At 41.8% G+C, this 144,179-nt stretch overlaps 2 protein-coding genes across 2 annotated transcripts; one reads left to right on the top strand and one right to left on the bottom strand.

Moving 5' to 3' along the window:
• The first annotated feature begins 23,524 nt into the window (after window positions 1-23,524).
• Window positions 23,525-98,986, top strand: LOC132895942 (PPARGC1 and ESRR induced regulator, muscle 1). Its single transcript, XM_060936680.1, has 5 exons — window positions 23,525-23,618; window positions 80,664-80,793; window positions 83,266-87,026; window positions 97,806-97,922; window positions 98,240-98,986. The coding sequence occupies exons 1-5, from the start codon at window positions 23,525-23,527 to the stop codon at window positions 98,344-98,346; spliced, it is 4,209 nt and encodes a 1,402-aa protein (XP_060792663.1). The 3' UTR covers window positions 98,347-98,986.
• Window positions 98,987-109,228: 10,242 nt separating this feature from the next.
• Window positions 109,229-134,795, bottom strand: plekhn1 (pleckstrin homology domain containing, family N member 1). Its single transcript, XM_060938310.1, has 16 exons — window positions 134,590-134,795; window positions 132,674-132,764; window positions 132,434-132,595; window positions 129,957-130,037; window positions 126,619-126,709; window positions 124,548-124,681; window positions 122,529-122,681; window positions 121,280-121,360; window positions 121,116-121,191; window positions 120,869-121,014; window positions 120,627-120,782; window positions 118,505-118,741; window positions 116,264-116,428; window positions 115,543-115,764; window positions 113,811-113,871; window positions 109,229-110,240 (listed from the first exon to the last, which is right to left on the bottom strand). The coding sequence occupies exons 1-16, from the start codon at window positions 134,661-134,663 to the stop codon at window positions 110,056-110,058; spliced, it is 2,115 nt and encodes a 704-aa protein (XP_060794293.1). The 5' UTR covers window positions 134,664-134,795; the 3' UTR covers window positions 109,229-110,055.
• Window positions 134,796-144,179: the final 9,384 nt, after the last annotated feature.

Raw genomic sequence — 144,179 nt, 5'->3', positions numbered from 1 at the left:
AGTTCCTCATCGGCGTGGAATCCAGTTAAAAAAACACCATGTCGTAGTAAGCACTCGCGCGGACAGGCAACCCGATCAGAGGGGACGCAAGGAGGAGAGGGATTTTACTGCTCATAGAACTATCACGTAACGGGTGAATTCAAGAACACACACACGCCCACGCACACATTCATTGCGCAGTGCGCAAAAGCACTTATTTCTGAAAATTACGTCCAAAAGCAGTGTTTTTGAGGGTGGTGAGCTAGGGGGTGCTGAGCTCGTTTTTGGGGGTGCTTGAGCACCCCCAAAAATAGGCTAAACACGCCCCTGCTTCCCACTTTCTAAGTATTTTCATAGATCACATTTTGTTAATCATTCATTGTTGTTTGTATTAATTGCTAGTTTTGTAGTTTACCAATAAATGTCAACAGGCAATTGATATTGTAACTACATGAAAATCCAGGTCAAAGGTCACATGTCATTCCTCAAACCAATACTTTAGTTTAGTTTATTGACAAATAAATCGCAGCACTAGGCTGAATTACATATTCATCCATTAAAATTAACAAACACTAAGAAATCTATAATGCTATAATTACATCTAAATTTTACATCTAAATTTACATCTAAAAATATAAAATGTCGACTGATTTTGTAATACGTGGTAGATATTTACAATAAACTGTAATATATATATATATATATATATATATATATATATATATATATATATATATATATATATATATATATATATTCTGAATGGAACAGAAAAATCTGAATATTTCAAGCATGTAATTTTTATATGCTAGAAATTTAATTCTGGTTTAATTCTATTTATTGCAATACGATTCCAGATACTCTATAAACGTTCCATTCTGTTAGGAATCAGAAAAAAAATTTTTACAAATCACAGCACTTTTTTTTCAGTACTTCATCTATTTCAACAATGTTACACAAAGATCGATCCATAACAGTTGTAAATGTCACTTAATTCCACAGGGTGTCGATAATGTTGGACACCGGTGAAAGTGATCACTATTATCGACACCTAACGTGACTTCCCAAACGCGCGTTGAAATACAAAATGGCAACCGTCAAATGAAAGAGTAAGAAACAAAATAGGTTTCGACAAGGAGATCATGAAATATCGGTTAATTTGAGAAGTAAAAACATGTCCATGATCTTTCCACCATGCTTACCTGCGATGATGATGTCCGGGTTTTCCTCAAATTGCCGATCGTGCTGAAAAAATTCCATCTCAGGTAACGAGCTGTGTCATCAGACGACAAGGTCAAAGGGCGAGGGGGGTCTTCCGGTGGATTAATTAACCAATAATAACTGTTGTAACTGAAATTCACCTTTGTAAAATTGTTTTTTATTGGTAAATCTGAAAAGGTGTCGATAATTATGGACTGTCAATAATTGTAGCTGTCGCTCTCGAACCAAAATAACTTTTTTTACGTCCTAAATTTTCCATCCATACAACTCAAATTTTGCTGTGTTAAAATATTTCCTAGTTTTTGTTTGTTTGTTTGTTTTTGTTTTGTTTGTTATTTTCAGAGGACATGCCATGGGACACTGTTTTTTCTTGTTGTTCTTGAAGTAAGTATGCTGATGTGACTTGAAGACCAGTGTTGTGCATGAACGCGTTCAAAAGAACGCGTTCACTGAACACGCTCGTTTTTCCATGAACTTTGAACTGAACGCAACAACTTTGTAATGAAAGAACTTGAACGTGAATTCGTTCAAATTATGCGACATGAACGACAAACATGAAGATGAACGAAACATGAAACCTGATGAATCAAGTGGCACGTCTACTTGCAAGATATTTTACGTTCTACTACTTCACTGTCAGTCTGATGTTGTTGTCACTCACTGCCCTGAGGTGCCGCGTGTGTGCAATGCATCATGGATAACGTAGTGTGAAGCCGGAGATAGTGGATGGCTCTATGATTTGGCTCCATACTACGTTACCCATGATGCAGCAGAGCAGAGTAGGCGTAACCCAGCGTTCCCTAGCTACAGGCAGCAGACAGCGTGCACACCACAGCCGGCGCACACTCACAGCAACATGGCCAGTGAAAGTTCAAGTAGCGGCATGGAGAACACAGATGAGTACAATGCCAAATAATTTTAGAAATTTGATTGTTGTGTGCATACACAGATGTGTACTGAAGAATGAGGCTATCTGAAGCTTTCCTGTTTTGTATTTTGAGAAATAAAAAGCCCTTGAGCATGCATCCCTCTGTCTGATCAATATGGTTGATATGGTCAATGCTGTTGATATGGATCTTAAAATAGCACTCCTTCAGTGTATATACATATTGGCAGTCATCTTTTTAGAAACACACACATTTATGAGGAAGACTAGTTGTCGTTTATTAGAAGTTGCTGTTAGTTGAAACTGAAAGCATTTGTTTGAAGTCACGTGTAACGTTTTGGTAGCAGTGGTTGAGTCAGTGAAGAAATCAAAATATTTTGTCCTTTTTTCCATATATAGTATGTACAATAACTTCCATTTTGTGTGATAGAATATAATATCTATAATATGTGAGTAGTTTTGAGCTAGAATGTAGCATATGATTAGTCTTTATTTTCATATCCCACCTAAAAGTAAAATGAACTGAACTTTGAACTAGTTCAGAATTAAATCTGTGAACTATGAACATGAACAGTTCACTTTTAACATGTTTGAACTGAACTTGAACTAGTTCAAAAAAAGTGTGAACTTGCACAACACTGTTGAAGACATACTGGGTCTTTCAGAGAGGATATAGTTGTGCAAAGATATGAAGTTTATCTTCGAGCAGTGAATGGATAGATCATTAGTGAGCAGAGCAAACAAGTTAAATTTTTTCAACATGAGAAGCTAAACTTCATATCTTCACGCCACCGTGTAATGTTCTTTATATTATATGGACATATCCACACAAAAAAAGAAAGTTAATCAAAATAATTTAAATTTTGAACCGGTTCACCATTTTGACAACGCACATCTTGTTAGCGGGAAAATAGCTGGAGTGACGTCACTGGAGTGAAATATTGGGAATTATTATAAGTACAGGACATTTTTTCCATGGAATAAAAACATGTATTCCCTTCTAGCGGGTTTCATTCATTTGGTTTGATAGCATGCAATATTGTTAGCATATCGCTTATCCTACATGTCTTACATCACTCTACCCAATGGAGAATGCACTTTCAATATGGTTTACAATATTGCATGGTTGTCAAGACAACATGATGTCACACATCATAGCTGCTGCGAATATCCAATGATTTTTGCTGCACAGGTGCAGAAGCATTTCTTTGTTTGCCAGGAAAGAGAAAGACTCATTGAACACTCGAAAGGCTACCAGAACTTCATTAGATGTTCTTCACGTATATTTGCAAGAGAAAAACATACCAACGGACATTGAAAAACTGGAAAAGAGAACAATAGCTGAAATATTGTCAAAGTTCTACTTGGAGGTGAGGAAAAGTGATGGAGACTTGAATTACACTGGATCAGAATCAGCACTGGATATTGGTAATTAACCCCCCTGTTCTTAACTTTTTGTAAAATCTATAATTGTTCCAGGCGGCACGGTGGTGTAGTGGTTAGCGCTGTTGCCTCACAGCAAGAAGGTCCTGGGTTCGAGCCCCGGGGCTGGCGAGGGCCTTTCTGTGTGGAGTTTGCATGTTCTCCCCGTGTCCGCGTGGGTTTTCTCCGGGTGCTCCAGTTTCCCCCACAGTCCAAAGACATGCAGGTTAGGTTAACTGGTGACTCTAAATTGACCGTAGGTGTGAATGGTTGTCTGTGTCTATGTGTCAGCCCTGTGATGACCTGGCGACTTGTCCAGGGTGTACCCCGCCTTTCGCCCGTAGTCAGCTGGGATAGGCTCCGGCTTGCCTGCGACCCTGTAGAAGGATAAAGTGGCTAGAGATAATGAGATGAGAGATGAGATGAGATAATTGTTCCATCTAATGTGTATGTATAATAATAATATTGGCTGGCTTTTTTGTGGTATATCAGATATATTCCATTCAGCTAGCATGATATTGAACTTGTCTTTGACTCGTTCAATATCATGCTAGTTGAATGGAATATGTCTGATAGACCATTCAACGCCAGCCAACATTAGTTAAATATGTCACTCAGATCCGCGATGTATTTTGTATGAAAAATGAGTTTTTCAACACGAGAAGATAAACTTCTTATCTTCAAGCCAATGTGTGATTTTCTTTTTATTATATCAACACATTCATAAACAAAAAGTACCCACATTTATCAAAGCAATTCACCAATTTCCTCATGAGTGACATATAGAGATTTATGTCATGGTTTTGATTCTCCATGTGCCGGATGGAGCTCGTATGAAAAATACGAGTGGCGTATTTCCCAATAAAACACTCGTGTTTATATAATATAAATTACTCTGTTACCTTCACTGTCTATAAAAGCCATAGAAAGAAAATAACAGGCCAGTTACAAAAGTGCATGCTTCTTATGTAGAATCTCCTCTCAGTTTTTATGGTACCACCCCCTCATTAAAATATGACCACCCATAGCAGTCTGAATCAAGAAGATGGAGACATGCCAATCATAGGCGATGCCAGGGCTGGGCTTGGGAGTGTTGTAGATACCCCGAGGATAGTTATAGCACCCCCTTACCACCCCCAAAAAATATTTCTGTGGTTTAATTAGAATTTTTAACTTTTAATGTGTGAATATTATAAATCTCATCTCATCTCATTATCTGTAGCCGCTTTATCCTGTTCTACAGGGTCGCAGGCAAGCTGGAGCCTATCCCAGCTGACTATGGGCGAAAGGCGGGGTACACCCTGGACAAGTCGCCAGGTCATCACAGGGCTGACACATAGACACAGACAACCATTCACACTCACATTCACACCTACGGTCAATTTAGAGTCACCAGTTAACCTAACCTGCATGTCTTTGGACTGTGGGGGAAACCGGAGCACCCGGAGGAAACCCACGCGGACACGGGGAGAACATGCAAAATCCGCACAGAAAGGCCCTCGCTGGCCACGGGGCTCGAACCCGGACCTTCTTGCTGAGAGGCGACAGTGCTAACCACTACACCACCGTGCCGCCCCAATATTATAAATTGAAAAAAAATAAAACAAATTGATTATTTTTATACTAAAAACAGCAAGCCAACAGAAGTGATCTGATTCAGCCAATGGGAACAGCACACACTGAACCTTTGACCTTATTTTCACATCCTGTTACCCAGAGCGCAGTGGTTTATTTTTTGTAAATTAGCATTGGCGAAACATTCGCAATATCATAATGGATGGTTTTTGCTTTTTTTTTTTACGTCATAAACATCCATCTCTGAAGACCCACTCAACTGACACATTATTTTGTTATGAAGATATTGAATGGTAAGTGCGTTATTTTTTTTTCCCTGTTGCCAATTATAAACTTAATGCATTTGGTGGTTGAGACACAAATTCTGAATGTGATGCTCATTCATATATTAGGTCTATGGAACGGAATGCTGTTGATTCATTAGTCGAGGTGTTGGTAACTGGCAGCATGAGTTTGTAATCTCAGAATCTGAGGCTGAAATGTACATAAACTTGGATCTGTTGCTTGCTGCTTGTGTGCAAGCCCTGGTCATGGCTTAACTGTGTGAAATTTTATATTCAGAGGTGTGTTTACGTCGGCTTACATCTACAACCCCGATTCCAAAAAAGTTGGGACAAAGTACAAATTGTAAATAAAAACGGAATGCAATAATTTACAAATCTCAAAAACTGATATTGTATTCACAATAGAACATAGACAACATATCAAATGTCGAAAGTGAGACATTTTGAAATTTCATGCCAAATATTGGCTCATTTCAAATTTCATGACAGCAACACATCTCAAAAAAGTTGGGACAGGGGCAATAAGAGGCTGGAAAAGTTAAAGGTACAAAAAAGGAACAGCTGGAGGACCAAATTGCAACTCATTAGGTCAATTGGCAAAAGGTCATTAACATGACTGGGTATAAAAAGAGCATCTTGGAGTGGCAGCGGCTCTCAGAAGTAAAGATGAGAAGAGGATCACCAATCCCCCTAATTCTGCGCCGACAAATAGTGGAGCAATATCAGAAAGGAGTTCGACAGTGTAAAATTGCAGAGTTTGAACATATCATCATCTACAGTGCATAATATCATCAAAAGATTCAGAGAATCTGGAAGAATCTCTGTGCGTAAGGGTCAAGGCAGGAAAACCATACTGGGTGCCCGTGATCTTCGGGCCCTTAGACGGCACTGCATCACATACAGGCATGCTTCTGTATTGGAAATCACAAAATGGGCTCAGGAATATTTCCAGAGAACATTATCTGTGAACACAATTCACCGTGCCATCCGCCGTTGCCAGCTAAAAGTCTATAGTTCAAAGAAGAAGCCGTATCTAAATATGATCCAGAAGCGCAGACGTCTTCTCTGGGCCAAGGCTCATTTAAAATGGACTGTGGCAAAGTGGAAAACTGTTCTGTGGTCAGACGAATTAAAATTTGAAGTTCTTTATGGAAATCAGGGACGCCGTGTCATTCGGACTAAAGAGGAGAAGGATGACCCAAGTTCTTATCAGCGCTCAGTTCAGAAGCCTGCATCTCTGATGGTATGGGGTTGCATTAGTGCGTGTGGCATGGCCAGCTTACACATCTGGAAAGACACCATCAATGCTGAAAGGTATATCCAGGTTCTAGAGCAACATATGCTCCCGTCCAGATGACGTCTCTTTGAGGGAAGACCTTGCATTTTCCAACATGACAATGCCAAACCACATACTGCATCAATTACAGCATCATGGCTGCGTAGAAGAAGGGTCCGGGTACTGAACTGGCCAGCCTGCAGTCCAGATCTTTCACGCATAGAAAACATTTGGCGCATCATAAAATGGAAGATACGACAAAAAAGACCTAAGACAGCTGAGCAACTAGAATCCTACATTAGACAAGAATGGGTTAACATTCCTATCCCTAAACTTGAGCAACTTGTCTCCTCAGTCCCCAGATGTTTACAGACTGTTGTAAAGAGAAAAGGGGATGTCTCACAGTGGTAAACATGGCCTTGTCCCAACTTTTTTGAGATGTGTTGTTGTCATGAAATTTAAAATCACCTAATTTTTCTCTTTAAATGATACATTTTCTCAGTTTAAACATTTGATATGTCATCTATGTTCTATTCTGAATAAAATATGGAATTTTGAAACTTCCACATCATTGCATTCCGTTTTTATTTACAATTTGTACTTTGTCCCAACTTTTTTGGAATCGGGGTTGTATATCCCATGAGCTGAATATCTCGCCTTGTGTTTAACACAGAATGGCATTGTAACTGCTGCAGAGTGGGTACTGTGTATGTGCATGTGAATGTACGTGTGTCAGGGTGTTGTAACAGAAATTAGAAGGGCACTTGGAGAGCGCAGACCTCCACCAAGGTCAAATGCCACAACGTTAGCGAAAGTAAAACCAAATTTGTCAAGCCGCCCTGTGAGTTGGATGCACTCCAAAATTTAATGGGCTCTTCCTCGACCCATGCTACATCTTTCTGCCAAGTTTAATGAAAATCAAGCCTGTCGTTTTTACCTAATCATGCTTACAGGCAAACAAATAAACAAACCAAAAGCATGACCTCCTTGACAGAGGTAATTATACTGCAGCAGTACATTAATGGGTAACCCTAAATTTCAGAGCACCCTCACTGAAAAGTCAAGCAACCCAATAGCATCAGCAAAAAAAAAATCTCTGGCACTGCTCCTGATGCCAACTCTTTTGGAATCGACCGCAGGTCTGCAAACTGTAAGTAAAACATTCAAAACAAGTGTTGGCAGGCAAAACAAACCTCACCCGGTCGCACTTACAGTATGATGAATATGAAGGAAGATATCACGAAAAAAATAGGTACCCTATGGGTCCATGTGGCTACTGCTTATAAATAAAATTATTTTCTGAGACCATGTCCATACAGTAAATATAGCATATATATTTACTCTATGAAGCAGTAGCCACAAAAATGAAGCAGAATCATACATGTCAACCTTTGGTCAATCAAACCTGTATAACCAACCTCCAAAATCCGTATTTCCCTTATAAAATCCTTATAAGATGCAAATTAAAATAATTTACCTAAAATTTGAATGATAATTAACAATGATATATCCAAGTTACTTTTTATCCAATATTAATAACAATAAACCTTCAGAATGAATACAAAGCTCCAATGTTTGACAAAAACACAGTGTCACTCTAATGTTCTGAATTGTACTCCATGACAGCTGCTTTTTTAGCAGTCTGCACCAATACCTCACTAGGCTGCATGTCACAGCAAGTGTCTGTGTTGATCTTGCCGGAGTGTCCATTCAGAATCTTTTCAGTCGCTAGTGAAAGTCGCTCAGGTGGAAATACGCTTTTCAAACAAAATGTTACTTCCCGGTTGGCGGGATTCTCACAATGCGGTGTGCGCATGATCAGAAGTGGAACGAAGTCTCGCTACCATAAGATAACGCGCGATTTCATAAGACTCTTTACTGGCTGGCTGTGCTTTCTGTGGTGTACAGTACGTTTGTAAATGTTATGCGCTCTTTTATCATCGTGGGAATTGATTATAGCTCTAAATAAATATTGAAGTTTTTTTAAAGAATCTGTATAACTTTATTTGTACGCCCGTATACTACATTTATTGAATCAAATCCGTATAAAATATGGACATTCCGTATAGGTTGACATGTATACTGAATCCAAAAATGAATCATTTAAAAATCACAGAAGTAAAATATACCAAGTGTCTTTACTTTATATTATTCTGCTCTAACGTCTTACAGTTTTCGAAACTGAAACCTCCAAACTGAGGCTGACATACACACACTGTCACCATGACCCAAACTCTTATTTCCTGGAAATGGCCCGGCGCTAGAGCTCAGTGGAATGCACTTTCCCTCTGTAATAAGCATAAACATGTCTGAAAACAATTTCTTTAGTCCAGTCCATTTATTTTGAATGGTGAAACGAATTGTATACACTCACTGGCCATTTAAATCGGAACACATGTATGCGCATGCGCAGTGCGCGACTGTTACACTCTTACATTCTTACAGCATGATGATGTAGTGGCTAGCGCCTCTATATGAAGCAGTAGCAACAACAAAAATGATTTTGACCTTTCTGATGACCTTGACCAGATGACCCTCAGAATGTTGGAGGTTCTATTTGAAATCAATGCCCATCTATTCTAAAAGTTTCATGAAGATTGGTCCAGCCGTTTTCCCGTAATATCGTTTACAAAGAAACAAACAAACCCGACCAAAAACAATACCTCGCCCCCTGGTGGACTCTGTTCCGGGTGAGGTAATTAAGAAAAAAAACAAACAATGTCAAATGTTAAACTCTGTATTGGTTATTGTATTAGATTTCTCCTTTTGTGTCGCACTTTGGTACACCAGCTGTACTGCAGAGAACCGGAGAGATTTGGACCAGACAGTTAAGGCTACATCCACACGACAATGGCAACGAGATGTTATTTAAAAATATATCGCGTCCAAATGGGCAACGATCAGTAAAATATCAGGTCCATATGGCAACGCAACGCTTGCTGAAAACGATGCAATACACATGCCACACCTCTAGGGGCGCTGTAAGACGGTCCCTTCGGAGACACCAGAACAATAGAAGAAGTAAGGACGCATGCGCATAAACTATTATGCGCAAGACTTCATATTAGCCACAAAGTCAGGAAAATCTGTTCTTAAAATTACATTATAATGACCAAATACAATGAAAAGTATTTTTCCAGTCTCACCTGTGAAAGGTAATCCCATGTGATCTCGTTTGGACAGCAAACCTGTTGGTACAGTTAAACGCAGCTAATCTTTATTCTCCGCTTTGACCTATCCAATATGGCAGCGAGGATGACGTATGATTCTACGCGGAAGGCGGCGTCTTTAATGGTCCGGAATAAATTGAATGCTACACGTTGATGGATTAATTTGCTCTTCTATGCCCTTTTTGAGGAATGTATTGTAGGACTTAAACCCACATCTGAAGAGGTGAGATCGCTCCTTTTTTTCCCTATTTTTGCTGGCGGGATTGACTCTGCCCTAAGGGCAGAGTCTCTCTCTCTCTCTCTCTCTCTCTCTCTCTCACTTTGCACCATTACACAATAAATATTCACAGTGAAAATATTTTGTAAGCGCGTTTCATGAACCAAGTTATAGGATTTGTTGACAACTCGCATCGAGTTCGTTACACTTCTACCCGGCGTGAAGCACTCACAGTCATGTGGTTGTGACGTCATCGTAAACAAATCCGTTCTACTCATCCAGACGACTTCACAACGGCAACGTTGCCAGATCTTTCCACTCTGGAACCCGTTCTCAAAAAGACTGCGTTTTGGGCACCCAAAACGCCGGTGCCATGTGGACGCCAGGCCTAAACGATAAGCAATTGTATCGGAGTCACCTGAATCCGTTGCAGTGTGGACAGGGCCTAAGACTGCACAGAGGAACTAAGATACTAAATCAGGACATAGTTTATGCTAGCTGTTTATGTAAGATGGCTAACAACATATTAGCAAGGACTCAACACACCCAAGTCATCAACTGTTTGTCCCCCTCCCATTAGGCAAAAGAGACAGGACCATCAGAACACACACAAATAGATTGAGGAACAGCTTCTTCCCCAGAACTGTAGCCTCCATTACCCCCCCACCCCAACCCCCCTTCACCCACCCCCACACACAAGTTGCTGCTAATGTGCTGATCACTTTACATTCAGGATTGTACATACAATTATTACAATCTGTGCAATATCTGTTTACAATACACTTTTTTAACTTAAGCTAGTATCTCACTGGGCTGCGACAGCTTGCAACAAATTGCGAACGTCATTCACGAGAGAGTTTCAAAAGTGTCTTGAAACATTCACAGGGCTTCTCAATTTCCTCGCATGAGTCGCAAAGTGTCGCTCCTTCGTCACTGAAATTTTGAACATGTTCAAAAAATTTGCGCGACAAAATTTCTCTCAAAATAGCCACAAATGTATCGCTGGAGTCTCAAAGCCGTCGCGAACCCTTCTCAAGTCAGTTTCCGTGAGGCTTCCTCTACTTCCCTGTTTGCTGAGGGAAAGCTGGGCTGCGACAGCCTGCGGCCAGTTGGAGACACAACAATTGCAGTAAAATATACAAATATCAATTCAGTGTGATTCCAAGTGAAAATTGTCGCTAATTCGCATATTTTATCGCAATTGTTGTGTCTCCATCTAGTCGTGGGCTGTCGCAGCCCAGTGAGATACTACCCTTACTTGATCACTTTACACTCAGGAATGTAAATACAACTATTACAGTTTGTGCAATATCTGCCTACACTGTACTTTTTCCCCCACTTACTTTATCTTGTATTTTGTTTATTTATATTATTTTATTGCTCCTGTTTTCTCTGAGTTCTGTCAAACATAGTTTTGCTGTATAACTACAATGACAATAAAGTCTTATCGCTTTTGGACTGAACCTTAGTTCACTTGCATGAGCGGTCAAAGCCCTCAGGTAACACTAGCCGGTCAGCTAACATTAACATTCTTTCCATGATGCTAAATTGAGACAAAACATGTAGTGTCACATACATAGTTTGCTATACCTTACAGTGGTGCTTGAAAGTTTGTGAACCCTTTAGAATTTTCCAACCCCGATTCCAAAAAAGTTGGGACAAAGTACAAATTGTAAATAAAAACAGAATGCAATAATTTACAAATCTCAAAAACTGATATTGTATTCACAATAGAACATAGACAACATATCAAATGTCGAAAGTGAGACATTTTGAAATTTCATGCCAAATATTGGCTCATTTGAAATTTCATGACAGCAACACATCTCAAAAAAGTTGGGACAGGGGCAATAAGAGGCTGGAAAAGTTAAAGGTACAAAAAAGGAACAGCTGGAGGACCAAATTGCAACTCATTAGGTCAATTGGCAATAGGTCATTAACATGACTGGGTATAAAAAGAGCATCTTGGAGTGGCAGCGGCTCTCAGAAGTAAAGATGGGAAGAGGATCACCAACCCCCCAAATTCTGCACCGACAAATAGTGGAGCAATATCAGAAAGGAGTTCGACAGTGTAAAATTGCAAAGAGTTTGAACATATCATCATCTACAGTGCATAATATCATAAAAAGATTCAGAGAATCTGGAAGAATCTCTGTGCGTAAGGGTCAAGGCCGGAAAACCATACTGGGTGCCCGTGATCTTCAGGCCCTTAGACGGTACTGCATCACATTAACAGGCATGCTTCTGTATTGGAAATCACAAAATGGGCTCAGGAATATTTCCAGAGAACATGATCTGTGAACACAATTCACCGTGTCATCCGCCGTTGCCAGCTAAAACTCTATAGTTCAAAGAAGAAGCCGTATCTAAACATGATCCAGAAGCGCAGACATCTTCTCTGGGCCAAGGCTCATTTAAAATGGACTGTGGCAAAGTGGAAAACTGTTCTGTGGTCAGACGAATCAAAATTTGAAGTTCTTTATGGAAATCAGGGACGCCGTGTCATTCGGACTAAAGAGGAGAAGGACGACCCAAGTTGTTATCAGCGCTCAGTTCAGAAGCCTGCATCTCTGATAGTATGGGGTTGCATTAGTGCGTGTGGCATGGGCAGCTTACACATCTGGAAAGACACCATCAATGCTGAAAGGTATATCCAGGTTCTAGAGCAACATATAGTCCCATCCAGACGACGTCTCTTTCAGGGAAGACCTTGTATTTTCCAATATGACAATGCCAAACCACATACTGCATCAATTACAGCATCATGGCTGTGTAGAAGAAGGGTCCGGGTACTGAACTGGCCAGCCTGCAGTCCAGATCTTTCACCCATAGAAAACATTTGGCGCATCATAAAACGGAAGATACGACAAAAAAGACCTAAGACAGTTGAGCAAATAGAATCCTACATTAGAAAAGAATGGACAAGAATTAGACATTCCTATCCCTAAACTTGAGCAACTTGTCTCCTCAGTCCCCAGGCATTTACAGACTGTTGTAAAGAGAAAAGGGGATGTCTCACAGTGGTAAACATGGCCTTGTCCCAACTTTTTTGAGATGTGTTGTTGTCATGAAATTTAAAATCACCTAATTTTTCTCTTTAAATGATACATTTTCTCAGTTTAAACATTTGATATGTCATCTATGTTCTATTCTGAATAAAATATGGAATTTTGAAACTTCCACATCATTGCATTCTGTTTTTATTTACAATTTGTACTTTGTACCAACTTTTTTGGAATCGGGGTTGTCTATATTTGTACATAAATATGATCTAAAACATCATCAGATTTTCACACAAGTCCTAAAAGTAGATAAAGAGAACCCAGTTAAACAAATGAGACAAAAATATTATACTTGGTCATTTATTTATTGAGGAAAATGATCCAAAATTACATCTCTGTGAGTGGCAAAAGTATGTGAACCTTTGCTTTCAGTATCTGGTGTGACCCCCTTGTGCAGCAATAACTGCAACTAAACGTTTCCGGTAACTGTTGATCAGTCCTGCACACCGGCTTGGAGGAATTTTAGCCCATTCCTCTGTACAGAACAGCTTCGACTCTGGGATGTTGGTGGGTTTCCTCACATGAACTGCTCGCTTCAGGTCCTTCCACAACATTTCGATTGGATTAAGGTCAGGACTTTGACTTGGCCATTCCAAAACATTAACTTTATTCTTCTTTAACCATTCTTTGGTAGAACGACTTGTGTGCTTAGGGTCGTTGTCTTGCTGCATGACCCACCTTCTCTTGAGATTGAGTTCATGGACAGATGTCCTGACATTTTCCTTTAGAATTCACTGGTAACCTTTTCCAGCCTGATGAACATCAACAACGTTTTTTCTGAGGTCCTCAGAAATCTCCTTTGTTCGTGCCATGATACACTTCCACAAACATGTGTTGTGAAGATCAGACTTTGATAGATCCCTGTTCTTTAAATAAAACAGGGTGCCCACTCACACCTGATTGTCATCCCATTGATTGAAAACACCTGACTCTAATTTCACCTTCAAATTAACTGCTAACCCTAGAGGTTCACATACTTTTGCCACTCACAGATGGGTAATATTGGATCATTTTCCTCAATAAATAAATGACCATGTATAATATTTTGTCTCATTTGTTTAACTGGGTTCTCTTTATCTACTTTTAGGACTTGTGTGAAAATCTGATGATGTTTTAGATCATATTTATGCAGAAATATAGAAAATTCTAAAGGGTTCACAAACTTTCAAGCACCACTGTATCCAAATTGACCATCTCATCTCATCTCATCTCATTATCTCTAGCCGCTTTATCCTTCTACAGGGTCGCAGGCAAGCTGGAGCCTATCCCAGCTGACTACGGGCGAAAGGCGGGGTACACCCTGGACAAGTCGCCAGGTCATCACAGGGCTGACACATAGACACAGACAACCATTCACACTCACATTCACACCTACGGTCAATTTAGAGTCACCAGTTAACCTAACCTGCATGTCTTTGGACTGTGGGGGAAACCGGAGCACCCGGAGGAAACCCACGCGGACACGGGGAGAACATGCAAACTCCGCACAGAAAGGCCCTCGCCGGCCACGGGGCTCGAACCCAGGACCTTCTTGCTGTGAGGCGACAGCGCTAACCACTACACCACCGTGCCGCCCAAATTGACCATAATATTGGAATAAGCAATAAGTAATAAGCAACTCCCTATTGTGTCATTTTGATTAATTTATTTTCCACCATGCACTGAGGTGAGCTCCCATAAGCCCTAACATTACAGAAGGCTCTTTTTTACCTGTTGCTAGTTCAGGTTAGCTTGGCAAGCTAGCTACCCGATGTTGGGGATGCGAGAGGGCACCCAAGCAATGCAAATATTATATGTATATAGTTTTGGGAATATTTCTTTCATATGTACACAGGCATCATAAAAACAGCAAGGTATAGACCATAGCAAAACAATTCTGTGGGTGAGGATGACAGAGTTCTTGTTTCAAGATGTTAGCCAATCGGAGTGAAGCTCTCATCTCATCTCATCTCATTATCTCTAGCAGCTTTATCCTTCTACAGGGTCGCAGGCAAGCTGGAGCCTATCCCAGCTGACTATGGGCGAAAGGCGGGGTACACCCTGGACAAGTCGCCAGGTCATCACAGGGCTGACACATAGACACAGACAACCATTCACACTCACATTCACACCTACGGTCAATTTAGAGTCACCAGTTAACCTAACTTGCATGTCTTTGGACTGTGGGGGAAACCGGAGCACCCGGAGGAAACCCACGCGGACACGGGGAGAACATGCAAACTCCGCACAGAAAGGCCCTCGCCGGCCCCGGAGCTCGAACCCAGGACCTTCTTGCTGTGAGGCAACAGCGCTAACCACTACACCACCATGCCGCCGGAGTGAAGCTATTTACATATTTAATATTAAAGAGCACAGCCGCAAATATCAGCTTTTCTTATCTTGTAGGGTTTTCATCTTGTGGTAAAACACCATGAGAAAAAAGAACCAAGGCGTTTTTTGTTGGGGGGCGGGGGTTCAGTTCAGGGCCGGCTCTAGGTCTTTGGCTGTCCTAGGCGAGATTGAGTTTTGGCCCCCCCCAAGAAAAAAACCCCTCTAATAACATCTAAATAACACTTTAATCTAATCACTCTATTCTATTACTATTAAACAATGTACGGTGCATGGACAATAAACAAGAAGTCATTTTTATCTTTTTCATTATTGTTATTATTGTTATCATTATTAACATAAAGTGTCACAAAGTAAAATGACCACACAAATTCAATACATATCTCCATATCATGGCCAAAAACTCTTCCGCACCCTGTTCAAAGTGTAGTGCATGGACAATAAACAAGAAATTATTTTTAGTTTCTTTTTTGCTATTAAAAGTTAAGTCATCTCTGAAGAATTAACAAATTAAATGAATAAAAAATTCTACAATTCTAAATTGTGCAAACTTAAGCACCCTGTTAGGACATCAATGGGCTGTATTTTCAAACAAAAGTGCTATTATGGGTATTTTGTTATTGAAGTCTATTGCTGTTTGCATCTAGTTAGCTAGGCAGACATTGATTCAGGCATCTAAAATATTAATTTGCCACTATAATGGTTGATATGAGAGATTAGATCAGACTTACCTCTATACTTGGCTCTATTTGTTTCTTCCTGTAGCCTTCGTTTGCGCCCTTACGCACCCGAGAGTTTGGATTTCTTCATTTAAGCACTTGTAGTCTGGGCTACTTTTTGCAGTGGATAGCCATTCTCATTCCCCGATGAACACCGCTCCCCCCGCCCCTCTTATAACCTATCATTGTGCATTTTTAGTAGGCATAAGGAAATCACCGACCACTACTGCGTAGGCTACACTTGTTTTTCAACCTTTTTGAGCCAGGGCGCACTTTTTTCAATGAAAAAATCTCAAGGCACATCACCAATAGAAAATGTTGACTGAAACTAAAACGCTGTTGCCAATATTTACAATATACAGTCATTCTATAATTTTCCACGGTACACTTGGTGATCTCTCACGGCACACTAGTGTTCCGCGGTACTAGAGTTCGGCAGCACACTGGTTGAAAACACTGTACACCACTGATGCACTTGGTAACATCTCCATTCAATAACTCCATCCCTCCTTTTTGGTGGGGTTTTGGTCGCCCTTGGCGCCCCTGGGCACGCTTTGCGCTCTAGGCAATTGCCTAGGTAGCCTATAGCAATCGCCGGCTATGATTGCATGGCCAAAACAGAGAATAGCCGCGGATGCGCACTTGCGCGCTCGAAGACACACTATAGACAGGGCGAACCACTGTTGAGCGCTTATTGTTTCATGATTAACAACCACCACCCCACCCCACCCCGCTTTTTTTGACAAATCCCACCCTGACTACATGCTTTGCTGTACAATTAAATTAGGCTAAGACATTATAATGCTGACTCGTTTTCAGAATAGTGGAAGTCATAATTTTTCTCCCCCCGTTTCTGCGCCCCTGGATGGACGCAGCGCCCTTAGCATTTGCCTATGTTGCCTATGCCACGGGCCGGCTCTGGTTCAGTTAAAATAAAAACTTGCATAATTTACAAAAGCACCTCAGGGAATAATATAAAATAATTGAAAAGTGTATGGCGTGTCCCCTTTAAACTGCTATTATTATTATTATTATTATTCCCTTGATACTAGGCTATTTACACCTGTTTTATTGTAGTTTCAGTTTAAGTGGCTTGTAACTATACAAGCTTAGGAATAACAAGATTCAAGATTCTTTTATAGCGACGCACAATGGTGTTCATAGTCATTGAGTTCTGTACAGCTCAACTTTCAACAATGCTCAATATAAAAACAGTGCAGGAGAAGCAAGAAACTGCAAAAACGGGAAGAATTGTAATATTACTATAGCAACCATGGATGTGGAAAGTGGTATGTGGAGGTACAGAGAGTGTGTTGCAGCAACTTGACTTTCAGGATTCCTTTAACTGAGATTACATTACAGGCATTTAGCAGATGCTCTTATCCAGAGCGACGCACAACATACCTGGAGCAGCCTGGGGAGCAGTTAGGGGTTAGGCACCTTTCTCAAAGACACTTCAGCCATTCCTGCTGGTCCAGGGAATCGAACCAGCAAGCTTCTGGTCCCAAAGCTGCTTCTCTAACCATTAGGACATGGCTGTACATAACTGTAACTGCAACTGCTAAAATAATAATACTCATTCACTTTCAGTCACTGCTTTATCCTGTTCAGGGTACGGTGGGTCCTATACCTGTAACACTGGAGTCAAGGCAGGAGAATTTACCCTGATGTGATTACAGTTTATTACAATGCACCACACTCTTACACACCTGGGGCAGTTTAGTGCAGCCAATCCGCCTACCTGTATATTTTTGGAGAATCCAGAGGAAACACACATAGACACAGGGAGAACACTGGAAACCCTATACAAACAATAATATAAGCTCAGGACTAAAGCCAGGACCAAACCCAGGACCCGGAAGATGTGAGAGAGCAAAGCTACTCACTGCACCATTATTAGTCAAGAATCATCTTTCAGCTTGTCTATTCAAAATCAAATGTGAAAATAAAAATGCCCAGGTTATATTCTGCAATCAAATTGTAAAAATGACATTTACGGAGTGTGAGTACTTTGAGAGAATGTGTGTGTGTTCTTTGAGAGAATATGTGGCCATGTGTACATGCACCCATGTGCCAGTCTCAGGCTTGCATGTTGTATCTTTAACTGACACAGAAGGCAAGAGGCAGAACTTGTGGTCAGGTGGTGGGTAAAGAGTGGGGAGTGGTGTGTGCAGGAGCAAGGATGCATGTGCATGTGTGTGTGAAAAAGAGAACCAAAGAGAGCCCGTACTTCTGCCTTTCAAGGTGTGTTATTTGCTCAAGGCTGTCCAAACATTTACGGTGCCCTGGCAGCCCAGGAATGCAGAGGCACGGCTGAGGCGAGCGAGCAGCAGGCGTGGGAAACCGCTGCTCTACTCAACCTCTGCTGGATCCTTCCCCCTCAGGCAGAGTGTCAACACAGCCAGTGCCAGAGATGTGTGAGCCTGATAGTGACAGGTCCCGTCAGCAGCGCGAGTGCTTGTATACACACACACACACACATATATACACACACACACTTGTACGAACATGCACGCCTGCTCTGAGAAGCACACAGGGCCTGCCGCCTCCCTTCCACTCTGACACACTTTAACAATCTGATGAGGAAGCCTGGGGCGGCCACACACGCACACGCACACGCGCGTGCACACGCACACGCACGCGCACACGCACGCACGCACACACACACACACACACACACATTCTTGTACTTCTATCTTTGTGGGGACATATATTGACATAATGTATTCCTCAGCCCCTTACCCTAAACATAACTATAATAACTAAATGTCTAACCTCAACTTTACATAATCCTAACGCTAACCTTATGCTAACCCTAACGTAAATTTTATTCTAACCTGAGCCCTAAAATTGAGTGTTAATGATCAAATGGTCTTTGAAGAAGTGAGGACCAGCCAAACTGTCCTCATTTCCCAAAAGTATCCTAACTCTTTTGGGACAAGCACATATTCCGGTCCTTAATGTGTAGCAAGTACAAGTATACACACATCTTACTATCCTTTTGAGGCCCTTCTACTTTCATAATTATTAATGCAATTAATTAATGGTACAACCCCGATTCCAAAAAAGTTGGGACAAAGTACAAATTGTAAATAAAAACAGAATGCAATGATGTGGAAGTTTCAAAATTCCATATTTTATTCAGAATAGAACATAGATGACATATCAAATGTTTAAACTGAGAAAATGTATAATTTAAAGAGAAAAATTGGGTGATTTTAAATTTCATGACAACAACACATCTCAAAAAAGTTGGGACAAGGCCAGGTTTACCACTGTGAGACATCCCCTTTTCTCTTTACAACAGTCTGTAAACGTCTGGGGACTGAGGAGACAAGTTGCTCAAGTTTAGGGATAGGAATGTTAACCCATTCTTGTCTAATGTAGGATTCTATTTGCTCAACTGTCTTAGGTCTTTTTTGTCATATCTTCCGTTTTATGATTCGCCAAATGTTTTCTATGGGTGAAAGATCTGGACTGCAGGCTGGTCAGTTCAGTACCCGGACCCTTCTTCTACACAGCCATGATGCTGTAATTGATGCAGTATGTGGTTTAGCATTGTCATGTTGGAAAATGCAAGGCCTTCCCTGAAAGAGACGTCGTCTGGATGGGAGCATATGTTGCTCTAGAACCTGGATATACCTTTCAGCATTGATGGTGTCTTTCCAGATGTGTAAGCTGCCCATGCCACACGCACTAATGCAACCTCATACCATCAGAGATGCAGGCTTCTGAACTGAGCGCTGATAACAACTTGGGTCGTCCTTCTCCTCTTTAGTCCGAATGACACGGCGTCCCTGATTTCCATAAAGAACTTCAAATTTTGATTCGTCTGACCACAGAACAGTTTTCCACTTTGCCACAGTCCATTTTAAATGAGCCTTGGCCCAGAGAAGATGTCTGCACTTCTGGATCATGTTTAGATACGGCTTCTTCTTTGAACTATAGAGTTTTAGCTGGCAACGGTGGATGGCACGGTGAATTGTGTTCACAGATCATGTTCTCTGGAAATATTCCTGAGCCCATTTTGTGATTTCCAATACAGAAGCATGCCTGTATGTGATGCAGTGCCGTCTAAGGGCCCGAAGATCACGGGCACCCAGTATGGTTTTCTGGCCTTGACCCTTACACACAGAGATTCTTCCAGATTCTCTGAATCTCTTGATGATATTATGCACTGTAGATGATGATATGTTCAAACTCTTTGCAATTTTACACTGTCGAACTCCTTTCTGATATTGCTCCACTATTTGTCGGCGCAGAATTAGGGGGATTGGTGATCCTCTTCCCATCTTTACTTCTGAGAGCCGCTGCCACTCCAAGATGCTCTTTTTATACCCAGTCATGTTAATAACGTATTGCCAATTGACCTAATGAGTTGCAATTTGGTCCTCCAGCTGTTCCTTTTTTGTACCTTTAACTTTTCCAGCCTCTTATTGCCCCTGTCCCAACTTTTTTGAGATGTGTTGCTGTCATGAAATTTCAAATGAGCCAATATTTGGCATGAAATTTCAAAATGTCTCACTTTCGACATTTGATATGTTGTCTATGTTCTATTGTGAATACAATATCAGTTTTTGAGATTTGTAAATTATTGCATTCCGTTTTTATTTACAATTTGTACTTTGTCCCAACTTTTTTGGAATCGGGGTTGTATGCTAATCTTAAACCTAGACCCACCTTCAGTAATCAAAAGGAAATCTTTTTTCACTTGCATTTTTTTTTACCTAAAGACTGCAATTGTTCTGGAAAAAAGTAGCCAAATATCCCCACAAGGCACACACTCACCCCTTATTCAAGACACACACACACACACACACACACACACACACACACACACACACACACACAATTTTTCCTAATATTAGCGTAAAGAAGGCACCTCAATACTCCAGCTTTAGTGATCTACACTGAACTAAATAAAGCTGGCAGGAAGCTGCACCAGTGTGCATTTTTACATTGCAAGCTGGCATTCCCCAACCAGAGGTCTGACGTGTCACAACGGAGTGTCAGGGTCTAGAGTGACATATCTATACATTGGAAATATGACTAACCAGACCAAACCGGTGTTGCTTTCAAAACAGAACTGAGTGTTGAGATGTTTTCGTTAGCCATGCCCATTTATACCACTCTTCAAGCACAAGCAATGCTGCTGAGCATCATATGCAACATGTAATGACTTCCGTTGAATAATTTGTTTTTTAGGGAAGTAATAGCCTCGATATGTGACCCTCCATTACAAAACCAGCCATAAGTTGCTAGTCATGAGTTTGAGATAAATGGGGAAACACATTGTGTGAGCTAAAATAGTTGAATTTTAGATTTTGGCACAATATCAGAGTATAATGTCTACAGTTTCATGTTTTGAAAGAATTTTGCAGAAATTCATACCTTTTGACCTTTAAAACATGATTTTATGGAGATGACGTATTCAAAAACTGGTAGAAATTTATAAAAAAAAAAGAGCAAAAAATGTCCTACAGACTTTGTACCAGTGTTTGCATATTTCTGAAGATAACCCTTCAGCACAGTGGTGTAGTGATTAGCACTGTCGCCTCACAGCAAGAAGGTTCTGGGTTTGAGCCCAGTGGCCGGCGGGGGCCTTTCTGTGCGGAGTTTGCATGTTCTCCCTGTGTCAGTGTGGGTTTCCTCTGGGTGCTCCGGTTTCCCCCACAGTCCAAAGGCATGCAGGTTAGGTTAACATGGGGCGACCATGGGCTGAAGTGGCCTTGAGCAAGGTATTTAACCCATGACTGCTCCCCGGGTGCTGTAGTATGGCTGCCCACTGCTCTGAGTGTGTGTGTGTGTGTGTGTGTTCACTGCTTCAGATGGGTTAAATGCAGAGGATGAATCTCACTGTGCTTGAAGTGTGCATGTTATAAATAAAGGTTTCTTCTTAAATGTCTAATATCAAAATACTGTGGAGATTTCCCCCCTCACTTTCAATATTCATTTTAACATAACTTCAATGAGTAGCCAATAAACAAACTCATCTTTGTGCAAACAAAATCTCCTTGTTGCGATATGTGATTTGTAAGGCCCTGGTCACAGTACAGCTTGCGATGTATTTGCGAATACTTGGTGATGAAAAATTGGTAGCATCGCCACCAATCGTGCAATGCACGGCGATTGTTCTCTGAACTTCATGAGTTGTTTTTTGGTGTGTCTCCGCCTCATGAGTGGCCAAAAACGTTGCAGAAAAATTTCAACGCATGCATTGAAATTTGGTGGTGATGCTTTTGTCGGCAAACTAAGTGGCAAATACTCACAGATGGGTTTGGGAATACTTCCCGAAGCTCAAGAAAGCATTGCCAGTAAAACGCCTCATTTTCATCGATAACCCATCGCAAAGCATCGCAAGCTGTAGTGTGGCTATAGCCTAAGACGGCTTCTGATTGGCTGTGCGTTGCAAACTGCAAATGCGAAAAGCAGTGCAGCCAATCAGAAGCCTTCTTATAGATAATGCATAGCATAGTTCCTGTATGAATGATAGCAGGAGAACTCACAAAGCTCTTAAACTTAAATCGCAATAGTTAGTTAACTGTTGAGCAATTTCATTGCAGATTTCTTCACATAACCCTGGGAAAAGGATATTATAACTGATATCAATAATAATGAAGATGAATATGAGGATGACTTTGACCAAAAAAAGACCGATTTCGAGTTTGTCATGGAAAATGCGAAGCTACCGATGCCAGTGATATTGAAGAAATCAAGTGAGAAAAAGCTTCAAAGGTGAGTCACGTTTTTATATCTTGTGGGTAGTTCCTATGATCTTTCTGCAGTGTGTTATGGAAGTTGTTATTATGAGAGGCATCATGAACATGCTGGGAATTGGCATTCATTTCATGAGTACGAGTATACATTTCAAAGTCTTACAGAAGCCAAACATTACATCATTATGTTTATATGCACTGTGTGGACAATGCATAGCACTGAAGGCACACAAAAAAAAAGTAAGCAACCATAAACCAGAATGAGAAGTTTCAGTCACATTCGATTCCAAGACTTTGACAAAGACCTGACATGTAATTAATGTGTACAGACACAGATAGGCCTTTCTTTTTCATGCCCTTTTATTTTAAATTGACAAGTATCGGTTGTCATGCCAAATGCCTACAGTGGCTGCATATGACATATTAGAAAAAATTTAAAGAAATAGGCCTATTACCTTTTGTTGTATTGGTTTCTTACAGCTCAATGAACTCCACTTTTTTTCCAGCTGCACATGCCAGACTGGGCCTGATACAACACCTTTTTGTACCCAAAGAAATGATCCAGGAGGTCATCCAGTCACACTTCCTTCACCTGGACTTTCACTACCGAGGCAACACTATCTCTACAAACACATCTGAGCCTTTGTGCCTGAGTCCTACAAGGATATAATGTGCTCTAAACCAGATGTCCTGCCTCCAGATGGGTCAGAGGATGAAGAGATACAGGTGGAGGTAGATAAAGGACTAGAAGGACAGAGTCGAGGTAATGGATGTGGGTGAGGACACGGGTGAGGCTGCAGAAGTAGCAGCCTGTCATGGATCGGTCTTGGCAGAGGGGTTGAAGTTGGGGGGGTTCAATTTTTTGTTATACATGAACTTTAGACAACATTTTCAAGGAACTTTAGAATTTTGGAACTTTTGAACTGTAGACTGAGGGGGGAAATACATGGAGGATACAAGGGGAAACATCCTTTAAAAAAATTACATTTTGTAAATATGTTAATAACATGTTCCTAAAAAGGTACAGTGAAAAAAATTGGTGTGTACATCTGTGAAACCATAATAAACATGTTCTCCAAATTTAACTTTAATATCCTTTTACCTCCACCAACTTTGTTGGAGGAGGTTATGTTTTCACCTCCGTTTGTTTGTTTGTTTGTTTGTTTGTTTGTTTGTTTGTTCCTAAAGTAACTCAAAAAGTAGTGAACAGATTTTAATGAAATTTGAGGAAATGTGGGCCACAGACCAAGGAACAGTTGATTAGATTTTGATGTAAATCCAGATATGTATGCAGATCCAGGATTTTTTTTTTTTTGTCTGTTCCCAACGTAACTCAAAAAGTATGAACAGATTTTAATGAAATTTGAGGAAAGGTGGGCCATGGACCAAGGAACAATTGATTAGATTTTGATGCAAATCCAAATCTATGGCTTGGTGGAGGTATGCACTCTACCGAGTGTCCTTCTAGTTATTAATGCAGCTATTTAAGGCTATGCAGTTTTTGTGAAATAAATAGACAAACAGGCATATGTCTCAATTTACTGGTCCATCTATGTTCCCACTCTCACCTATGATCACAAGCTATGGGTAGTGACCGAAAGAATGAGATCGCGGATACAAGCAGTAGAAATGAGTTTTCTCTGCAGGGTGGCTGGGCTCTCCCTTAGAGACAGGGTGAAAAGCTTGGTCATTCGGGAGAGACTCAGAGTAGAACCGCTGCTCCTCCACATCGAAAGGAGTCAGTTGCGGTTGTTCGGGCACCTTGTTAGGATGCCCCCTGGACGCCTCCCTAGGGAGGTTTTCTGAGCATGCCCCACCGGGAGGAGACCCCGGGGCAGACCCAGGACATGCTGGAGAGATTACATCTCTCGGCTGGCCTGGGAACGCCTCGGTATTTCCCCAGAAGAGCTGGTGGAGGTGGCCGGGGAGAGGGAAGTCTGGGCTGCTCTGCTTAGGCTGCTACCCCCACGACCCGGATCCAGATAAGCAGTAGATGATGGATGGATGGATGGATGGATGGATGGATGGCATATGTCACCACGTGGTCAAAACTGTCAGATATTCATATCCTCGTTGAGACATTTGGTCCCCACCAAGATTGAAAAACATGCCTACATTCTAGTCTAGTAGAATATTCTTATACAGACAGAAATGACGGTACAGTATTTTCATGTATTTAACCAAAACACTCTTCTACTACAGACATGAATATGCAATAATTCAATACAGGTGCTGACACTAGTTTAAAAATATATCTCTTTAGTGGACCTACACCCAGCATGCTCTTGTGATCAAGGACAAACTGAAGTGCTTACTGCTCAGTGATAATACATCTAACCATTTCTAATCCACTCAAACAACAATGCCCATGTCCCAACTGAGCTCATGTTATGGAGTTATTATCCGGAGGCTGAATGCGCTCTGCGTCTGCTCCCCATCATTACGTTAATAGCCCTGTGCATTGTGCTGTGTGTGGGGCATATCGTCACATGGGTGTGGCAGGGACACCGTAGGTGACACTGAATGCTGCTAGAGCTCTTTAGACACCAACAGACGATATACTGCAACAAGTGCTTGCAACCCCTCCCTGTTTTAATGAGTCTGTGTGTGTGAAAAAGGGACTTTATGTGAAAGGGAGACTTTGTGTCTGTGTATGTTGTCAATGTTAATTCAAGACTGAGCAACTCAAATAATTGTTGAACCATAATGCTTTGTTCAGTTGTGGCAATTTAAAAAAAAAATTATATTCAAAAGTCCGTTCAGTGACATGAACATGGGCTCTAACATTTTAAAATTTGTCATAAAGTTTCAATTGTCTATATGAATTGTTAACATAGCACCTAAATATATTTCATCTCATTATCTCTAGCCGTTTCATCCTTCTACAGGGTCGCAGGCAAGCTGGAGCCTATCCCAGCTGATTACGGGCGAAAGGCGGGGTACACCCTGGACAAGTTGCCAGGTCATCACAGGGTTGACACATAGACACAGACAACCATTCACACTCACGTTCACACCTACAGTCAATTTAGAGTCACCAGTTAACCTAACCTGCATGTCTTTGGACTGTGGGGGAAACCGGAGCACCCGGAGGAAACCCACGCGGACAACATGCAAACTCCGCACAGAAAGGCCCTCGCCGGCTACGGGGCTCGAACCCGGACATTCTTGCTGTGAGGCGACAGCGCTAACCACTACACCACCGTGCCGCCCACCTAAATATATATTATATTACAGTTGAAGCAGAACAGCAACTCTTTATATTAAATATACAGGCAAATATCAAGTATCAAGGTTTAAGCTAAAGGGTTAAATATTTGCTCAATGCTTCCCATAATAATTGAGCAACATGAATGGTTGTAATCCCCAGGTGCTGCTTTGTGTGTGTGCCAAACATAGGAATCTAGTCGAAACCCAGAGCAGGAAGCCAGTCATGCAGTATCTGATAGCCTCAGGCAGGATGACGGCAACGTCAGAGCTCAATGCTTCATCAAGTGAGAGAACAGTCACACTTCTAACAGCTCAATGAAACCAGATTTCACCTCTGGCAAACTAATGAAAAAAAAAAAAGATACTACAATGTGTCCTTGCAGATGGGTGTGTTTATTTTTTTAGTTAAAATTGTCTGTTAAAGAAAGCAGAAGGAGTGAGTAAATCTTTTGCGGAGATTCATCATCATGCCAGTTGGCACAGATACAAAATTACTTCTGTACTCATCTGTAAGAGGCTCACCTCAATGTACAGACTAGTGTGTTTATTAAAAAAATAATAATAAAGAGCCAAAACTTTTTATGTCCCTCTATTAATACACGCACGCACGTACACACGTGCGTACACATGCATACACCCACACCCGCGCATGTTGTTCATCGTGTCTTCAGGCTCCAGACACCTGCCTACACTGCCAGGAAGAGTCATGTTACAGTGATGAGGCAAGATCTGACCAATGAGCTGCTGTGAGAACAGCAGGCGAAGGTGGTGGGAACTCTCCTCCCCTCTCTCTCTCCGCTACGCTCCTTTACACAGCCTTACCTGGGAAATTCGCACAGGCCCAGGGAGGGGCCAGCAACCTGCTTGCCTAATGAATACAAAACAAAACCTCTCACTGACAGGTGAGTTACAGAAGTCAAGTGTGTTCATTTACTCTTTCTTCCCTTCTCGTTTTTTTCCCTTCTCTCTTGTTTGCTTCCTCCTTATTTTTTCCCCCCTTCATGGCATACAGCTTTACATCAGCCCATCGTGGCACCATTCAGAAAAGAGAGAATGGGACGAGAGAAACAAAACAGAGCCAAAGTGTGGGAACTTTTCCTCCTTCCTTTATTCTCATCTGAGTGGTTTCATTGTTAACTCTGTCTGTGTCAACCAAAGTGCACCTGGGGCCAAACCACACATTTCTACACCGCACTAGATATGTACCATTCAGCCTGATAACACTGCGACAATGTCTTAACTTAGGATTAATTAAGTTCATTGACAAATATAAAAGAAAGTTTACTTGTTATTGTATTTAATACCTTTTAATATAACACCTATTTGAGTTCTTCCAAATAGTGTAGATTCTTGGTTATGTAATTGTTCATCGTGAAAACAGCAATCTGTAAAACATTTCCATCTTCAGATTTTCAAAACAATAGGTCTTAGATATTAATAATAAAAGACACGATTATTTTATGAGCAAGACAAACTTCTTGTTGCATTGCTGTCTTTGTTAATCCTGCTCGTCTCTTAGTGTAGAACCAACACTGCCCCCCTCAGATCGCAGACCATGTTGCTTTTACATAAGCAGGATCACGTTCACTAAATGGAGCTGGCCCTAGAAATGTGTCTGTGGTCAGGGGTCCCTGGATTATATGTCTGTTTGAATAAAAATGACTCCTTCATAAATTATTTTGGCTCTTTGACAACAGCCTCTCTTTTTGTCACAGCTGTTTTTCAGTCATGCACTATGTACAGTATGTGTGGGTTTTTGTTTGTTTGCTTGTTTGTTTGTTTGTTTTCAGATTCTTTGATGCATTGTACAATTTTTCAAGTATAGAAAGCCTTGATTGGAAGCTTAAGCCATGCTCAGACATTATTCAGGAAGATCGTCTTGCTGTGTTTACCATCTCAATGTGTTGTTATCTTTGAATAGGGATGGAGGACAAGGACCATATAGCATAACACCAAAGTGTGAAAATCACTCCCTTTTAATGGATCTATCCTGACTCTACCCTGAGCTTGTCACGTCTCAGCTCAGTGCCCTATACGCCATGCTATACACTTTAAATGACACTATTCCACATTACGGGAATCCTAATAGCACTGGCCTTTGTCCAGACTTAAAACAGAGGCTTCTATTGAGGCCAAACTGTTTCCTCAGCCTTTTCCTCTTGCATACGCATTTTGTTATGGTTGTTATTGTGTTTAATTAAACCTATTTCAGTTGCTTTTCAGCATCTTTTATGATTTTTTTGTTTGTTTGTTTGTTTGACTTTTGTTTAGGAGGCACGGTGGTGTAGTGGTTAGCGCTGTCGCCTCACAGCAAGAAGGTCCGGGTTCGATCCCTGTGGCCGGCGAGGGCCTTTCTGTGTGGAGTTTGCATGTTGTCCGCGTGGGTTTCCTCCGGGTGCTCCGGTTTCCCCCAAAGACATGCAGGTTAGGTTAACTGGTGACTCTAAATTGACCATAGGTGTGAGTGTGAATGGTTGTCTGTGTCTATGTGTCAGCCCTGTGATGACCTGGCGACTTGTCCAGGGTGTACCCCGCCTTTCGCCCGTAGTCAGCTGGGATAGGCTCCAGCTTGCCTGCGACCCTGTAGAAGGATAAAGTGGCTAGAGATAATGAGATGAGACTTTTGTTTACAGTTTATGTCTGGCATTTTATTACCTCCGCATTTTTTTAATGTATAGGTTTTGATTGTGTGTCTTCAGAGACACTTCATTTTTTTTGACTGGAAAAGATATTGAAAATCATTGTAAATGTTGGGCAACTGTGTTGCTCTACATGCAGTGTGAATGATGTCAATCATGTGATGTGAATCATGGGTGAATCATGTTCTTTTAATCATATAGCCCACAACCTCATCTCATCTCATCTCATTATCTCTAGCCGCTTTATCCTTCTACAGGGTCGCAGGCAAGCTGGAGCCTATCCCAGCTGACTACAGGCGAAAGGCGGGGTACACCCTGGACAAGTCACCAGGTCATCACAGGGCTGACACATAGACACAGACAACCATTCACACTCACATTCACACCTACGGTCAATTTAGAGTCACCAGTTAACCTAACCTGCATGTCTTTGGACTGTGGGGGAAAACGGAGCACCCGGAGGAAACACACGTGGACACGGGGAGAACATGCAAACTCCGCACAGAAAGGCCCTTGCCGGCCATGGGGCTCGAACCCAGGACCTTCTTGCTGTGAGGCGACAGCGCTAACCACTACACCACCGTGCCGCCAGCCCACAACCTCTTCAATAATATTATATAGATTATTACATAATTCAATTGTTTCAGTTACTTTCTCTATTCCCAAAGGAAGTGCCTCTGCTACTGCAGTGACCTGGCAACTTGTCCAGGGTGTACCCCGCCTCTCGCCCATAGTCAGCTGGGATAGGCTCCAGCTTGCCTGCGACTCTGTAGGACAGGATAAGCGGCTACAGATAATGGATGGATGGATGGATGGATGGATGGTGTCTCTACTAGCAGAAAGAAGCAAAGGTTACTCTGTGATGGAGGGGACCCAGTGTAGGGTGTAAGAAAATTGGTCATGCAGCTGGATGGCAAATATTAGTGAAAATGTAGAAATACTGTATACAAAAACCACAAACAACATGCACATAAGATGACATTTTAGGCAATATACTGTATTTTCGCAACAGTTCTGTGGGCAGAAATACCTTGTTGATGAGAGAGGTCAGAGTTGAATAGCTAGACTGATTAGAGTTAACACATAAAACTACAGTAACTCAAACGAGACCGTCAGTGACAGTGTAGCTCACTTCGACCCTGTCTAGTCCAGAAGGAACAATTTAAAGTGGTCCACCTTGCACTATATACACTATATAGATGCAATATACACCCAAGGAATACCTACTGTACCTGCACTGTAAAACCCGATAATGTCACTGAGCTCAAAAATTTTATTGAAACCGATTACGTAAAAATTTTTGAGGTAAGTTACTTAAATTTTTTAAGGTAAGATTTCTTAAAAATTACACTATAGTTACACTTAATTGTAATTTTTAAGAAATCTTACCTTAAAAAATTTAAGTTACTTACCTAAAAAATTTTTACGTAATCGGTTTCAATAAAATTTTTGAGCTCAGTGACCTTATCGGGTTTTACAGTGTGTTTTCCAGAAAGAATCCAAAATAGTGAGGAATTGACCGAGAAGAAGCGATTTTTGTTGAACTGCTCATTAAGGCTTAATTAGTCCATAACTTCATTAATAATTGTAATTAAGCAAATCTGGGTAGAAATTATACGCACCCTACGTACCCGTATCTTCATGCCAGAAAGACTCAAAATTGGTGAAGAATTGAGGGAGAAGAAGTGATTTGTGTGGAAACTGCTTGTTAGGGATTAATTACTCCATATAGTTATTATTAATTGCAATTATGCAAATTTGGGTAGAAGCCATATGCTCCCCTGGCAGACCTACCTTCCTGCCAAAAAGAATAAAAATCTGTGAAGAACTGAGACAGAAGAAGTGATTTTTGTGAAATGTGGACAACGTTGGACGGACAACGACATCACCTGTGAGCTGTTTGAGCTAATAACCACTCTTTACAACCATGCTAAGCAGAAAACCATCTCACAATGTACAACACATTGAATCTTGAAGTGGATCGGTTTCAAGAAGAGGAAAAGAAAAGAAGAGAAAAAGAAGCTTTTATTTGTCACATGCACACTCAAGCACAGTGAAATTTGTCCTCCGCATTTAACCCATCTGAAGCAGTGAACACACACATACACAAGTGAGCAATGAGCACACACACATACCCAGAGTAGTGGGCAGCTATGCTACAGCGCCCGGAGAGCAGTTGGTGGTTAGGTGCCTTGTTCAAGGGCACTTCAGTCTAAAGCTGCCCCATGTTAACCTAACCACATGTCTTTGAATTATGGGGGAAACTGGAGCACCCAGAGGCAACCCACAGAGACACAAGGAGAATATGCAAACTCCACACAGAAAGGCCCCCATTGGCCACAGGGCTCAAACCCAGAACCTTCTTTCTGTGAGGTGACAGTGCTAACCACTACACCACCATGCCACCAACAGAAGGACCACACAGGGGTTCAGTCCTGACAGCCAAAACCAAGAATCCAAGGCTACAGTGGGCGTAGGTTGGGAGAAACTGGACAGTTAAAGATTGGAAAAACATTAGTCTTTTTTTCCCAAAACTTTCCACTGCCCAATTTCGGTGACCCGAGAGGCTTAGATTAAAAGTTGTGTAACTGATCAGGCGCAGGTACAAGTGTTCCTAATTAAAGTGGCCGGTGAGTGTATTTCCATTCAGCAAATCCTGTCGTTTTTATAACTATGTAGTAGAAAATGTCAAAATTTCATCATGGGAATGTTCCCAGTCCACCACACAAACCTATGAGAGATTCCACACATAAGCTGTCCTATACATTAATGCTAAAGACTGTAAAGCTAGTGGTGCGAAGCTTGCAGTCTGTCTGTGCACCTGTAGCAGAACAAGTTGCTCCTAGTTTCTTGTCACCCCCCTCTCTCACCTTTTTGTGCATGGTTCATGGGAAATAGACTCTCACAATGGCCTGCAGGCCTCGTGATTCATGTTGTTTTTGTGTGTGCCATGAAAGTGGTCAGATTACATTGCAGGCAGTTGATAATAACAACATGGAAATGAGTCAGGATGGAGAGAGCCAGGCGAGAGAGCAGAGAGGAGGGCTTCTTGTTGGAGAGCAGAGTACAGATCCGTATTGGCTGAATTGATCCTCAGTTGCTCTCGAGGGAGAGGACTGTGTGACCAGACACCCTTCATTCACAGGTGCTCTCACTTTCCACCCTGGTCAGTGGGGACAGGGTTTGGTGACTAACTCGTGTGTTTGTTCCTAGACTCCTTCTGTGTGAAAAAAGAGCAACCCTTATGAAGACCTGTCCACCTTCCACTGCACTTTTTTGTCACCATTCAGTGGATGAACAGTAGAAGACTGTTTCACCTGAGTGCTGCCTTTCTTTACTTTAGTACGGTTCACTAGTTCGCTTAGTTCAAAAGAAGATCCTGGAACCTGCGTCAAGCCCATTCTGAAATATTTTCTTTTTCTTAACCTGTGCAAACAGACTCCATCCATAGTTATTTTCACAGTGACCGTGTACACTGTGTTTGTTATTTATTCCCATAGACCGGTTTTACTCTTTGATCTTTGTATGAATGACATGACTCAAAATCCAGTCTGACAAGTGTCTGGGTGTTCTTGCCTTTGAAACGGTGACCACACATTGCTTCAGGTTAAAGTCTTCTTACATAGAAGGACAGAGACATGTCAGGTCCGGTCAGGCCACATTCAAGAGTGAACTGAGATTTAAACTGTTGCTAAACACAGTGACTTTAATGTATGTGTTCCTTACTTCAACTTAATATGCAGAACACAGTCAGGCCAAAATGTCTGCAGTACAGTTTTAGACATCATACAGGGTTCTAACTAGGCCTTTTCAGCTTACCAGGCCAATACACAATGTTTCCTTACCGCTACGCCCATAAAATTGCCGACATGCCTGTGAAAGTTGCAGCGACACTAATAAAAAGACTTGTCAATCTTGAAAATATGGTCTTTTATTTAATTTTCTCATTATACCCATGCATGCGAATGTTCTACATTCGGAAAATACTCCACTCCTCATCCACGTAATCACCCAGTGCATCGCTGCCTGAGTAGTTCCGTGTGGAGATTGTTACTAATCATGCTAGTCCGGTTTACCTCCTTCCTTATGCTGTGTTCGTGGTAGAGTGCCAGCTGTGTTAAGAGGCGCTTACCCGCCATGCACGTAATATGTGCCGGTCCCTGAGTTAGATCTGGATAGTCATGTATTGTAATTGAATGGCTGAAGCTGAAAATAAAGCTGACACTTGGTGAACATCAACTGGTTGTTTTATTCTTATTTCATAAATATGTCACCAATATAGTTGAATATTAATTATAATAAGTCTTCAATCAAAAACAATCACAGCAACTTTTGGAAAAAAAAAATCTCATTAATATTACCAAAAAAGGGCGGCATGGTGGTGTAGTGGTTAGCGCTGTCGCCTCACAGCAAGAAGGTCCGGGTTTGAGCCCCATGGCCGGCGAGGGCCTTTCTGTGTGGAGTTTGCATGTTCTCCCCGTGTCCGCGTGGGCTTCCTCCAGGTGCCCCGGTTTCCCCCACAGTCCAAAGACATGCAGGTTAGGTTAACTGGTGACTCTAAATTGACCGTAGGTGTGAATGTGAGTGTGAATGGTTGTCTGTGTCTATGTGTCAGCCCTGTGATGACCTGGCGACTCGTCCAGGGTGTACCCCGCCTTTCGCCCGTAGTCAGCTGGGATAGGCTCCAGCTTGCCTGCGACCCTGTAGAACAGGATAAAGCGGCTACAGATAATGAGATGAGATGAGATATTACCAAAAAAGAGTGACTTTCAGGGAGGCCTGCAAGTGCCAGGAAATGCACTAGAATGCATCTCCGAGCATGTAGAACCCGTGAGCTTTCATGGGCTCCCAAACCCCTGGCCATTGTGACTGGTGCCACTGCACTGATATTTTGGTCTAGTTAGAACCTTGATCATAGACATCAAAAATTGGTGCTTGAAAGTTTGTGAACCCTTTAGAATTTTCTATATTTCTGCATAAATATGACCTAAAACATCATCAGATTTTCACACAAGTCCTAAAAGTAGATAAAGAGAACCCAGTTAAACAAATGAGACAAAAATATTATACGTGGTCATTTATTTATTGAGGAAAATGATCCAATATTACATATCCGTGAGTGGCAAAAGTATGTGAACCTCTAGGGTTAGCAGTTAATTTGAAGGTGAAATTAGAGTCAGGTGTTTTCAATCAATGGGATGACAATCAGGTGCGAGTGGGCACCCTGTTTTATTTAAAGAACAGGGATCTATCAAAATCTGATCTTCACAACACATGTTTGTGGAAGCGTATTATGGCACGAACAAAGGAGATTTCTGAGGACCTCAGGAAAAGCGTTGTTGATGCTCATCAGGCTGGAAAAGGTTACAAAACCATCTCTAAAGAGTTTGGACTCCACCAATCCACAGTCAGACAGATTGTGTACAAATGGAGGAAATTCAAGACCATTGTTACCCTCCCCAGGAGTGGTCAACAAACAAAGATCACTCCAAGAGCAAGGCATGTAATAGTCGGCGAGGTCACAAAGGACCCCAGGGTAACTTCTAGGCAACTGAAGGCCTCTCTCACATTGACTAATGTTAATGTTCATGAGTCCACCATCAAGAGATCACTGAACAACAATGGTGTGCATGGCAGGATTGCAAGAAGAAAGCCACTGCTCTCCAAAAAGAACATTGTTGCTCATCTGCAGTTTGCTAAAGATCACGTGGACAAGCCAGAACGCTATTGGAAAGATGTTTTGTGGATGGATGAGACTAAAATAGAACTTTTTGGTTTAAATGAGAAGTGTTATGTTTGGAGAAAGGAAAACACTGCATTCCAGCATAAGAACCTTATCCCATCTGTGAAACGTGGTGGTGGTAGTATCATGGTTTGGACCTGTTTTGCTGCATCTGGGCCAGGACAGCTTGCCATCATTGATGGAACAATCCATCCATCCATCCATCCATCCATCCATTATCTGTAGCCGCTTATCCTGTTCTACAGAGTCGCAGGCAAGCTGGAGCCTATCCCAGCTGACTATGGGCAAGAGGCGGGGTACACCCTGGACAAGTCACCAGGTTATCACAGGGCTGAAACAGAGACGAACAACCATTCACACTCACATTCACATCTATGGTCAATTTAGAGCCACAAATTAACCTAACCTGCATGCCCTGGTGAAAAAAAAAAGTACTTTATTGTATTTAAAGTATATTCATATTTTCAATAGTATATTGAAAATGTACTGACACAAATTGTACTTTTTGTAAATACATAAAAAGTATACTAGCATCACGCTTTCACTTTTAACTAATTATACTATATTACACTTTATAGAAATACCTCATCTCATCTCCTCTAGCTGCTTTATCCTGTCCTACAGGGTCGCAGGAGCCTATCCCAGCTGACTACAGGTGAAAGGCGGGGTACACCCTGGACAAGTCGCCAGGTCATCACAGGGCTGACACATAGACACAGACAACCATTCACACTCACGGTCAATTTAGAGTCACCAGTTAACCTAACCTGCATGTCTTTGGGGGAAACCGGAGCACCCGGAGGAAACCCACGCGGGGAGAACATACAAACTCCGCACAGAAAGGCCCTCGCCGGCCACGGGGCTCGAACCCAGAACCTTCTTGCTGTGAGGCGACAGCGCTAACCACTACACCACCATGCCTCCCGTATAGAAATATATTATACTAAAATATACTTTAAGTGAAAGTTGTGTAATTTCTAAAGTGTACTAATTTTTAAGGTACTTATAATACAAAGTACTAATTAAGCATATATTAGTACATATAAAGTCATATACTTAAAGTATACAAAATATACTTTAAATTGTTCCACTTTAGCACATAAAAGTACATTAAATACACTTCAAGTTGCACTTTTCTACAATTTAATTACAATTAAAATATGTTTAGTACAAAATTAGTTGTTCCAAAATAGCATGCCTCAAGTTAACTAATCATAAACACACTTGAAGTATATTGATGATTAGTGTGGCTTCAAGTACACAAAAATATGCTAAATTTTAGTACACTTAGCACATTTATTTTTCACCAGGGTGTCTTTAGGGGAAACCGGAGCAAACCCACACAGACAGAACATGCAAACTCCGCACAGAAAGGTCCTTGCTAGCCACTGGGCTCAAACCCAGGACCTTCATGCCATGAGGCGACAGTGCTAACCACTACACCACCGTGCTGCCCTGATGGAGCAATGAATTCTGAATTATACCAGCGAATTCTAAAGGAAAATGTCAGGACATCTGTCTATGAGGGCGGCACGGTGGTGTAGTGGTTAGCGCTGTTGCCTCACAGCAAGAAGGTCCTGGGTTCGAGCCCCGGGGCCGGCGAGGGCCTTTCTGTGCGGAGTTTGCATGTTCTCCCCGTGTCCGCGTGGGTTTCCTCCGGGTGCTCCGGTTTCCCCCACAGTCCAAAGACATGCAGGTTAGGTTAACTGGTGACTCTAAATTGACCGTAGGTGTGAATGTGAGTGTGAATGGTTGTCTGTGTCTATGTGTCAGCCCTGTGATGACCTGGCGACTTGTCCAGGGTGTACCCCGCCTTTCGCCCGTAGTCAGCTGGGATAGGCTCCAGCTTGCCTGCGACCCTGTAGAAGGATAAAGCGGCTAGAGATAATGAGATGAGATGAGATCTGTCTATGAACTGAATCTCAAGAGAAGGTGGGTCATGCAGCAAGACAACGACACTAAGTACACAAGTCGTTCTACCAAAGAATGGTTAAAGAAGGATAAAGTTAATGTTTTGGAATGGCCAAGTCAAAGTCCTGACCTTAATCCAATCAAAATGTTGTGGAAGGACATGAAGCGAGCAGTTCATGTGAGGAAACCCACCAACATCCCAGAGTTGAAGCTGTTCTGTACGGCGGAACGGGCTAAAATTCCTCCAAGCCGGTGTGCAGGACTGATCAACAGTTACCGGAAACGTTTAGTTGCAGTTATTGCTGCACAAGGGGGTCACACCAGATACTGAAAGCAAAGGTTCACATATTTTGCCACTCACAGATATGTAATATTGGATCATTTTCCTCAATAAATAAATGACCAAGTATAATACTTTTGTTTTATTTGTTTAACTGGGTTCTCTTTATCTACTTTTAGGACTTGTGTGAAAATCTGATGATGTTTTAGGTCATATTTATGCAGAAATATAGGAATTCTAAAGGATTCACAAACTTTCAAACACCACTGTATAACAGCAAATTACACATCTGTATTAATGCTCTCATTTGAATTTATAATTTCCATAGTAATAGCTAATTTACCATCAGTATAGTGACACCAAAGGGGGCTTTCAATGAGTGCGGTGATGTTTCAATATTCAAATGTACAAGGACTTGTATAAAGGACTCACCACATAATGAATGATATAAAATGTGTTGCTATTTAATGCAGAAAAACATAATCTGTTGAATATAGTTCAACTTTCCAGAAAGAGACGTTTACATAAGTCTGCAGGGTCAGCACTTTGTAACAGTCAGAAAACTTTCCACCATGGGAAAGTCTCCAGGACAGAGGACTCTTGTCAAGTAGCATGACAAGCTGCATTTTATTATTATTATTATTATTATTATTATTAAATTCAAGAGATGAAAAATTGAGGCTGCCGATTGAATGACTGTTTTATAGATAATTCAACGCATAAAAAGTGTCATGTGCTGTGGTTAATAAATACAAAAATTGTAATCATTGGGAAATTGCTGTGTTATAAAAAGAATATAAAACACCTTATGAAGTACTGTTATAGGAACATAATTAACTTTGGGGTAGAAACATATCCCACCACCCAATTATTGATTATTTTCCTATAATATCATGCCGTGTAGTGATTTATTCCTTAATTAAATTAATTATTAGCAAGTGTTATTCTTTTGTATTTTTATTCCAGGCAGCACATTTTTCCGAACCTTACCTCTGACTGAAGTGCCACTCTTCATAAGTTCTCATACACAGTGTACAAAGTTCTGCAGTGTGTGTCCTTTTAGCCCACACACACACACTGTGAGAGCAGAGCATGCTCTGCTGACATGACCTCAGCTGAGCTGTTGCCCATGTAAATGTTATTTGCTTGTGAAGTGGCAGGACTGAGCAAACATCACTGCATCGTTTCACTGCTTGGTGTCACTGTAGGTGCATGGCTCACGCCCTAAGTGTGAGAAGCATAATCTTTGGCAAGCTTGCTCTAAGCTAGGTGAAATAAATAACAACAATGTGTGGAAGAGGCCACAATGATTATACATGGTGTGGCGGCATGCTAAGTAACCCATTAGCAGACCATGAAGCATGCAACTGAGTCAGTAAATGTTATCTTTTTTTAAGCCGCCTTTTGTTTATTCTTAATGCCAGAACCTGTCATGGGTGTATATGTGTCTGGGGCAAAGTGACTGTAGAAGCAAAGGAATGTGCTTTCATGGTGCTTGTCTTAAACCTGGCCTGTGTTAGATTACCTTGAGGATGGATACATTTACAGCCTGTTTGCATCAAGCTAATATTGACTTTCAGCACACAATCCCATTTTCTATTTAGTAAAATACAACACTTCTATGCAAAACTGTCTTATTTTTATATGCATACATGCTGTTCCAGCTGTTATACTCAACTTTCATTGATAAAAAAAAAAGATCAGTTGAAAGATGTTACAATTTAACTTGTACAATTAAATAATATTGGCTGGCGTTGAGTGGCATATCAGATATATTCCATTCAAATGGCCTGATATTGAACGAGTCGAAGACGAGTTCAATATCATGCTAGCTGAATGGGATATATCTGATAGACCATGAAAAAAAGCCATTATTATTATTATTATTATTATTATTATTATTATTATTATTATTATACACATTCCTTTCGGCTGTTCAGTGCGTCTTTCTCTTTCAAAATTCTCTCAAAACCTTCCGTATTTAACGAAGCAAACCTGGCAGCCATATTTGTTTACAAATTGTCACAGTCACTCGTTAGCACGGAAGTTTTACATCTCCGACATATGACGTCATGTTGTCTTGACAACCATGCAATATCTTAAACCATATTTAGCGCTCATTCTCCATTGGGTAGAGTGACATAATGCACATAGGATAAGTGATATGCTAACAATATTGCATGCTATCAAACCAAATGAATGAAATCTGCTAGAAGGGAATAGAATACACGTTTTTATTCCATCGAAAAAGTGTCCTGAATGTATAATAATTTAGCTTATAACAAGGTGTCATTCTGAAGATTATTGGTGTAGCATCATAATTAATACCTTAGTGTAACATAATATCATGCTAGGACTGATTGGTGTCAAACAGAAATCCACTGTTTTATAGAAATATAAATGCTTTGAGTGGCTTAGTTAATGATAAACATGACAGACTGATTATATAATTGAAACACTGGGTTTTTTTTTTTTAATTGTACCAGTTATAGTTCCAGAAACCAAAAGGATTATCTGAATAAATATCCCAGACTTCCTCCTTCGGGGCTTCCTGCCCTCCAGTATAAATTTCTCTCCCTGGCTCATCAAAATGCACCTCCTTCTCTTTCTTTAGAGGAAATGTCTTCTAGCTGTAACACAAAAGTTACTTCAGCAATAAATGGCAGCAAAGCAGACAGATAAAAGTAGAAGTTGGTGAAAACAGGTCGAGCGAGAGGGAAAGAGGTTGGAGAGCAGTTTTACTGCTGGATGTTAATTGAAGTCATTGAGGGGAGAGTCGAGTATTTCCTCAGGCCTGCCAGGAGAAAGGACAGGCTTCAGCATTGGTGGGGGTGTACAGCAGTAAAACAGATGCTTTCTCACAATGGCCTCCATTTCCACTAGAAAGTTGAATGATTGACTCATTTTCATGGTAATAAAAAGGTCTGTTGGTTATTTGCTGCATGTATTGTTTTGAAAATCCAAGGTTTCCATTTTAATGTTATTTCGCAAGTTACCTGCACTTGAAGACCAAAGTTTACAAGGGAAGTAATTTAACATCTAATATGAAAAGCTGCTGTTGCTCTGTTGTGCAGATGTTAACTTAATCTAAGCTCATCTTAATCTATAATTGCAACAGCATCACAAATGTACAGAACCAGTCCAAAGTTTGGATAGACCTTCTAATTCAATGGATTTTCTTTATTTTTATTCATTAAAAGACACTTCATGTCTTAAAGTAATGATGGATGTCGTTTCTCTTTACTTAGTTGAGCAGTTCTTGAAATAATATGGATTACTACAGTTGTGGAGTAGGGTTATTTACTGTAGTTTTATTATTTACTATTTACTGTTTGATCTCAAATGCATTAAGAAGGAAAGAAATTGCACTAATTAACTTTTGACGAGGCACAGCTGTTAATTGAAACGCATTCCAGGTGATGACCTCATGAAGCTGGTTAAGATAATGCTAATAGTGTGCAAAGCATCATCAAGGGTTGGCTACTTTGAAGAATCTAAAATATGGAACGTATTTTATTTATTTTTAACACCTTTTTGTGTGCCACATAATTCCAAATATGCTCCATACGTTATTTCATAGTTTTGATGTCTTCAGTATTGTTCTACAATGTAGAAAATAGTCAAAATACAGAAAAACCTATGAATGAGAAGCTGTGTCCAAACTTTTGACTGGTACTGTATGTGTTGTTCCATCCACTGCAGAACCCGTTTCCTTTAATGAGAGGCTTGTTCTAAAGATAGGAGTCATCTCAGCCATTGATGGAACAGATGAATTCAGTATGTTTCCTTTATCTTACCTTTTTGTCATTTTAGGTCTCAGCAAATCCTGCAGTTTTACCATTTTTAGTTCAGACTTTAATCTCTGTTTTGTTCTGCCACCTCCCACTGGAGACAGAGCTGTAAGACAAAGTACTGTTTACACTAATGGCCCACTAGGCCTTTCACTACAGAAACAAACAGCATTGGGGTAACTGAATGCAACTTAACATTTTGACATTTTTCCACATGCTCTCAAAACCAATATTGACCCAGCACCCCTGTGAGGCAGGCTTTAGTCCAAGGTCTTGGCATACAAACCAAACCATTGCATCCAGACCAGCAGGCAGCAAGTCAAGGGGAGAGGCCAACAATACCCAGCCCAGGATGGGGCTCTCCTGCCGGGCCGGCAGAGTGGCCACTGTCCTAAGCTCAAGCTGGTCCACAGAAGCAGGCTGTATGAAAGGCTTGACGCCATTCCCTGCTTTAATGATCCTGTCTGAGAGGGTCGATTGTGGCCAAACCTCAGACCCTGCTGGTGTGCAATACAGACAACAGCAAAGGGACCGCAGGAGCACTCGCATGTGTAGAGCGGCTCGTTCTGCTCAAAGGCCACATTACAATCAATTAAGGTTCTAATGACCAGGATTTGGACTTGTAACCTGTGGATCAGGGTCGGTATTTAGCAGAGTCCTGGTGGCACAGCTGGGTAAGCCGTCAATAAGCTTTGAAATAACTTCAGACTGGAGGAAGAGAGCAGCAGGGAAGTGCAGTATGCTTGGCAGCATCTGACTACATCCCCCTGCCTTTACCCACGCAACCACACATACACACACACACACACACACACACATATAGGCACATTAACAAGCTGCTGGCTTTCATGTTGTGGAAACACTGACAGGGAAGAAAACAAAAGAATCACATCCCTCTTTAATAAAATGGACAAAATGACCTATTCTTTTAGCAGGGCCTGAGATAAAGGTATACAGATGTGAATTAGTGTCAGGGAGGGTGGAAGCAAGGTGACACCAGGGTCATGTGAAGAGTGCAAGCTAAGACCTCAAGGCCGTTAGTTAAGTCACATTAACATGCATGGCCAGCAGGTCCATGTTAACAGGGGGCCGAACGGGAGAATGCTATGTGTTTGTGTAGGGTTGCCTGAGGGGGCTCCGCACCTGTGACTGCACATGATGGCTCTCACACCTCTGCCTGCTCCGCAGCTAAGAGGGAGGTGCTCTCAGAGCGAATCACAAACAGTAGGTGTAAAGTGAGAGGAGCAACTCAGTAGGGAGGATCCACTGTGTAACATCAAGTGTCTTTTCTGATTATTTTGTACTTAAGACAGCTTAAACACAGTGCTTCAGTGACAAATTCTAAATTTCCTCCAGCTATACACTACCGTTCAAAAGTTTGGGGTCACCCAGACAATTTTGTGTTTTCCATGAAAAGTCACACTTTTATTTACCACCATAAGTTGTAAAATGAATAGAAAATATAGTCGAGACATTTTTCTGGCCATTTTGAGCATTTAATCAACCCCACAAATGTGACGCTCCAGAAACTCAACCTGCTTAAAGGAAGGTCAGTTTTATAGCTTCTCTAAAGAGCTAAACTGTTTTCAGCTGTGCTAACATGATTGTACAAGGGTTTTCTAATCATCCATTAGCCTTCTGAGGCAATGAGCAAACACACTGTACCATTAGAACACTGGAGTGATAGTTGCTGGAAATGGGCCTCTATACACCTATGGAGATATTGCACCAAAAACCAGACATTTAGTAGAATTTAGCTAGAATAGTCATTTACCACATTAGCAATGTATAGAGTGTATTTCTGATTAGTTTAAAGTGATCTTCATTGAAAAGAACAGTGCTTTTCTTTCAAAAATAAGGACATTTCAAAGTGACCCCAAACTTTTGAACGGTAGTGTAGGAGTAGAGTGAATACATGATTTTAACTAGAAGGACAGTCAGTAGAGTGCATACCCAGGGGCTTCAAAGTTTGGGAGAATAGCAGGGTACAAATAATTTACAGCAGGGTGCAAATGGTAAAATGTCTGCCAGCGGCAGACATAATGCACGCAAAGCGTGCAGGGATATAGATAGATAGATAGATAGATAGATAGATAGATAGATAGATAGATAGATAGATAGATATGCAAGTACGAATTTTTCATGGGGCGGGATGGTTTGGAACAGGCCATCTAAAATTGGGATAACATTTACCCGGGATGGGTATTTGAGGCGGGTCGTCTAGCTTAAGCTTGATTAGCGTTGTTACGCATGCCAGTGTTTCCCACAGAAATTTTGGAGACTATGGGGGCAAGCCATGGGGGAGGCGTGGGGGTTGTTTAAAATTGAGTGATATATCTCTCATCTCATCTCATTATCTCTAGCCGCTTTATCCTTCTACAGGGTCGCAGGCAAGCTGGAGCCTATCCCAGCTGACTACGGGCAAAAGGCGGGGTACACCCTGGACAAGTCGCCAGGTCATCACAGGGCTGACACATAGACACAGACAACCATTCACACTCACGGTCAATTTAGAGTCACCAGTTAACCTAACCTGCATGTCTTTGGACTGTGGGGGAAACCGGAGCACCCGGAGGAAACCCACGTGGACACGGGGAGAACATGCAAACTCCACACAGAAAGGCCCTCGCCGGCCCCGGGGCTCGAACCCAGGACCTTCTTGCTGTGAGGCGACAGCGCTAACCACTACACCACCATGCCGCCTTGAGTGATATATGTTAAATATTAAGTTATTACTGAAAAACTATTGATTAAAAAAAACAGACACTGAGAAATGGTCCTATAAACAACTTTACCAATATAAAAGATTACCAGGACTACAAAATGCAGAAAAATAGGCTTTACTTATCCAAATGCACCTGTTGGTTCAAAAGTTAAAGTGCAGAGAACCTCACAGCACAACATGAAGTTACCTTAAAATATAATATAAATGCCTCAGCTTTCATGTAAGAAAAAAAAACTATTAATACTAGTACTGTGTGCAGGCAGTCTCTCCTGAAGACTAAATTAAACAATAATTATAAACTAATAAAATAAATGTCTCAGGCTTCATAGAAGAAAAAAAACAATTTGAACAGAATCTCACAGTATGATGCTGAAGCTGCCTAAACAATGGAAAATAAAATACCATTTTGGCAAAAACGTTGGCATCCATTAATTTCTTGTATTAAGTAAAAAAATATGTTGCCAGATACTGCTGACATTTTACAGCCCAAAATATGTTCAAAACCCGCCGAAATGCACTTAAAACCACCCAAATTGGGTGGGAAACCGCTCAATCTGGCAACACAGGCGGCAGTAATGGCTGCACTCGTGTCGAGGATGTAAACACAGTTGACGCGGCAATGGACATACATGATATAGTGGATGTAATTTACGTTCACAACTTTTTTTGCTGTCAGAAATATTTAATATTAAATTTTGTGACTCGACTGACAATAGCCGGCGGCACAACAAGCCATAGCCGGTGATTTGCCGCCGGTGACCGGCTACTTTTGAGACCGCTGCATACCTCCGCCAAATCACATATTATCAACATGAAAATCAAATCACTTGAATCTAGGATAATACTAAAGCTGTACACCAAATTTCATCAAAATCTGTTAACTACTTTTTGAGTTAAGTTGGGAAAAGACAAAAAAAAATCCTGGATCATACATATCCAGATTTGCATCAAAATCTAATTAATTGCTGCTTGGCCAACAACTCACCTTTCCTTAAAATTTCATCAAAATCTGTTCACTACTTTTTGATTTACATTGGGAAAACAAACAAACAAACAAACAAACAAACAAATGGAGGCAAAAACATAACCTCCTCCAACAAAGTTGGCAGAGGTAATTATTAGATAAAATGAATACGGGATTTTAGTTGTTAGATACCCCTAATGTCAAAATTATATGCCTTATAACAATATTTTTTTCTTGGTCATAATTTTGATTAAAGAAAGACGGCCTTTTGATTTCATAAAATCGGTGAAATTTAGTTCCCACTGAAATTTGGTCATTGTGATATATGTTTATTTTTGTAATATCTCACAAAAAACAGGCCATTCTGTGGCTGGGAAGTTATTTAATTTGAGACGATTCCCGAGCAAATAATATGCATGAAATCAATCGCTTCGCACAGTCAAGCAGACAGAGGAAATCCGTATGCGCATGTTTACCTTGACTGTGCACTGACAGTTACATCAATCTGTTGCTAAACGAACAGCTGGTCACACCGAGGTGCTCGCTGACTACTGATATTTATTGGTTTGGTCCTGCATTTCCTGTCTTTCGCAACATAGCGTCTTTTCTACTCGCTTTCCGTTACTGTAGTCAGTCTTTCACGTTTCATTTGCACACTCACGTCCTCCATTTTTCTCTCCTGTTTCAAATTTGTATCCCACAATGCCTTGCGTGAACAGGGAAAGCCCACCACATCATGCATGACGTAGTATCTTGAATTGGGTCATGGTGAAGCAGGAAAAAATAGTGGAGAATTTAGGACCACGTGGCCCTAAATTCATTAATTGTTCTATTTAAAAAAAAAAACTAATAAAATTGGAAGTCTGTGATTTGAATTCAGTAGCTTTTGGTCCACTAAACAAAAATAATTGGGTGTCGGGGAAAATTCTTTTTATGACCTGAACTTGAAAAATCTGAAAGGCAGTCTAGCTTTAATAGAAAACTGATTGTGTAAAAATTGTGTACAACTGTATAAAACAGTTAAACAGTAGCTTATATTTGTTTTTATTATTTTCAAAATATCAGTAATGAAAGTAAAGATGTCTGAGAAACAAGTTAATTCCTGTTATCACTTACATTTTCGCAGCTATGAACAGACTTTCCCATTACGGAAAATGTACTGACTGTTACAATATGCTGACAAACGAGACTCAATCCATAAATGTTACATACAGTAAATGTCTTCTAGCAAAAAGCTTCACCCTATGAATTAGACATTTTTGTGGTTAAATAACAGCACTTTTTAATCACCTTATTATTAGCCTTAGATTAGGAGGAGCATCTCGTAATTAAAAAAAAAAATCCTTGTGAATGAGCTGTTACTGTAGAAGTGTATTTATGTTGCACCTGTAACTATTGGAGCCATGCTGTTATAGAAATTATTGAATAACACCTTCTGAATATAGACTTCAACAGCACTGTGGTATAAGTATAAAATTATCTCCAGGCAATTTATTTATTTACAGTGAGCCACTGTGACTGTGTTATTCCAGTTATTATCTCCTATGAGGATGATATACAGTATATCCGTATATACATCCAATAAGTGTGGCAGGACAACTTTATTATATTATATGATTAATAATATATGCCTACCTTTTAAATATTATATGTCCTAAATATGATAATTGTGTCTGTATTCTAACATGTTTAGTTGGGCTGTTACACAATCATGGTTTTCTTTTTGAATAACACCAACTCCTGCAACTACAGTGGTGCTTGAAAGTTTGTGAACCCTTTAGAATTTTCTATATTTCTGCATAAATATGACCTAAAACATCACCAGATTTTCACACAAGTCCTAAAAGTAGATAAAGAGAACCCAGTTAAACAAATAAAACAAAAGTATTATACTTGGTCATTTATTTATTGAGGAAAATGATCCAATATTACAGACCTTTGAGTGGCAAAAGTATGTGAACCTCTAGGATTAGCAGTTAATTTGAAGGTGAAATTAGAGTCAGGTGTTTTCAATCAATGGGATGACAATCAGGTGTGAGTGGGCACCCTGTTTTATTTAAAGAACAGGGATCTATCAAAGTCTGATCTTCACAACACATGTTTGTGGAAGTGTATCATGGCACGAACAAAGGGGATTTCTGAGGACCTCAGAAAAAGCGTTGTTGATGCTCATCAGGTTGGAAAAGGTTACAAAACCATCTCTAAAGAGTTTGGACTCCACCAATCCACAGTCAGACAGATTGTGTACAAATGGAGGAAATTCAAGACCACTGTTACCCTCCCTAGGAGTGGTCAACAAACAAAGATCACTCCAAGAGCAAGGCATGTAATAGTCGGCGAAGTCACAAAGGACTCCAGGGTAACTTCTAAGCAACTGAAGGCCTCTCTCACATTGGCTAATGTTACTGTTCTTAAGTCCACCATCAGGAGAACACTGAACAACAATGGTGTGCATGTCAGGGTTGCAAGGAGAAAGTCACTGCTCTCCAAAAAGAACATTGCTGCTCATCTGCAGTTTGCTAAAGATCATGTGGACAAGCCAGAAGGCTATTGGAAAAATGTTTTGTGGACGGATGAAACCAAAATAGAACTTTTGGGTTTAAATGAGAAGCGTTATGTTTGGAGAAAATAAAACACTGCATTCCTGCATAAGAACCTTATCCCATCTGTGAAACATGGTGGTGGTAGTATCATGGTTTGGGCCTGTTTTGCTACATCTGGGCCAGGACGGCTTGCCATCATTGATGGAAAAATGAATTCTGAATTATACCAGCAAATTCTAAAGGAAAATGTCATGACATTTGTCCATGAACTGAATCTCAAGAGAGTATCCCCTGATTGTGAAACAGCCCAGGTAGTTTCTTTTATAGAGTGAAGATATGGACACCTCCTTACTTCATTTATAGCTTACCTTTCAGTAAAATGCATTAACAACTCCTTTAAGAGCTTTGCACAAACAAATCTATGTCTCATTCCCATTTTATGGAATCAGATTGATTCATTTGGAACCCAAATGAATGAAAAAATGCTATCCAGCCTTGGGACAGCCAAAGGAAAATGTGACAGCCATAATGCAAAGTGCCCCATCTGATATTATGCATATAAGGGATCCTTTCTGTGCCATTTATAAGTAATTCATTTATTCCAGGCATGATCATACCCAACAGTGGTTAGAATTCCGACATCCACTGAGCACAACCAATAAACTCTGGTTTTATCCTGAGCCACAAACTAATGCTAATAGGCAGCACACTGCACAACCCCAAGCACACGTCACCTCACGCTGTTGTGTTCATAAGCAGGGCTAGGAACACTGTAGACTATTGTGAGAGTAACTGTGGAGGTTGATTGTGAGTAATAAGAGCATCCGGCTTTTCAATCCATCTGAGAGACATCAGCACTTACACCCATGAGGGGGGTGTTTTAATCAAAGTTCACAAAGTACCAAACATACATCCCCTCTGAGAGCTTCACCTCAGCAACACGACCCTAACAGTAAGCATTAAACAATTTAATGCAGTCCGGCAGTGTGTAGCAGAGACACTGACCTCTCATTGAAGGCCTGCTCAGTCTCTGTTCTGATATTAACCACAGTAGGAGTTTAGGGAGACGTAAAGGAGCCTGGAGCGAAGTTCCAAAGTTCCCATCGTTGATGTTAACCCAGCTGGCTGCAGGGGTGAAGTATTTCCCAGCATGCTATTCTCTCTGTAGTTTGATTAAAACTGAAACGAGCAAAGTGGGAAGTAAAGTGTTTTACTCGAACCGTGACTCATTGCTATCCAGTCCTCACATGTTTGGCATACAGACAAAAATACAGCATACGGACGTTGAACTTCTGAAAGCTGCCAGATGATTATAACTGTGGCTGCAACTGATAGTTATTATAGTGTATTGTATAATTGTGATCACATCACATCACAGTTTTTCCTTTGCTCAGGATTTTACAGGATTTTTTGTGATACTTTGTCTGAGGTGGCCAACAATATTTTGCAGCAACATTGTAATCGTGTTTGATTAAAACTGAAAGAAACTAGTAGTTATTGCCAGTGAACCTGATTTCCTCTGAATGGTGCTCTTCACGGGGTCTGTGTTGGTCCTAGGGTTTGGTCATACAGGTGCTTGGAATTGGGCAGTCTACCCGAGCGCTCTAGGTCCCGTACAATCGAAACTCTCAGGCGAATCAGGGAGGGGATTCCTCGCCGAGGCTGTGCACAGTGTGTTAGCGTGAGCATGTAGCCTATGGGAAATGATAGTGTCTTGGATTAGTGCAGTGTGTTAGTGCGAGCATGTAGCCTATTGGAAATGATAGTGTCTTGGATTAGTGCAGTGTGTTAGTGCGAGCATGTAGCCTATGGGAAATGATAGTGTCTTGGATTAGTGCAGTGTGTTAGTGCGAGCATGTAGCCTATTGGAAATGATAGTGTCTTGGATTAGCGCAGTGTGTTAGTGCGAGCATGTAGCCTATGGGAAATGATAGTGTCTTGGATTAGCGCAGTGTGTTAGCACGAGCATGCATACATGTCAACCTATACGGAATGTCCGTATTTTATACGGATTTGATTCAATAAACGTAGTATACGGGCGTACAAATAAAGTTATACGGATTCTTTAAAAAAACTTCAATATTTATTTAGAGTTATAATCAATTCCCACGATGATAAAAGAGCGCATAACATTTACAAACATACTGTACACCACAGAAAGCACAAACAGCCAGTAAAGAGTCTTATGAAATCGCGCATTATCTTGTGGTAGCGAGACTTTGTTCCACTTCTGATCATGCGCACACCGCATTGCGAGAATCCCGCCAACCCGGAAGTAACATTTTGTTTGAAACGCGTATTTCCACCTGAGCGACTTTCAATAGCAACTGAAAAGATTCTGAATGGGCACTCCGGCAAGATCAACACAGACACTTGCTGTGACATGCAGCGTAGTGAGGTATTGGTGCAGAGTGCTAAAAAAAGCTGTCATGGAGTACAATTCAGAACATTAGAGTGACACTTTGTGTTTTTGTCGAACATTGGAGCTTTGTATTCATTCTGAAGGTTTATTGTTATTAATATTGAATAAAAAGTAACTTGGATATATCATTGCTAATTATCATTCAAATTTTAGGTAAATTATTTTAATTTACATCTTATACGGATTTTATAAGGGAAATACGGATTTTGGAGGTTGGTTATACAGGTTTGATTGACCAAAGGTTGACATGTATGAGCATGTAGCCTATGGGAAATGATAGTGTCTTGGATTAGCGCAGTGTGTTAGCGTGAGCATGTAGCCTATGGGAAATTATAGTGTCTTGGATTAGCGCAGTGTGTTAGCGCGAGCATGTAGCCTATGGGAAATGATAGTGTCTTGGATTAGCGCAGTGTGTTAGCGCGAGCATGTAGCCTATGGGAAATTATAGTGTCTTGGGTTAGCACTAATGCCACCTTTTTGGAAAATCGAAAATGTTATCTTGGGCCCCTCTGGGGTGTCACCAATCCATGTACAAAGTAGGGAGTATGTGCGTCCAGCTGTGTCAGTTTTCACAGGTGAACAGACAGAGAGACAGACAGCCTTTTTTTAGTAGTATAGCTTACTTGCTTGCTCTAATCATGACACATATCATGCACAATGAAGGGCATGTGATCAAAAGGTACATGTCTTGCAGGTACGAGCATTTCTATGCTAAATGTGTGAACACTTTTCTAATGTTCTGCTGTTTTGCTACATCCCTGAAATACTTAGTTCAGGCTTCAGTATAGTTTTCCATGTGTTTCATTCTGCTGTACCCTTCAAGAAAGTGTGGTTACTCACCAAAAGATTACATTTAAAAATATAATAAACAGTGACAGCTTTTTTCATAATTTAATAAGAACATCATGTTAAATAGCCAGTCCTTATTGCTATTTACCTAATAAGAATGTCATTGTTTGCTATCTCTTTACTCTCTGTAACACAAATAATAGGCCTCATTTATCAATCTAGGTACAAATGAATTTGCACCAAAAGAAAGCAATCTAAAACAAATCCATAAATTAAGACAAATAAGACTAGCTATTCAATTAGGACAAAAGAAATGGTACCCCGGCGACACGGTGGTGTAGTGGTTAGCGCTGTCGCCTCACAGCAAGAAGGTCCGGGTTCAAGCCCCGTGGCCGGCGAGGGCCTTTCTGTGCGGAGTTTGCATGTTCTCCCTGTGTCTGCATGGGTTTCCTCCGGGTGCTCTGGTTTCCCCCACGGTCCAAAGACATGCAGGTTAGGTTAACTGGTGACTCTAAATTGACCGTAGGTGTGAATGTGAGTGTGAATGGTTGTCTGTGTCTATGTGTCAGCCCTGTGATGACCTGGCGACTTGTCCAGGGTGTACCCCGCCTTTCGCCCATAGTCAGCTGGGATAGGTTCCAGCTTGCCTGCGACCCTGTAGAACAGGATAAAGCGGCTAGAGATAATGAGATGAGATGAGAAATGGTACCCTATAAAAGGAAGAAGAGACTCTGCAGTGGCCGAGCTGCATTACTGGAAAATGTTATGCACTCAGCACTTAGAAGACACTCTTCCACTGTTTGCTCATCATTTTGCCATTCAGCTCTCTGTAAGCATTGCCTTGTGTGGAGTTTTCCAGGCATTACTAAATGCAAATCCTTTGTTGGATAAACACAATTGCTAGTTTACAGGTGATTGGCATTTGTCAACATGCACATGCTGAAACGTTGCATTGAACGTTATCAAAACTTTTTAAATCTGGCAGGTTTTTTTTAGTTCAGTTTGGCCTGTGAAAATATTTACACACAACACTGACAAATGAAGCCCAATATTTGTGATGACAATGATGCCGTGTCCTTTGCAACAGTCTGGATGCAAAACTTTGGAAGAAAGAAAGAGATGTAATAGCACAGTGGTGGTGTTGTTAGCTGAAAAAGCAGACAGGCGTTGGCGAGGTTTACACTGCGACCGCTTTGACTGCCCTACCCAGTGCCAACCTGTAGCTTAGATCCTGCAGTGCACCATGGGGTTGTGATGACATCATAAGTATCCAAGTTAAAGAGAAGCTGTGCTTGGGAGCTGTTTACTGTCTGGCAGGTGTTTCTTTTTTTTTTTTTACCCTAAGCCTTTTTCTTCTTTCTTGCAATGAATAAGAGAGTAAATATCACTTCAAAGCCATGGCTTTTCCACATCAAACCGTGGGAGAGTAGTACTGTGAGTTCCAGCAGGGAGGCATTTAAAAAAGGTCTTGTCTCTTGTTGGCAGTGTACAACACAGACTAACAGCTTTAAGAGACTGTGCTGGCTTTATTCGCAATCATAAGTCTGAAACACATTCGGCTTGAAAAGTTACAGGACGTATTTTTTTTAATATATCTGCCTACAACGTGGCCTCTCTGTAGTCCAACTGCACAACAGTTGTCGCAATGAAGGCACTGAAAAGACCTTTAAAAGCATGTCTGACCTCCAACTTTCCTCCTTTTGTCATGCCTCATTAAACAAGCTAATACATCAGTTGCAACTACTTATTGCTCTCTATTGAGGTAACATTCAGGCAAATAAGCTCCAGTCGGTCACTACTGGTCAGAGTCCTCAGCTCAAATACTGTCATCATCTCAAGAAGGGCCATTACCCTTCAGCTGAACACGCTCCTCCAGACCAGCGCTTCTTAAGAATCCGCCGTTTTTGTCTCTAGAATACTGCAGTCTCAATGCCAATTCTCCTACATTGTTGATGGGAAAAGGAAAGCATTGACTCGCTGGATGTGTTAATTTAGTTGCTTTCAGCTCCACACTTTATCCATGGTCTTGTCGCACTCATTGAGCTCGATGAAAGCATTAGAATGCAGCATTCAACAGAGCCAAAAAGCAGAACCTCTCCAAGGCCACTTTTACAGTGACAAGGAATGGAATTTTAAAAAGGAGAAACAATCAGGAGTCGTGCTCAAAGCAGCCGATGTTACAGGATCACAGAGAGATAATCTGCAGCAGTGTGTGTTGCGGTTTGTATGCATGACCTGGGAATTGGTTTGTCTGGACGTAGCATTTTCTGAGCTGTGGAAGGTGATGTCACTCGTGAGTGATTAACCCGTGATTTTTAACCACTGAAAAAACAAAGATCCTCTGGGGAAAAGAACTGTGTCTGTCTGTCAAGCAGATTTTATATATATAAAACATCAGGAGAAAGGAACTTGAAAAGCTCGAGAAGTATCAACGACTGAAACAAGAGCTAGAAAAGATGTGGAAGATGAAGACAACAGTGGTCCCCATGGTGATAGGAGCCCTCGGTGCAGTGACCCCCAAACTGGGAGAGCGGCTCCAACAGATCCCAGGAACAACATCTGAGATCTTTATCCTGAAAAGAGCAGTCCTAGGAACAGCTTAGATACTGCGCAGGACCCTGAAACTCCCAGGCCTCTGGTAGAGGACCCAAGCTTGAGGGGGAAAAAGATCGCCCAAAGGAGGGGTGAGTGGGGTATTTTTATTTATTATATCCACATTCATGGGTGGCACGGTGGTGTAGTGGTTAGCGCTGTCGCCTCACAGCAAGAAGGTCCTGGGTTCGAGCCCCGGGGCCGGCGAGGGCCTTTCTGTGTGGAGTCTGCATGTTCTCCCCGTGTCTGCGTGGGTTTCCTCCGGGTGCTCCGGTTTCCCCCACAGTCCAAAGACATGCAGGTTAGGTTAACTGGTGACTCTAAATTGACCGTAGGTGTGAATGTGAGTGTGAATGGTTGTCTGTGTCTATGTGTCAGCCCTGTGATGACCTGGCGACTTGTCCAGGGTGTACCCCGCCTTTCGCCCGTAGTCAGCTGGGATAGGCTCCAGCTTGCCTGTGACCCTGTAGAAGGATAAAGCGGCTAGAGATAATGAGATGAGATGAGTATTTGATAGTAAGACTGTGTCTTTTTTCTTTTTCAAGAATTATTATTATAGCATTTTTCACAAATTCCTACTGTCATTTCGACGGTTTGTTTATATTCTTCATCTTTAAGCATTAAAATTTGTTGAATTTTTTTAGACTGGTTCAAAATCTCCAAGTGTCCAAGGAAATGTCCAAGGAAGAATTAAATAAATGTCTAAAGCTATTCTATACCTCGGCACGACAGCAAGACGGCACTTTCTGCAAAAAAAGAAAGAAACACTAAAAACTCGATTTGCACAGCCATCAATAGGTTGTTAAGAAGTCCACCTAAGCAGAAATGATTTTGTCAGACATTTTGTATAAAGTTTTTATTCATCGAATTTGCAAAAAATAAAAATAAAAATGCTCTGTTTCTCAAAATCCAGTGAATGTGGATAGAATAAAACAAATATTCCACTCAATCTCGTCGTACACGACTTGGTGCTACACGCCTCGTCGGCCTTCAGCTCATATACAGCTCAATTTCGTGGAATAAATACACACACACACACACACACACCACACATTATCAAAGAGTGCTTGCAACATAATTATCAAGTATCAGCTAATTTTTCATAGCTAGTTGGTTTGCATTTTTAATATTGTATCCAAACAGAGGTAGCATTAAATATCACAAGCATTGATGGAACTCAAGAGATTCAAGAAGTTTATTGTCATATATATATATACAGTGGTTCAGACGATGCAATGAAATTCTTACACTGCAATTCTCCCTATAATAATAATAATAATAATAATAATCTCATCTCATTATCTGTAGCCGCTTTATCCTGTTCTACAGGGTCACAGGCAAGCTGGAGCCTATCCCAGCTGACTACGGGCGAAAGGCGGGGTACACCCTGGACAAGTCGCCAGGTCATCACAGGGCTGACACATAGACACAGACAACCATTCACACTCACATTCACACCTACGGTCAATTTAGAGTCACCAGTTAACCTAACCTGCATGTCTTTGGACTGTGGGGGAAACCGGAGCACCCGGAGGAAACCCACGCGGACACGGGGAGAACATGCAAACTCCACACAGAAGGGCCCTCGCCGGCCACGGGGCTCGAACCTGGACCTTCTTGCTGTGAGGCGACAGCGCTAACCACTACACCACCGTGCCGCCAATAATAATAATAATAATAATAATAATAAACTACAATAGAAACACCTGAGTTAAAAACCTGAGTTTAAAAAGTTAAGTGCTCTCTGCCTCATGCTACAGATAGGATACAGATAATTGAACAATGTAATTGATTAATCAATTTATATTGGTTTTGTTCCTTATTTTAAGCCTTCACACAATATGATACAATATATGTTATGTAATAATAACCTAAAAGTTTCTTGTTAATTTACACATAATTTTTGAGACTGTATTAAAAATATAAATCTAAGCCAAGCCACATACTGAGGTCAGGAATGATACAGGGGGAACTCCAGGAAAAGCACCACACTTCAATATACGCTACACAGTGCTGGCCTCTCCCACTCCACGTCCATACATCTTTGGGTGAGTGAGTCCAGACACGCTCACATCATACTCTGTAGATGCTCAGTGATTTACTGTCTGATCCTGCCTGAGCTTCAGGCCTTACGTCATTGCCGGCGAGCTCAAAGACATGCCGAACACTCCCTCCAGCAGTAATGTCTCAGTGTTCCACTCGCCTGCCTGCTCGGCCCACGCGCCCCTGCCCAGGGGAGACAGGCCATCAGTGTGTGAACACTGTGGGAGCATAACACGCCTAGCCAAGTCTGAGAGCTGGGTTTAATCTTCAGTAGGCTGCCATATGTGTATGTATGCAGAAAGGAAGTGTGTGTGTCAGCAGCCTGGATAAAACCAGCCAAGAATATGAAAGAGACCGTTTTTGAAACCAAGGCAATTTGGGAATGAACCAAAAGACTGTGAGCAATGAGTTGAAACAAAAAGTTCAACAAACAGGTTGAGGCATAAGTCAAAAAATAGACAGGAATTAATTATAGTATGGCTTATATATATATATATATATATATATATATATATATATATATATATATATATATATATATATATATATATATATATATATATATATATATATATATGGGGCGGCACAGTGGTGTAGTGGTTAGCACTGTCGCTTCACAGCAAGAAGGTCCGGGTTCGAGCCCCGTGGCCGGCGAGGGCCTTTTTGTGTGGAGTTTGCATGTTCTCCCCGTGTCCGCGTGGAGTTTGCATGTTCTCCCCGTGTCCGCGTGGGTTTCCTCCGGGTGCTCCGGTTTCCCCCACAGTCCAAAGACATGCAGGTTAGGTTAACTGGTGACTCTAAATTGACTGTAGGTGTGAGTGTGAATGGTTATCTGTGTCTATGTGTCAGCCCTGTGATGACCTGGCGACTTGTCCAGGGTGTACCCCGCCTTTCGCCCATAGTCAGCTGGGATAGGCTCCAGCTCACCTGCGACCCTGTAGAACAGGATAAAGCGGCTAGAGATAATGAGATGAGATGATATATATATATATATGCGGCACGGTGGTGTAGTGGTTAGCGCTGTCGCCTCACAGCAAGAAGGTCCGGGTTCGAGCCCCATGGCCGACGAGGGCCTTTCTGCGCGGAGTTTGCATGTTCTCCCTGTGTCCGCGTGGGTTTCCTCTGGGTGTTCCGGTTTCCCCCAAGGACATGCAGGTTAGGTTAACTGGTGACTCTAAATTGACTGTAGGTGTGAATGGTTGTCTGTGTCTATGTGTCAGCCCTGTGATGACCTGGAGACTTGTCCAGGGTGTACCCCGCCTTTCGCCCGTAGTCAGCTGGGATAGGCTCCAGCTTGCCTGCGACCCTGTAGGACAGGATAAGCGGCTACAGATAATGGATGGATTTCTCCGCAACATTATCTGAACACGATCAGTTGATGGCAGAATGGAAGGAGGGGGTTCTTCTGGAGAATGCATGCACTCATGAACCCATGTTTCAGTTTTCTGAAAGGATTAAAGATTCATTTTGTTTTAAATGTTTGCTTTGTTTGCCTAAAATGAACCACATCACGGCCTACAAAAACTCACCATCCGACTTGCAGAACCATATTGAGGTATGTAAATGTTTTATTCCAAGAGAAAGCTTGCAACAAAGTTGCCTGTGCTTTTAGAGCTAGCGGTAATGTTGCAATAGCTATGCAGTCTGGTTAGTCAAATGACTTTCTATGGTTTTGCCTGCCAAGTTGCCTTCGCTTTGTTCATGGCTAACGTTTACGCATAGCTAGTTAATTTGGACACTGTCAGTTAGCATGTAAAAACAGAGTTACGCGAAAATGAATAACGTTAACTTATCTGAAGTCCATTCAGAAATATGTTTTAGCATAATCTTGCCAAATAAACAATGTAGAAATCTTTCTTTTCTACTAACGTTAGCTACCCAATATGATTTCGAGTTTGAAAAGAGTTTGCTAGCATGTCAGGAGGCGCTTCACTGATTAGCTAACTTAATGTTAAACCACCATGATGGCACAGCATGCGTTTATATTTTGTGAATTCACATTTCTGTCTTTGGTAACGACATTAGGTATTTGTACGCACTGTGGCAATAATACAACTATGCACTGACAGAAAATGTCCTTTTAATACTTAAGTATTTTTAAAAGCAAGTACTTCAGTACTTTAACTTAAGTAAAAATTTGACTGGAAAACTTTCACTTGTATTGGAGTCACATTTGACCAGTGGGATCTGTACTTTGACTTCAGTAATGAAGTTGGGTATTTTGTCCACCTCTGATCAAAACTATGAAATAACATCTGGAATATATATGGAATTATGTGGTAAACAACAAAAAAGTGTTAAATAAAAAACAAAACATGTTTCATATTTTAGATTCTTCAAAGTAGCCACCGTTTACCTTGATGGCGCTTTGCACACTATTGCCATTATCTTAACCAGCTTCATGAGGTCATCACTTGGAATGGTTTTCAACTAACAGGTGCCTCATCAAAAGTTAATTAGTGCAATTTCTTGCCTTCTTAAGGCGTTTGAGATCAAATAGTAAATAATAAAAAATACAGTAAGTAGCCGTATTCCACAACTGTAGTAATCCATATTATGTCAAGAACCGCTGAACTAAGTAAAGAGAAACGACATCCATCATTACTTTAAGAAATGAAGTTACTTTTAATTAATAAAAGAAAGAAAAAACATTTTCTTTATTCATGTGTGTGTGTGTTTTAGAAGTCATGGCAAAAAGCCTAGAAGTGTCCATTAGTACTGGGATTTTGCAGGATGCAACAAAAAAGTCACATGCATGCGTGGGAGGTTTTATATTTTCATGCAGGTGTGAGCAAGTGATCCGACATGAAGCACGTGGGATAAACAAACACAAAATGAATATGAACCTGCAGAAGTCCTTGGTAACCGCCAGGTTTGAGTTGTGGTGATTTAAATTAGGCAACTAATTTATTTATTTATTATTTTGGAGGAATTACTTGTAAAAGCAAGTAAATTTGTTAGGAAAATATTGTAAGTGATAAAAACTGCATAATTAAAAAAAAAGTGCAGACTCTAATATTTTGTTGGACCATCTTGAGCTTTGATTATGGTGCACATTCACCATAGTGTTGTTTCAACAACCTTATACAACATCATATTTATTTATTTCCAGTGTCGCATTAATTTTTTGCCAAGATCTTGTCTTGACGATGGAAGAGTTGAACCACATCTGTAAAGTCTTCTCCAGCACAGTCCAAAGATTCTCAATGGGGTTAAGGTCGGGACTCTGTGGTGGCCAATTCATGTGTGAAAATGATTCCTCATGCTTCCTGAACCACTCTTTCACTATTTGAGCCTTAAGTTTATTCCTGTGCCATCAGGGAAGAAAAAAAATCCACTGATGTGATAACCTGGTCATTCAGTACATTCAGGTCATCAGCTGACTTCATTTTATGTTGCTGAGCCTCAATCTGACCAACTGAAGCAACCCCAGATCATAACACTGCCTCCAGAGGCTTGTACAGTGGCCATTATGCATGATGGATGCATCGCTTCATGTGCTTCTCTTCTTACCCTGACACACCCATCGCTCTGGAAAAGAGTAAATCTGTTCTCATCAGACTATTTTTCTACTGCTGCAGAGTTCAATCTTTATGCTCCCTAGCAAACTGAAGCCTTTTCTTCTGATTAACTTCATGAACAAATGGTTTTCTTATGGACACACAGCTGTTTAGTCCCAATCCTGTGAGTTTTTATCACATTGTGAGTGTGGAAATGCTCTGACTTTCACTATTAAACATAGTCGTGAGTTCTACTGTCGATTTTTTTTACGATACAACTTCAAGCATTTAAGTGATCTCTAATTACGGTCAGTCAAGATTTTTTGCCAACCACATTTCTTCAGCGAATTTGACACTTCACAGCTATCCTTTGAGGTTTTAATAATGAGTGGGACCGTTTTTAACCCAGTTTCAGTCATTTCAGCAATCTCCTTTGTTGTTTTCTTTTGCCAATAATTTGAGGCTTCTGAAACACAGGAACATCTTGTTCCACGGGATATGTCGATGCCATGTATACTACGTGAAGACCATGGGATACGTCTTCCAGCATGGTTGTTGAAGAAATGAGAAGCTACTCACTGCATCAGTTAGGGTGAAATGTTGCCAGCTGAAAAATATTAATCAATGCAGTAATTATCCACTCAAAGGTTCTTAAGTATTTGCTGACTTAAATCGAAGTGGTGATTTTTTTATTTTTTTGGACAAACAATATATAACCAAAATTCAAAGACACAGTAAACCATACCACAGTCTGATGAAATGAGAGTTGAAGTGAAAATGTTTGTGTTCTATGACTTGGCAGAATTTGTTAGTTTGTTTGTTTTTTTTTTTTGTTTGTTTGTTTGTTTGTAATTGAACCCAGTGATTCCAAAGTTGCACTTTGCTGCACAGTTAAACTTCTGTGTTTAAAAAAAAAAAACAAGAACAGTAGTCAGCAATGAAGGAGCAGCTTAATTGTTGTCAAATGAAAAAAACAATTATTTAAATATCTGAAGTTTAAAAGTTTTGTCAAGTTATGTCGTGCAAATTTTTATTATGCATTATTTTTTTGCTGAATGAAAAAACGACTTCATTTTCCACCAGCCCTAGGCGTCGTTGCCCCCCCCCAAAAAAAAATGTTTCCAGGGACCAGGTTTACATTTAACACACTGAAAAGCTACATAAAGGATTTTTGTGCTTCTCTTTTTACTGATCTGTTCACATAATTTCCTTTCTTGGATTTCTTCATTTGTGTGTGCATATATATATATATATATATATATATATATATATATATATATATATATATATATATATCAGTGGTGGGCCGTCAGGGCCTGCAAGGCCTTCTCTGCTGGCCTGAAAATATCTAAAAAAAAATCACAGACAGACTGATTGATGTTAATTTTTTGTTTATTATTTTTATTTCATTTCATAACTATTAAATAATTCCAAATGGTCTGGCCGTTTCCTTTCCCGTGGCTGCGCTGCTGCCAGACGTGTATTTTTCACGTTGAAGCATTTTTAACCAATCACATTTCAACCATCATTTGTTGCCAGGCAGATAAATCTGCCTGGAGGCCAGTACAATCAGTTCTGCTGGCCTGTCTGTGTCATAGACTGTAGATTCAAGTTAGCGAGCCCAGAACCAGTCGTATTAGGCCGTCTCTGATGAGACCCAACAGCCCATTGCAGGCGTATATGCTCTGATTGGCTCAAAGCATGCATAAGGAAACGTCATTGTATTCTCACCATTTGATTGGGTAGATTTCCACTGGAGTTGCGATGACGCGAATGCTACAAAAAGTCATTGAGTGCTAGTCAACTTAGCAATTTTTAACTGCATTAACGAGCTTCAATTTTTAATAGTTAAATAATATAAATATCTGTTTTATCAACCCAAAATGGCCGAAGGAGGGGGAGAAGTTGATATGGTGGCAAATTTATTGTCACAACCATTTTCCCAGAGGACTTTTCCAGAAAAGCTGGACATCGTTCTGTGACCATCCCCGTGTCCACTGCTTCTGTCGAACAGACATTTTCAGCCCGCAAGAGAATCAAAACGTATGCAAGAAACATGACAGGACAGGCTCGACTGTCTGCATTGGCCTCGATGGCCATCGAACAGGACTTTTTGATGGGACTGAAAAGAACAAACAACTTCTACGACAGAGTTATTGACGTTTTCTTGAGGAAAGAAAGGAGGATAGATTTTCAGTTCAGATAATCTCCGTATTGGTGAGTGATGTCATCTACTTCGCCTATACTGACTGACCTCATTCGCATACATGCACATAAGGTCTCATAAGGCACATAAACACACACATTGATAAAATAAAATGTTGCTATTTTGCGAACACATCGATAAAATAAAATGTTGCTATTTTGCGAAATAACATTGCAATATGAGGTTGTTATTGATGTTTTTATGAATGTCGCAGTTGTAGCTGCAGTAGAAGTTTTATAGGCATTATTGAGGGGTGGATTTAATTCAGACAGAGCAGTACTGAAGGCCCATGTGTGAAATGCACGGCCCGCCACAGATATATATATATATATATAGCGGCACGGTGGTGTAGTGGTTAGCGCTGTCGCCTCACAGCAAGAAGGTCCGGGGTTCGAGCCCCATGGCCGGCGAGGGCCTTTCTGTGCAGAGTTTGCATGTTCTCCCCATGTCCGCGTGGGTTTCCGCCGGGTGCTCCGGTTTCCCCCACAGTCCAAAGACATGCAGGTTAGGTTAACTGGTGACTCTAAATTGAGCGTAGGTGTGAATGTGAGTGTGAATGGTTGTCTGTGTCTATGTGTCAGCCCTGTGATGACCTGGCGACTTGTCCAGGGTGTACCCCGCCTTTCGCCCGTAGTCAGCTGGGATAGGCTCCAGCTTGCCTGCGACCCTGTAGAAGGATAAAGTGGCTAGAGATAATGAGATGAGATATATATATATATGATAGATAGATAGATAGATAGATAGATAGATAAACACCTACAATCAGATTATACAATGAAATTAATAAATTTCACAGATAAATACAGTGGTGCTTGAAAGTTTGTGAACCCTTTAGAATTTTCTATATTTCTGCATAAATATGACCTAAAACATCATCAGATTTTCACACAAGTCCTAAAAGTAGATAAAGAGAACCCAGTTAAACAAATGAGACAAAAATATTATACTTGGTCATTTATTTATTGAGGAAAATGATCCAATATTACATATCTGTGAGTGGCAAAAGTATGTGAACCTCTAGGATTAGCAGTTAATTTGAAGGTGGAATTAGAGTCAGGTGTTTTCAATCAATGGGATGACAATCAGGTGTGAGTGGGCACCCTGTTTTATTTAAAGAACAGGGATCTATCAAAGTCTGATCTTCACAACACATGTTTGTGGAAGTGTATCATGGCACGAACAAAGGAGATTTCTGAGGACCTCAGAAAAAGCGTTGTTGATGCTCATCAGGCTGGAAAAGGTTACAAAACCATCTCTTAAGAGTTTGGACGCCACCAATCCACAGTCAGACAGATTGTGTACAAATGGAGGAAATTCAAGACCATTGTTACCCTCCCGAGGAGTGGTCGACCAACAAAGATTACTCCAAGAGCAAGGCGTGTAATAGTCGGCGAGATCACAAAGGACCCCAGGGTAATTTCTAAGCAACTGAAGGCCTCTCTCACATTGGCTAATGTTAATGTTCATGAGTCCACCATCAGGAGAACACTGAACAACAATGGTGTGCATGGCAGGGTTGCAAGGAGAAAGCCACTGCTCTCCAAAAAGAACATTGCTGCTCATCTACAGTTTGCTAAAGATCACGTGGACAAGCCAGAAGCCTATTGGAAAAATGTTTTGTGGACGGATGAGACCAAAATAGAACTTTTTGGTTTAAACGAGAAGCGTTATGTTTGGAGAAAGGAAAACACTGCATTCCAGCATAAGAACCTTATCCCATCTGTGAAACATGGTGGTGGTAGTATCATGGTTTGGGCCTGTTTTGCTGCATCTGGGCCACGATGGCTTGCCATCATTTATGGAACAATGAATTCTGAATTATACCAGCGAATTCTAAAGGAAAATGTCAGGACATCTGTCCATGAACTGAATCCCAAGAGAAGGTGGGTCATGCAGCAAGACAACGACCCTAAGCACACTAGTTGTTCTACCAAAGAATGGTTAAAGAAGAATAAAGTTAATGTTTTGGAATGGCCAAGTCAAAGTTCTGACCTTAATCCAATCGAAATGTTGTGGAAGGACCTGAAGCGAGCAGTTCATGTGAGGAAACCCACCAACATCCCATCCCAGAGTTGAAGCTGTTCTGTATGGAAGAATGGGCTAAAATTCCTCCAAGCCGGTGTGCAGGACTGATCAACAGTTACCGCAAACGTTTAGTTGCAGTTATTGCTGCACACCAGATACTGAAAGCAAAGGTTCACATACTTTTGCCACTCACAGATATTGTAATATTGGATCATTTTCCTCAATAAATAAATGACCAAGTATAATATTTTGTCTCATTTGTTTAACTGGGTTCTCTTTATCTACTTTTAGGACTTGTGTGAAAATCTGATGATGTTTTAGGTCATATTTATGCAGAAATATAGAAAATTCTAAAGGGTTCACAGACTTTCAAGCACCACTGTAGTTGTGTTTTTCATTTTCTGGTGATTAATATGTATGTATATTCTATTTCATTGCACTTTATTCAAGTTTAACCTGTTTAAGCACCAGCATATTTATTCATCTGTCTGTAGAGGCCAGTGATTAGTGATCACTGAGTGCCTGCTTCACAAAACTTGTCTTTATTATCCACTATAGTGACCAAACCTTCATTTATTTGCATTCCTCCTTTATTGAGGGCTCTGTTTCTGCTCCATTGCTGGAGATGTCCAGTGCTGATTGGCCAGTGGTGAGTAATAGCTAAGAACCCAAAAGGTCAGAGGTCACTGTCTCAGTCCATTGACGGTGTGGGTAAATGAAAGAGTGGTGACAGTCCTGCTCTTGTTATCAGGGCTGATGAGTGACGAGCAGAAGGATGCCATTGCTGTTTCCACCCCGGGTTTGTTTGGGTTTGTATGCATGGAGTGTGTCAGTGCCAGAGCTGGTCCGAGCCTGCCTGTTCCACTTCCCATTGTTTAGCTGGTGCTGATAACCCTCATGACCTGCAGGAGAGCAGCACGGCCATCACGCTGTGTGTGGTAGAGTATGTGTCAGGTTTTTGTCACCAGATCAGTCATTAACCAGCACTTCAGGCAGTGGAGAATGCACATGGTCTGGCCAGTCCTGCTATGTTTAACTGAGTGCAAACAGACACGCCATGGGAGAGGATGGGAGGATGCTGGGGATCCGCTTTTAGCCCCTGGATACCAGGCTGGAATGATTTTATTCACCATTTCCTGTCTGTCATCCAGTGTAGGGATATAAAGCATTCACAATGAGGTGCTTATATAAGCAGTGTATATGGAATTGACAAATATAGGAATAATTTCTGACCTAGTAATATGATTATCTACCATAAGAAGAAATCTAGAATGTCATTTCATTTTAATAATTTTTGTTATATTTCCAGATCAGCAGCAGCAGCAGCACCAAGCAAGAAAGAAGGATATGACACATCTTGTCATATGCCAGCATTCTTAGGAGGATCAGGATGGGAATTTGACTAAAAATACCGCTCATCCTCATCCTATTCCTGTTCATACGTGACCTTTAGCTGGTGAGATAATGACTGGCGTAGGACAGCAGGAAGGCTGTGTGGTCTGAGGCCCTTCCCAAAGCATCCACACAGAGCTGGAGGAGGGGAGAGTCCCTTTCCCTGTGCTGAGTGAGCTACTGCCCACCGGGGAATAACAGGCCCAGGCTTAGAGCCAAGCCTGAGTCATCACCATTAGATCTCCAAGTGTAACACTGAATCATGGGTTTGTTTTAAAGGGCACCATGCACTGCTTCTCTAAATCCTAAACCAGACTGTGCAACTTTGATTATCTGGGGATTTTTATTAATTTTTTAAACTATATATTTGCAAATTATTAATCTCAGGATCATATTAATGTAAAAAAAATGTCTATGAAGACATAAAACGGGCGGCACGATAGTGTAGTGGTTAGCGCTGTCACCTCACAGCAAGAAGGTCCGGGTTCGAGCCCCGTGGCCGACGAGGGCCTTTCTGTGTGGAGTTTGCATGTTCTCCCCGTGTCCGCGTGGGTTTCCTCCGGGTGCTCCGGTTTCCCCCACAGTCCAAAGACATGCAGGTTAGGTTAACTGGTGACTCTAAATTGACCGTAGGTGTGAATGTGAGTGTGAATGGTTGTCTGTGTCTATGTGTCAGCCCTGTGATGACCTGGCGACTTGTCCAGGGTGTACCCCGCCTTTCGCCCGTAGTCAGCTGGGATAGGCTCCAGCTTGCCTGCGACCCTGTAGAACAGGATAAAGCGGCTAGAGATAATGAGATGAGATGAAGACATAAAACGAAATATTCTGGAAAAACGTTGTAAAATCATAGCAATAGGAAGGACAACCAGAGCCTGTTTTCTGAAAATGGCTTGTTTGCCACCTGGTGGTCGAAACTCAAACTGCAGCTTCCGGTTCTCAATAATAATAATAATAATAATAGAGTAGTTGTTGTTTTTGTAGTAGGCCTAATAATCTCATCTCATCTCATTATCTGTAGCCGCTTTATCCTGTTCTACAGGGTCGCAGGCAAGCTGGAGCCTATCCCAGCTGACTACGGGCGAAAGGCGGGGTACACCCTGGACAAGTCACCAGGTCATCACAGGGCTGACACATAGACACAGACAACCATTCACACTCACATTCACACCTACGGTCAATTTAGAGTCACCAGTTAACCTAACCTGCATGTCTTTGGACTGTGGGGGAAACCGGAGCACCTGGAGGAAACCCACGCGGACACGGGGAGAACATGCAAACTCCACACAGAAAGGCCCTCGCCGGCCACGGGGCTCGAACCCGGACCTTCTTGCTGTGAGGCGACAGCGCTAACCACTACACCACCGTGCCGCCCCCAGGCCTAATAATAATAGTAAGAAATCTTTGTCACACGTACACTCAAGCACAGTGAAATTCCTCTCTGCATTTAACCCATCTGAAGCAGTGAACACACATTCACACACAAGTGAGCACTGAGCACACACACACACACACATACCCAGAGCAGTGGGCAGCTATGCTACAGCACCCAGGGAGCAGTTGGGGTTAGGTGCCTTGCTCAAGGGCACTTCAGTCATGATACAGAGGGAAGGGAAAGTGCTGCTCATTCACTCAACTCCCCTCACATTTTTCCTGCTTGTGCGGGGAATCAAACTGGCAACCCTTTGGACCCAAGGCTGCTTCTCTAACCTTAAGGCCATGGCTGCCCCTATGAGATAATAATAGATTATTAAACAACAGGAAACAATACTGATGATGTGTCCTAAAGTGTGCATCAGAGGATGCTATAGAGAACTTAAAGGAACAGTCCACCGTACTTCCATAATGAAATATGCTTTTATCTGAATTGAGACGAGCTGCTCCGTACCTATCCGAGCTTTGCGCGACCTCCCAGTCAGTCAGACGCAGTCAGACGCGCTGTCACTCCTGTTAGCAATGTAGCTAGGCTCAGCATGGCCAATGGTATTTTTTGGGGCTGTAGTTAGATGCGACCAAACTCTTCCGCGTTTTTCCTGTTTACATAGGTTTATATGACCAGTGACATGAAACAAGTTCAGTTACACAAATTGAAACGTAGCGATTTTCTATGCTATGGAAAGTCCGCACTATAATGACAGGCGTAATAAAACCTTCTGCGCGCTTCGGCAGCGCATTGATATCTGAGCTCCGTATCAATGTGCTGCCGAAGCGCGCAGAAGGTGTTAGTACGCCTGTCATTATAGTGCGGACTTTCCATAGCATAGAAAATCGCTACGTTTCAATTTGTGTAACTGAACTTGTTTCATGTCACTGGTCATATAAACCTATGTAAACAGGAAAAACGCGGAAGAGTTTGGTCGCATCTAACTACAGCCCCAAAAAATACCATTGGCCATACTGAGCCTAGCTACATTGCTAACAGGAGTGACAGCACGTCTGACTGCGTCTGACTGACTGGGAGGTCGCGCAAAGCTCGGATAGGTACGGAGCAGCTCGTCTCAATTCAGATAAGAGCATATTTCATTATGGAAGTACGGTGGACTGTTCCTTTAAATAGATAACAATAACAATAGATTATTAAATATAATAATAATAATAATAATAATAATAATGGGCAGCGTGGTGGTGTAGTGGTTAGCGCTGTCGCCTCACAGCAAGAAGGTCCTGGGTTCGAGCCCCGGGGCCGGCGAGGGCCTTTCTGTGTGGAGTTTGCATGTTCTCCCCGTGTCCGCGTGGGTTTCCTCCAGGTGCTCCGGTTTCCCCCACAGTCCAAAGACATGCAGGTTAGGTTAATTAGTGGCTATAAATTAACCATAAGTGTGAGTGTGAATGGTTGTTTGTCTCTATGTGTCAGCCCTGCGATGATTTGGTGACTTGTCCAGGGTGTACCCCGCCTCTCGCCCATAGTCAGCTGGGATAGGCTCCAGCTTGCTTGTGACCCTGCACAGGATAAGCAGCTACAGATAATGGATGGATGGATGGCCAAAACTAACTTACCATATTACTTTCCTGTCCATGTGACAGAAAATGTGCATCTACTTATAGTCCTGCACAAAAGTCATGGCACGTGCAAGAAATGCCGTAGAGCAAAGATGGTTTCAAAAATAATGAAATTAAATCTTTCTGCATTTAAAAATACTATGAAGAGCAGTAAACAGTAATAAATGAAGCAAAGTCAATATCTGATGTGACAGCACTTTGCTTTAAAAAAATAATCAGGAGTCTCAATTACAGTTTTTTTTTCAGTTTTATAAGGAAATGAGCTGTAGGTTTTACTGAGCATGTTGCAGAACCAGCTACAGGGGTTTTTTTTGGACACTTTGACTGTCACACTTGCTTCTTAATTTTGCAGCAAAACCCAGTAGTCTTTCAAGTTTTTTTGTCTGAAAAGTGTCTCTTACATAATATACTGCTTTCTTTACTGACATACAAAATTTTTCTGTAACATTCACTTTTGAAAGAAAGAAAGCACAACTTTATTCATCACACACTTGTGAAATTTCCTCTCTGCATTTAACCCATCTGAAGCAGTGAACACACACATGAGCACACACACATACCCAGAGTGGTGGGCAGCCATGCTAACAGCGCCCGGGGAGCAGTTGGGAGTTAGGTGCCTCACTCAAGGGCACCTCAGCCCAAGGCCGTCCCATATTAACCTAACCGCGTATCTTTGGACTGTGTGGGAAACCAGAGCACCTGGAGGAAATCCACACAGACACAGGGAGAACATGCAAACTCCACACAGAGAGGCCCTCGACGGCCACTGGGTTCGAACCCAGAACCTTCTTGCTGTGAGGCGACTGTGCTAACCACTACACCACCGTGCCACACTGGAAAACTAACGTTTGGAACTCTAAAATGTTTTTGTACTGACTCGAAAATGTAGAAGTCATAAAATAAAAAGCTATAGCAAATTTAATACTAAAAAGTAGGGTGCTTAAGACTTTTGCACAGCACTGTATGCCATGTTCATGTTGTATTTTAATTTCATCCACCAACTAAAAATGAATCAATGCAAGAAAGAAAGAAAGAAAGAAAGAAAGAAAGAAAGAAAGAAAGAAAGAAAGAAAGAAAGAAAATAAGGGTTGTCATTGTTGTAACAGTTATTATCTGGGTAATGGTTAACCCATACCTGAAATATCTCAAATTATCCTAATTATAGTTTCCCTATCATATTACACAACACATTACACAATATATCTTTGAGCTAAAAGTGCCACCACACCTCCTAGAGACAACAAAATGTGCAGATCACTGTGTCATTTTTGCCTTGCCCCAAATAGTTCTTTTAAACAAGAACTAGATGAGTCAACACTGAATTGCCAGACATGGCAGCAATTAGAGAAAAACACTGTCTTATTAGCCATTGTGGATGTTATCAAGTAGCCTAAACAGATCTTAATCCTAGACATACTGTTTACCCCCTGAGCCTAATCCTGTTGATGTAAACAGAATCCCACCCATACTGTTAAAGCCCAATATCCCAGGTGCAAACATACTCTCTCTCTCTCTCTCTCTCTCTCTCTCTCTCTCTCTCCACACTGAAAAAGAATCAGAACTATTATGCTGATGAATAAGTGACAGAAAGAAAGAGAGAATGAAATATTTGAAAAAATCTCACCTCAAATAATAAAATCTTATCCCATGTTTTAAATGATGGGCAGCAAAGCTCAAGACACTGAAATCTTCCTTTAACATAGTTTTGATAAAAGTTTCACAAGCTGAAACATGATAAAGTTGTGTAAAATCTACAACGTCACTTTTTAGAGATAAAACGAACATTTCAGATTTGTTATCCTCAAAATGATTCAGTATGATCTTTTTTCACATTGTAGTCTTTATGATCCATATTCCACCCTTGTTTTGGTGGGAATCGAGGAGGTGGTGATAAGCGAGGGAACAGGAGGCATAATTAATCAGCAATGCTTCGAATTTGAGCAGATAACAGGATCATGAGTCCATCCATCCATTATCTGTAGCTGCTTATCCTGTACAGGGTCACAGGCAAGCTGGAGCCTATCCCAGCTGACTATGGGCGAGAGGCAGGGTACACCCTGGACAAGTCACCAGGTTACTGCTGGGCTGACACACAGAGACAAACAACTATTCACACCTACGGTCAATTCAGAGCCACGGATTAGCCTAACCTGCATGTCTTTGGACTGTGGGGGAAACTGGAGCACCCGGAGGAAACCCACGCGGACACGGGGAGAACATGCAAACTCCACACAGAAAGGCCCTCGCCAGCTGCTGGGCTCGAACCCAGGACCTTCTTGCTGTGAGGCGACAGCGCTAACCACTACACTACCGTGCTGCCAGGATTATGAGTGTTATCTCAATATCATTAACATTTGCTTGGATGGGCTAATTCGTTAATCCCATTGTATTCATTAATAATCTCAATGTGTGTAAACACAGCCTTATCCTCACTAACTACTGCACCTGAGGCACAGCTGGAGCCGCCAGGATATTTTAGCATGAACCTCAAACTTAACTAAAGGCTATTGCCTTGCTAGCAAATACTTCTGAAGGCAAATCCACTGATACTTTTTAAGGAATATTTAACATTCATTTTGGTGCAAAAATGATTACAGTATCTGTTTCGTGTAAATAATTTCAAAATGATTTTAAAAATTATCGAAAGAAAAATCTCCTTTGCGAAATTGGTGGAATTCTTTACATTTCAAGTTAGGGAAAAAAGAAAGTACACCCTCCTTCAATTCTGTTTTTATTGATCAGGGCCTAAATAACAATTGTGTGGACCTCACCAGCTTCTATCAACAAACACATAACCTCAGGTAACAACAAAAAAAAACATACAATAGATTTCAATATGGAGTTATTTTTTCCCCAAAGTGAACCAACAGTCAGAAACCATGTAAGAAAAAAATAAGTACACCCTATGATTAAGTAACATGTAGAACCACCTATAGAAACAATAACTAAGTGAACATTTTCTGTAGGAATTTATGAGTGTTTCACATCATTTTGGAGAACTTCTGCCCACTCTTCTTTACAACATTGCTTCAGTTTATTGATGTTTGAGGGCATTCATTAATGCACAGCTTTCTTTAGATCCCATCACAGTATCTCAATGGGGTCGAGGTCTGGACTTTGACTTGGCCCTTCCAACGCCTTGATTTTTTTTTTTTCTTTAGCCATTCAGATGTCATTTTGCTGGTGTGTTTTAGATCATTGTCCAGTTCCATAACCCAATTTTGGCCCAGCTTAAGCTGCTGGACAGATGACCTCACATTTGTCTCAAGATTATTCTGGTTTAAAGAGTTCATCGTTGTCTCTTCAAGTTTCTAACTACAGGTTTCCTAGATCCTGTGGCTGCAAAATGTGTCCAAATCATTACACTTCCACCACCATGCTTGAGAGTTTGTGGTGATATACTGTGTTTGGTTTTTGCACTGTGCATGATGATCAAACATCTCCACCTAGGTCTCATCGGTCCAAAGGACATTGTTCCAGAACTTTTGTTGTGTGTTCATTTGATTGTTGCAATTTTGCAAATCTAAGTCATGTTCCATATTCTTTTTGGAGAGAAGGAGCTTTTTCTAGCCACCCTTCCATGATAGCCCAGACTTTTTCATGATTATACTGGCATGAACATAAATATTTAATGTGCTTACAGAGGCCTGTAGGTCACATGTTACAGCTCTTGGGTTTTTCTTTATACCTCTGTGCCTTAAATGGTCTGACCTTGGCCTGAAATTGCTGGATTGCCCACTCCTGCAAAGATTGGCAACTGTCTTGAAGGGTCTCCATTTGTAAATAATCCTTCTGACTATCCCTCCATCCATTATTTGTAACTACTTATCCTGTGCAGGGTCACAGGCAAGCTGGAGCCTATCCCAGCTGACTATGGGCGAGAGGCAGGGTACACCCTGGACAAGTCACCAGATCATCGCAGGGCTGACACATAGAGACACACAACCATTCACACTCATATTCACACCTATGGCCAATTAAGAGCCACCAATTAACCTAACCTGCATGTCTTTGGACTGTGGGGGAAACCGGAGCACCTGGAGGAAACCCACACAGACACGGGGAGAACATGCAGATTCTACACAGAAAGGCCCCCGTTGGCCACTGGGCTCAAACCCAGAACCTTCTTTCTGTGAGGTGACAGTGCTAACCACTACACCACTGTGCTGCCCCCTTTCTGACTATAGAATGGTGAATTTCAAATTGTTTGGAGATGGCCTTATAACCTTTCTCAGATTGCTGAGCAGCAACATTTACTTCTCTGAGGTAATGACTGGTATCCTTTCTTCTTGGCTAAAACCAAACTACCAAAAGTTCGGCTTTGATAGAGGTTGTGACAATTCTTGATGATAAACTAATCTTGTGCATTTTTATCTATCCATCTATTCATCATGTCTTTGTCAGTTGGCCCTGTGGGAGATGGCTGCCTCTCCAGTAGCTCTGTAATTTTCAGCTTTTTAAACCTTTCTTTTTTTTACTTTTTGTTTTAAGAAGACATAGTGTGTTTTTTTTCATATCCCATGGATATTTTTAATTTTAACATGCAACCAGGAGCCAGTTTTCTCACTTATTCAAGAGAGGAGTTGCTGGCCCTGAAAACAATGGGACGAGCCGGGATACGACATCCCATCCTGGCGGAGCTGAGGAGGAGATCCAGGGGCTGCAAAGCTGGGCCTAAGCTAAAAGCTAGGCTAGCGGACAACCGCCAGCGCTGCAAACCATCCATTCCCTCTGTTATTATGGGGAATGTGAACTCGCTGCCAAACAAGGTCGATAAGCTATCTGCACTGAACAACCAGCAGATTTACCAGGAGAGCAGCTTGTTTATCTTTACGGAAACATGGCTAACCCACCTTGTACCGGATGCTAACGTGGACCTGCGGGGATTCACTGTTGTGAGAGCCGACAGAGACACTAAAGCATGCGGGAAAAGCAAAGGTGGGGGACTCATCATCTATGTGAATAACCGCTGGTGTAACCCGGGACATATCTCCGTAAAGACAGTTTTATGTTGCCCGGACTTGGAGCTGCTAGCCGTTAGCTTGCAGCCATATTATCTGCCGAGGGAGTTCAGTCACGTGATCGCCATCTGTGTTTACATCCCTCCGAGGGCAGATGCAGCCGCTGCATGTGAGAGGATTCACTCTGTCACAGCAAGGCTGCAGACACAGCATCCTGAGGCATTTATGATAATTTCTGGGGACTTTAATCATGCTACTTTGGATTCTACTTTGGCTGCTTTTTACCAGGTTGTGGACTGTCCAACAAGGAACAACAGGACAATTGACTTGCTGTATGCTAATGTGAGGGATGCATACAGAGTCACACCCCTCCCCCCACTAGGGAAGTCTGACCATAACCTGGTTCGTCTACAGCCGAAGTACACCCCTCTGGTACAAAAGCAGCCTGCAACAACTAGCTCCATCAGGAGGTGGTCCCCTGAAATGGAAGATGCCCTCAGAGACTTTTATGACACCACGAACTGGGATGTGCTGCTTAGCTCACACTGTGAGGACATGGAGGGGCTGACACACTGTCTGATGGATTACCTCAACTTCTGTGCAGACGTGGTCTCCCCCACTAAGACTGTACGGTGTTACCCTAATAACAAGCCATGGGTAACACAGGAAGTCAAAGCTGTCCTCAACAGGAAGAAGGCCGCCTTCAGGAGCAGGGACAGGGAGGCGATGAAAGCAGCACAGCAGGAGGTGAAACGCTGCGTGAGGGAAGCTAAGATAGCTACAGGAGAAAGGTGGAGCAGAAGCTGAAGGAGAACAGCATGAGGGAGGTCTGGGAAGGTGTGAAAAGCATCACAGGCTGCAATACAAAGACCAGAGTCATAGGGGGGGACAGTGGAAAGGGTGAACTAGCTGAATGACTTTTTCAACCAGTTCAACCAGTCCATGACCCCCCACCCTCCCCCTCACTGCAGCCATCTCTCCTTCTTCCCTCAATACACCTCCCCCAGCCATTGCAGCAGCCCCCTCCTCCCCTACCTCAACACAGACTCCTCCATGCATCACTGCAGACCAAGTCAGAGGTCAACTGAGGAAGCTTCACCCCAGGAAAGCAGCAGGCCCGTATAAGGTGTGTCCTCGACTACTGAAGACCTGCACTGCTGAACTGGGTGAACCACTCCAATGTATCTTCAACCTCAGCCTGCAGCTGGGGAGAGTTCCCACCCTCTGGAAGACATCATGCATCGTTCCAGTTCCTAAGATGAACCGGCCCAGAGAGCTGAACAACTTCCGACCGGTGGCACTCACTTCACATCTGATGAAGACATTGCCTCCTCAGACCCCAGGTGCAACATGCCCTGGACTGTCTGCAGTTTGCGTACCGGGCAGGTGTTGGTGTAGAAGACGCTATCCTTTACCTGCTACACCAAGCCCACTTGCATCTGGATAAGGGAAATGGCACAGTGAGGATCCTCTTTTTGGACTTCTCAAATGCCTTCAATACCATCCAGCCCCTTATGCTTCATGACAAACTGAACAGGATGTGAGTGGACCCTTGCCTGGTCACCTGGATCTCCAGCTACCTTACCGACAGGCCGCAGTACGTCAGGCTGAAGAACATCATGTCTTACACTGTGATTAGCAGCACCAGAGCACCCCAGGGCACGGTGCTGGCCCCTCTTCTCTTCACCCTGTACACCGCGGACTTCTACTACAACTCGGAGATGTGTCACATTCAGAAGTTCGCTGATGACACAGCCATAGTGGGGTGTATCAGGGATGACAGAGAGGAGGAGTATAGGAGCCTGGTGAGGGACTTTGCCATTTGGTGCAATAGGAATCATCTGAAGCTCAACACCTCGAAGACCAAGGAGCTGGTCATTGACTTTGGGAGGTCCAGACCAAGGTCACGACCAGTTCTGATTGAGGGAGTCGAGGTGGAGGCTGTGGATTCCTATAAGTACCTCAGGCTGTGGCTGGACAGCAAGCTGGACTGGACTTGCAACACCAACCATCTGTACAGGAAGGTACAGAGCAGGCTGTACTTCCTGAGGAGGCTGCGGTCCTTTAACAACTGCAGGAAACTCCTGTGGATGTTCTATCAGTCTGTGGTCGCCAGTGTCCTGTTTTGCACCATGGTGTGCTGGGGGGCAGCACATCCAAGAAGGACACATCCAGGCTGGACAAACTGATCAGGCGGGCCGGTTCTGTGGTCGGCATGAAGCTGGACTCTATGGTGACGGTGGCAGAGAAGAGGACTATGGACAAACTACTGAACATCATGGATGATGCTAGTCACCCTCTGCACACCATCATCAGCAACCAGAGGAGTCTGTTCAGTGACAGAATGCTCCTTCCCAAGTGCAGGACTAACAGACTTAAAAACTCCTTTGTCCCTCATGCCATCAGACTGTACAACTCCTTTCTGGGGGGAGGAGGGGTAACAGGAGGACAGAGGATGGGAAGGAGCAGTAGCCTAGCCTGACAAAAAGCAATACTGGACAATGTGCAATATAAATGTGCAATATAATGTACGATACCTCTCCTGCTAGATTTTTTTTCATATTTAATTTTATTTTTTAATATTTGTTAATAATTTATCTAGACGTTTTCTCTATTTTCTATTCTCTGTTTATTCTGTAATGATGCTGCTGGAATTTTAATTTCCCTGAGGGAACCCTCCCAAAGGGATCAATAAAGTTTTATCTATCAGGGCGGCACGGTGGTGTAGTGGTTAGCACGGTTGCCTCATGGCAGGAAAGTTCTGGGTTCAAGCCCAGCGGCCAGCGAGGTCCTTTCTGTGTGGAGTTTGCATGTTCTCCCAGTGTCTGCGTGGGTTTCTTCCGGGTGCTCCGGTTTCCCCCACAATCCAAAAGACATGCAGTAAGGTTGACGTGGGGCGGCCTTGGGCTGAGGTGCCCTTGAGCAAGGTACCTGACCCCTAATTGCTCCCCGGGTGCTCTGGTGTGGCTGCCCACTGCTCTGAGTGTGTGTGTTCACTGCTTCAGATGGTGTAGGTGCATTTGGGTAATTGAGTGATCAATCTCATTAAATCTGAAGGTTAATCCATCATTAAATTGAATCAGTCTCATTAATTAATACCATTAATTTTGGTGCTTAATAATAAATTACCAAACAGCTAAATTATGGTATATTCCAAATTATTATGATCACTTACCATATTACATAAATCATATGCACCTTTGAATTCTTTTGAGATTGGATGACTTCAGAAATATCAGAACACAAATAAACACAGTTTCAATAATAAATTAATTTATTATAACAAAGATAAAAATTGAATAATAGCAGTTGGAATATATACATATATGATATATACTTGATGAGCGTGTGTGTGTGTGAGCATGTGTGTTTGTGTGTGTGAGAATTGACCACGTGTTTCTAAGTAAAAACAAGGGAGTTAGCTTTGGTTGTTTCTAAGTGAAAACAAAGGAGTTAGCTTTGGTTGCTAAGACAAAAGAATTAGCTTTGTGTTGCTAGCTAAGGAGGGTGTGTCACCATGTGGGGTTTGAGAACAAAGGATTTAGCTCTGGTTGTTAAGGCCCGGTCACACAGCACTCCGCGTCTATATCACGTACAAAAAGATACAAAAATCTGGTGGACGTGGTCGTAAGTGGTAATTTTTGGTCAATTTTGGCTTTGCCGTGCTTTGTACGGGGTATGGCCGTCGGCGGCTGTTTCACTGCCATAGCACTGCCAAATCACAGGTAACCGCGGCTCAGCGTCGTTGGAAGAGCGGCTTGCTGCGCATATAAAAGCGGTAGGATATGTTGAGCCTGTATCAGTTGGTTCTGTTGGTGCTGGAGCATTAAGATGAGGACATCACAGCGTTGAGGGTTCATGTTCACCCCTTGACATCTAGACTGCAAGTGCCGAGGTCTCAGAAAATTACGGTATTTACATGCCGCAAATCAGAAGTGATGCAGAAGTGATTAGACAGTGATCAATCGAATTTAGAACTTGTTTGAGACGTCGTTTAACGGGCTTAGACAGTGCTATGTACGCGGAAAAATCCATTTCTCAGTGATAAGCCGCTAAACACACGCTATATCCCGTGATACCAACGCGTAACACCCGTCCGATGACCGTGCTCTGCCCGTGATAGACCGCCAAACTTTCGCGTCTTACCACGTCTCCCCAAGTTTTAATAACGGCCGGGGCACTGATTATCACGTGTTTTTCACATGTGTTGCACGTCTTTACCACGTGTGCCGGCCGTGGTTGTCCGCGGTCTAAAGTTTTGAGCAGTCCAAAACTTTTTGCCGCGTCCGACGCCGTTCCGATTTTCCCCTGCGTCCTGTCACGTCTGTATATCGACTGTAACACGTCTTAACTTCAACATCAACACGAACAATATCGTCTGCTTCACGGGAGAGCACTTTTTGATGGGTTTTGGCCGTGATAAAGCCGTAAAGCGCTGTGTGACCGGGCCTTTAGCTAAGATGTGTTGGCCACATGTGGAAACACAGATTAGCCTTGTGTCGCTAGCTAAGACAAAGGGATGCTAGCTAGCATGTGTTTGTGTGTGAAAGGCCTGGTGACCACGTGGTAAGGCCTATGGCCTAGCAAAAGAAAGGCTAGCGTGGGATGCTAACTGAGGTGTTTGACCACGTGGAGACACAGATTAGCCTTGTGTCGCTAGCTAAGACAAAGGAATGCTAGCTAAGGTGTGTTTGTGAGGCCTGTGGAGGAGGACTGCCACGTGTTCTCCTTTGAGACAATACAATTAGTCCTGGATGCTAATGGGACAAAAGAATTAGCCGTAGGCTACTAGCTTATAATAGTACTGAATCCACTGAAATCTTGATGAGGTCAAGATGTGTGTAAATAATGAAATTAAAGTATTAGAAAGAAAGAGAGCATGCAAAACCTATTAAACAATTGAGAGATCAAAACAAAATAGAACAATCAATTCAACACAAAAATCAGTGTGCACACTTAAACAGTTCCTGAGTTTAAATTCACACTACTTCAATAAAAGCTAATTCCTAAGACTAGGTTTTGCCCAAATGCCAAGTCTTACTCAATATCTTGTCTTTAGCAGGATTATGAAGAGATGTTCCGAGATTTTTGGAGTTTCACCGTTGTGAAGCATGTGAGTTGCTTCTGTAGAAAACGCAGAGAATTCTTGGAGAGGCTGAGTTCACAGGAGCTCATGGAGCACGTCTGTGGAAAGCAGAGAATTCTTGGTCCGACGCTTCGTAGCTCGTGGGAAGAAAAAAACTCTGATTAAACAATGTGCACGGTTTTCTTTAGTTAGAAAGGGACCCAGCTGCTTCTTAACTTTAAACTGACTACTTTGGGCTGCAGTCGTACGTACTGATAATGAATAAAACTGGTTGTAACTCAAGCTGAGTTTTAAAATCGCGCGATTCTAGGATCTACCGTGGCCAAAGGTGAAAGAAAAGCGCGAAACTCTGATTCTTGCAAGAAAGAAAGAAAAAGACGTCTTTATCTGAGTTTTCTGGTGGAGCAAATCTCTTTGTGTCTGGATGGCTTGAAATCCGAACGAGAGAGAGAGAGAGAGAGAGAGAGAGAGAGATGGAAGTGTTGTTCCATCTCTTATGCCTTCCGGGAGGAAGCGACGTTGGTGATCCCGCCCCCGCGTGACGCAGGTCAACACAGAAGCTGGTGATGGGAGTTGTAGTCCTTAAAGGGACTGTTGTAGTTCTTAGACGGACTGTACCTACAATGGGTTAAATGCAGAGGATGAATTTCACTGTGCTTGAAGTGTGCATGTGACAAATAAAGGTTTCTTCTATCTATCTATCTATCTATCTATCTATCTATCTATCTATCTATCTATCTATCTATCTATCTATCTATCTATCTATCTATCTATCTATCTATCTATTCACCCTGCCATCCAAATGAAGAAGACAAAGTAATTTAATTTATACTGACAATACATTTAGTTTGTTAGATTTCACGTTTGTTCATTGTCACAAAACAGTGAAATAGAGGTAAGTTAAGCTATTAATAATGACAAGAATCCCTTTCTGATGGTAATATAAATTCTCAAATAACATGTATGTACAGTCTTTGCAATTATAGATATTCTCATTCATCAACTTTTTTTATTCTATCAGTTTTGATATCTCCCTATTGCCCCCCACCTCCATCCTTCCCCTGTACTTCTTACCTGTGCCTGTATGTATTTGTTACAGTCAGTCCAAAAACCATTTTGCCATTCCAAACAAATGGGGGGCGGCACGGTGGTGTAGTGATTAGCGCTGTCGCCTCACAGCAAGAAGGTCTGGGTTCGAGCCCCGTGGCCGGCGAGGGCTTTTCTGTGCGGAGTTTGCATGTTCTCCCCATGTCCGCGTGGGTTTCCTCCGGGTGCTCCGGTTTCCCCCACAGTCCAAAGACATGCAGGTTAAGTTAACTAGTGACTCTAAATTGACCGTAGGTGTGAGTGTGAATGGTTGTCTGTGTCTATGTGTCAGCCCTGTGATGACCTGGCGACTTGTCCAGGGTGTACCCCGCCTTTCGCCCGTAGTCAGCTGGGATAGGCTCGAGCTTGCCTGCGACCCTGTAGAACAGAATAAAGCGGCTAGAGATAATGAGATGAGATGAAAACAAATGGGGATGCAAACTTTTCCACTCGACTGTATTAATCTGTATTTCTATAAACAGATGATAAATTAAAGCATTAGAAAACAACATAAAGTGTTGGGCTAGCAGAAGTCACCAGACCATCTTCAGTGCACTTTAGCACAGATTCTGCACATTTCTGGAATTTTACTGGCCATGAACATCATTCTTCTAAAGAATATTCTCTCACTTGTTGTTTCAGTGCTGGTGGTTTTGAGTCAAGCATGTCTAACATGTCAGTCCTGTCAAACATGTCTGTCCAAAATCTGTCACGTTTTCAACTGAGTTCAAATCTTGTGTTTGTGATTTACAGATAGTTTTGTGTGTAATTTGTTGTGTGTAATTGTCAGTCCGTTTTTAGCCAGGACTCTCGAGACTGCCTGGCTAAATATAGGTTAAATTTAAAAATTCATAAATAAATGTAATTTTCATACTTAACCATTCAATTATCCCTCATGCTTTCTTTGTGGATAGGGATGAGATGATGCTGGAAGAGACCATTTCTGTTAGGATAGAAATGTTCCATCATAGTATAAAGTTGATCAGTCAGATTTTTTTTTTTTTGCATTGATTTGCAGTGACATGTCTCTCTAAAGCAATAAGTATCCCGAAAACATGCAGGCAAAAATAAATGCCCCTGCAGCATAACAGAGCCGCTGTTTTCCCCTTTATTTTTTCACTTGTCTGTACATTTTTAAATATGACTAAAGTAGTTCATGTTAATGTATTCTGAATATTTCCCTTTCCTAGCTAAAGTAATGGAGCGAGTTGTAGCCTCTCAGCTTCATACTTTCCTTGCTCGTAATGATCTCTATGAACCCTTTCAGTCAGGCTTTCGCAATCTGCATAGCACTGAATCTGCTCTCTTAAGAGTTGTTAATGACCTCCTGCTCTCAGCTGATGCTGGTCATCTCAATGTCTTTGTTCTCTTGGACCTCACAGCTGCCTTTGACACTGTACATCATGAGATACTCATTTCCAGACTATCTTCTTTTGGTATTACTGGCTTAGCTTTAGCCTGGTTTCAGTCATATCTAGCAAACAGGCAACAGTTCATCTCTATTGGTGTTCATAAATCATCCACTGTTACTGTTGCTCAAGGTGTACCTCAGGGTTCTGTCCTTGGTCCCCTTCTTTTTATATTATATATTTCTCCTATAGGCCAGATTATTTGTAACCATGGCCTTAACTTTCATTATTATGCTGATGACATTCAAATCTACATCACTATTACCCCTTCCATAGCCTCTGTTCAGCTGCTAAGGACTTGTATCACTGACCTTAAGCAACGGTTGCATAAGAACTGCCTTAAACTTAATGCTAGCAAAACAGAGGTTCTATCAGTAGGTACCAAAAGACAGGTTCTGAACTTCTCCAGTCTCACTATTGATGTTCATGGTGTGTCTATTAGTCCTTTCCAAGTTATAAAAAACCTTGGAGTTCTCTTTGACTCCACCCTTACGTTTGAACCCCATTTTAAACTAATTACTAAGAATGCTTTCACCTCCACAATATTGCACATCTCCGCCCTCTTCTCTTAGAAACTGATGCTAAAATGTTGATTTTCTTGTCTTGACTATTGCAGTTCTCTCTTTTATGGTCTCACTGTCACATTGCTCAATCGCCTGCAGTACATCCAAAACTCAGCAGCTAGAGTCCTCACACTCACCAAGCGCACTGCTCACATTACTCCTGTTTTACAGCAACTGCCCTTGTTGCCAGTTATTTCTCGGATTAAATACAAAATCTTGCTTTTAACCTATTAAGCTCCTTCATGGTTTCACCCCTTCCTATCTCTGTGAGCTAATTCATTTGTACTGTCCCTCCCGCTCCCTCAGATCTTCTGTCTGTGGACGTCTGACTGTCCCACGTTTTAAACTGGCACCTACGGGTGGCAAATCATTCAGTGTTGCTGCACCTAAACTTTGGAACTCGTTACCACAATCGCTTCGTGACTGTTCCACTCTCTCTTCCTTCAAAGCTAACTTGAAAACTTGAATTCCTGTGTAAAGCGTCCTTGGGTTTGTGAAAGGCACTATATAAATTGAACTTATTATTATTATTATTATTTCCAGGCAGCACAGATATGCTTTTCTCCATGCCTGTGAGTCAGAAAGGAAAGTAGTTTAGTCCACACGTGATATCCCATGACGAGAACCGCATCAGCTGATGTTTCCAGCCGATGACATCCACAGAAAGTAAGATGAGGTCTCAGGTTTCTCAGGTCCTCTGTGCCAAGAACACAAATAATAGACAAAACATTATTATATACTTATACTGTAATTATTCTCTTCACTCTCATTGCTCTAATATCAAACAAATGCATTTCCTATAAATCCATTTTGTTAGCACCTTGCCAGCTGAGGTCTGATTAAGGTCCTGAAATGATACACCTCAGCTGGTAGGGTCAGAGCAAGGAGGTTTGTGTGTATTACGTGGTCAGAAACACTACTCTATTTATAGTACATCATAGGGCCTGTGTGAGGCTGCTCTCTGTGGCATGGGCCTTCAAAGTGTTCATACTACTGTATGCCTCAGAAAGCACAGAGAGTACACAGAACAGCAGCAGTGGCACTACAGAACAACTCAACAGGTAGGTGCACACCAGCATGACTGCAGATAGAGATATACAGATGCACAGGGAGATACTTTAGATTAAGAGATGTGGGAAGAATGATCATTAAGAGTGATAGTGCAGTGATTATAAACTCCTATCCACTGTCTGTCTATTAGCTGGTTAGCAGTGATGGTGCCACTTTAGGACTATTATTTACAACCTGCTCATACTATCATATATTTTCAACAAATTTGTATACTTTTTGCGTTTCACCTTATTAGCAGAGGTGGAGAGTAACGAAGTACATTTACTTGAGTACTGTACTTAAGTACACTTTTTGAGTATCTGTACTTTACAGTACTTGAGTATTTTTTTTTGAAACTTATGACTTTAACTTTGCTACATTTGAAAGACAAATATCGTACTTTCTACTCCACTACGTTTCTGTCAAGGTCCTCATTACTATGAAGCAGCTTTGAAAGTGGATGTTTTTTCTTTTCTAAAATGTGATTGGTTTTTACGCAGGCAACACTGAAACAGCCGATCAGTAATCACTAGGGTCACGTCATGTCCATAGACTGGATAAAATCAAGTTCAATGATTTCTCAGCAGCATTATTTGAACACGATCAGTTGACGGCAGAATGGAAGGAGGTGGTTCTTCTGGGGAACGCAGGCACCCATGGCCATACCTAGAACCCATGTTTCAGTTTTCTGCAAGGATTAAAGATTTGTTTTGTTTTAAATGTTTGCTTTGTTTACCTAAAATGAACCACATCACGGTGGACAAAAACTTGCCGTCCAACCTGCAGAAGCATATTGAGGTCTGTAAACGTTTTATTCCAAGAGAAAGTTTATAATAAAGTTGTCTGTGCTTTTAAAGCTAGCGGTAACATTGCAATAGCTATGCAGTCTGGTTAGTCAAATGATTTTCTGTGGATTTGCCCACCAAGTTGCCATAGCCTTGTCCACGGCTAACGATAACACATAGCTAGTTAACTTGGACACTGTTAGTTAGCATGTAAAAATGGAGTTACGCTAACATGAATAACATTAACTTATCTGAAGTCCTTTCAGAAATATGTTTGAGCATAATCTTGCCAAATAAACAGAATGTAGAAATCTTTCTTTTCTAGTAACGTTAGCTACCCAATATGGTTTTGAGTTTGAAAAGAGTTTGCTAGCATGTCAGGTGGAGTGTCACTGACTAGCTAGTTTAACATTAAACCACCATGATGGCAAGAATTCACAAAATAATCCAGTCGGTTGCTTCAGAGGCATGAGGTATTATAAGCGTTGTGGCAATAATACAACAATGCGTTGACAGAAAATGTACTTTTAATACTTAAGTATTTTTAAAAGCGGGTGGCACGGTGGTGTAGTGGTTAGCGCTGTTGCCTCACAGCAAGAAGGTCCAGGTTCGAACCCCGTGGCCGGCGAGGGCCTTTCTATGCAGAGTTTGCATGTTCTCCCCGTGTCTGCGTGGGTTTCCTCCGGGTGCTCCGGTTTCCCCCACAGTCCAAAGACATGCAGGTTAAGTTAACTGGTGACTCTAAATTGACCGTAGGTGTGAATGTGAGTGTGAATGGTTGTCTGTGTCTATGTGTCAGCCCTGTGATGACCTGGCGACTTGTCCAGGGTCAGTAGTCAGCTGGGATAGGCTCCAGCTTGCCTGCGATCCTGTAGAACAGGATAAAGCGTCTAGAGATAATGAGATGAGATGAGATTTTTAAAAGCAAGTACTTCAGTACTTTAACTTAAGTAAAAAATTTGACTGGACAACTTTCACTTGTATCAGAGTAACATTTGATCAGTGGGATCTGTACTTTGACTTCAGTAATGAAGTTGGGTACTTTGTCCACCTCTGCTTATTAGTGGATCATAATGATAAAGATCCCACCATCTAGTGTTACTCAGAAGATAATGGGTTTTCTAATGCACACACTGCAAAAAAATTGAAAACTGAATTTGAGGAGAAAATTACTTTTAATACTAGTGAAATTATCTTGCTGCATGGACAGATATTTTTACTTGATAAGACATCTTAGAATAAGTTGGTTGCAATCTAGAACTAGGTTTAATAAACTCAGAATTGGCGTCTTGTATCCTTCTAATAGGAAATGCTAGATCGTTTCAGCTATTTTCAAAATATTTGCACTTGCTAAGACATCAATTTTTGCAGTGCAGCTGTTCAAATGTAATTGTCAGGTGTGATATTTTTGGGAATTGCAATGTGTGGATTAAGTGTGTATCCTAAGTTTCTGGCTAAGCATCAAAATAATATAAGTGCAGTCAAAATGGCAGACAGCTGAGCACACTGGTTGGATGATTACTTGGTGGATACGGAGTTTATTTCTCATTTGCAACACTTTTCTAATAATGTCCATTGAGGAAAACAGCTACACAAGACATACTCTATACACAGACTGTATATGCATACATATAGCATGTAAAAGTGTATGTAAACTATCATGTGCTGAAAGTGTTCTTCCCCTCTTTTTTGTTGCAGTTTCCACTTTGCAATGGATGATTTTGAGTACAGTGTCCAAATTTCTGAGCTTGACTGGGAAACCTTCTTCCAAGCATGTGAAGAGTGTAACATGTTGCCCCCAGGGTTAGCAGGCTTGGATGATTCAGGAATGAGTGACATGGATGACATGGCGAACCAGCGAACACAGACTGCCACACACACTATCACATATGATCCAGAGCTTCGAATTGACGGCCCCCCTGACTGCGAAGGCTCTCCTGTGGAGCTTTACCTGAGCAAATATGGCTTGAGCAGTCCAGATCAAGTTCTCTCTGGCAGTGAGGACGACTTCCACTTAGAAGCTGTCAATGTGTTCTTTGAGAGGTTGAAAAGTGTCTCAGTAACTGAGGATCACACAAATTTGGGGAGTAAAATGGTTGGTCATTCAGAGGGATCTGATGTGAAAGAAGACACTAAAGATATAGCAGTGTCTGTAGAACCATCACAGTCATGCAGAAATCAGACGGCACAGAGAAATGACTATCATACCTGTATGTATACTGAGTCTACAGATGATGACCAAGAAATATATAAATCTACCTGTCCTGAAACAGAGCTGTTTATCGGAGAAGAAGTCTGGTCACTAGATGCATTAAAAGAGGGAGATAAATGGGAGGATAAGATAAGGACACAACCGGATACTGAAAAGAGTCCATGCAATTTTCTAGTCAATGGGAAAGAGCTCACAGACCCAAACCAGGCCAAGGAAGCAAATTCTCCACTAGGAACAAGCAATAATTCTGATGTAATAGTAGTTCAGGGTCAGTCTTCCAAAGTTACCCCAAGACGGCGAAGAAGAAAGAAAAAGAGGGCAAGTGTCGAACTGGTGGAAATGGATCCTGGATATGAGGAGCAACTGCCAAGCAAACTGAATGACTCAGATGAAGAACCATATGGAAGAAGAGGAGAAATGGGTCAAGGGACTCATATGGCTGAGTACTGTGGCTCAGGGGCTGTTTCTGAAGCATTATGTGTGCCCTATGACTTTCTCACACATCCTAAGAAAAATAGTATTTCAGAGAATTTCTCAGTATTTTCACAGTCAGTCCCAGTGAAGGAAGATATCAGGACATCTACACTGATAAGCCCTAATTTACAAAAAGAGCTCAGTAAGAGTACAGTAAGAGTTGCTCAGAGCAAGAAAGAAATGGACATAATGTCTGATAGTGATCTGACTGGGAAACTAGCACAAACCGGGCAGCTTGCCATGACAGCAGATCTCAAATCTCCTGAGTGTGTTGTTTCTGGTATAGAGACACCTCAAAGTGATGACAAGCTATCAGGACACACTACCGGCGATAATGCGGGAAATCATTTACAGGGTAACAACCATTTTCCATCAGAAATTCAAACATCTATTACCAGCTGTGATGTATCAAAGATTGAGAGAAAACCTGTAAACATGGAAAATCTTGTTAAATTATCAGTCTCACATCATACGGATGATGTCAACTCACAAATGCATAATGCAGCATTACAACTAGCGCCTTTGATACCATCACACACTGTTGTTTACTCCAAGACACCCAAAAGTCAATTTGAAGATAGAGTGGCATTATCAGACTTTCAGTTTGATAGGTCTAGTGCAGTAGATCAGAGGAAAACCTCAATTTCCTGTATAACATTTCCTGAGTTAACAGACAAGCCACTCTTCTCAGCATTTGACAAAAACACTGAAACGAAAGAGAATTCATCTTCTCTGACTCATAATGAAGTCCCACGTGAACACAAAAATGATGATTTGCAAGCAAAAGGGTGTCTGTCAGAAACATCTCATTTCAAGTTATTGACACAGGCAGAGTCTGTAAATATGGCACAAATAAGTCACCAGAATGGTCACATGACACAAACGATTGCAGCCCAACTACCAAAAGCAGATAAGATGAAGGACGCTCCAAAGGCGGAAATTACTAACCGAAAACTGTCAGAAAAGCTTGGTATCTCATATACATCTGTGAATTCACAAAGTGAAGACAGGACAGAAGAGAACTCCCCATCTTTAAGATTAAAGAATGTTCCTGAAAGCCAGAAAGGTGTAAACATGAAAGCTGTTGAAACTCTGTCCCCTGTCATCAAAGGGGACAGAAATGAGGAACTGTCTTTTAAGGGGCAGACCAAACAATACCAGTATCTGATACAAACCACTGAACCAGACAGTCAACTTTCAGTTTACTCAAAATCAGAACCCAGTCTGTCTAAAATTCTTACCAGCGGTGAAGAAGAAAAAGGTCAAATTATCTATGTAGATACACCACCTTCTTTTCCATGTAAAGATCATGACCTGTCATCTACTATCATTGTACAGCATTCACCATCTCCTCCTCCTGAGTCAACAGGTGGAGCTAAAAGTCTAAAAATGGCAGATCCTGATACTGTAAGTCAACCCACACCTCATATATACACTATATCTTCCTTTTGGAATGAAATGGAGAAGCTGACCATAAACGATATTTTGCAACTCCGTCTGGTTGGCCAAGCTCAGCACCCCACTGTGCTATTCCATCCAGAGGACAGCAGTATTGCAGATGTGACTGATGCAGCAGATTCAGGATATTTGACCTACTCAGATGAATCCAAGCCTGACCACTCCAGTGGGAATATGTCATTCATGTCTGACTTTGATGGAGAGCTTTCACAGCTCCTATCTTCAGATGTAGGCAAACTAGATAAGAGGATACAAGAGTCTCCTAACCCAACAGAAATAATTTGGGAAAGTGATCCAAATCTGCCTGAAACTGCAACCAGAACGGAAGACGTGTTTAATTTGGATACAGCCCATTTATCACCTCTTTATAGAAACAGTTCCAGTCATTGCTTCAGGAAGATGTGCAAAAATATTAGTGTCCAGAACCTGCAAGCTCTTGAAGGCCAAAACTTGGGGAAAATCCTCAGAAATGCCTCTCTCCAGTCCATCCATTCTGTTTACTCTACTCATTGTGAAGTTGAGGATGACTATGTAGATCCATTTGATTGTGTTGAAACTTCATCCCCAGTGTACCTCTCTGATGAGGAGGAAATGGACTGCACTGGTATCACTTTCTCAGAGATCTTTGAGTATCTGTTTGGTACAGATGAACCTGAGCAGTCTGTCTCTGAGACTGACACTGTAGCTGCTGCTTACCCCAATGCAACTGAGACCTCGGTCCCTGAGATGTATGACTATTTCTTTTCAGATTTTGAGTCCGAAAGTTTATTTTACCCACTTGCAAATGACAACAGCAGTACTAATGATGAGCTAGTTCCCATCTTCTCTTCCTCACGCTCAGCAACCAGGAATGTCCAGTTCCCTGAGGTGTATGATTACTTTTTCCCAGATGATTCCCCTGTTCACTCAGACGAAGATGAGGAACCTGAGCATACAGTCATACAAGTGGTCACACGATATGACAACATGTCAACCAAGAGCTATGATTCTGTGGCATCTTCAGACCCATACAAACACTTTTTCCCTGAGAAAGATAATAGTTGGAACTTCCTGTGGACAAACCCTTTTTCGGTTAAAAGAGTTCGCCACACAGGATTCACAGTACCCCCTGTGGAGTCCAGTTCTCAGGCTCTGACTCCTGTAAAAAACACAGGCAGGTCATTTAGTGGAGGAATTCAACCTATAAACATATTGGGTACTGATGAGATCCCATTTCCAGACCCACTGATTCTCAGCCTGGAGAATCGCATCTTCAGACAGCTGGCAGATCAGCAGAAGATATGCAATGAGATGCAGACAGTTATTGCTGATCCAAGTAAGCCTCCCCTATTTTTACTACACTTAAGCACCACACATGGATAGCAGTAGGCATTTTGATGGTTTTATTTCAAACAGCACATTCTGGCAGTTTTATTTTTATTACCAGTACTGCATGACTTACCCTAGGGAGGAATTTTAACAAAACAAAAATATGTAATGTGTTATTATTTGTATACCTAAGTGACATCTTACTTCAAAAAAGTTTCTTAGACATTAGTGATTCTAAAAGAGAGTAATTCAACTAGAATTTTTGTTTTCACCATTTGGTGTCATTGTAATCTTGCATATGAGACATGGGCCTGACTCAGAGCACGTAGCAACAGGCGGAGTTGTATTCATGCCAGAGGAATGGTCATGTCCTGTACTCACTGTTGGCTGGCCTCTTAAAGCTACCATGAACCAGAGAGTGTTAACATATTTTACTTTGAACGACATGCAAAAATAGATCATCTTCAGTCCTTGACTGGAGCAAATCACCTCTATAACTTGTATATAAAACTATTTGAGGGAGTGATGACAGATCAATTGTGCATGTTTTATTTCCTGTATTTTTACATAAAATACAGCAAAACTCTTAATTTTAATACTCCACAGTGCTAACACACTGTAACTCTGACAGGTTGTAGCCTCAGGAAACCATTTTGTTTACTGCCCTTGGAATTTAATGGGAATTTAATTGGAATCTCATGGTGATTCCATTAAATATGAGATTTTGATCTAACAGTACATTACTACATTAGTAGAACATGATCTGATTTCTATGGGGTTTCTTCTGGTTTTGCATTGCGTAATAATTAAGTAGACATATACAGTACATTAAACCTACTCTCTTTTGCAGAACATAAAAGTAAGTATGAAATGAACTTTGTAATATATGTTTCACTGGTTATTAGGGAAATTAAATAAAAGACCCAAAGCAATCTATATGTGTTTATGGTAACTTTATGAGAATGCTATGTGCACTTCTTGTAAGTCCAAATGATGTTTTCATATACAGTCACTTGCCAATTTAATAGATATACCTCTACTCCTTCGTGCAATTGGCCCATTCTATAATTGCAGGTACATTTCAAGTGTTGACTCTGTTAGCGATCGTCAACTCTGTTATCGTTAAACTGGGCAATCCATTAACAGAATTGATGATAACAGAGTTGACATTTTCCACCATTTTGTGTCTTAACTCCACATGCTAACCTCAAACTAGCTACCACATGGCATGTATAAAAACAGAATTTTGTGGATTTTAATCATATTATTTTTGCTGTTGTTTTTAAATGAGAGAGATTCACTCCAATATCACAATAACAGATTTGACGAATAATTACTCTACTGTCGGTGTATCCTCAACATTTTGTTCAAATTAATGAGATAAGAAACATAACATACCTCAGTGCCTTTCTGAAGTTTCCCACCAGAGGAAGTGACATCACTCGGTGCAGGTGTCATGCGTATTATTAAAAGTCTTTGTAGATTTTATGCGGGTTTTTTAACAGAGTTAACAGAGTTGACAAGAACATTGGGATGGATCTTTTTTTTTTATTACTGAAATTTCACATAATACAGAAAATAGACTTTCTGTGCAATTGATTTTATAACAGTTAATAGAATAACCCCCCCCCCCAAAAAAAAAACATATTGTTAAACTGAATCACTTCATGTTTATTCAAGTTGAATGTATGAATCAGTAGTCAAAGACAGCCAATAATGTGTGTGTGTGTGTGTGGGGGGGGGGGGGGGGGTCATTTAGTTAAAGGTAGACTACCTTTCAGGTTTTTCAAGTGTAGGTCATAAAAAGAATTTTCCCTGACACCCAATTATTTTTGTTCAGTGGACCAAAAACTACTGAATTTGAATCACAGACTTCCAATTTATTAGTTTTTTTTCTAATAGAACAATTAATGAATTTAGGGCCACATGGCCCTAAATTCTATGCCATTTTTCCTGCTTCACCATGACCCAATTCAAGATTCTATGTCATGCATCATGTGGTGGGCTTTCCCTGTTTGTGCAAGGCATTGTGGGATACAAATTTAAAACAGGAAAGAAAAATGAAGGGAGTGTGTGAATGAAACTTGAACAACCGACTACAGTAACAGAAAGTGAAAAGACGCTGTATTGCGAAGGAAAGGAAATGCAGGACAAAACTTATAAATATCAGTGTAGGACTTTGAGCGGGTGGGTGGAGCACAGAAGTACGGCAGGCCAGAACTGAGTTTCAAAAAAGCATTTTATTTTCAGTTTTTCAGTTTTTCAATCTCCCAGTCACACAGACACACACACACACATCAGTCGTCTGGTTGAGGAGAGAGCTCCCTTCCTCTACTCTCTCTCTTGTTATATAGGGTGTGGTCACTGGGGAAGACACACAAACACAGGTTAACTGACATCAGGTGCAGTAATTCTGCCACTTACCTTCCCTGACTCCGCCCTCCGGTCACAGACTGACACTTGACCATGCCCCCGCTGCCACATACCCCCACCGCCCAACTCAGGCCGGGCAGCCGTCTGGCCTACAGCCGACTCCCCCCCCGACAGGAGAGGAAGTCCGCCACGACCATCTGCGCCCCCAGCCTGTGGATCACCTTGAAGTTAAAGGACTGGAGTGCCAGATACCAACGGGTGATCCGCGCATTGGCATCCTTCATGTGGTGGAGCCACTGGAGGGGCGCGTGGTCCGAACAGAGGGTAAAAGGGCGTCCCAGAAGGTAGTAGCGGAGGGCAAGGACCACCCACTTGATCACCAGGCACTCTTTCTCTATTGTGCTGTAGCGCCCCTCACGCACCGACAGCTTTCTGCTGATGTACAGCATGGGGCGATCCTCCCCCTCCACCTCCTGGGACAGAACAGCTCCCAGCCCTCTGTCCAACGTGTCCGTCTGCAACATAAAGGGGAAAGAAAAGTCAGGGGAGTGTAACAGTGGCCCCCCACACAGTGCAGCCTTCACCTCAGAGAAAGCCCGCTGGCATTGCTACGTCCACTGGACCAGATCTGGTGCCCCCTTTTTAGTGAGATCAGTCAGCGGGCTGGTGATGTCCGAATAATTAGGTATGAACCTACGATAGTAGCCAGCCAGCCCCAGGAACTGTCTCACCCCCTTTTTGGTCTTGGGCCTCGGGCAGGCCACAATCGCTGCTGTCTTATTAATCTGGGGATGCACCTGCCCATTGCCCAAGTGGAAGCCCAGATACCATACTTACACCCACCCAATCGCACATTTCTTCGGGTTGGCCATGAGACCCGCTCGCCTCAGCGACCCAAGGATGGCCCTCAGGTGTTGCAGATGCCGCGGCTAGTCGTTACTATAGATTATAATGTCGTCTAAGTATGCGGCCGCATAGGTGGCGTGGGGGAGGAGGACCCTGTCCATAAGCCGCTGGAACGTAGCGGGCACCCCAAACAGCCCAAAAGGAAGTGTGACAAATTGGTGTAAGCCAAACGGTGTGGAAAAGGCCGTTTTTTCTCGGGATAGTGGAGTCAAGGGGATCTGCCAATAACCCTTTTTCAAATCCAGTGTCGAATAAAAGCGAGCCATGCCTAGTCGATCCAGCAACTTGTCAATACGAGGCATTGGGTACGCATCGAATTTAGACACTGCATTGACTTTTCTATAGTCCACACAGAACCGGACCAACCCGTCGGCCTTGGGAACCAAGACCACCAGGCTACTCCAGTCACTGTGGGACTCCTCGACAATGCCCATGTCAAGCATGGCCTCGAGTTCTTCCCGAACCACCTTTTTCTTGCGTTCGGGTAGCCTGTAAGGGCGGCTGCGCACTATCACCCCCAGGGGCGTCTCAATGTGGTGTTCTATGAGGTGGGTGTGGCCGGGCAGGGGCGAGAGCACGTCCGAAAATTCGGTCTGCAACTGGGCAACCTCCGTGAGCTGGGTCGGGGAGAGGTGGTCTCCACAGGGGACTGGAGAGGTAAGCGATGTCAATGTTCCCTTTTGAACCTCCGGCCCCAGCTCCGCCTTCTCCGGAACCAACGACACCAACACCATGGGGACCTACTCGTTCTAGAGTTTGAGCAGATTGAGGTGGTAAATCTGTAGCACCCCACCCCTGTCTATTCGCCTCACCTCATAGTCAACGTCCCCGACTCGCCATGTGACCTCAAAGGGTCCTTGCCACTTGGCAATCAATTTGGAGCTCGACGTGGGCAACAGTACAAGTACTTTATCTCTCGGTGCGAACTCCCTAAGGTGCGTACCCTTGTCGTACAGGCGGATTTGCCATTCTTGGGCCTGCCGCAAATTCTCCTGGGTTAAGTGTGTGAGTGTGTGGAGTTTTGCGCGCAGATCAATAATGTATTGAATTTCATTTTTGCTCGGTGAAGGTCCCACCTCCCAATTTTCCCGCAGTACATCTAGGATGCTGCGCAGCTTACATCCATATAATAATTAGAATGGGGAGAACCACGTGGAGGCTTGTGGGACCTCTCGCACTGCAAATAACAGGGGTTTGAGCCATTTATTCCAATTGCATGCGTCCTCGCATACAAACTTTTTAATTATATTCTTGAGGGTGTGATTGAACCGTTCGACTAAACCGTCCGTTTGTGGGTGATACACGCTGGTGCGGATCAGCTTAATTCCCAGTAACCCATACAGTTCGCACAGTGTGCATGACATAAACGAAGTGCCTTGATCAGTCAGAATCTCTTTGGGGATTCTGACTCGGGAGATGACGTGGAAGAGTGCTTCCGTAATACTACATGCTGAGATATTGCGAAGAGGCACTGCTTCCGGGTATCGCGTTGCATAGTCCACCAGAACTAAAATAAAGCGATACCCTCATGTTGACCGATCTAATGGCCCGACGAGATCCATCCCAATTCTTTCGAACAGGGTCTCGATTAATGGTAGAGGGCGCAAAGGCACTTTTGGAATGGCTGCTGGATTTACTAACTGGCATTCGTGGCATGCCATACACCACCTACGGACATCGCTGCGAATCCCTGGCCAGTAGAATTGGGCCATTATTCGGGCTAGTGCCTTATCCTGCCCCAAGTGTCCAGCCATGGGATTAAAGTGAGCTGCTTGGAATATCAATTCCCAGCAGCTCTTTGGGATCAAAAGTTGTGTGATCGGCTCCTTAGTCTGAGTGTCCTGCGTCACTCGGTATAATCTAGCCTTCATAATGGAGAAATAGGGGAAGGACGGGGTGGCGTTTGGCTGGAGCGTTTGACCATCGATTACTCTCACTCGGTCAAACGCATGCCACAGAGTCTTGTCTTGCGACTGCTCTAATGGGAAATCCGCGAGGGATTCCCCGAGAGAGGGAGAAGGAGCCTGCTGCTCCTCACTCTGACGCAGAGATGACGTAGACGGCTCTGTGACAGCTGCTCCCACCAATGCCACACCGGGACCTCCCCCTGCTGAACTACGGCAGGACCCACTCTTCACTAAATGAGTCATTAACTCCCGAAATCCCAGCCAATCAGTCCCCAAAATTATCAAGTGGGTAAGGCAAGGATTAACCACCTTTACACTAAATTTTTCCCCTTGAAATAGAATGTGGACCGACACTAAAGGGTAGTTATGAACATCCCCGTGCACACACAACACCTTCACCAATTGTGCTCCCTCCAATGCCTCGTCTTGCACCAGGCTTTGGTGGATTGAGGTCTGATTACAGCCAGAGTCCACCAAAGCCTGATACGTATCCCCTTGGACACTCACCGGAATGCGATACGCTCCAGCCCAATCGAGGGCGGTTCCTGGTGCATCGGGGATCCGGACCACCGCGCCCACCTCCATTGCCGAGCACTGATGCTGGAGGTGCCCCGGCTCCCCACAGCGCCAGCAAATCAGCCCGGGCTCTCTCTCTGCACCGGCGCTCTGGGGCTCACTCACTTGAGGGGGGGAGAGACAGACACGGAAGCGGGAAATGGGAAGGCACCACGGATGCAGCGGGCCAGCTGGGGTGGAGCCGGCCCCCACCTCCGTGGTGGGGGAACGGGGCGAGGATGAGACACAGAAGGGGAGGGAGAGAGAGAGAGAGAGGAGAAGAGGAGATCTGCGATCCTGCCATTGGAACAGCCGCCAAATCATCCTCCGCCAACTCGATGGCCTGATCCAGCGACGCCGAGCAATGGCACTGGACCCACTCCACGGTCCCTTCGGGAAGTCGGGCGACAAACTGCTCCAGTACCACCAGATCGACGATTCCCTCACCGTCACAGTTGTCAGCCCTCAGCCACCGCCGGCATCCCGGAGTTGCTGGCCAAACGCGAACCGCCAGCCAACCTCCTCTAGGTGTAGAGTGCGAAAGTGCTGGCGTTGTTGTTCAGGGGTGCGCCCCACATGCTGGAGGATGGCCTGGCGCAGGTCTGTGTAGACCAGCCGGCTGTCGGCGGGGAGCTGTAGCGTGGCCAGCTGCACCTCGCCTGTTAGCAGGGGAAGGAGGCGCACTGTGCACTGTTCCACTGGCCAGCCCCAGGCCTCTGCTGCTTGCTCGAAGAGCACTAGGAAGGCCTCAGGGTCGTCGTGCGGGCCCATCTTCATTAGGGTGAGGTGGGGAGGGCCCGCAGTGGTGGAGGTGGTGGACCCCGCCAACGCAAGGAGGTGCCAGAACACCTGACGATCTTCCTGTTGCGCCAGCACCAGGGCCTAGAACCTTTGCGGTTGCTCCTTTCAGGGGGCGACCAGCGCCTGGTGCTGGCTCTGTTGGGCCGTGGCGAGGGCTTGGATCAGGTCCGTGAAGGGGGAGAACTCCATGGGGCTGTTCTCCTCTGTGCTCCTTCCCGGGTTTCAGCACCACTGTAGGACTTTGAGCGGGTGGGTGGAGCACAGAAGTACGGCAGGCCAGAACTGAGTTTCAAAAAAGCTCTTTATTTTCAGCTTTTCAGCTTTTCAATCTCCCAGTCACACAGACACGCACACACACATCAGTCGTCTGGTTGGGGAGAGAGCTCCCTTCCTCTGCTCTCTCTCTCATTATATAGGGCATGGTCACTGGGGAAGACACACAAACACAGGTTAACTGACATCAGGTGCAGTAATTCTGCCACTTACCTTCCCTGACTCCGCCCTCCAATCACAGACCGATGCTTGACCACACCCCCGCTGCCACAATCAGCAATCAACGGAAACGGTGGGATGATCGAAGGTAAACTTATACATGCGCACTTGCTTGACTGCACGAACCGGGCGATCTCACACACATTATTTGCTATGGAATCCCCTCAAATTAGATATGTTCCCAATCACAGAATGGCCTGATATTTTGTGGGATATTAGAGAAATAAACATACATCATTATGACCAAGTTTCAGAGAGAACTAAATGTTATTGATTTTATTAAATTGAAAGGCCATCTTCCTTTAATGTTTTATCGATAAATTGGGTCTAAAATGTACATTAAGCATTGCTGTTGGTGAAAGTTTTTCATAATTTGCATTATTGCTCAAAACTGATTCAATAAAGTTTTCTTTTGTGGAAAATAACAAAAGGTTTATCTCAGAGATGCGAAATGTACCCTGAATTCTAGAATGACCCAATTATCTAATCAGTTAATCATATGGCAGAAGTGAAAAGCATAAAATCATGTAGATACTGTACAAGTGTGGCAAAGTTCAACATGTGCATTGTAAGATGCTTTTTTTCCCCTCACCATAGTGGTAAAGAATGGTTATTTCATTTACCATAGCCTTCTTGTCAACTCAAACCAGTCTAGCCATTCTCCTTTGACTTGTCTTATCAACAAGGTGTTTCCACCTACAGTACTCTCACACACTTGAGGTTTTTCATTTTTCACACCTCTCTGTGTAATCTTTATAGATTGTTGTCTGTGAAAATCCCAGCAGATTAGCAGTTTCTGAAATACTCAAACCAAACTCAGTCTGTCTGGCACCAAAAAACATGCCATGGTCAAAGTCACTGAAATCACATATTCCCCCATTCTGATGTTTAATTTATAGTGCAGTAGCTGGTGAGGATTTAGCCCCTTGTTTCCATCTCATGGGGAATCTAAGAGGGCCTTGTGAGTTTACATGAAGTTCCTGGTGATGATCCTCTATAATAGTAGTGGTTTTGCAATGTAGTTTGTGTTTTTCATCTGAAATGATCTTGCATTTAAGGCTCACTGTGAGGAAACAATAAAGTGCCGATATATACTGTTGATGGTGATCTAGTTTGAGCTGAAAAATATTTCACGAGGATGCAACATTTCAGTCACTGACACCATTAGACCAAAGTTGACGTTTGGACACCATTAGGCCAAACTCCTTCAGAAAATGAAGCAATATTTCTCTTGATGTTAATTATGCATTTATGTTAATATTTCTACCAGGGGTAATGGGTTTGACCTGGTATGCACGATTGCAAAACATGATGAATTGAGGACAGCTGGTGGTCCCGGGTTCAATGATTATCCCAGTGATATTTTCATGTATCTCTGAACTTGGATCAGTTGAAGGAAAAGGCTGTAAGCTTGCTCTTTTTATTCTTTATTTACAGTGCTTTGCAAAAGTATTCATCCCCCTTGGTGTTTGTCCTGTTTTGTCATATTACAAGCTGGAATTAAAATGGATTTTTGGGGGGTTAGCACCATTTGATTTACACAACATGCCTACCACTTTAAAGGTGCACATTGTTTTTTTATTGTGACATAAACAATAATTAAGATGAAAAAACAGAAATCTGGAGTGTGCATAAGTATTCACCTCCTTTCGTATGAAACCCCTAAATAAGAGCTGGTCCAAACAATTCACTTCATAAGTCACATAATTAGGTGATTAAGATCCAGCTGTGGGCGGCACGGTGGTGTAGTGGTTAGCGCTGTCGCCTCACAGCAAGAAGGTCCGGGTTTGAGCCCTGTGGCCGGCGAGGGCCTTTCTGTGCGGAGTTTGCATGTTCTCCCTGTGTCCGCGTGGGTTTCCTCCGGGTGCTCTGGTTTCCTCCACAGTCCAACGACATGCAGGTTAGGTTAACTGGTGACTCTAAATTGACCGTAGGTGTGAATGTGAGTGTGAATGGTTGTCTGTGTCTATCTGTCAGCCCTGTGATGACCTGGCGACTTGTCCAGGGTGTACCCCGCCTTTCGCCCGTAGTCAGCTGGGATAGGCTTCTAATTAGAAGGTTAATTAGAAGTGCATGTCGGTTTTGTTCGAGACTTACTGCCCATTTTAGTTTTGTGTTTTGTTTTTTTAGCATAAATGCGACCCTGTAGAAGGATAAAGCGGCTAGAGATAATGAGATGAGATTAGATGAGATCCAGCTGTGTGCAATCAAAGTGTCGCATGATCTGTCACATGATGTCTGTATAAATCAACCTGTTCTGGAAGGACCCTGACTCTGAAACACTACTAAGCAAGCAACATGAAAGCCAAGGAGTGCTCCAAACAGGTCAGAGACAAAGTTGTACAGAAGTATAGATCAGGGTTGCGTAATCAGGGTGGCAGACTCCCCAAACACATAGAAGAAGATTCCCTGGTCAAATGAGACAAAAATTGAACTTTTTGGCCATCATGGGAAATGCCATGTGTGGCGCAAACCCAACACCCTGAGAACACCATCCCTACAATGAAGCATGGTGGTGGCAGCATCATGCTGTGGGGATGTTTTTCATCTACAGGGACAGGAAAGCTGGTCAGGACTGAAGGAAAGATGGATGGCACTAAATACAGGGCAATTCTGGAGGAAAATCTGTTTGAGTCAGCCAGAGGTTTGAGACTGGGACAAACGTTCACAGTCTAGCAGGACAATGACCCTAAACATACTGCTAAAGCTACACTGGAGTGGTTTAAAGGGAAACATTTAAATGTCTTGGAATGGCCTAGTCAACGCCCAGACCTCAATCCAACTGAGAATCTGTGGTATAACTTGAAGATTGCTGTACACCAATGCAACCCATCTAACTTGAAGGAGTTGGAGCAGTTTTGCCTTGAGGAATGGGCAAAAATCCCCAGTGGCTAGATGTGCTAAGCTAATAGAGACATACCCCAAGAGACTTGCAGCTGTAATTGTCGCAAAAGGTGGCTCTATAAAGTATTGACTGGGGGGGGGGATACTTATGCACATTCCAGATTTCTGGGGGGGGGGGTTTCACCTTAATTGTTTGTGTCACAATTTAAAAAAAAACAATGTGCACCTTTAAAGTGGTAGGCATGTTGTGTAAATCAAATGGTGCTCACCCTCCAAAAATCAATTTTAATTCCAGCTTGTAATGCAACAAAACAGGACAAACACCAAGGGGGATGAATATTTTTGCAAGGCACTGTACACCTTATCTGCTAGATAGCTTATCTGTATTGGCTTTTTCTACTTTAGACTATGGTCATTTTCAGTACAGCATGGTCCGACAAATCCTATCGTAGTTTTACTTTGCTTACTTACAGCAGCATTTTAAAGCCTGTTTGACTATCACTCATTTCATGACACTGAAGGTATTATATGGCATAGTCCTGATCTAAATTCGGAATTATTCTGAACTGTGATTTGAAGTGATAATGCACGATTATATCTCAGGGTGGTATGGTGGCACAGCAGGTTGCGTCGCTGCCTCACAACTTCAGGGTCCTTGAGTTTCTATGCATGTTCTTCTCATTTTAATGTAGGGTTCCTCAGGATTCTCTAGTTTCCTCCCAACTTCTAAAAAACACATTGGTTTGTTTATTGTAAATTGTCCCTAGGTATGAATGTCTGCATGGGGTCCCATCCAGGGTGTATTTGTATTTCATTACCAGTATTCCCAGGGTAGACTCTGCATCTACCTGACCATGAGAAAGTGCTACTGGATGTGAATAAATCATAAGGAGTGCTATCTTTTCTAGGGCTGGATGCACCACTGTTGCCCATTAAACAGGCAGATATGTGCTTGGTTTGCATTGCGTTTGCCTCATGGGTCCTCAAGTCAGTCAACCCTCAAGGAGCTGATACATGGAAAGCTGGTACAGTAATTAGCCATACAAGTATAATTTACATGATGACCTTTTTCCATTAATGCTGTATTCCAAAGTTTGTTTGTTTGTTTGTTTGTTTGTTTGTTTGTTTGTTTGTTTGTTTTTCCAATGAGTTGTGTGGGGGGAAAAACATAATTTGACCATTCAGTGAACTTTGTATGTTTTGTCTGTAATACAGTGAAAGAAATGTTATAGCAACTGTGTGTGCTTGACATTTACTAAACCCTGACAAATAGTTAGGGGTACTTAGCGACATAAATAGTATATATGCCACTCATAGATGTCAACTTGTCTCATTGCTACAGTTCTGCTGGCAAATATAAGTGCCCTGTCTGCTATCCGATACCTCCGGAGATTCACGAGGGATGAGGCGGCCAAGATATCTCCACTGCGTCAGATCAAGCCTGCGTAAATCTGACCACAGGCCTCAGTGTTGCCAGGTCACCTTTCAGTCAGTCACTCCTTTTTCCTATGTAACCCAACCCAGAGCTGATGAGACATATCATAAGCTGTGCATGCAAAAATATCATATGATTCATTAATAACCTTCATCTACATTATAAGTTTGCTCACTGAGCCAAGACAATGGGTATTAGCAATCATATTCTTCAAAGAACACATCATAACCATGCAGCATAATATAAAATGACCAAATGTTGAGATTTCATGAGCAATGTATTACAGTTGTGCCTGGAATGTTTTTGATTGTTAATAAGGTAAGTGGGATTATAAAGTAAGATGTTGATCATGAGGTAAGATAAGGGCATTAAATTTCATCAGATATAATATTCTTGTAAATTGACCAATCCTGTGATGAAAGGTATGCTGTAAATGATAGTATTAAAAATGGGATTTCATGTGGGAAAATATCTGTGAAAAAAAATTTATTTGACAGAAGGTAGAAAGGAAAGACAGCTGGACAGTGGCTTGCAGAAAATAATGAAAGTCAATTAACAACATGCTGAAATCTGGGTCCAAGCACAAAAAAAAAGACTTGAGCCAAGTTTTTCACCACTAAAGGTTAAATCATACAGTGGTGCTTGAAAGTTTGTGAACCCTTTAGAATTGTCTATATTTCTGCATAAATATGACCTAAAACATCATCAGATTTTCACCCAAGTCCTAAAAGTAGATAAAGAGAACCCAGTTAAACAAATGAGACAAAAATATTATACTTGGTCATTTATTTACTGAGGAAAATGATCCAATATTACATATATGTGAGTGGCAAAAGTATGTGAACCTTTGCTTTCAGTATCTGGTGTGACCCCCTTGTGCAGTAATAACTACAACTAAATGTTTCCGGTAACTGTTGATCAGTCCTGCACACCAGCTTGGAGGAATTTTAGCCCATTCCTCCGTACAGAACAGCTTCAACTCTGGGATGTTGGTGGGTTTCCTCACATGAACTGCTCGCTTCAGGTCCTACCACAACATTTCGATTGGATTAAGGTCAGGACTTTGACTTGGCCATTCCAAAACATTAAGTGTATTCTTCTTTAACTATTCTTTGGTAGAATGACTTGTGTGCTTAGGGTCGTTGTCTTGCTGCATGACCCAGCTTCTCTTGAGATTCAGTTCATGGACAGATGTCCTGACATTTTCCTTTAGAATTCGCTGGTATAATTCAGAATTCATTGTTCCATCAATGATGGCAAGCTGTCCTGACCCAGATGCAGCAAAACAGGCCCAAACCATGATACTACCACCACCATGTTTCACAGATGGGATAAGGTTCTTGTGCTGGAATGCAGTGTTTTCCTTTCTCCAAACATAACACTTCTCATTTAAACAAAAAAGTTCTATTTTGGTCTTATCTGTCCACAAAACATTTTTCCAATAGCCTTCTGGCTTGTCAACGTGATCTTTAGCAAACTGCAGATGAGCAGCAATGCTCATTTTGGAGAGCAATAGCTTTCTCTTTGCAACCCTGCCATGCACACCATTGTTGTTCAGTGTTCTCCTGATGGTGGATTCATGAACATTAGCATTAGCCAATGTGAGAGAGGCCTTCAGTTGCTTAGAAGTTACCCTGGGGTCCTTTGTGACCTCGCCGACTATTACATGCCTTGCTCTTGGAGTGATCTTTGTTGGTCAACTACTCCTGGGGAGGGGAACGGTGGTCTTGAATTTCCTCCATTTTATACACAATTTGTCTGACTGTGGATTGGTGGAGTCCAAACTTTTTAGAGATGGTTTTGTAACCTTTTCCAGCCTGATGAGCATCAACAACGCTTTTCCTGAGGTCCTCAGAAATCTCCTTTGTTTGTGCCATGATACACTTCCACAGACTTTGATAGATCCCTGTTCTTTAAATAAAACAGGGTGCCCACTCACACCTGATTGTCATCCCATTGATTGAAAACACCTGACTCGAATTTCACCTTCAAATTAACTGCTAATCCTAGAGGTTCACATACTTTTGCCACTCACAGATATGTAATATTGGATCATTTTCCTCAATAAATAAATGACCAAGTGTAATATTTTTGTCTCATTTGTTTAACTGGGTTCTCTTTATCTACTTTTAGGACTTGTGTGAAAATCTGATGATGTTTTAGATCATATTTATGCAGAAATATAGAAAATTCTAAAGCGTTCACAAACTTTCAAGCACCACTGTATAACTGAATTTATTATGGCTCCCCATCACTTGTGAATGAAGTTGCTTATGGAGAAAATACAGCTATGAAAAAGCACAGTTGTGATGATAGAAATAAATGATCTTAGGGTCTTGTAATGTTTTTGAGTTTAAAGGAAATTCCTTGACGTGCTATCGACTGATATCTATCCTTATAATAATAATAATAATAATAATAATAATAATAATAATAATAATAGTGCTAACATATCATATAGTATTTATTGTCATATCAGTTTTTGTCTTGTTTTGTTGCTCTTGTTGGGCAGACCTTTTAAGACAATGCAATACAGGACTAACACTGTATTTCAAAGAAATAAATGAGTATTTTTTGTTATTTATTTGTTTGGTTTGTTTTTGCTTTACATGTATGACTGCACCGTTACCTTATTATCACAAGAGGGCGCAAGAGGACTGTATGTTGAGAAGCACAACTCTGTACTGTCACCCTCCCTGTGTCCGAAATCACTCACTACTCACTGTATAGTGGAATATATAGTGAGGTCGCCATTTTGTAGTGCTGTCCGAATGTATAGTGAGAATTATTACACCCTATATAGTGCACTCAAAGTATCCCACAGTGCATCATGAGAAGTAGTGTACAACTGGTGGTCACTAACTGCAGTCGCACTGAAAGGGGAAAAAGTGTTGGGATAAATGGATATTCAAGTGCAATTAAAAATAGTAAGGGAATAGAAAATAAGCTCAAATGGAATAAGACAGATAAAATACCAGAATAAAAGTCACAGTGCAGAGCAAGGAATTAATCACAAACCTCAAATTTGATTTAATAAAAGGCAGCGGCAAAGGAGAAAAAAATTCAAGCTAGACGGCCTTTCGATTTCATAAAATCGGTGAAATTTAGTTCCGTCTGAAATTCGGTCATTGTGATATATGTTTATTTCTGTAATATCTCATAAAATATCAGGCCATTCTGTGGCTGGGAAGTTATTTAATTTGAGGCGATTCCCAAGCAAATAATGTGCATGAAATCGCTCGCTTTGCGCAGTCATGCAGACAGAGGAAGTTTGTGTGCGCATGCACAGATTTACTTTGACCATGCACTGACAATTACATCATTCTGTCGCTAAACAAACAGCTGATCACACCGAGGCAGGGGCGCAGATAGGATTTTTGAACTGGGGGGGACTGAGCTGTCAGCAAATGATTCCATTTTGTGTATATATGTATGTGTATGTGTATATATATATATATACACACTACCGTTCAAAAGTTTGGGGTCACTTTGAAATGTCCTTATTTTTGAAAGAAAAGCATGGTTCTTTTCAATGAAGATCACTTTAAACTAATCAGAAATACACTCTATACATTGCTAATGTGGTAAATGACTATTCTAGCTGCAAATGTCTGGTTTTTGGTGCAATATCTCCATAGGTGTATAGAGGCCCATTTCCAGCAACTCTCACTCCAGTGTTCTAATGGTACAATGTGTTTGCTCATTGCCTCAGAAGGCTAATGGATGATTAGAAAACCCTTGTACAATCATGTTAGCACAGCTGAAAACAGTTGAGCTCTTTAGAGAAGCTATAAAACTGGCCTTCCTTTGAGCAGATTGAGTTTCTGGAGCATCACATTTGTGGGGTCGATTAAATGCTCAAAATGGCCAGAAAAATGTCTTGACTATATTTTCTATTCATTTTACAACTTATGGTGGTAAATAAAAGTGTGACTTTTCATGGAAAACACAAAATTGTCTGGGTGACCCCAAACTTTTGAACGGTAGTGTGTATACATGTTATTTCACCTCCCTCACTGCCATCACCAGGAACTACCTGCAGGCCAGGACAATGATAACATTTTAACATAGCCTATGGAAATCCAAAGTTTACACATTATCATCACGCACAGAAATTGCAAAACTAGTTTTAAAACCGCTAAGTTCCAACTGTTAAACATAGCGAGAGGCTGGGCTACGTGTGTGTGTGTAAAGTGTAAACCAGTGCATCCTGACTTTCTAACTATGCCTGTGTGTTGCGTGAGCGGCAGTCAGTCAACAACTCTTCGCAAAGTTTCCTTATGAAACAATATGCTCGCTGAAATTATGGCAGGGAACGCCAGATTAAACATTAAAACTGCCTTCTGAGCACTGTATCTACAGGCTACCACCGAAAGAAGGAGGCTACCAGAAAGGCATCACTCCGTACGATTTTACTTTCACTACGACATTACTTTGAACAGACTATCAAAAAATTGCAAGGTGATATGATAAAGTAAGGCACAGTTTACTTACAGTCTTTTTTTTTTTTTTGAAAAAACGATGCAGTCGTTTTCTGCCTTTTGGCACCCTTCATCATGCCGTGTTGGGGTCCTGAACTAGGAGGCGCTGTCCCCGATATGCCTGTCAAACTTGTTGTGGGTAACCATAGCAACCAAGCTCGAGCTCGCAACCTGTGCAGTCTGCGCAGTTGCAGCTATGTATGTACTGCTGTGCACCTCAATAAACCGAATGGTAATTAGTCTTTTGATTTTTCCGTGAGGTTTGCCTTATGCAAAGAAAGACAGCATAGACGTTTTTTCCTCCCTATAAGTGGGGGGGACCGAACGAGGTGAATTTAAATCTGGGTGGGACGAATCCCCCCCTCTATCTGCGCCCGTGCTCGCTGACCGCCGATATTTATTAGTTTAGTCCTGCATTTCCTTTCCTTCGTGTAGAACATAACGTCTTTTCTTCTCGCTTTCCGTTACTGTAGTCGGTCTTTCACGTTTCATTCACACACTCACGTCCTCCATTTTTCTCTCCTGTTTCAAATTTGTATCCCACAATGCCTTGCACAAACAGGGAAAGCCCACCACGTGATGCATGATGTAGTATCTTGAATTGGGTCATGGTGAAGCAGGAAGAAATAGCGGAGAATTTAGGGCCACGTGAAAATAAATTCATTAATTGTTCTATTTTTTAACTAATAAAATTGGAAGTCAGTGATTCGAATTCAGTAGCTTTCAGTCCACTAAACAAAAATAACTGGGTGTCTGGGAAAATTCTTTTTATGACCTCCACTTGAAAAATCTGAAAGGCAGTCTAGCTTTCAGCCTTGATTTAAAAGAACTGAAAGGTGCAGAAAACACAAAGTACTTTGTATTTCTTAATGTGGGAAATACACTCAGTATAAATTATGTATTTATTATTTTGAAAACCCACCAGCCGACTGATCTGGCACGTTTTAATTGTGCGACAGTAATGATGTAAATAATGGCGTGGCGGAGTAGTGTCTGAAAGTTTTTCATTTTACCAATGAGCTTAACTGTTCTTCTTCTTCTAATAAATATTATGAGTTTGTCCTGCTATTAAATCAAATTAAACATTCAAATTTTACTCTGAATGCTTGTATAAACACTTTTTCTTTCCTTCTTCAGAGTGTTACAGAGTATAACACATATTCTCAGTTGTTTGATTTATGGTTTTCGGACAAAGCTGGATTTTTCTCCCTTGGTGCAGAATAAGTAGCCACAGTGACATTTTTGTATGAGCTTTAAAGTTGTTCTGTAGCTCCTAATGTTCGAAGAATTTGGTAAAATAATACCAACAACACTGCAATGAGGACTTTAAATCAACATGAGCTGTATAATACAGTACAGGGTCATTTCATGCTATGATGGGTCACTTAGGACCCCAAACCACCAGGGGGCGCCATGATTTTTTAAATAGATGTTTAAAAAACAACAAAAACTAAACAAAACACAACTATTATTTTGTGAAAAGGTTTTATTGATCAGACAAATATGGTGGGCCCTTGCAATATGGAAAAAAAATAGAAACTGCAATCTTACAGAAATAACGTTTGAAAATCACGAAGCATTCATATCAATCTGTGGTGAAAAAAACACAAAAAGGGGGAAAAATATAACAGAAGAAACAGAACAAAACACTAGTGTTAATTAATGGCAATTAATTGCCCACTTTCTTGCTTCTCCTTGTTTGTTATTAATATGAAAGTTAGTGGCTAACTAGCTTGCTAGCTAGTCTATGTTGCTAGCTCGTTACTCTAGCACCACTCAGATTCGAGAAACATCCATCAGAAATATTTTCAGTGCTGAAAATGATGCAGGTACATTTGATAATAATGTGGCTGGTGTGTGGGAAAGTTATCGCTTATGGCCCTCAAATGTTCAGAAAGGGCTCTGTATAAATGATTTATTAGAATCCGTATCAATTTGTGAAGGAGAGCAGCATTTAAGTGGGCATGGCCACTGGGGCAGCAACAAGACATTTTTAAGGAGTCAACCCCACGCCCCTGAGCCACACCCCTGAGCGGAATACCAGATTTATTGAGTTCTTCTCATTATTATCCTGTTTTTACTGGTCACTTGAAATGTAGGGCTGTAATCCGAACCTCAATGATTAAGAAAAGTAAAATGGTTCAGGAAAAAAAAAGAACCATGGCTCCAATAAGTATTCAGAATTAAGAGTGTGCATCTCTCCCTTATAAGTCGATCTGGTATGTATCTCGATACATGAGCTATGATACGATTCTTGGACAATACATTTTAACACGGAACAATACGATACGATGAGCTATGATGCAGTCTGATACAGTTCTTAACATTTGTTTAATGTAGACATTCATTTTCCATTACAAATTAAAATAAACAGATTCAATAAGAGTGATTCTTTATTATTTACCTTCAAATAGATATACTGTATAAAAGAGAAAGTGTCTAATATCTACAGTGGTGCTTGAAAGTTTGTGAACCCTTTAGAATTTTCTATATTTCTGCATAAATGTGACCTAAAACAATATCAGATTTTCACACAAGTCCTAAAAGTAGATAAAGAGAACCCAGTTAAACAAATGAGACAAAAATTATTGTGCTTGGTCATTTATTTATTGAGGAAAATGACCCAATATTACATCTCTGTGAGTGGCAAAAGTATGTGAACCTTTGCTTTCAGTATCTGGTGTGACCCCCTTGTCCAGCAATAACTACAACTAAAGGTTTCCGGTAACTGTTGATCAATCCTGCACACCGGCTTGGAGGAATTTTAGCCCATTCCTCTGTACAGAACAGCTTCAACTCTGGGATGTTGGTGGGTTTCCTCACATGAACTGCTCGCTTCAGGTCCTTCCACAACAATTCAATTGGATTAAGGTCAGGACTTTGACTTGGCCATTCCAAAACATTCACTTTATTCTTCTTTAACCATTCTTTGGTAGAACGACTTGTGTGCTTAGGGTCATTGTCTTGCTGCATGACCCACCTTCTCTTGAGATTCAGTTCATGGACAGATGTCCTGACATTTTCCTTTAGAATTCGCTGGTATAATTCAGAATTTATTGTTCCATCAATGATGACAAGCCGTCCTGGCCCAGATGCAGCAAAGCAGGCCCAAACCATGATACTACCACCACCATGTTTAACAGATGGGATAAGGTTCTTATGCTGGAATGCAGTGCTTTCCTTTCTCCAAACATAACGCTTCTCATTTAAACCAAAAAGTTCTATTTTGGTCTTATCCATCCACAAAACATTTTTCCAATAGCCTTCTGGCTTGTCAACGTGATCTTTAGCAAACTGTAGATGAGCAGCAATGTTCTTTTTGGAGAGCAGTGGCTTTCTCCTTGCAACCCTGCCATGCACACCATTGTTGTTCAGTGTTCTCCTGATGGTGGACTCATGAACATTAACCTTAGCCAATGTGAGAGAGGCCTTCAGTTGCTTAGAAGTTACCCTGGGGTCCTTTGTGACCTCGCCGACTATTACACGCCTTGCTCTTGGAGTGATCTTTGTTGGTCGGCCACTCCTGGGGAGGGGAACAATGGTCCTGAATTTCCTCCATTTTATACACAATCTGTCTGACTGTGGATTGGTGGAGTCCAAACTCTTTAGAGATGGTTTTGTAACCTTTTCCAGCCTGATGAGCATCAACAACACTTTTTCTGTGGTCCTCAGAAATCTCCTTTGTTTGTGCCATGATACACTTCCACAAACGTGTGTTGTAAAGATCAGACTTTGATAGATACCTGTTCTTTAAATAAAACAGGGTGCCCACTCACACCTGATTGTCATCCCACTGATTGAAAACACCTGACTCGAATTTCACCTTCAAATTATCTGCTAATCCTAGAGGTTCACATACTTTTGCCACTCACAGATATGTAATATTGGATCATTTTCCTCAATAAATAAATTACCAAGTGTAATATTTTTTGTCTCATTCATTTAACTGGGTTCTCTTTATCTACTTTTAGAACTTGTGTGAAAATCTGATGATGTTTTAGGCCATATTTATGCAGAAATATAAAAAATTCTAAACGGTTCACAGACTTTCAAGCACCACTGTATGTCTTTGTCTTGTGTGGCCTTGCTTGTCCTAGCTGTATTAGCATCTACAGACGGCGCGTCGCCTGCATAGGTTTCACCCTGCCGTCTCCCCAGGTGAGTGGTAAGATTTTTTAAGCTCTTTAAATGGCCAGAGTTTTGTCCAATTTTCCTTCCTTCTTATAAAATTCAAATGTCTTTAGATTTTCAATTTGATGGTGCACTGTAAACTGTGTTGGCTTTGTCGGACATGTTCTTGTTTTTACCTGTTTTACCTCTACCTTGTTTTATGCTAATGTTACTCTTGCAAAAGGTAAAAGATCAACACAAGACACTGTGCAGATTTATTAGTGAATCAGAGGCGGTCATTATTATTTTGAAAGTAACATCTCATCTCATTATCTCTAGCCACTTTATCCTGTTCTACAGGGTCGCAGGCAAGCTGGAGCCTATCCCAGCTGACTACGGGCGAAAGGCGGGGTACACCCTGGACAAGTCGCCAGGTCATCACAGGGCTGACACATAGACACAGACAACCATTCACACTCACATTCACACCTACGATCAATTTAGAGTCACCAGTTAACCTAACCTGCATGTCTTTGGACTGTGGGGGAAACCGGAGCACCCGGAGGAAACCCACGCGGACACAGGGAGAACATGCAAACTCCGCACAGAAAGGCCCTCGCCGGCCACGGGGCTCGAACCCGGACCTTCTTGCTGTGAGGCGACAGCGCTAACCCCTACACCACTGTGCCGCCCTTGAAAGTAACATGACTTGTAACTTTAGATCAGTGAGTCTTCCACAGCAGCTTAGTTTATGCTAAAGTAGAATTAGCAGCAATGCTTTAGTCAATGGATTCATAACTTTAGAAGTGAGCCCTCGACTAGTTCATGGTACATTTAGATTGTTTCAGGTGTCTGTGTACCAGTGCATCTGTAACATTAAAACCAGATTCTGATTCAGATCAGTGAATCGTTACACCCCTAGTCATAATATTATTATCACCACTATTTATAGGAGGATGGGGTGAGCAGATATATTGGGGCAGTTTTTTGAATTACTACTATGTCTAGTCATTAATTGAACAAAATGCACATGACAGATTTCTGAAATCCTCATGATGTTCACTATATACATGGTTTTTTTTAAAGGTTAATATTGCAATGAAGCATGGCTTACCCTTTAGTCAAAAATGACTTAAAGCCATTTTAATGACATATTTGGTAATTTGGGACTCACACTGGTTGAAGCATTTACTTGAAACCATTTTTTTTTACTTTAACTTATCAGGCCAGAAAATAAATGCTGTGAAGAAAAACTGCTCGTGAGTTTTCCAATATACCTGAATTCACCATTATGGTCATAAAAAGTGTACTGATGGAGCATCATGGGATGAATTTTACAGTTAAAGGGTCCAATCGTCCATTATCCGTAACCGCTTATCCTGCACAGGGTCACAGGCAAGCTGGAGCCTATCCCAGCTGACTATGGGTGAGAGGCGGGGTACACCCTGGACAAGTCACCAGATCATCACAGGGCTGACACACAGAGACAAACAACCATTCACACTCACATTCACACCTACGGTCAATTTAGAGTCACCAGTTAACCTAACCTGCATGTCTTTGGACTGTGGGGGAAACCGGAGCACCCGGAGGAAACCCACACAGGCATGGGGAGAACATGCAAACTCCACACAGAAAGGCCTTCATCGGCCACTGCGCTCGAACCCAGAACCTTCTTGCTGTGAGGCGACAGCGCTAACCGCTACACCAGCACGCCGCCCAGTTAAAGGGTCACAGGATGCAAGAAGCCTGAGAAGCCCTGTTTGTCTGAGAGTAAATAAAGTTGGTAAATACACAATATAACAATCAGGAAATAGCTTATATTTCATAAAAAGCTTGTTTTCCTTGGCCCTTTGCTGATTGTTGTTATTTCAACAGAATATGACACGAATGTTATTCTGTCACTTGTACATTTTGCACTAGAACTTTCTTGTCTGGAAGTTCAACACTTCCTGTACCTGACTTTTGCACTTGTTGTACGTCGCTCTGGATAAGAGCGTCTGCTAAGTGCCTGTAAAGTAACAATGTAATGTAATAAACACCCTAATGATAGTTTTGAATTATAAGCACTGTACTGAATATACACATTTATTATGTGACTTGCATTTGAGTTTTGGTTCAAATCCATTTCATTCAAGCGACAAACTGGCTAAAAAATATCACAACATTTATTGACGGTGGGTTGCGGTTTCCACTGCTGCAACAAAACAAAGTCATAAAATATTTATGCAGTCCCTGTCTATGCTTCATGAACCGCACTGTGAGAACCACTGAGATAAACCATGAATTTGAAAGAGACATGAAGAAAGCTGAATTCGTTTTTGTTTTAATTATTTTTATCTATAAATATTACATCACACCAAACTGAAGGAATAAAACATTCACACATCAGTGAAAGGTCTGCAGTGTTTGTATGTACATATGCTACATGCTGAAAACCAAACGTGCCCATGTCAGAGACGTCCTGTTTGGTGTTGTTTCTGGAATGAATAATGAAAATGAAAAGAATTCACTTCAGTATTGACTTAGTAGGCTACAAAATGCGTTGAGAAAAATATATAAATAATTAAGAATATAATAATTAACTGTACAAAACAGTGCAAAGAGACAAAATTTTAGATGTTCTATTAAAAAAACAAACAAAAAAAAACACTATTTACATTTTATACACAGTTAGAAAACTAGAAACGTATTGTAGCCCTGTATCTTAACCAGGCATTTGTAAAGGTTTGTAAACAACGCAGAGTAATGCTACATCTAAAAAAAAAATTACTGAAAGAAAAAATATTCTTATTTGTTCCATGATGAATGAAATTAATGAGAAAGGCTTGTTTCCTGATGAATAAAATGACGGGTAATTTTTTAAAAGTTGAATTTGTACAGCATGTGGAAAAACAAACTCAGTGTTCCTGTACCTAGTCAGCCTCTGTTCATTTCCCCAGGGAGATTATTTAGTGATACTGGGCAAGCTTGGCCTCATGCAAAGCCCTGTCTCAATGCCGGTGCGCGGGTGTGAGTATGTGTGTGTGTGTGTGAGAGAGAGACAGAAAGTGTGAGAGCGAGAGTGTAGTAAGGCACAGATTAGCCAGCTATGTGCACAAGTCCGGGCGGGTGGAAGCCCATTGTTCTCTTTTATGACCATCTCGGCTGTGTTTCCATAACGCCAAGGCCCCGAGCACTGAAGTTAGGCTGCGTCCGGTGTGCTGAAATTCCAGGCAAGGCTTGAATCATCCCGGTACTGGAGTCAAACTCCCAAATGTTGTCATAGTCTATTTCCTGGTCATCCGGTTCCACTGGTTTAAGATAGGAATGATCTTCTATGAAGGGAAAAAATGAGGAGAAGGCAAACGTTAACGACAGTTCTGTAAAATATGTTAACTATGTAAAAGCTGTTAGAGGTGTAGATTGCAAAGATCAAGCATGTATGACAGGATACTTGGGCTCTTTAAAACCTGTGCAATTAGAGGTAACCCTGCCCTTTAGTCTTACTGAGGAATGAGCCCTGTAAATTCTTTCGGACTGCAGGTGTGGGAGTTAAACATTCTGCACAACAGTCAAGGCAATGACACCAAAACTAACAAGATGGTCCAGATAGTTTACAAGTGGGCATGGCATTAAATAAGTAACAATTATTCGCTGAAGGCGAAGTGAATATCGGTGAATAATAACCGAGACGAAATCGAGGTTATTATTCAACAATATTCACTGTGCCTGAGGAGGATCATTGTTTTAGTATAAATACACAGGCGATTTTTTAAAAAATAAAACGTATTTATTTCAAACTTCAGAAGCAAACGTAATAAAGGCACACACAGACTTGTCACTTATCTATGCCGACTCACATAAAATACTTTCCCTGTGTCCAAAGCCTTAGTGAGGATTATTTACACCCTACAGTATATAGGGCACGCATAGTATCCCACAATGCATCACGAAAAGTAGTGTACAACGATAGTCACTAACCAAAGCAATATATCCCATCATGCATTGCGGTCACGCTGAAAGAAATCAAATTAAAAGTCTCAAATTGAATTTAATAAAAGGCAGCGGCAAAGAAGAAAGTATTCAGCCTTGATTTAAAAAAAACTGAAAGATGCAGGTACTTTGTATTAATTAATGTGGGAAATACGCTCAGTATAATATGGATTTATCACAAAAATACATGCATGTATTTATTATTTTGAAAACCCATCAGCCAACTGATCTGGCACGTTTTAATTGTGCGACAGTAATGACGTAAATACCAGCACAACGGACTAGTGTCCGAAAGCGTTTTTTCATTTTACCAATGAGCTCACTATATCAGTTCTCCATATAGTAATTCCCTGAGTAGGGAGTAGTGAACGAGTGAGCGATTTCGGACACAGGGTTTGATTTGAAATCGATAAAATAAATCACAATTCCACTTTCCCTTTGAATAGTTTTAAGGTTCATGTTTCAAGTTTATTTGTATAGCGCTTTTAACAACAGACATCGTTTCAAAGCAGCTTTACAGAAAATTAAAGGCTTTAAAGGAACAGTCCACCGTACTTCCATAATGAAATATGCTCTTATCTGAATTGAGACGAGCTGCTCCGTACCTCTCCGAGCTTTGCGCGACCTCCCAGTCAGTCAGACGCAGTCAGACGCGCTGTCACTCCTGTTAGCAATGTAGCTAGGCTCAGTATGGCCAATGGTATTTTTTGGGGCTGTAGTTAGATGCGACCAAACTCTTCCGCGTTTTTCCTGTTTACATAGGTTTATATGACCAGTGATATGAAACAAGTTCAGTTACACAAATTGAAACGTAGCGATTTTCTATGCTATGGAAAGTCCGCACTATAATGACAGGCGTACTAACACCTTCTACGCGCTTCGGCAGCACATTGATATCTGAGCTCCGTATCAATGCGCTGCCGAAGCACGCAGAAGGTGTTAGTACGCCTGTCATTATAGTGCGGACTTTCCATAGCATAGAAAATCGCTACGTTTCAATTTGTGTAACTGAACTTGTTTCATATCACTGGTCATATAAACCTATGTAAACAGGAAAAACGCGGAAGAGTTTGGTCGCATCTAACTACAGCCCCAAAAAATACCATTGGCCATACTGAGCCTAGCTACATTGCTAACAGGAGTGACAGCGCGTCTGACTGCGTCTGACTGACTGGGAGGTCGCGCAAAGCTCGGAGAGGTACGGAGCAGCTCGTCTCAATTCAGATAAGAGCATATTTCATTATGGAAGTATGGTGGACTGTTCCTTTAAACACATAATTTTATCCCTAATTTTTCCCTGATGAGCAAGTTTTAGACCAAACTTTGTAGCATCTTTAGTGCTTTTAGGAACAGCATTTTCTTTCATAATTTGTAATTCTTCCTCACTTATGGTGACAAAGCGATTGGCAGCCATTTTGCCGAGTCACTCGAGGTGATTATCGAGAAATAGTTAGAATTTCTCAACCAATCAGCGCGTGCGATTTCCTATATTCCATATTTATACTAAAAGAATATAATAAATGCTCATCAGCTGGCAGACTGCAGGCATCAAGCAAAGTAGTTCAGGGGATTGGACTGAATCCTGTCGCAGAGCTGATAAAAATCTAACCAAATATTCAGCAACTCTAAACATGAACCAGCATGACATTTCTTGTGGCCAGTCACATGCGTTCATGCGAATTATTGAGCTGAAGGCAGCTCATTGGACCAGAGGGACATTAGTTCAGAAAGTGGAGATTGTTTAAAAACTTTCTTAGATGTCCATTTGATTTTTATCTCTAGTCAGATTAGCAAATTGATAAGAATTTTTTTTAAATTAAATATACATGTTTAAATTTAGGGCGGCACGGTGGTGTAGTGGTTAGCGCTGTCGCCTCACAGCAAGAAGGTCCGGGTTTGAGCCCCGTGGCCGGCGAGGGCCTTTCTGTGTGGAGTTTGTATGTTCTCCCCGTGTCCGTGTGGGTTTCCTCCGGGTGCTCCGGTTTCCCCCACAGTCCAAAGACATGCAGGTTAGGTTAACTGGTGACTCTAAATTGACCGTGAGTGTGAATGGTTGTCTGTGTCTATGTGTCAGCCCTGTGATGACCTGGCGACTTGTCCAGGGTGTACCCCGCCTTTCGCCCGTAGTCAGCTGGGATAGGCTCCAGCTTGCCTGCGACCCTGTAGAACAGGATAAAGCGGCTAGAGATGATGAGATGAGATGTTTAAATTTAAAGACGACTGAAATTTATGTTTACTGTACGTTAATTCTCATTCAGTGTCTCATATGTTTAACATATGACACAAGTGCATCTATGAGAAAAAACATAAAAACCATTAACATGTTTCAGCCATGTTTAGTTGCGTAATCTTTGCGAGAGAGGAATTTTATGTAACTGAACCATTCTTTTTAAATTATAGATGTTCCAAACCCTCAATTATAGTAATATACTGGACATTTAATAAGGAGCTCATCATGCAGTGTGTCCCAGCTGTGAGCTTTAAATCACTCTCGGTAGTAATTCTGTCCTTTTACTCAACTCCTCTAATGTGCCACCTGCAGTGCTGTCATCTGGACTGTCACTGCGCTGAGCTTTAAAACACACACACACACTTTCCCTGCCCTTTAAAATGCCCTGACACATGCACTACCCACTCCTCATGTCCAGTCCTGTCCTGCCACTCAATATAAACCTACAAGCTATGAGCTGAGAAACCTGATCAATTAAACCATCTCGCCTGGTGTGTATGAAGTTAAATGCCACAATTATAATTATCACAAACGTTATACATAAATAAATCAGCAAAAATAGATGTCTTTACACCTACTTTTGTGTGTTTACAGAGACACAATCCTGAATATCTAGTTCTGGTTGTGCATTTGACAAGCTATTATGATAGCCATATAACGTTCGCATGACATGAATTTTTACCTGGGGTGAGACTGTAGGGCAACTCCCGCGTGTGTGTGGCAGCCAGGCCTAATGACTCTCTCTGCAAAACACATAATGCATTCATTTTACATTACTGTATAGAGAAAATATGTATTTTCAATGTATGGTTTATAACACCAGGGAACGCACTTTCTGGTGATTTATATACACTACCGTTCAAAAGTTTGGGGTCACTTTGAAATGTCCTTATTTTTGAAAGAAAAGCACTGTTCTTTTCAATGAAGATCACTTTAAACTAATCAGAAATACACTCTATACATTGCTAATGTGGTAAATGACTATTCTAGCTAAATTCTACTAAGGCTACATCCACACAACAACGGCAACGAGATGTTATTTAAAAATATATCGCGTCCAAATGGGCAACGATCAGTAAAATATCAGGTCCATATGGCAACGCAACGCTTGCTGAAAACGATGCAATACACATGCCACACCTCTAGGGGCGCTGTAAGACGGTCCCTTCGGAGACACCAGAACAATAGAAGAAGTAAGGATGCATGCGCTTAAACTATTATGCGCGAGACTTCATATTAGCCACAAAGTCAGGAAAATCTGTTTGTAAAACTACATTATAATGACCAAATACAATGAAAAGTATTTTTCCAGTCTCACCTGTGAAAGGTAATCCCATGTGATCTCGTTTGGACGGCAAACCTGTTGGTACAGTTAAACGCAGCTAATCTTTATTCTCCGCTTTGACCTATCCAATATGGCGGCGAGGATGACGTATGATTCTACGCGGAAGGCGGCGTCTTTAATGGTCCGGAATAAATTGAATGCTACACGTTGATGGATTAATTTGCTCTTCTACGCCCTTTTTGAGGAATGTATTGTAGGACTTAAGCCAATATCTGAAGAGGTGAGATCGCTCCTTTTTTTCCCTATTTTTGCTGGTGGGATTGACTCTGCCCTAAGGGCAGAGTCTCTCTCTCTCTCTCTCTCTCTCTCTCTCTCACTTTGCACCATTACACAATAAATATTCACAGTGAAAATATTTTGTAAGTGCGTTTCATGAACCAAGTTATAGGATTTGTTGACAACTCGCATCGAGTTCGTTACACTTCTACCCGGCGTGAAGCACTCACAGTCATGTGGTTGTGACGTCATCGTAAACAAATCCGTTCTACTCATCCAGACGACTTCACAACGGCAACGTTGCCAGATCTTTCCACTCTGGAACCCATTCTCAAAAAGATTGCGTTTTGAGCACCCAAAACGCCGGTGCCGTGTGGACGCCAGGCCTAAACGATAAGCAATTGTATCGGAGTCACCTGAATCCGTTGCCGTGTGGACAGGGCCTAAATGTCTGGTTTTTGGCGCAATATCTCCATAGGTGTATAGAGGCCCATTTCCAGCAACTCTCACTCCAGTGTTCTAATGGTACAATGTGTTTGCTCATTGCCTCAGAAGGCTAATGGATGATTAGAAAACCCTTGTACAATCATGTTAGCACAGCTGAAAACAGTTTAGCTCTTTAGAGAAGCTATAAAACTGACCTTCCTTTGAGCAGACTGAGTTTCTGGAGCATCACATTTGTGGGGTCGATTAAATGCTCAAAATGGCCAGAAAAATGTCTTGACTATATTTTCTATTCATTTTACAACTTATGGTGGTAAATAAAAGTGTGACTTTTCATGGAAAACACAAAATTGTCTGGGTGACCCCAAACTTTTGAATGGTAGTGTATAAGTGTATTTCCTGGGGTTACCTGTGTGGCGTGGTTGTGCTGTGGCACCGTGTTAGGGGCAGGTAGCAGCTTCAGTCTGGCCACAGCCTGCACACGCTGCTCCATAGCCCACTGCGTGCTGCTCCCATCATGCTCCTGGGGCTGACTGCTCCTGTTCCTGCGGCCTAGAGGAGGCGTGCACAAACGGAAGGAGGCCGGGAGGAGTGGAGGACAGTGACGTTCCATGGAAAGCTGTGAGGAATGCTGTTTAACACAAACGCAGCACTGTTATTAACCAGAATTTCCTCGTAGTGCTAAAATTTATTTTAAAAAAATAACTAGAGAACCTTTAGGATACTAGAAAGAACTGTTTTTCTAAATTGATTACTTCAAAAAAACCAGATTTAGTATAATGTGTGGATGGAGGTAACTCTTTTCCGTCTAAGTTTTTTTGTAACTGATTTTAAAATCTCACCAGTCTATCCTAAACCACTATTTATACTTGTTGCCCTAGCTGTATTCCAACATAGCCAATCAGAAACAAGTATTTTCCACAATCAGTCTCTAAAACGCCTGTCTACTCCAAGTTGCTACTTAAGTGTCATTCCCTCAGACGGCTCTTTTATGCATCTGCGTCAATCAATTAGTCATTAGGACTTCAAGGTCTTGGCTTGTCAAATCAGCAGTCGTGTTCTCTGCGCACTCGGACACAGTGAGCCCAGGTGTAATGCGAGAAGGCAATGTGATATCCTGCCCCACTTACCGATGACACCTTTACCAAGTCCTCCTCCAGAGGGTACATGCCAGGGGTGGTAGGGTCGTCATACAAGGGCGAGAGAGGTTTGCGGTGGGTCAGCAAATCTGAGTGGCGTTGTGGGATGGAGAGCTGGTATTTTATGGAGCTTTGTGGTGTGCTCCAGCTGTTAGACTGTTCCAAAACAAACCAAATATGAGCACATCTATTATAAATCCTTGTTCACGTAAAACTGTTATGTAAGCAAACCAGTATTGTTAGAAAATAATCAACCTTTTCATTGATTATTTTCTAATAATGTAACTACAACGGTACATTCCAGATTGTTTTGTTTCTTATACCACAGTAGTTTTTCAAATATTACATCTGTAAAAAAATTATGAATGAATGAAATCATAACTTTTTTTCACCAATTTATAGTTATATTTAATATGGTGTAATATCCGCAAGAAGTTACGTCTTATCACTTAGAACAGTCATTCCCTCATCAGTCTCTTACTGACTGTTACAAAGTGCTGACACCAGAGACGACTTCTATAAATGATAAATGCTTGTCTGCTTACAAAAAGCTTCACCATATCAACAACTTCTTGTTTTCCATTGTTTAAATAACAACACGTTTTAATTCACGTGTTATTAGTTTTCAATTATCAATTTCATCTAAGTTTCTGTAAATTGGAGGTTACTGTAGAAACAATAACATATCAGTTGAGCTCCTATCCAAGCCGTGTCTCTGGAGGATGTCTACCAAGACAGAGAGGCATCAAGGAGCCATTCAAAACGGATCAAACTTTCATTTCCTGCCTTCTAAGGCTACATCCACACGACAACGGCAACGAGATTCTTTTTTTTTAAATATCGTGTCCACATGGGCAACGGATCAGTAAAATATCAGGTTCATATGGCAACGCAACGCTTGCTGAAAACGATGCAATACACATGCCACACCACTACGTGCGCTGTAAGACGGTTCCATCGGAGACACCAGAACAATAGAAGTAGACACATGCGCATAACTGCGCATGCGCACAGTGACTATCCCTGTCACTGTCACACGCACACACTTTCTCACTCCCTATCCTATGGATATAGTCCCTTTAAATCACGTGCTCGTTTTTTGAATGGAGACGCGGAAAGAGGAATGAACGGGGGTGGATGGAAGCCGGTACGCCAACATTCTGATATCCTCCAGAATTCTTTAATGGTCCGGAATAAACATCTGAAGAGGTGAGATTGCTCCTTTTTTTTCCCTATTTTTGCTGGCGGGATTGACTCTGCCCTAAGGGCTATTCTCTCACTCTCTTTCTCTCTCTCTCACTTTGCACGATTACACAATAAATATTCACAGTGAAAATATTTTGTAAGCACGTTTCATGAACCAAGTTATAGGATTTGTTGACAACTCGCATCGAGTTCGTTACACTTCTACCCGGCGTGAAGCACATGTGGTTGTGATGTCATCGTAAACAAATCCGTTCTACTCATCCAGACGACTTCGCAATGGCTCCGTTACCAGATTTTTTCACTCTGGAACCCGTTCTCAAAAGATTTCGTTTTGGGGCACCCAAAACGCCGGTGCCGTGTGGACGCCAGGCCGAAACAATAAACAATTTTATCAGATTCATCTGAATCTGTTGCCGTGTGGACAGGGCCTTAGATGCCTTCAAACTGCCTCCCGTTGAAGGCAACATTGATATATCCTCAATGCTGCCCATTACCCATAAATCTGTGCGGCAGCTCCATCAAACAACGGAATTTTTTTTTTTAAAAGATGGTGGACCAAGCTTCACATAATGATGATTTCATGTACAAATATAAGATTTTGGGCTTTTTTTGTTGTTGCTGTTTAGATTTTTGAAAAGTTGCCAAGAAATAAACATAGTATTTTATAACCCTGTGAGTGTAACCAGATAAATTTGTTTGATATGATTTGTGAGGCATCTGTTAGCCAACTAGCTAACTCTTTGGTTTAGTTACACGGCATGCTGACGTCACACATTTACCATCAATGCGATTTTAAAAATTTGTTTAAAACAAACGTCCTGAAAAGATGCTTTCAGTTGAAAGCCCTGCCTTTTGAGACACCTGTCTATTATGGCAGTGAGGCAACAACGCAGCAACCTTTTATTTCGAACGCAGCCCACCTGGCCAATCAGAATCGAGAACTCTACAGAGGTGTGGTATAAAGCGATGTATTGAAAATCAGGTCTGGAATACCTTTGTCAAAACAGCATGCAAGATTTGAGTTACCTTTATAAGTGGGGCCTTCTCGATGTGCTGTACGGTAGTGTTGTGGTGAACTGCGCTGTATGGAGTGTTGTAAATGGGAGACATGGGCTCCTCAGAGGACAGGTAGGAAGTGTGCTGAGGGGAGGAGTAGCGCAGGGGTAATGGTGCAGGTCTGGTTTGAGACGACATACTGTTGGTCCTGCTGCCCAGTCTCACTGAATACTGCGTATCAACAGAGGCGGGTCTGCTGGAGATGTACTGTAATCATATAGGAACAGGAATGCAACCAGGTTAGTAATGGACAAGAAAACAGACATAAGCCTGTTGCAGAGATGCCAACATGCACGATTTGGGCGTAGCAGCTACGGATTTGAAGCACAAGTTTTCAACCGGTTTTGCCCGTGTGTCGATCAAATCAACATATTTTTGGCGTTCGGATTGCTCCACGTGTCACTGATTTGGATGAATCCAGGAATTTCCGTATCCTTATATTACCTGCGCTGTGACTGGCCGAGAGGTGACCTGATTCGTGCTCTCGGCCAATCACAGTGTGTTTTAAATGAAGTGCTCAGAAATGCGCTGTAGTGATGCGTAGTCATCTTCCTGGAAGCAAACTGTCTTCGTTGATCGTGTTCCAGAACTGAAATTTTCGATTTCTCTCACAAACCAGTGTCAGGTGTGAAGTGAAGACAGTCATACGACAAAAGTACACTGGAGAAAGCAAAGTCGGCTACATACAACAAATTATTTCAGTAACTTCAGCACGCTCAGTTTAATTAAATGTTGTATGGATGGGGCATCTTTCAGTATTGACTGTAAGTTAAATCCAGTATTAGACTGGTGCACAGCTCAGGAAGTAAATACAGTAGAGTATTAATTTTGTTATTGAAAGTCCTATACATAAATCTTTTGTTGATCAAGATGAAACTACTGAAACACTGTATTACAGTACAAGCTCAGCTATTCGAACCCCTTTTATCTGAACATCCTCTTAGTTAGCCAAACTTTTCCCCAAAGAGTTTGGATAATTGAGCTTACACTGTACAGTAAACCCTGCATTTATTTTCCTCAAAAAGTAGCTCAAAATGGCCTAGATTGCATCTCTGAGCTTCCCTGAAATTTGGTTTCTGTTGGCCTCGGCGGCCCCCAGGCCCCCGGCCTAATAGGAAGCCTTGCTTCACTCAGCTTCACCTCACTGCACTTGGAGATGCTACTCTTTTTCATTTGTCAGTGTTGGCATCTCTGCTTTTGGATCTGTAACTTCAAAGAGCAAATTATTTGCACAGCTGAAAAGGAAGATGTACTGCATAATCAGTAAATACGCTATGATATCGTCCCTCCCAGCAGAGCTCGCTTTGGGCATTCTGCCCTGTTAGTTGTAAATTAATTAGACTCCTTGCTTCTGATTCCACTGCTGGGAGGGAGATAGAATATCCTGGCACTAACATCATGCGATACCGTGGTGCAACTTCAAAGCCGATCACCATTCAGGTCATCTGTTGAGATATGTTGTGCTGTGTGTGTGTGTGTGGGTGAATCCTGCCGTGGAATGTTTCTAATAACAGAAAACATCTGAGAGCGCTCAGGGGATATCTTCACTTTTTACCCCCAGTATTAGAAGACTCAGGAGGGTGACATGCTCGGCAAAACAAGCGCAGATCAATGTGCTTTTCGTCTGCAAGCAAAGGACGCTTTTACATGGTAACAGAAGGAGCATGGGTTGGACGCTAAGTTAATAATTGATAGGGCCAAGACCACAGAAGTTTTCCAATGCATGACTGGATACTGCTCCTCCAAAATAAACACTCGAAAGTAAGCCAGGTCAGATCACTTACAATAAGTGCAGTCCACCCTTAACACTCCTTTTCCTAAGTTGTCCCCAAAGTTTATAATGGATGTCTTTTGTGCATGCTGTTTTGAAAATGTCTGTTGTTGTTTGAATGTTGGATAGTCGTTGTATTGTCTTTGGACTGTGAATATGTTTACATTGTTATGTGTAGTCTTGATGACCGACATACAAATAAGAACTTCCATGTATATAAAGGAACAACTTGACAGCAGTTTACTGAACAGTACTGTAGGACTTATTATAAGATTCAGCAGCTGTACAAACACCATGATAAGGGCCGGGATGTTCGCTTACACAGAGAGGCTCGGTGTAACCAGGGGAAAGGGGATTGTCATCGCCGTGGGGCAGCTGGAACTCGCAAGATCTGCGTCCGCTGTGCAATTTCTGCAGTGCGACTTCTTCGGCACCTCCTCGGTTACTGCCGCTCCATCTCCCATTTATCTCAGGAGCCTGGACGAACAGGAGAACAGTGTGAATACCTAGCTTATGACCTTTTCCGAAACTACTGACATTTTGAGAGTCTGTCGCACACTTACCTCTCTCTGAGTCGGCGTGTAGATGATGTCGTAGACTGGCGGAGGAGGGCTAAGGACGGGGACGTCTACTGCCTTGAAGTGATGGATCCAGTCACGGAACTCACTTGTGTTCAGACACGACACGACGATGGGGTTAATCAGTTTCCCTGCCCAAGACAGCAAGAGTGATTAGCATTGGATAGAAAAGGTTCTGCAGGATTCAGTGTTAAGCAATAAAACAATGGAAATGGGATAATCATTAACCTACCTTCGATCATAAATGTGTTTGGCTTGATGTCTTGGCATGGGGTTGTAACTGTAAGCATGTTCAGAGGAAGTTTTCCCTGTAAGCACAAAACACAGTGAGGTTTTAGCTCAGGCAAGTGTCTTTTAGACAAGGAACAAAGTACAACAACAGAGTGCTTGTTTTACCTTGTAGAACAAGCCATCACTCTCCTCAGACAGTATTATAAGATTGCTAGGGTACATCACCAACAGTCTATCATACTGCTCCTGTGGGAAAAAGTTGTGCTGTGGTCATCGTTGTGCTTTGTCTAGATTAATAGATGCATGAAATGCTTGGGATGTGTACCACTATATTGCTTTTGAATCACAAATATGAGATGATAAGGGTCCTACACTCTACAAATACAGTATTATCTACACGTACAGTGCACATGCGTGTGCACATGTGCCTTCCCTGCCAGGAGATGGTGATTGCAGAGCGCTTGCTCTGACACTTTGACAAGGGTGTGTCAGACAAGCAGCTGTAGGGTGAGTCAAGTCCATGCATGAGCAAAGCAACTGGTTCGCACGCCCAGCTTACACAACGGGGCACACATCTACATGCTACCCTTTAAAAAAAAAAAGAAAAAAAACACACACAACCTGTCTGAATTCTCACCTTTCCTGTGGGAAAATGCATTTCAGTGCACTGCATCTTATCACTCTGCAGGTCTGCAGTGAATGCAAATCTGTTAACAGTCCAATTTAAAAGCAGCTAACAAATAAGAGACGTTTTAGAGCCTGAGGGTAATTTGATCTTGTTAAAGGGGTGACTAAGATCATATCAGATGCTGCCCCTAGTGAACCAGCCAGGCAGCAAGCAGCACTGACGGAGAGTTGATGTAATCAGCTGCGCAACAAAGTGGTTCATAAAGAGGGGCTTCTTAGTAGCACCTTTGTTGTCTACATGTGTACATTTCCTCCCTGTGATCTGATATCAAATCAGTATGCCTTTTCACAAAGCACTTTCAACCATGAAAAACTAAACAACTGGAGATTCAAACTACACCAATGCCGACCAAAGCCGACTAAGGACACCGCACTCTTACAGATGGGTTATAGACGTAAATACACATGTATATACATTAAAAAAAAAAAAAATGTTGTGCAAGGACAAGCACTGGGACCACATGCCCACTTATTTGAAAGTGTACCATCTGTAGTTAATGTCTAATTACGATCACTCTTCATCCATCATTATGATTTTTTTAAATGTAAAATGTCAGCATAATATTTGATACATATGTTCAAGTACATACGATTTAAACAATCTATAACAGCATAGACATCCTCAGTAGTTACATTATGTTATGAGTTTGTAGAGTTTCTATATAATTAGAAAACTGTTAGAGACAAAATTTGTTTAAAAAATATTAGCATGAAAATGTTGCCTTACCTGACAAGGCAAATGCTGTAGCCTGACTTTAGTGACACAGGTGATTGGCCCCAGACTTTCCCGCTGAGAACCCTCCCATTCATAGATCGGCTCTCTACTGATGGAGTTCCTCAGCTCTTCTTTCCCTTCTGTGGACTGCTCTGTGCTCTGGACCTTATGAAAGTACATGTGAGGAAATGTGAAAATGAGAAATGTGCATTACGGCTTTACGTTCTTAGAAACAACGGCACTAAACTACACTCTTCCTGGTACCTGCAGTGGTTCCGGGTGCGAGTGGACATACGCTACCGTTCAAAAGTTAGGGGTCACTTTGAAATGTCCTTATTTTTGAAAGAAAAGCACTGTTCTTTTCAGTGAAGGTCACTTTAAACTAATCAGAAATACACTCTATACATTGCTAATGTGGTAAATGACTATTCTAGCTGCAAATGTCTGGTTTTTGGTGCAATATCTACATAGGTGTATGGACCCTTTTCACGTGACGTCACGACGAACGCGGCCGCCATTTTGGACATGTACTACCAGTAGTTTACCACAGCCAACATTGAGGAACGGCAGCAAAGAAAGTGTTTATTTTCAGCAAGACTTCCATCATGCCACTATATTGTTGTGCATCTGGATGTAGTAACCATCAACAAACAAGGCAAGGGTTATCATTTTATCGGATCCCGGTAGATGCTGACCGACGGAGAAGATGGATAGCGGCATATCAACGCTTGTGTAGTGACCACTTTGTTGGAGGTAAGACGAATAAAATTAGCCAGAAAAGGCATTACATTGCTGTTAACATTCCATTCTAGTTTACTGTAATTATGATCTGGCAGCTATTTACACCGGATCCAGTGTAAATAGCTGCCGGAGCCAACGTCCGAGGTTCCGGAGCGTGCTAGCTCGCGGCCGGCCGGAGCGCGCTCCGGCAAGCTCGGACGTTGGCTCCGGCAGCTATTTACACTGGATCCGGTGTAAATAGCTGCCAGATCATAATTACAGTAAACTAGTAAATACAGTTTTCTGCATCTCGCTCCTTTTTCTTTTATGTTTGTCGCCTTCCTCGCATTCAAACCGATTCGAGCCGAAGTCCACATGTCCAAAATGGCGGTCGCGTTTACGAAGGTCACGTGACTGAAAAGGGTCTATAGAGGCCCATTTCCAGCAACTATCACTCCAGTGTTCTAATGGTACAATGTGTTTGCTCATTGCCTCAGAAGGCTAATGGATGATTAGAAAACCCTTGTACAATCATGTTAGCACAGCTGAAAACAGTTGAGCTCTTTAGAGAAGCTATAAAACTGACCTTCCTTTGAGCAGATTGAGTTTCTGGAGCATCACATTTGTGGGGTCGATTAAATGCTCAAAATGGCCAGAAAAATGTCTTGACTATATTTTCTATTCATTTTACAACTTATGGTGGTAAATAAAAGTGTGACTTTTCATGGAAAACACAAAATTGTCTGGGTGACCCCACGGTAGTGTATTTTAAACCAGTAAAAATAATTGAACATACTGAAGATCACTACTCTGAAAGCTAGTTAAAATATACACCACATGCACTTCCCTAAGTAAGAGGTACAAGATGTGATGTAGGCACTGCCACGACAAGGAAAGCTACAGTTTGATGTATTTATTTCCTAATAAGTGTACGTCATTTTTATAAACACAGATGAGAAGGAATTTCTTCATATCGAAGTTCCAATCTTTTAAACATTATAGACTGAAATGATTTTGGTTTAAGGCCCATCATTGAGAATCCGTTTGTTTGGTGACCTCACCTATTGCGACAGAGGTACATGTTAGCGCTGGCAGAAAAGTCATTCCTTTTCTATGATACTGTTATTGTGGTTAACCTTAATCTCAGCCACAGTCCCAACCACACCCCTGTGCAGGCCTCATGAGAACACAAAAACACTGATCCAAATTACTCAAACCTAGCTTTACTGCACACCTGCTGCTGCTTTTACGATCTTTTTTCTTTTTTTTTTCCAAGCATATGATTAACGCTGAATGCCGATAGCGCCATACCTTAACTCTGCTGTAAGTCTCTGGTGTAATCGCAGTGCCCCCATTGGCTTCTATTTGTTCCTTTAGGAGACCGAACCAGTTGTCCATATCCTCCTGGTTTGAGCAGTAGACGATGATGGGGTTTAAGCTGACACCTAAAAAGGTCAAAAACATAGGGTCATGGGTTTGTTTCGAAAGGCCGTGAAACGGACAAGTCAACAACTTGACATACCAACAACTGTCAATTTTTTTTTTTTCCAGGTTGTTAAATGGTCTTTATTGTTCAATATACTTAAAATATCAGTCTGGATCTGATTTATATTTATAACATATTTTTATGCTCACCAACTCTCTTGAATGTACCTCATGTGTTAAGTATAACAGACACACCTTCAATACACTTTAAAAGAATGTGCCAGGCCTGGAATCTGACTCTGTTATCAGCTCCACATACCAGCACATATCAGCATAGATATCAGACTCCTACACCAGCTCTGCTTTGTTATTTCCAGTTATGGTTTAGCTTTAGTCAGGGTGTGCTTTATGGATTGATTTTTGTTCCTAACTTGGGATGAAAACTGGCCTCGGTTAAATATTCCCACACTGATGAGAGGATAGTGAAAGTCAATACCATATGAGGCTAATTGTAAATACTTCCATTGACCCAAAACAGAGCATATGAAAGGGTCAACGCTTTCTAGTTTGGGAATTGTAGCACAGCAGTGATCTCTTTGATAAGAAATCTGGAGAAGTTCATGAGTCATTTTAGGAGATTTTATGAGAATACACTACCGTTCAAAAGCTTGGGGTCACTTTGAAATTTCCTTATTTTTGAAAGAAAAGCACTGTTCTTTTCAATGAAGATCACTTTAAACTAATCAGAAATACACTCTATACATTGCTAATGTGGTAAATGACTATTCTAGCTAAATTCTAGCAAATGTCTGGTTTTTGGTGCAATATCTCCATAGGTGTATAGAGGCCCATTTCCAGCAACTATCACTCCAGTGTTCTAATGGTACAATGTGTTTGCTCATTGCCTCAGAAGGCTAATGGATGATTAGAAAACCCTTGTACAATCATGTTAGCACAGCTGAAAACAGTTGAGCTCTTTAGAGAAGCTATAAAACTGACCTTCCTTTGAGCAGATTGAGTTTCTGGAGCATCACATTTGTGGGGTCGATTAAATGCTCAAAATGGCCAGAAAAATGTCTCGACTATATTTTCTATTCATTTTACAACTCATGGTGGGAAATAAAAGTGTGACTGTTCATGGAAAACACAGAATTGTCTGGGTGACCCCAAACTTTTGAACGGTAGTGTACATAAACCATTTTATTTTTTAAACTTTTTTGCTGTCATACCAGGATGTTTAGTCATGTGGTTAAAGGAAATTTTTTTTGCTTCTAAGGGATATTTAAGCATGTCCAGTCTTTTATTTGACTCATATCCTGGTCATGTTCACTCACACTTTGAAGTCCTGGTGTGATTTTTCTTTATAGACTCACAAGCTGGGGAAAAAGGCCTTTATCCAGGAATCATTTTACAACACTGGTGAACCACTTCCAATTGAAAACATGTGACACACAAAACAAGCAAACCTCAGTACGGAAGTGAAACCTGCACGCAGGAATGTGGAATAGTTTAGCTGTGATATGGGAGAGAACTAGAGGAAGAGCTCGCTTAGCACAACAGCTGAGAGAGCTTTGGTACACCTGTTGTATAACAACGGGAGCCTTGAAGGATAATTTCACCCTGTCCTGACTCCAAGCAAATGGACAGACCGCTTGTTAGTTTTAGGTCCATAAAGAGGGCAAGAGTGTTGTAACACTGATGACTCATTGGAATGTTAGAAAATGGGAAGTGGCTGCGGATATACATGTATATATAATGTCAGGATGTGCCTTTATGATCCAGGGCTTTGTGTTGGAAGGAAAAAACACATTTATATCATTGCCTAAAAGGAGTAAAAGTTTTTTTGTGTGTGTGTGTGCGCCAAGCTCACACACTTACACCCACCAGTCGCACCTTTCAAAATAATCTAGGACCTCTCCTTTAACACACGTGTCTAGTGAAGACAAAGTATACTCACCGTTTATTTGGAAGGCAAACTCCTGCGGCTCTCCGAAGCTGGTCCTGTTCTGTACCTTGCATATTGTGAGCTCCTTCAAAGGAAGAGTACCCTATAATGAACCAAAGAAGAAACTTAGTATGTGGTTATAATTACTGTGACGTTGTGTTGTATAGGAGAGCTATGGAGTGCTGTTATAGGAAAATAATCACCCCAAATACTACAGAAATGTGACAATTCGTACACACGCTTGACACATTTATTAAAGAGCAGCATGTTGGATGGTTTATCCATTTTATAGGTGCATTTATTGTTATGGAACATCCATGATACATGTTAGTTCGTGTTTTAGTTTACGTAAGAGCCATTAACTGTCATTCCCTCACCAGTGTAGCTTTTTCACTCTTTCTTGAAGATAATAAGACAAAAAATGCAGTCTATCATGTTGGGGGGGGAATGCACAAAGATGTCCCTGTGTTGTTACAGGTTTACTTCTGACTGTTCCTGAAGATGCCTCCTGAAAATGCTAAATAAACACTTCTGAAAGATCTATAGCAATGTTGTTCAATCTGGGATTTTTTTTCCTCCCAGTTATGTAATAAAACCCTGCCATTATAGCTAATTAATCAACACCTTCTGACTAATTAGAATGAGTATTCAACCCCTTTAGCATCACTTCTGGATAATCAGTATTGCTTTCTCGCCCTGAGGAGACATACAGTGGTGCTTGAAAGTTTGTGAACCCTTTAGAATTGTCTATATTTCTGCATAAATATGACCTAAAACATCATCAGATTTTCACACAAGTCCTAAAGTAGATAAAGAGAACCCAGTTAAACAAACGAGACAAAAATATTATACTTGGTCATTTATTTATTGAGGAAAATGATCCAATATTACATATCTGTCAGTGGCAAAAGTATATGAACCTCTAGGATTAGCAGTTAATTTGAAGGTGAAATTAGAGTCCGGTGTTTTCAATCAATGGGATGACAATCAGGTGTGAGTGGGCACCCTGTTTGATTTAGGCTACGTTTACATTAGACTGTATCTGTCTCGTTTTCTTCGTGGATGCACTGTCCGTTTACAGTAAACCGCCTGGAAATGCCGGGAAACGGGAATCCGCCAGCGTCCACGTATTCAATCCAGATCGTGTCTGGTCCGGTGCTGTGTAAACATTGAGAATACGCAGATACGCTGTGCTGAGCTCTAGCTGGCGTCTCATTGGACAACGTCACTGTGACATCCACCTTCCTGATTCGCTGGCGTTGGTCATGTGACGCGACTGCTGAAAAACGGCGCGGACTTCCGCCTTGTATCACCTTTCATTAAAGAGTATAAAAGTACTGCAAATACTGATGCAAATACTGCCCATTGTGTAGTTATGATTGTCTTTAGGCTTGCCATCCTTCCACTTGCAAGTGATAAGTGATATGCGCTAGGATCACACACACAGCGGTTCAGTCCCGAATCACAGCTTGTTCACTTCACTCGCGCGCTCTATGAGCTGCGCAAGGCCGGAGTGCGCACCCTCCAGAGGGCACTCGCTGTTCAGGGCGGAGTGATTTGGAGCGCAGGATGCCTGCGGAGCCGAGCGTATCCGTGTATTGGTATTGCTGTGTGCACGCAAATCGTGTATTGCTGTTGCTGTGTGCACACTAATCATTTTAAAAACGTTAATCTGATGATCCGCTGATACGGTCTAATGTAAACATGGGCTCAAAGAACAGGGATCTATCAAAGTCTGATCTTCACAACCCATGTTTGTGGAAGTGTATCATGGCACAAACAAAGGAGATGTCTGAGGACCTCAGAAAAAGCGTTGTTGATGCTCATCAGGCTGGAAAAGGTTACAAAACCATCTCTAAAGAGTTTGGACTCCACCAATCCACAGTCAGACAGACTGTGTACAAACGGAGGAAATTCAAGACCATTGTTACCCTCCCCAGGAGTGCTCGACCAACAAAGATCACTCCAAGAGCAAGGCGTGTAATAGTCAGCGAGGTCACAAAGGACCCCAGGGTAACTTCTAAGCAACTGAAGGCCTCTCTCACATTGGCTAATGTTAATGTTAATGAGTCCACCATCAGGAGAACACTGAACAACAATGGTGTGCATGGCAGGGTTGCAAGGAGAAAGCCACTGCTCTCCAAAAAGAACATTGCTGCTCATCTGCAGTTTGCTAAAGATCACATGGACAAGCCAGAAGGCTATTGGAAAAATGTTTTGCGGATGGATGAGATCAAAATAGAAATTTTTGGTTTAAATGAGAAGCGTTATGTTTGGAGAAAGGAAAACACTGCATTCCAGCATAAGAACCTTATCCCATCTGTGAAACATGGTGGTGGTAGTATCATGGTTTGGGCCTGTTTTGCTGCATCTGGGCCCGGGCGGCATGCCATCAATGATGGAAGAATGAATTCTGAATTATACCAGCGAATTCTAAAGGAAAATGTCAGGACATCTGTCCATGAACTGAATCTCAAGAGAAGGTGGGTCATGCAGCAAAACAATGACCCTAAGCACACAAGTCGTTCCCCCAAAGAATGGTTAAAGAAGAATAAAGTGAATGTTTTGGAATGGCCAAGTTAAAGTCCTGACCTTAATCCAATCGAAATGTTGTGGAAGGACCTGAAGTGAGCAGTTCATGTGAGGAAACCCACCAACATCCCAGAGTTGAAGCTGTTCTGTACAGAGGAACGGGCTAAAATTCCTCCAAGCCGGTGTGCAGGACTGATCAACAGTTACCGCAAACGTTTAGTTGCAGTTATTGCTGCACAAGGGGGTCACAACAGATACTGACAGCAAAGGTTCACATACTTTTGTGACTCACAGATATGTAATATTGGATCATTTTCCTCAATAAATAAATGACCAAGTATAATATTTTTGTCTCATTTGCTTGACTGGGTTCTCTTTATCTACTTTTAGGACTTGTGTGAAAGTCTGATGATGTTTTAGATCATATTTATGCAGAAATATAGAAAATTCTAACAGGTTCACAAACTTTCAAGCACCACTATATTGATATGTCAATTACAACAGTGCTTGGTTACAAGACATGGTCGTAAACACAGACATAATAAAAGGAAGTGATTCATGTTAATCGTTACTGTTGTACTCATAGTTTACTCACAGCCATATTATCATAACTGAAGGCAAACAGTTTACGTCATGATCATATAATACGGTGTAATATTTGCTTTTTAAAAATGCGACCATGCAATATAAGGAGGAAGTCCTGGAGTGTTTTATTAATTTTTTTTAAAGTATTTTTAATTAATTTTTTAATTAATTTTTTTAAAGTAAATATTCTAGCAAGTGTCATGGTTTTTCTATAGAAAAGAAGTTGTTCTGACCTGATAGGTGAGTCCGGTGGTGTTATTGGAGACAAAATGAAGGTGTGTTTGGAACAGATCCAAGTAGCAATCATGTACATCCTGTAAGAAATGACACGTAATCCTTTGTTATTTACACAGGCTGAAAGATAGCTCTGTAGCAATGTTCTTGTACAGAAGTTGAAAAATTGTGTAATCAAATTTCTATGGATATGGATTAAATTATTATTATTCTCAAATATCATAGGAATAGGAATATCTCTTAGGAAGTTAACTTCCATCCATCCATTATCTGTAGCCGCTTTATCCTGTTCTACAGGGTCGCAGGCAAGCTGGAGCCTATCCCAGCTGACTATGGGCGAAAGGTGGGGTACACCCTGGACAAGTCGCCAGGTCATCACAGGGCTGACACATAGACACAGACAACCATTCACACTCACATTCACACCTACGGTCAATTTAGAGTCACCAGTTAACCTAACCTGCATGTCTTTGGACTGTGGGAGAAACCGGAACACCCGGAGGAAACCCACACGGACACGGGGAGAACATGCAAACTCCACACAGAAAGGCCCTCGCCGGCCGCTGGGCTCGAACCCAGAACCTTCTTGCTGTGAGGTGACAGTGCTAACCACTACACCACCGTGCCGCCCTGGAAGTTAACTTAAGAAGCTTTAAAGAAATAAGTCAAGGAAACCTTATACATTGTGATGCTTGTTAGACGTGATTCTGGGTTTCCTTCCGTGAGCTGATATTTTATTGATTGTCAAACAATGTAATGTAAATTATGTGCCAATGTGAATAATTCTGCCTGAAGAGAGGGTGCTGCTTGTTACAGTAGTGTTAGCTCAGGTACAGTACCAGTCATAAATTTGGACACGCCTACGCATTCACGTGTTTTTCTGTATTTTGATTATTTTTGCAGTGTAGAACAATACTGAAGACATCACAACTATGAAATAACACATGGAACAGATATGGAATTATGTGGTAAACAAAAAGATGTTTAAAAAAAAACAAAATTTTTCATTTTTTAGATTCTTCAAAGTAGCCAGCGTTTACCTTGATGACGCTTCGCGCACTATTAGCATTATCTTAATCAGCTTCATGAGGGAGTCACCTGGAATGCTTTTCAATTAACAGGAGTGCTTCGTCAAAAGTTAATTAGTGGTATTTCTAGCCTTCTTAATGTGTTTAACAGTAAATTATAAAAATACAGTAAATAGCCCTATTCTACAACTGTAGTAATCCATACAGTATTACACTACCGTTCAAAAGTTTGGGGTCACTTTGAAATTTCCTTACTTTTGAAAGAAAAGCACTGTTCTTTTCAATGAAGATCACTTTAAACTAATCAGAAATCCACTCTATACATTGCTAATGTGGTAAATGACTATTCTAGCTGCAAATGTCTGGTTTTTGGTGCAATATATCTCCATAGGTGTATAGAGGCCCATTTCCAGCAACTCTCACTCCAGTGTTCTAATGGTCCAATGTGTTTGCTCATTGCCTCAGAAGGCTAATGGATGATTAGAAAACCCTTGTACAATCATGTTAGCACAGCTGAAAACAGTTGAGCTCTTTAGAGAAGCTATAAAACTGACCTTCCTTTGAGCAGATTGAGTTTCTGGAGCATCACATTTGCGGGGTCGATTAAATGCTCAAAATGGCCAGAAAAATGTCTTGACTATATTTTCTATTCATTTTACAATTTATGGTGGTAAATAAAAGTGTGACTGTTCATGGAAAACACAAAATTGTCTGGGTGACCCCAAACTTTTGAACGGTAGTGTATGTCAAGAACCACTCAACTAAGTAAAGAGAAACGACATCCATCATTGCTTTAAGACATGAAGAAGTGTCTTTGAATTAATAAAAATAAAGAAAAACACGTTGAATTAGAAGGTGTGTCCAGACTTTTGATTAGCACTGTAAATTTAGCCAAGTCATTTCCTTTCACCTGACGGCAAACTTTCTGATGGGTTCTTCCTATCTCATTACTGACTGTTTGCTAATTGCAAAATTTTCCAACATGTCCCCATCCTAGCTTCTTTGGGCTTTTCCCTTCCTGTCTTTCCTTTTTATTTTGTACATCTAGCAGATAGAGGTTGCTACACTTCAGTGCTCTATCAGTAGCCTGATCACAACCTGTGTGCCTGGAGGCAGCTCTGGAACACAGACATGTTTCAAAAACGTGCACGTTTAGACAGGTACAATGCCCTGCGATGAGCTACATCGATTAATCTTCACTAATGCGCAATGCGACAGGCAGCACAATTCACACAGCTGCGAGAGAAGGACATTCTGTACTCGACAGTTGTCTGTTGTGCTGGGATAATGACAGATGAGTAAATGGATTAACAATAATGTCACAACTGCTGGAGCACCATAATGAGCTTTTAACAGTGATGACTGTCATGGTTGTATGTGTTTGTATTCCTGCTGAGGGATTTCTATATGTAACAGTTTGTTGTGCAAGGTGAGGAGGTGTGTTTTACCTGACAGTGCAGGAAGCGAAAGCGCACTTTGGAGCTGTGGATCAACCTGCCGTAGTTTTTTACATTGATGCTGCTCTTCTTCCAGCCGCTGGCCGGGTCATAAGGAAACGGCGGGTCCCATTTAATGTTCTCTATAGCCTCAAGATCTTTAGGCGACATTTCCTGTAAGCACAAGCATTCCGCATTTCAGCATGCATGAATACAGAGGGAAAAGTAGCAAGAATGCAAGAAATTACTAACCTTTCTCGGGGTGACTGTGCAGAGAATGTTGATGATACTGTTGGACTTCTCCTGCCCCTCCTGTGGATTTTTTTTCCGGAATAGTCTGCTGCTGCTCGGAAAATACAAAACAGAGTTTAGTCATGTGTTTGTTCAAGATCCACTCATGATTTTGGCATGAAAAACAGGTCAGCAGGTTTGGTCCTAGTGACCCAGATGTAATCCAGTAACTCAGAGCTGCATCATTTGACTCAGTCAAGTCTCTCCGTTGGTCATTTCCACACAAAAGCCTTTACATTTCCATTGTTGTAACCTTTCTGGACCTCCTATAGCTTGTAATGGTCAATGTATTATACATCCCACTCCATACACCATTTACTCGCACAGAACAATGGGGCTTATGTTTCCAGACACAGGCCATAGATATCCCTATATCTCTGAAAAAAAAAAGGTTCATATGTCATCGTTCGTCACCCCTGACCCCCATTTGTAGCCATTAGTGTCAGATTAATATAATGTCGTCTTTCCTGCACATTCGTGAGACAGGAAGTCAGTTTGGAGATGTCTTCCCGTCGATCTGATCTGCTCAGTTCCAGGTTTTTGTTTTTTTTAAAATGCGATTAGCATTACAACAATAGGATCATTCATGCTCTGAGGGATTGGATGTATCATTGGTATTCCATGGTGAACACGTTTGGTATTCAGACCAGTTTAAACTAGGACAGGTATTGGCAAAAATAAAGAAAGCATAGCAATGCAAATGCAAAGCCAGACAGAGTCATCTGAGGTATTACATTAACTTTCATTGCTCAGGTGATGGTTAAAAAGAGTGATCCTGCTCCGTGTGACAATGAGACAGGAACCAGGAACACTCTCATCTTTGTTCTTGATCAACGGATAGTTCACCTGTTGCAGCGTGTGTATGTGTGAGTGAGTACAAGAGAAAGGGAGAGTAGCAATGAAGAGTTGTTTTGATTTAAAAGTCTACAATCAACTAGTAGATCAGTTTCAAACCCTGAACAACTTGATAAGCCGACCCGTCTCCAGGCTTAGTGTGACGTGACTAGGCCTGCTACAATGGGCACTGAACAGTGCGCAATAAAATAACACAATAGGTCTTTATGGCTTCTTGGTCTTGGATGGTGCACAGCATAGGATACTGTATAAACCTACAAAGTCTCTAAACAGCATGGCCAGACTACCATGCCTTACTCTCGTGAACATATAGTTTCATTGTAAATATTTCTCATAAATAATATTTTATTGGTTTGAGTGTCAATACTGAACAATACGCTTTGAAGCAAGGAGTTTAAGACTTGTGGGAAGAATTTGAACCCAGTTCTTTATATTTTCTTACGACTCAGTCGTTCAAGTCAGATTCATGCACATTTCTTACGAGATCGGATTGATATAAGCTGACTTCATGTACCATGTATGGAAAAACACAGTCTAGGCAACTCGGGCAGCTCTGAAAGCTGAATCAGAGGGGTAACTTTATCACAACCTTGAACTCCATCAACACCTGTGAGAGTCAGCTTGCCTGCGAACTGTGATCCTGTCACCAAGCTGATGAGAATTGCATCCACTGACATTATGCAGAAGATCGTTAATCACGAATCACGACGGGAATGTTGACGCTGCCACTTTATATGACATATCGTATCATCTGTCATCATGTACTCCACGAAACAACCTCAAGTCAGTCATTAAGTCAATGACACTTCTTCATCTTACTATTTACATATTATTCAGGTATGACAGTCAAAGTAATTGGAAAAGGTATGTAGTTAGACAATGAAGAGTGTATACATCTTCAGAAGTATTTAATTAGTTTGTTATACAGAAACCTGACCCTTTTACTTTGGACTGATTTTATACAAAAAGCCGATGTCGTGTATATATACTGTGTAACAGAGCAGAAGGACAGTGTTCTTTACCTGTTCCGCCGTATGAAACTCTTGCTGGAGAACCTGAAATTGTGCTGAGGAATGCATGACATGCTACTCCCCATGGTGATCCGTGTGTATGTAAATCTTCCCAATCAGTGAATCTCTTTCTTCTGGGTTGACTGTGTAAAAATCCAAGCTGTGTGGAGCAAGTGTGTTCACCACAGAGGTGAGACTTCTACTGAGAGCTCACCAGACTGAGGAGTGTATACAGTGTCAGAGTGGGAGGGGACACACTGAGGTGTGTGTAAAAGTGTGTGTGGTTGAAAGAGGAGGAGGAGGAGACTCGGGAAGGGGGCAGTGTCAAAGAGTTCACATTTGCTTGGGATCTCTTCACTAAGGCTCATAACAAAGGCAGAAGTGCCCCGTTTCACACCAATAGGGGACAAATGGCGCTCATTTCAGTGTTTTGAAGGCCATCGTGAAAGAATGTGAAGGTCCGAGTGGAGCCTGATGGCGTCAATCAAGACACAGGCATGTCTGAACAGTAACTAATGCCAAGGGAAGCTACTATTTTTACACGCATGGACCCTTAAAATTTATATGTACATTTTAAAATAAGAATATAAATTCTTATTTTTCCTGATTTAAAAAAAAAATTTCATTAGCTCTACAAACGTAAAAAAAAAAAATCCATGACCAGGGCAGGAAACACGTCTCATCTCATCTCATTATCTCTAGCCGCTTTATCCTGTTCTACAGGGTCGCAGGCAAGCTGGAGCCTATGGACCCTTTTCAGTCACGTGACCTTCGTAAACGCGACCGCCATTTTGGACATGTAGTGGACTTCGGCTCAAATCGGTTTGAATGCGAGGAAGGCGACAAACATAAAAGAAAAAGGAGCGAGATGCAGAAAACTGTATTTACTAGTTTACTGTAATTATGATCTGGCAGCTATTTACACTGGATCCAGTGTAAATAGTTGCCGGAGCCAACGTCTGAGGTTCCGGAGCGCGCGCGAGAGCGCTGGCTCCGGCCGGGCCGCGAGCGAGCACGCTCCGGAACCTCGGACGTTGGCTCCGGCAACTATTTACACTGGATCCGGTGTAAATAGCTGCCAGATCATAATTACAGTAAACTAGAATGGAATGTTAACAGCAATGTAATGCCTTTTCTGGCTAATTTTATTCGTCTTACCTCCAACAAAGTGGTCACTACACAAGCTTTGGTATGCCGCTATCCATCTTCTCCGTCGGTCAGCATCTACCGGGATCCGATAAAATGATAACCCTTGCCTTGTTTGTTGACGGTTACTACATCCAGGTGCACAACAATATAGTGGCATGATGGAAGTCTTGCTGAAAATAAACACTTTCTTTGCTGCCGTTCCTCAATGTTGGCAGTGGTAAACTACTGGTAGTACATGTCCAAAATGGCGGCCGCGTTTGTCGTGACGTCACGTGAAAAGGGTCCATCCCAGCTGACTACGGGCGAAAGGCGGGGTACACCCTGGACAAGTCACCAGGTCATCACAGGGCTGACACATAGACACAGACAACCATTCACACTCACATTCACACCTACGGTCAATTTAGAGTCACCAGTTAACCTAACCTGCATGTCTTTGGACTGTGGGGGAAACCGGAGCACCCGGAGGAAACCCACGCGGACAACATGCAAACTCCACACAGAAAGGCCCTCGCCGGCCACGGGGCTCGAACCCGGACCTTCTTGCTGTGAGGCGACAGCGCTAACCACTACATCACCGTGCCGCCCACAGGAAACACGTTTTTATTCTAATTTCTTTAAAATTATTTTGTAGACCAAGATAAGAGGCGTGTAGCACAGGGTCAGCTATAAGCCATGTACGATGAGATTGAGTGGAATAACTGTTTTATTCTATCCACATTCATTGGATTTTGAGAAATAGAGCATTTTTTTTTCAAATTCAATGAATTAAAAACTTTATACAAAAAGTCTGACAATCATTTCTGCTTAGGCGGACTTCTTACAAACCTATCGATGGCTGCACGAATTGGCTTGAGTGTTTTTTGTTTGGGGTTTTTTTGTACAAAGTGCCATCTTGCTGTCGTGTCGAGGTATAGAATAGCTTTAGATATTTATTTAATTCTTCCTTGGAAATTTCAGTTCTGTCATTTTCAAACTTCTTTGAATTTTTGAACCAGTCTAAAAAAATTCAACAAATTTTAATGCTTAAAGATACGTTCAAATACTTTCATTCCATATATTGTTGCTTTTTTTGCGGTTTTGTTTTCGAGTAGAGTTGTTATTTCGTCCTCGGTTGGTTCAGCCAAACGCTCCGCCATTTTGTTTTTCTCTACTCATGGTATATAAGATAACAGAGGCTCCAACTCTCCCACTGTGGGCGGGAGATCTCCCGGTTTAGGGAACATTTAGAAAATCCTCCCGACCTCCCGCTGACAACATAATCTCCCGCCTGCCCTTACTACACATCTCATCTCATCTCATTATCTCTAGCCGCTTTATCCTGTTCTACAGGGTCGCAGGCAAGCTGGAGCCTATCCCAGCTGACTACGGGCGAAAGGCGGGGTACACCCTGGACAAGTCGCCAGGTCATCACAGGGCTGACACATAGACACAGACAACCATTCACACTCACATTCACACCTACGGTTAATTTAGAGTCGCCAGTTAACCTAACCTGCATGTCTTTGGACTGTGGGGGAACCGTAATTAATTTAAAATTCACTCCAGTCTCTGTTGCATAAATCACCAGATCAGTTGATGAAGTAAACTTATTTAAATTCAGCTTAAACATCCATCCATCCATCCATTATCCATAACTGCTTATCCTGTGCAGGGTCACAGGCAAGCTGGAGCCTATCCCAGCTGACTGTAGGTGAGAGGCAGGGTACACCCTGGACAAGTTGCCAGATCATATAGAGACACACAACCATTCACATCTATGGTCAATTTAGAGTCACCAGTTAACCTAACCTGCATGTGTTTGGACTGTGGGGGAAACCGGAGCACCCGGAGGAAACCCACACGGACACGGGGAGAACATGTAAACTCCACACAGAAAGGCCCTCGCCGGCCACGGGGCTCGAACCCAGAACCTTCTTGCTGTGAGGCGACAGTGCTAACCACTACACCACCGTGTTAAACAAATGTAAATAAATGTGACAACTGTGTTTTTAAATATGTCAGTCATGTATGCCTGCTCAATTAACACTACTCACTTATTTATTTTCACTGTGTTGTCGTTTTTGACTGCTTTATGTCCATAAAACTGTGTCAACTCTAACATTCCAGGATCAGCAGGTCAGATTAAACTTCTGATAAGCGTGGCATCCCTGAACGAGAGGCCACTGTGCTGCTGTGTATTCACTCAGCCTTATTTGCTTAAAAGAAATGCCGTTGGGTCTAAAGCCTTGTGTGTTTGCTTATAGGAGAGATATCATCTAAACAAATGATAGGCAAAATCAGCTTGCATGCTGTCAGTTGGATGGAATACTATGCAATTGGATCCCTATGTGTTTGTGTTTCTGATATCTATCTCTCTAAAGTACTGACATCACAAGCAGGTTAAGAAACCTTTGCAAGACAATCTCTTTCATCATATCTCTGACTGTTGGGCAAAATTACATATTACACTTTGACAGTTTGTTGGAAATGTTCTCAGTATTGTATGATGTGGGTGATTCCATGGTTGGGTGAGATTTGTGTCTTAAAGATAATTTAAGACATTAAGTTTAAGCATGGGTGGCATGGTGGTGTAGTGGTTAGCGCTGTCGCCTCACAGCAAGAAGGTCCGGGTTCGAGCCCCGTGGCCGGCGAGGGCCTTTCTGTGCGGAGTTTGCATGTTCTCCCCGTGTCCGCGTGGGTTTCCTCCGGGTGCTCCGGTTTCCCCCACAGTCCAAAGACATGCAGGTTAGGTTAACTGGTGACTCTAAATTGACCGTAGGTGTGAATGTGAGTGTGAATGGTTGTCTGTGTCTATGTGTCAGCCCTGTGATGACCTGGCGACTTGTCCAGGGTGTACCCCGCCTTTCGTCCGTAGTCAGCTGGGATAGGCTCCAGCTTGCCTGCGACCCTGTAGAATAGGATAAAGCGGCTAGAGATAATGAGATGAGATGAGATAACTTGCTATAGATAGTTTTCACTGACGTCACGGCATTCCGGGGAACGCCCCCCAGCCGCCATCTTGGAGGGCAAACAAAACGGACCATCGCCACTACTGGCTACATTATCTCGGACGAATTTATGAAGTTATATAGTCAGTTTTCTAAAATAAAGATCAATGTCGGCAAAATCAAGCAAACAGAAGTATATAGATACACATCTCACAGTATGCAGCCAAACTGGCCTTGATTGGGGGAACTGACCCCTACGAAGTGGACAAAGATGCATTTTCCAGTGACTATGCAGGGCTGCCAAAGCCTGAAACTGCCAAAGCCTGCTCCAAAGCCTGAAACTGACTTCATCAAACTTTAAAGGCTGTCTGATATATACAACTTTATATATTCACAGCGCGCCTTTTGTCGGATGCTGCCTGAATCGCGCAGATCCGATTTTTTTTTTTTTTTTAGGGGGGGCGTTGGAGTGTCTGATTATAATTTCAAAGTAAATTCTGTATTAAAATTACTAAATAAGCAAATCCGTTACAGTCCATGAAACAGGAAGTATAAGGATGAGAAAAAAACAGTTTAAATCGGGAAGCTGTGCACATTTGCGCAGTCCTCCACACCGCTCAGGACTACAGAATAGACCTAAAATGTTTTTCAAAAATGACCCTTGCGTGAGTGAAGTGACAAGTTTCAAATAGAAACGTGACAAACGAGCGATATTAAGTGTACATTACAATGTAAACGTACACTCAGCGGTTCCAGTTAGGCATTCTCCAGAAATCGTTCACATGATGTTTTGGTTTCCAAAAACAAACTTAAACACAATTGATTGTTACAACTTACCACTTATAAAATGATCGGAGCAGACTTTGCTGTGTTTGGAAGGCTGATAATCCTTGCGGTTGATTCTCGCAAGCCATAGATTTCTCCTTTGTATGCTGAGTTTGTTTGCTCGCCTTCGTGCTCCCGTACAGTGGGAATTCCATAAAAGCTCCGCTTGACTTCATCATCTGACCTATTACGACAGCCGTGAATACAACAAGTTTGCACCATTGCTAGCTTTAAATAAATGTAAATAATATATAAATGAATGTAACTCGCGCGCTACAATGTGTGCTCAGTGGCCCGTACGGTAAGCTTGCCCTCCAAGATGGCCGCCACCAGGGAATCCCCGACTCTGTGACGTCATGTGAAAACTATCTATAGCAGTGACAAAATAGCTATCAAAAATGCATTCCTATATTTAATAAAATGAGATAAATAGAATTTTGATCATTAAAAAATGGCCTTCAGTTCTCCTTTAAATGATATTACAGAGGGTGGCAGCTTTACTTGGGATTGTCCTGTTTTGTAAATGTTTGTCTCTTCAAAAACCCCAAGCCTCAGAGCTATTGTAAGTGAATGTAGACCGTTGTTTTGTAGGTGGTAGTTGATCAAAACCAGCTGAACAAGGATATGCAAATGCAGCATATCTCAGCACTCTGAACTGTCTGTCCTGTCAGGTTCTGAAAACACTAGTAGTCAAGTCATAGAGAAAACACAAAATGAAAGAAAGAGAAAAAATGAATGGATGTTCTGTATTTTTCTTTCATTTTTGTGATTACAACTTACATTCTAAGACTTAATGAGATAACAGTGACTGATATCTGTCAAGTATCCTTGCACACCAAAGTAAGAGGTTTCTCTATGTCATAGCTTAGAGCTGTCATGGAACATTCGCTGACTCACACACTCATTCACCGCCGGTACGTATATTTCAGACTGAGAAGGTGAGTCATGCAACAGTTACTGAGAAATCTCAGGATATTGGGAGCTAGTCAGGAATAGGCCTGGAATGTGCTTGGAAATTTTCCACATACTGTAGTTTCCGTAGAGCAAAGTTTCAGTTTAATCACTCTGGAGTTCACCCAAGACATCTTCATTTATCATTAAGGTTTCGCTAACATCAGCACAAGGAAATGAAGGTTTACACGTTCTGAAACAGGAAACACTGATTAGCCCAAACAAAAAAAAAAAATCAAATGACAAAGCAAAAAAGTGTCCAAAATCAATATACGATAAGTGTTTCTTTCTCCCACCCCCCTCAAAAGTGACTCTTTTAGAAGTGTTACCGTAATCAGATTGTGAGCCCACTGATAAGTCTACCAGAGGTGCTAAGTGTTGGGTGAGTTGGAACATTGCTTATTGTGTGTAATGGTGTGCAAACGACTCACACGTCCTGTCAGTTGCAAATTGAATTAATTACTGAGTTTTCAGTTGTTTATCATCTGACTTAATTATCATTAAAAGAAATCTGCCTCTCAGTAGAAGTTTGGCCAGTGCTAAGATTTATTCTCAGTCACTTCACGGAGCACAGCTTATTCAATGCAAAGCAGTCAAAGTAATCACTCAGATAAAAGCATTAGACTAAAAAAAAAATAGTCAGTGTATTCAGTGAAATTCTTCTATTAATTATTTCCTCTTAGATTATTTACATCTGGGTTATACTGAAACAGATTCGTCTTTTATTAGCCAAGTACATGGGCCAGTACAGGGAATTTGATGCTTGCACTTGTGCTTATAGACATTATACATTACAATTAGCTATCAAAGACAAGGACATGGACAGCACTAATAGAGTGGTGCTTGAAAGTTTGTGAACCCTTTAGAATTTTCTATATTTCTGCATAAATATGATCTAAAACATCATCAGATTTTCACACAAGTCCTAAAAGTAGATAAAGAGAACCCAGTTAAACAAATGAGACAAAAATATTATACTTGGTCATTTATTTATTGAGGAAAATGAGCCAATATTACATATCTGTGAGTGGCAAAAGTATGTGAACCTTTGCTTTCAGTATCTGGTGTGACCCCCTTGTGCAGCAATAACTGCAACTACACGTTTCTGGTAACTGTTGATCAGTCCTGCACACCGGCTTGGAGGAATTTTAGCCCATTCCTCCGTACAGAACAGCTTCAACTCTGGGATGTTGGTGGGTTTCCTCACATGAACTGCTCGCTTCAGGTCCTTCCACAACGTTTCGATTGGATTAAGGTCAGGACTTTGACTTGGCCATTCCAAAACATTCACTTTATTCTTCTTGAACCATTCTTTGGTGGAACGACTTGTGTGCTTAGGGTCGTTGTCTTGCTGCATGACCCACCTTCTCTTGAGATTCAGTTCATGGACAAATGTCCTGACATTTTCCTTTAGAATTCGCTGGTATATTTCAGAATTCATTGTTCCATCAATGATGGCAAGCCGTCCTGGCCCAGATGCAGCAAAACAGGCCCAAACCATGATACTACCACCACCATGTTTCACAGATGGGATAAGGTTCTCATGCTGGAATGCAGTGTTTTCCTTTCTCCAAACATAACGCTTCTCATTTAAACCAAAAAGTTCTATTTTGGTCTCATCCGTCCACAAAACATTTTTCCAATAGCCTTCTGGCTTGTCCACGTGATCTTTAGCAAACTGCAGATGAGCAGCAATGTTCTTTTTGGAGAGCAGTGGCTTTCTCCTTGCAACCCTGCCATGCACACCATTGTTGTTTAGTGTTCTCCTGATGGTGGACTCTTAACATTATCATGTTGCACAGATAAATACCACATGCAAATGACGTACACAGCTGTGTCAATGACACATTCGTCAAGTTTGTAACACAAAGTCTTCATGATTCTGATGTGGAAAGAAGCTTTCTTGATGTCTGGGTGCGAGGGGTCACTGATTTTTTTTTCTTCCAAAAATGATATACAGTGGATATAAAAAGTCTACACATCCCTGTTAAAATGACAGGTTTTTAAATCGTAACTCATACAGGTTTTATCCAAATGCTGAAGGGATTTTCTGCAAAGAGCTTATGCCCTCATCAGATGGCAGAAAGACGCATGCTGCGATCGGTCAGGTGGCGACTGATCGCAGGTGGACGTAGGCGTTTTGTGTCAAATCCTTCATTGTGGTCAGATGTATTGCAAGATACAGAGTTTTTAAACTGTTATGACAGGATGCAACCAGTCGGAAGCAGATGCAGCTAGACGCAGGTTGACACAGCACACAGCAAACCTTTAAAACTATTTATGGCCATAAGACTGCTCGCAGGTTGTTGCAAACTGTTTGCAGGTGCAGTCTGTGTCTACCTGCGATGTATCACAGCCATCTCTAAAGACTTGTCTTCCCTCATGTCAGCCTGTGTCTAGCTGCCACTACCTGCTTCAATCTGCGACTGGTGGTCGCTCAAGCGTTGCACGACCGCCTGCCTCTACATGCGTCAACCTGCTGTTTGCACTGATTGGAAGCGAATCGCAGCTGAAATGCAAACAGATCGTGATCCACTTGCTTCAACCTGCCTCTACTAAAGACCCTCTGCAACACTCTGCCATTATCTGCATCGTCATGCGTCGACGCAAAACCAGTCTTGCGTCTACCTGCAATTTTATTATCGCAAGTAGACGCAAGTAGTTGAAAACTAGTTACAGCCTGCCGTCTGACCTGGGCATTACATAGCATGTACAGGATGTCATTGTTGAAAGGTATCGATAGGAGAGAGGTATAAAAGAATTTCTAAAACATTAGATGTACCATGCAACACAGTGAAGGCCATCATCAACAAGCGGCATTAACAAGAACAGGACGTCCCTCCAAAATTGAGGAAATGACAAAAAGAATTTTTATCAGGAAAAAATTGAGACCTATGGCAACATTAAAGGAATATCCACCAAGTACTGGTCATGTGACAACAATCTGTCATATTTTTCACATCTGGGCGATGGGGTAGGGAGGCAAGGTGGAAGCACTTTCTCATGGAAAAAAACAATCCATGCCCACTTAAGCCAGACAAAACCAGGTGGCAAAATGTGTTCTGTTTTGATGAGACCAATGTTTGGTCATAATTCAAAAATATATTTGGCACAAAAACAAGACACCTTATCACCCAAAGAACAATGGGGAAGCCATGGCCTAATGGTTAGAGAAGCAGCTTTGGGACCAGAAGGTCACTGGTTTGATTCCCTGGACCAGCAGGAATGGCTGAAGTGCCCTTGAGTAAGGCTCCCAACTGTTCCCCAGGTTACTCTGGGTATGTTGTATGTTGCTCTAGATATGAACATCTGCTAAATGTAACTAATGTAATATACAGAGAGTGAAGCATGGTGGTGGCAGCATCGTGCTGTGGAGCTGCTTCTCTTTGGCTGAGACTGGGGCTCGAGATAGAGGGAGACTGGAGATCAAGATAGAGGGAATCATGGCTCCAAATACCAATCTGTTTTGGCACAAAACGTGCAGGCCTACATTTGAAGACGAAGACAAAATGCACTTTCCAGCACAAGAACAATGCAAAGCACAAATCCAAGTCAATAAAGGAATGGCTTCAGAAGAGAAGAGCAACATTTTGGAAAGCCCCAGTCACAGCTCAGATCTAAATCCTATCTAAAACCTGTGATGAGACTAGAAGACGGCTGGGCACAGGAGACCCCATCTCAATTTGATAGACTTCGAGCATTTTTGCATGAAAAAATGGAATAAAATTGCTAGATTAAGATGTGGTA

Source organism: Neoarius graeffei, chromosome 13 (assembly GCF_027579695.1).
Source record: "Neoarius graeffei isolate fNeoGra1 chromosome 13, fNeoGra1.pri, whole genome shotgun sequence".
Lineage (NCBI taxonomy): Eukaryota > Metazoa > Chordata > Actinopteri > Siluriformes > Ariidae > Neoarius > Neoarius graeffei.
The sequence above is the reverse complement of the archived record's forward strand: the minus strand, read 5'-3'. Positions and strand labels throughout refer to the sequence as shown.

What these genes read in the sequence shown, in the direction of transcription:
- LOC132895942 (XM_060936680.1), top strand. Translation starts at nt 23,525, where the DNA reads ATGTGCTCTAAACCAGATGTCCTGCCTCCAGATGGGTCAGAGGATGAA. An exon ending in GACAGTTATTGCTGATCCAA is followed by an intron (nt 87,027 to 97,805) that starts GTAAGCCTCCCC and finishes TATCTTTTCTAG; the next exon opens with GGCTGGATGCACCACTGTTG. An exon ending in AGCTGATACATGGAAAGCTG is followed by an intron (nt 97,923 to 98,239) that starts GTACAGTAATTA and finishes TCATTGCTACAG; the next exon opens with TTCTGCTGGCAAATATAAGT.
- plekhn1 (XM_060938310.1), bottom strand. Translation starts at nt 134,663, where the DNA reads ATGGGGAGTAGCATGTCATGCATTCCTCAGCACAATTTCAGGTTCTCC. An exon ending in CCACCGGACTCACCTATCAG is followed by an intron (nt 126,710 to 129,956) that starts GTCAGAACAACT and finishes GGTTCATTATAG; the next exon opens with GGTACTCTTCCTTTGAAGGA. An exon ending in TACAGCATTTGCCTTGTCAG is followed by an intron (nt 121,361 to 122,528) that starts GTAAGGCAACAT and finishes TTTTTCCCACAG; the next exon opens with GAGCAGTATGATAGACTGTT.